This window comes from Ambystoma mexicanum, chromosome 12, assembly GCF_040938575.1.
Source record: "Ambystoma mexicanum isolate Mex_15411 chromosome 12, UKY_AmexF1_1, whole genome shotgun sequence".
Lineage (NCBI taxonomy): Eukaryota > Metazoa > Chordata > Amphibia > Caudata > Ambystomatidae > Ambystoma > Ambystoma mexicanum.
In genome coordinates this window covers 824,259,421-824,403,599 of record NC_090936.1, presented here as the reverse complement: position 1 = coordinate 824,403,599, position 144,179 = coordinate 824,259,421, and positions in this window count along the sequence as shown.

Here is a 144,179-nt window from a genome sequence, read left to right as displayed (position 1 = left end):
AACATGTCCCCCCTGTGTGATTGGCAAATGGAGTCTGTTGCCTGCTGTAGTTGCTCCATCTGCCTTTCAGGGGGGACAATGGAAGTGGCCACCCTCTCCATTGCTTGAGCCATCATCTCAACTGATGCTGCCTGTTGGGTTGCCATACCGTACATGGATTGTTCCCATGCGGTATTGCCTGGTGGCGTACGGCCACCGCGTCGGCGGACACCACACCTGTTTGGTGCAAGGCAATCTGCACCTTGCTGTGCCGGCACTGCCTGAGGCTGCAGGACTGCATTCCCCCTCTGATCTGCTGGCCCAGGAACAGGATCAGATGTTGTGGAGTGTGACCCTGCATCTGTAACCACCAAAGGCGGACTTACCAACACTGACATCCCCATAGAGGGTTCTACCCCTGGTACAGGTGGGTTGGACAGAACAGAATCCCTGCCAGAAACATTTACCTGCGACGCCACATAGGTCTCATCATCCGAATCAGCACCTGAATAGAGGTCTGGGGAGGTGCACCCAGAGGCACCCCTCGACAGAATGTTGTGCTGCAAGATTGGGTTCTCACCCACCACCAGACCACGTCCCCCACTGGTGCCCGGTCGTGCCTGAGCTTCCTCCTGGGTCTGCACCATCTCCTAAACCTCAACAGCATCAAGTGTGTCATCCCCTGCAAAAACATGAAAGATAAAAAATGGAAACAGGCATTAGCACAATAGCACACAAATAGGCATGACAAGCTACAGAACCAGTACATGATTTACACATGTCCCACATGACTATAACCCTCCCATGCATGCACTGTCACTGAGTTGGAAGGGGAGGCAAAAGGCAGACACTGATGACACCAACATGGAAGAGCAACACATTTGCTGCATGCTGGGTAGCACTGCCATTACACATTGGCCTGTGAGTGGCATGTCCAATACACATACATGACACACGCCATCACACAGATCGCATGTACCATAGCCATGGTACATTCCACAAGTACATCCATTTGTCAGTGAATGAATACTGTCAGCCATCCATGTGAGATGGACATGATGAGATCAAAAATGCTACATAGTGTGACAAATAGGCATGTGCCACACACTGCAACACATCCAGTGTACGAAAATAAAGTGATTGCAGGCCAATGTACACATCAATGGTTGGTCACTTCAACATGACAGGAAAGAACTATCATGTTCCACATTCAAATAGGCCCCCAAAATTCCTGCGATCAGGTCAATACTCAATTAGCCTGAATAGCCAAATCATTCATCTAACAAGAACACATGTGGGCCAATGTGGGGTTCATCAATGACAGAAGCATGTCACAAATGTGACAATAGGGCTGAGGAATGCGTAGCAAAAGTGGTAGAATTGAAACAATCAGCCTGAACGAACACTGAAAAATACAAACAATGTTGTTGCAAGATGCCACTTCAAGGGCAACTGCCGTAATGTTGAGCCAAATTACTAATGTGGGCAGAAGGGATACTGTCACACCCAAATCCAAGGCCCCTGAATATTTTGGATGAAGCACATGGGTGACCCATACCACTCAGGCACACACACCCTCACCTGGCACTCAATCAGAACCCGTCACCCAAACAACATACACATGAATTACAGACACATGCATGGGCACTCACCGGACAATGCATCATAATCAGGTAGTCCTCCCACACCTTGGATCTGTTCCTCTGTGACAAAGGCCCCAGCAAAAGACTCATGTTCAGTGAGTTTGTTGTCCTCTTGTGGAGACCCAACGCCAGTCACCAGAGTAGCGGCATGATTTGAGGCCAGCGTGTTCTTTGCTCTGCGTTTCAGGTCATTCCACCGCTTGTAGCAATCATCAGCTGAGCGCCTCACAAATCCAAGGGCACTTATGCGGTCGGCGATGGTCTGCCAGTGTGCCTTACGTTGACGAGGTGTGGTCTTGCACCCTGCAGTCACCAGCATTTCGTGGCTATGTACCGACACATAGCCCACAAGTGCATCAAGTTCCGGTTCATTAAAGCAAGGCTTCCTTGAGGTACCGGAGTGTGTAGCCATGTCTGGGGTCTCAGCCTGTCGAGCCAGAGCACCCTTCTTCCTCTTCTTTAAAGGTTGAGCAGAGCCAGAGTGGCTTACGCTGCTCTGGTCAATAGGGGCAGAATCACCGGTGGACTGGATAGTAGGAGTGTGGGAATGCACAATGACCATAGGTCTTGATGCAGGCATTGGTTGCAGGGTAATTTTGGCAGGGGGAACGTCAGTTTGATGGACCGGGACTGACACTGTTCTGGCTGGGAGAGTCAGAGCTGGGGCGGATGGAGCTGCAGTTGCCCCTGCAGCCTCCCCACCCTGCATACTTGGGGCAGCAGATGACATAGCTGCCCCAGTTCCATGTGGATTGGTGACAACAACTTGCACCGCCACACGTGGCCTAGACTTGCTAACCTGAAAGTCAGCCAGGGAGTCATCCTGTGCCAGGTCAGGTGCCGCAATGGGCTGGTCCAACAGGGGCTGAGCTTGGATGGTGTCAGCCATGTTTCTCTCAACCATGGGGGGGCATGGGTGTCCCTGATTGTTCCTCCACACATGGGGTTATAGGGGCACCTTGCAAATCCCGGCCCCGTCCCCTACCGCGCCCACCACGCCCACCTTTTGAGGGTCGGCCACCTTTGCCTCCCTTACTGCTTGCTCGCCTCCCAGCCATGGCACTGATGTTGTTGTGCGTATGGGAGTTGCAGTAAACTATCGTCCTGGGCAATTGGGGGTCAAAGGGGTAGGATACTAAATGGAATTCGTACCCTAGTGCTCTAACAAGGCTGTCTGTGACCCCTGGGGGAAGATGACGGGTCACGCAATGCACAGGCAGCCCAATATCAAAAATTAACGTTCACGCAACCCCTCGTAGACCACATGCGTGAAAAAATGAACCCGCACTACACGGTGGCACCCAGAAACACAAAAATAAGCGTATGCGTAATACACGCAGCCTACAATGACCTCTGAAGGGGAACGCGACACACGGGGCAAGCTCAGTTGCTAAGTACGTGCGGAACTCACCGTCTGCCTGGAAAAAGAACGTGAAAAATACGCGCATGTGCGCGTTGGCAACACCTCTGCCAAAAGAAGAATTGTACGCTGTCTGAGGAGACAGGATAAAAGGAGAAGTGAACTCTGTTAGAGGAAACAGGCCCAACAAAAATTCTGAAAAGAGCTGTCAGAGGTAACAGGGAGTACGAACTAGAAATGCTGTGAAGTAATCGCGTGTGAACCGACAAGAAGTACAGATTTCACCCACTCACTCTCCACGAAAAGCACGTACAAAGAAATGGCGTCTTGCATGTAGCTTTTAAACCGGCCCACACGTACACGTCAGATACGCGTGTACGCGGGCGCTTTCCTCCAATTACACGCAATGACACTCGGACGTGCAGTTTTTCCACGTGTGCTCTGTCATCACGTGCTATGAGGGAAACGCCTGCGCGCGTAATGTAACTTACACGCTTAAGCGCTAAGGACCTTTGGTCCAATGGAATCGCGTACGTGTGCTGATGCACTTACGCGCTAAGGCCCTTTCCTCGAATTACACGCTGACGTGCAATTTTTTCACGTGCCAAATCACTCCGTATCAGGCTGGCCACGTGAAAACACACGGAAGACCACGCTCCTGCCCAGAAGGCTGAATTACTGCCCCCCCAGAGCCCCGAGCACGCTCCCACCTGCCACCTGCTGCTGCCTGACTGCCTGCTGCCCACGTGCCCTGGCATTTGCTGCCTGCACGTCAGCCAAGGGTGTAGTTGCTGTGAACACCCCTGCTGGAACCGAACACTCCCGACTGGGATTCCATCGCTCCACAGCCCAGCCCCAGGACCCAGTTGCCCACCCACACCTGCCTCTGGGGTTGCCATGTCCTGCACAACACCGTCTGGAAGCACTGGCAGCCCCCAGCCAGAGAGGCAGAGGGCCACCAGCTTCACTGCCACCGAAGTTGGTGTCCTGGTGGAGCAAGTCCTGGGGCAGTATGATGCCCTCTTTGGAAGTTTGTGCGCCGACAATGAAGGACGGTCCAGGATCTGGATGGACATCGTGACTGCCATCAACGCAGAGGGGGTGGCAGTCCGCAACTTACATCATGTCAAGAAGCACTGGGAGGACTTCAGGTCCAGGACCGTCAACAAGGCCCGGTGCCTCGCTAAGACAGCGGATGCAAGGGGCGCCGGGGCCAGCTGTCGAAACATCAAATGAGGGTCTTGGAACGCATATGCCCAGCGCTCTACGTCCAGATCCTTGAGAGGCAGTCCCGTCTGGAGTCGAGCTGTAAATGTACATGCATGGTGATAGTACGCTGTGCGTGTCGTGGTGTGCCAGTAGTGTGCAGGTTGCACATGTGTTTATGTAGGGGCATGTAGGGATGTGTATGAACATGGGCGTGAGTCAGCCACATGTGAGTCCTCTCAGTTTTGAGACACATTGATGGTGTATGTGTTGGTATGCATGCTGGGCAAATAAATGTGTGGGAGCACAAATGTTTGAATTTCTGTGTATGTACATTGTCATGGTTGTGGCATGGATGGTGGTTCATAATGCATGTATCTGCACTGTGTACATGTGCATGTATGTGTATCTGACAAGTGTGCAAACGTGATGCAACAAGGATGCACGTGACACTGATATGTAGAAGGATGAATGGCAGATGTGACATGTATGGTGATCTCATCACTGCAACAGTTGGAGGAGATGTAGACATGCATGTAAGTGTGGTGACCTGTGTGCATGTCTAGTGCACTCCTTGTGTTTCATGTGATGTTAGGCTCACCTTTGCCTGTTCATGCTGTTGTATGTGTATGGATGGTGCTGCCTGGTGCAATGTTGCTGTTGAAATGTTCATGTGTGTGAGTTAAAATGACATGTGTGTCATGGAGTGTGATGCAGTGTCTGTAGTTAAACAATGCCAGTCATGTGCAACTGTCATGTGTGTATCAGTCCATTGTACAGTGCCCTGATGCCTGTGTTTTATCTCTCCCTGTCTGCAGCGTCAACTGAAGAAGAGGGCAGAGAGGGTGCTGTGGAGCACAGCGGCAGGGATCATCCCGCCAGCCGGAGACGCAAGTCCCGGCTCCCCTACCAGGTTGTCATCTTGTCGGGGAGTGAGGAGTCTGGTGCCGCATCCCAGGCCGCAGCTGCCGAGGGAAGGTCCAAGAGGCGGAGGTCGGAGTTGGACTCCTCGGCAGCTGAGACCCGACGGAGGAAGATGGCACGGAGTCATCCAGGTTGGTGGGGTGTTTGGTGGAGGAGGAGGCTGTGCAAGGGACAGAGACAGGGTCTGGAGGTGGGGATTCCACTGGTGCCAGTGGTGCAGTGCAGGGGCAGGGACAGGAGGCAGCACAGGCCACCGTGGAGGTGCCTGTGTGTAATCTTGTTCCCGATCCTGTGACTGCATCATCCCGCACCAGCAGGGATGCTTACGTCCAGACCCGTTTTCAGGGCGGGGATCCGCTTACAACAACTGCCCTTCCTCTCCCTGCAGACGTGGCTATCCAGGACCGGGTTGAGCCTGCCCTGGGTGGGGTGGCGTTGCATCAACGGGCCATGCGAGCTGACCTGCAGTCTTTCCATGAGCAGACTGCACGTCTTCTCGGATGGCTCGTTGACCGCGTAGACCTACTGGGACAGCTCAACAGGGCCGGATTCCTCCGTTTTCTGGACCTTGTTCCGACCCCCTCCTCAACTGAACCCCCTATGCCCCAGTCGGCCTCCTCTGACCCTGCGTCGAGGCTGGTGGAGGACACATCCCTGCCACAGGATGTGCAGGCAGCAAGAGCCAGGGCACAGGCAGAGGCACAGTAGCAGCAGCAACAAGGTGGGAGCCATCATGGCTTGGGGCCTTCGACATCGGAGGGGCAGGCATCGGCCAGAGTGCAGGAGGACCCAGGACTGGAAGTGTCTTCCGTGTGGCAGCGGTTAGGCCATGCTATAGATGCGTAGCGGAAGCAGGCACTAGAGGCACGGCTCACGATGGTCAGGGCGGAAAACTCGATGCGGAGGGCCCTGAGGCGGGCCGAGTGCCTCAAGGCAATTCGCAGGGAGTTGGAGGAGAACATGTCATCGTCCCTGCGAACCCTTGGGGCCATGGAAGAGGACCGCCTCCAGGACATTGAGCAGGAGTTCGATGATGCCCTGGCACGGGACATCTAAAAATGAGCAGTCGGACTAGCCCGCTGCCCTTGTAAATAGTTTTTAGAGTTAGGTTTCCTTTTCATTTTCCTTTTATTTGTGGTCAATGGACAATGCCACACACATTTGTATATAGTTATATTTTTAGGTAGGTAGGTAGGTAGGTTTCATTTTTTTGGTTGGGATTATGGACCCTTTACATCCTTGGACAATGGATTGTATATAGTTTCATCATGTATTCCTTTTTATTTTTTTGTTTAGCATTATGGACATGGAGCAATGGATTTTTTTTTCCGGACAATGGATTGTAAATAGTTGGACTATGGATTGATTTCTCTTATTTTCTGTATTATGAACATGAAGCAATGGATTTTTTTTTTTTAAATTTCCTTTGGATTTGCGTTGTTGGAGGGTGACTTTGGACTGTTTTTCTTTCAAATTTTTTTGGATTGGTTATCATTTTCAGTCAATCATCTTTTTCACGTGCTTTTCATTTCATGTTTCATATTTTGGTATGCTTTCATTTAATTTTTGATTCCATGTACATAATACATTTACATTTTTTACTTCCATGTGTGGGATTCGCTCATTGGGTTGATGCATGTGAAAATGTGGGTTTACACAAGCAATGCCAACCAGTGTATGTGTGTGACGGACATGTGTTGATGTACATAGTTGATTTTTGGTTTGTGTCATGAGATCAGCATTTCACTGCTGGGGGGTGGGGGTGCTGGGGGACATGAGTGGGGGCCTGCTGGCAGGTGCCCTGCACTGTTGGGGGGTGGGGGTGCAGGGGGACATGAGTGGGGGCCTGCTGGCAGGTACCTTGCACTGCTGGGGTGTGGGGGTGCAGGGGGACATGAGTGGGACATGAGTGGGGGCCTGCTGGCAGGTGCCCTGCACTGCTGTGGGGTGGGGGTGCTGGGGGACATGAGTGGGGGCCTGCTGACAGGTGCCCTGCACTTCTGGGGGGTGGGGGTGCTGGGGGACATGAGTGGGACATGAGTGGGGCCTGCTGGCAGGTGCCCTGCACTGCTGTGGGGTTCTGTGTCCTGCACGCCTTTTACCACTACACCAAGTACATCTGTACTGGGGACAAAGGTGGCAGCGACTCAGAAACGTTCCTCCCGCATTCCCTGCAACCACCCTGCCTTTGTTTTTACCTTGAGGGCGTAATGCGGGCCGTGGGTTTATGACAGTACATCCCCTCCCCGCAGAAGGGCCAGGTTTTGTGGGATGATTGTGATGAAATAAGCGCACTAACCTAGGGGCATGCACATTGGTGGCAGGTTCCCAGGACCTATCCTCAGGGCCGAACCCCACCCAATCAACCAAGTAATGCAATTTACCCCCCCTCACTCGTGAATTCAGTATGGCCTTAACTTCGTACTCTGGATACCCTTCTACGAAGACAGGTGGTGGTCTTTCCATGCACATATGGGGCTTTGCTGGTTTTAGGAGCGCTACGTGAAATACAGAGTGAACCCTCATGTGGTCTGGAAGACGAAGTCGCATTGCTACTGGGTTAACCACTTGTGTAATGCGAAATGGGCCTATGAAGCGGGGCTTCAATTTTCGGGAACCTGGGAGATGCAAATGTCGCGTTGAGAGCCAAACTTTATCACCCACTTGATATTTCGGGTTAGCACAGCGCTTTCTGTCAGCGTACTTCTTGGTTGTGTTCTTGGCTGTGATCAGGTTTTGTCGGGCCTTTTTCCAGATCTGCCTTAACTGAGCCACTTTGGTTTGTACTGATGGCAATGCATCCGGAGTTCGTTCTCCACTTGGCTGCACGAATGGGTTGTATCCGTAAGTCATGAAAAAAGGAGAATATGCTGAGAGTTGTTATAGGCTAGTTCTGCTAACCACAAGAGTTCAACCCAACCCCCTTCAGCTCCATGTATAAAACAGCAAAGGTACTGTTCTAGCGTCTGATTCAGTCGCTCAGTCTGTCCGTCGGTCTCGGGATGGTAACTACTAGACATCTGCAACTGTATTCCTATTTTCTTACAGAAATGCCTCCAAAACTTTGACGTAAACTGCGATCCTCGGTCCGAGACTATGTGTTGTGGTATTCCGTGCAGGCGAACGACATGTTGTAGAAAAAGATTTGCAAATTCCTCCGCCGTCGGCTGGCCGCAACTGGGTATGAAGTGGGCAAGTTTAGTAAACAAATCTATTACTACTAATATCGTGGTTTGACCCTGATCCGGGGGCAGTTCAACAATGAAGTCCAATGATACTGTATGCCACGGCTGTGAGGGAGTGGGTAAAGGTCTCAACAGTCCTGCTGGTTTCTTGTGATCCGTTTTATTACGAGCACATATTCTCGCACATCTTTGTGTAAGTTGGGCCACCAATAGTGCCGTTGAAGTAGTTCTTGTGTTTTGTTCACTCCCGGGTGACCAGCCAATGGGGAGTCATGGCACCATTTGAGGGCTTGAGCCTGTAGACTCTTAGTCGGTAAATATACTTCTTTGCCTTGGAACGGTATGCCTTCCTGTAAAGAACGCTTTAGCTGTGGATCTTCCCATTGAAGTAACTCTTTCGCTGTCATGGCATTCCCCACCTGTTCCAGTAAGGTATTGGGTACACTCCCTACGATCTTGGTTAAAGGCACAATGGGTTTTGCGCTTCCTCAGGTCTAGGAGAAACTGGTAATTCCGGATATCTGGAAAGTATGTCTGCCTTCTTGTTCTCCTGTCCGGGTCAGTATGTTACCACGAAATCAAAGTCTGCAAAATACATCGCCCATCGTAATTGCCGTGGAGTGAGAGCTCGTGCCGACTTTAGGAACTGCAGATTGCGGTGATCCGTCAGCACCGTTATGGTGTGCCTTGCTCCCAGCAGATAGTGCCTCCATTCTGTAAAAGCCGCCTTTATAGCTAGTAGCTCGCGGTCTGCAATAGTATAATTTTGCTCTGCAGGGTTAAGTTTTCTTGAGTAATAAGCGACTGGGTGTAAATGCCCTGATTGGTCTCGTTGTGATAATATCACTCCCAGCGCATAACTAGAAGCGTCCGTTTCCACCAGAAATGGTAACGTTGGGTCCGGGTGTAACAGAACGGGGGCTGTAGTGAACGCCTCCTTTAATAGCTTGAAACTGTGTTCTGCCTCGGAATCCCACACAAACTTTTTACGTTTCTTGAGCAGGCGGGTAATGGCTAAGCTTTTCTCTACAAACCCCTGGATGAACCTTCAGTAGAAGTTTGCAAATCCTAGTACTGACTGTAGTTCTTTGACATTCTGCGGGGCTGGCCAATCCAGAATTGCTTGTACCTTATGCGTATCCATTTTTACGCCTTCGGGAGAGAGTATAAAGCCCAGGAATTCCACTGTGGTACAATGAAATGTACATTTTTCCAATTTAGCGAACAGATGGTGCTCTCGCAAACGTTGTAGAACGGATCTGACATGTTGCACATGTTCGTCCTTATTCCGGGAGTAGATCAGTATGTCGTCGATATAAACAACGACAAAAATGTCTAGGAAAGCACGTAGAACTTCGTCCAAGAAGTTTTGAAAGGCGGCGGGTGCATTACAGAGACCGAATGGCATGACCTGGTACTCATACAGTCCAAATTTCGTTCTGAAGGCGGTCTTCCATTCGTCCCCTTCACGCACCCGCACCAGGTGGTAAGCACCTCGTAAGTCCAACTTGGTGTAAATTGTGGCTCCTCGTACTTGATCCAGCAGGACCGGTATCAACGGTAGGGGGTACCGATTTTTGATTGTAATGGGGTTTATTGCACGATAGTCGATACACGTCCTGAGATCTCCAGTTTTCTTCGGGACAAAGAATAACGGTGAAGAAACGGGAGAAGTGGAATGACGAATAAACCCATTCTGGAGGTTGGTGTCTATATATTCTTTGAGATGTTGGTTCTCAGATTCCGTCAAGGCGTAAATCCGGCTGCACGGCAGGGCGGCTCCTGGTTCCAGATCTATCCTATAGTCAAACGACCTGTGCGGTGGTAATGTTTCTGCCGCCTTTTTGCTAAAAACATCCTGAAACTCTTGGTATTCTTGCGGTAATCCCACTAGCGGCTCTCCTTTGCTTTCTTGTGTGGCCCCTAGAACCTGCACCATATGTCCCAATTCTTTAGTGCACTGAGTCCAGCATAGACTAGAAGAGAAACACACTGTTCCACGTGCCCAGTCAATTGCCGGGTTATATAGCGCCAGCCAAGGCAGCCCCAGGATGAAGCCAAACTGGGGGGCGGCGATGACATTGAATTGAATGCGCTCTTTATGCCCTTGGATGTTCAAAATCATCTCCCCCGTTTGCTGTGTCACTGGTCCGGATGTCAACAGAGATCCATCGACTGATCGAACCTCCTCATGTATGTTCTTAGTGGCAACTGGTAAACCCAATTTAACAGCATAATCAGAATCCACAAAGTTACCCGTTGCTCCTGAATCCACCATTAACGTGATGGCTTGATCCCTTTGGCGTGTCTGAAGAATTCCAGTAACGGTAACATGGGCTTTGTGTACCTGTGTCACATTACCCAATAAATGCTTGGGGGCGCTGTGATGATTTTGGCTCAGCAGATCCCCCCTCCTTACTGGCGAGCGTTGGCGTTTCCCGACGAGGTGGTGTTCTTTGGCTTAGCCCCACATTCTTTCACAAAGTGTCCTGACTTGCCACAGTACATACACAGCTTTTCTCTTCTGCGTTTCTCTCTTTCTTCTTTGGTGATCGGTCCTCGAATTGTTCTGATTTGCATTGGTTCAATTTCCGAAGTCTTCTCTGTTGCTTTGCCCGAACCAGGTGCAGCTCTTGGGTAATCCAATCTTGTCGAATACTGTTTGGCCTCCCATTTACGTCTGTCTTGCCTCCTTTATCCTTGCCTGTGATCTAAACATAGGGCTAACTCTATCATTCCCGTGCAGGTGGTTGGTTGCGGGTCCACTTGCACTATAAGGTCTTTCAACTCCTCCCTAAGGCCTTGATAAAATAGGGCTGGTCTTTTTTCATGGGGCCACTCTGCTTCAACCACTAATCTATTGAACGTTGTCACATACCAAATGAGTTCTCTACTTCCCTGCCGCAAGGTAAGTAACTCCCGATCCCGGATCAAGGAGGCCGCCTTCCTATCAAACATTTTACCGAACTCCTCCTGAAATTCACCCCAATCATACAGTAAAGCATCGTCCTTCTGTACTAGGGGGGTAGCCCATGCCGCAGCATCCCCCGTGAGATAGGAAATCACGAAGGCTGTGCGGGACTGGGCCGAACGAAAGATTGATGATTTGGTCAAGAAATGCAACTGGCATTGGGTCATAAATATGGAGAACTTTTGTGGGTCCCCCCGTACCTTTCTAGGGTGGCTAAGGGCATGGGCGGCTCTGTAGTCACTTGAACCTGCACTGGGGTAGGGGGAGACCCATCTGGCAGGGGTCTACCTTGTGCTGTGAGTTCCTGCACACGGTGAGCTAGTGTCGCATAATCCTGCCTTGTTGCCTCTAAAGCATCTTTTAGTTCATGTAGGACGCGAGCTATGTCTTCCATGGTTCCGGAGTTCGTGCTACTTGGGCGTGTAAAAATACGTGGGTCCGTGCTTCTGTCAAGGCGAAGTCCGTCCCAACGCGGAAGTAGCAAGAACTCCTACCTCCCCTTGACGGTCTTGGCGCCTGGATTAGCTGAAACGCAGGTCACCGCGACCCCCACGGGGAAAGAGGGTTAGGGTCCACGGATTGGATGGGTTTCGGGATGGTAGGGTAACCGGATTGAGGGTTAGGGAGAGGTTATGGATAGGGAGAGGGTTTTGGGGATGAGTTGTTCCCAGACTCTGACCTTCTGAGTCTGGACTACCTTCACCTTGGTAGTTGCCTTTTTAACTCCTTGGGAATTCATTCAGTCATGCATTCTAACCACATGCATGCATTCCCCTCAGACTGGAACCCAGCACTTTGTTCACCTCATTCACAAGTTTGCTCCAGTCTTGGATTTCTATAAACACAATATTCTATCTGGCTTCAATATGCAGATAATGTTTCCCCCTTTTACATATCACCACAAGGTAAAACATAAATTCAAATACAATGGTTTGGTCACATAATGCACTTAGCTCTAGTATTCCAAGTGTTCCAGTGCGCTTCTTCCGCCCGCCGGCTCCGCAGACTGTGCGTTGCGAAACAATCAGGTCGTTGTAGGTAGCGATTCACTCCTGACAAAAAGGGAGAGAATTAGCTTTGCCCTTTCACGCCTTTTCGCTTTTCACAAGTGCTCGCAACTGCGAATACGGCATAGAATGGCCCGCAACAGGCGAGCATACTGTTACGTTTGCACCCGCAACTGGCGAATGCATGTCACATGCAAGTTTAGTGGGTTAATAGTTAGTTCGCGAACTTTCGCGTATCTCCCCCGAAGTGTATTAAGGTTTCTCAAATGTCACTGGTAAGCTGTGTCTCTTTCCAGTGTTAAACTTCCCTTTGGTTAACTTTTAAAAGGAAGGCAGGGTACTTATCTTTGACATCGCGGGGCCTGAAGGTGTGTCCAGTGGCGAGGGCGGCCCCGCGAGAAGCTTTGCTGGAGCTCCGTCTGATGCGTCCTCTCGGCAGCAGAGTGGAGCACGGACAAGCTTTCCGGATCGCGCATGCGCGGTAGTTTCTTTGCGCATGTGCGTTGCGTCGGGCGTTGTCCAGGGCGTTTCCTGGGCTGCTGGAGCTGTAGCTTCAGGCTCGGGGCTGCTGGGAAGCGTAGTCTTCCTTGGGTTCAGTGTCCTGCACACCTTTTACCACTACACCAAGTACATCTGCACTGGGGACAAAGGTGGCAGTGACTCAGAAACGTTCCTCCCGCAATCCCTGCAACCACCCTGCCTTTGTTTTTACCTTGAGGGCGTAATGCGGGCCGTGGGTTTATGACAGATGGTGCCTGCACATCCTCCATCAGCTGGTCTCCAGTTGTGGTGTCCACCCCTGCTGGGCCGCCGACTCCCGACCGTGGCAGGGATGTGAGCTCCACCAAGCTGGCTGTGTTGGTCGGGCCAGGTCCACAGGGGGCCCTGGTGGAATCTGGGCCGGAAGACAGGGTGGAGAATGACTGGTGCATAGTCTCCACAGAGGAGGAGAGGTCCGCCACAGTGCGCGACACATGTAGGGACCCTCCAACCAGAACAGAGCCCATACGTTCGTGGGACCCCTCGTCCGCAGGTAGTGGAGAGGCAGATGACATGGCACTCTCCCCTAGCTGCGGACGGGCCTGGGAGGGGGCCTCCATGCTGGTGCATGTGGTGCAGTCACAGGGTCAGGGACAGCAACATGCACAGGCCCCTCCGCGGTGACCTCTGCTGCCTCCTGCCCCTGGCCCTAGACTGCACCACTTGCACCAGTGGTACTACCCCCACCAGGCCCCATGTAGCGGGCTCCTCCTCCTCTGTGGAGACCACCAACAGGAAGCAATAACACGAGTGGCACTGTCAAATGTCACTTCCATCCTGTCATTCCACAACACATGGATGGGTGAAACAGTCCTGGCACCTGCAATCAACATCAACATCCATGTAGAAAGGACCCTGTAAACCAAGATGTTGCCTTCAAAGTCAGATGCAGCCATGGCGTTTCAAAGTCACACACACACTTCTCTGGCACACACACACACATGTGCACCATACATGTACATGACATCAGCACCCATTCCTCACCCCCTTCATGTCCAGGAACAGAGACAGCCATGCTTTCATGTGTGCATTCCGCATAGAGCTCCCCATGTTGCATTAAAACACGTGCACCAACCATGTGGTTCACACATAACTGGTCTCACATGCATGACCATGATATCACTGCACACACACATCCATACATGGCCTATGTCATACATACAGGCAAGCATCAGACTAACAGCACACTGCAACATGCCCTGTCTCACACAGCAAAGCTTGGCCACTTACCGCTCAACTCTGGACGTGTCTGCCTCCGAAGGATCTGGGGTGGAGCGCTGGGCCTACGGGTTCCAGGACCCTCATCTGGATGTTACTCATGCGTGCCCGGCCCCACTCCGCGAGGCGCCGGGACTTGTGGAGGGTCCTGGCCCTGAAGACCTCCCAGCGCTTCTTGACGTGCTTGATGTCACGGGTTGCCACCTCCTCAGTGTTGATGGCAACCACTATGTCGTCCCAGATCCTCTCCCGTCCTTCCTTGTTGGAGCGTGATGTTCCGCAGAGGGCATCATAATGCCCCAGGACATGCTCCACCAGGACACCAACTTCGGTGGCAGTGAAGCTGGTGGCCCTCTGCCTCTCTGCCTGGGGGTTGCCAGTGGTGCCAGAAGGAGATGTGCCCGACATGGCAACCCCAGAGGCAGGAGTGGGTGGGCAACTGGGTCCTGGGGCTGGGCTGTGGAGCGATGGTATCCCAGTCGGGAGGCTTCTGTTCCAGCAGGGGTGGACACAGAAACTGGATCCCTGTAGATGGCTGATGTGCAGGCACCAAATAGCAGGGCACGTGGGCAGCAGACAGTCAGGCAGCAGCAGATGGCAGGTGGGAGTGTGCTCGGGGCTCTGGGGTGAAGGAAAATGGCCTTCAGGGCAGGAGCGTGGTCCTCCGTGTGTGTATGCGTGGCCAGCTTGATACGGAGTGATTTGGCACATGAAAAAATTGCACGTCAGCGTGTAATTCGAGGAAAGACCCTTAGCGCGTAAGCGCGTCTGTGACGTACCGCGCATGGGCGTTGCCCTTTCATGTGTCAAACTTCACGCGAACCCCAGGAATCCACGTACACCACTCGCACAGGCCCTTTCGCGTGTGAAACTTCCCATGCACCCCAGTAATACACGTACCGCGCTCGCACAGGGCCCTTTCACATGTGAAACTTCCCTTGAACCCTGTAATACACGTACCCTGCTGTAATCACGTGTGAGACTTCCCGCGAACCCCAGTTATACACGTACCCCGCTCGCACAGGGCCCTTTCGCGTGTGAAACTTCCCTTGAACCCCGTAATACACGTACCCTGCTGTAATCGCGTGTGAGACTTCCCGCGAACCCCAGTTATACATGTACCCTGCTTGCACAGGGCCCTTTCGCCTGTGAAACTTCCCGCGAACCCCGTAACACACGTACCCTGCTGTAATCGCGTGTAAGACTTCCCACGAAGCCCAGTTATACCCTATACCCCGCTCGCACAGGGCCCTTTCACGTGTGAAACTTCCCGCGAACCCCGTAATACACATACCCTGCTGTAATCACGTGTGAGACTTCCCACAAACCCCAGTTATACACGTACCACGCTCGCACAGGGCCCTTTCGCGTGTGAAACATCCCTTGAACCCCGTAATACATGTACCCTGCTGTAATCACGTGTGAGACTTCCCGCGAGTCCCAGTTATATACGTACCCCACTTGCACAGGGCCCTTTCACGTGTGAATCTTCCCTTGAACCCCGTAATACACGTACCCTGCTGTAATCGCGTGTGAGACTTCCCGCGAACCCCAGTTATACACGTACGCCGCTCACACAGGGCCCTTTCGCATGTGAAACTTCCCGCGAACCCCGTAATACACGTACTCTGCTCCAATCGCATGTGAAACTTCCCGCGAACCCCAGTTATACATGTACCCCACTCGCACAGGCCCTTTCGCGTGTGAACTTTACGCAAACCCCAGTTATACACGTTCCACGCTTGCCATTTGCTGTTTGGCAGCCCTGTAAACTGGTCCAGGGTTAGCGCAGCCATTTGCGCTGGATTGTGGATTTTGACGGCTTTTCCTTGCGCTAGTTTTGTGCAAGCCGAGTGCGCCAGTTTTGTGCAAAATTCTATGAATTACCCTGACAATTGTGCAAACATAGTAAAAAAATATGCCAAATGTTCATATGACTTTCATTAAAGAACCCCCACAGATATGCTAAAGATACCCAAGTCATCCTGCCTAAAACAAGAGAAAACAAGTACAGAACAGACTATTAAAGACAGGCAAGTAACACACATATCCTGTTCACACAATGAAGATCAAGGTTACTGTATAATGTAGACCTAGATACTCATGATTTTGTTGTGTGTCTTCCCTAACTACAGAGAATGGGATTCATGGCAAGTCTCCTTTATTTTTGCACTGGTTTTTACTGTTGCTTGCCTTATTGTTGTTTGCAAACTTAAGTTTCAGATTTGATGGCCTAATGATTCTTTGGCCCAGCGTTCTTCAGGGCATGTGAGTTTTGGTGAGGGGAGCTTGCTGTGTATTTGTAAGATAATTAAAATATGTTCTTAATATTGAATGATTAACCTCATATGTGTGTTATGAACATTTACAAACTATACCAAAAACTATTGCGAAAAAGTCATTCATAAAAATAAAGCCATACACCTTAGTGAATTAACTTGTTTGGTTTTTCATGTCAATAAAGTGTTTTTTAAAATTGATGACGCCGCGCACTAAGCCAAGTACATGCAAAGTACTGTTGGCTGTGGTTTGGAATGACCTGTCTTTTGGATCACTCCCGCGCTACAGCTGACTTTCTGCCTTTGAGAGCCTCGCTCTTCTATGAACGCTTCGTGCAGACTTGAGGAGGAAGTCTTTATGTGAGGCACTTGGACTGCCTGGCCTACGCATTTGCTGCCGGAGGTTTCCTCCCCATCGGTGGCTCCGCCCCCCTGTGCTGTGTGATGCCCAGGAAGTTCGGATAAAGTCTCATCTCCCGGCGCACCCGCGCCGCGCACTAAGCCAAGTACATGCAAAGTACTGTTGGCTGTTCGCGGTTTGCGGGGAGCGCGGTGGGGGAGACTAGTTCCTAGCTTTCCATTTTTGAGCTTTCTTAGCTCCTACGCTGCTGTCACAAAAGGTTGGCCGCAGCTATCCTTGGTGCTAGGGTGTATCACTGATAGCATTCCTTAATGCTGAAGGGGCCGTAGCCTTGGTTGTCCCATTGTACGGTGAGATCAACGCGCTCTCCTTTGGCTTTTAAAAGTGATCCTATCCAAAGGAGAGTTGGCTTAGCATTTGGTCTCTTGGTGGGAATAATTGTGGGAAATGGGTCCCATCCTAAGAAGTGGGAAATCCGGCTCCGCCTCTAAGGAAACTGGTTCGCAGTCTTCCATTATCATAGATAATGCTCTGCTCCCCCTGTCGTCCTCTTTCAACAATTCGCCATTGCTTACTATTGGCTTGCAGGAGGAAAAGGTGGAGGGGGCATTTTGCAAGGGCAAACTGGAATATGAAAATGAGGCTGCGCTTAATTCTCCCAAGCCTTCAACTCCGGCTGGAAAGGTCTCGGCCACATTGAGGTCTTCCTTTTCTTTACAGGAGGCGAATGACAATGTAGGGGAGGGGGGGCTTGGGGTCTGCCATGGTCAGTTTGTAAATTGTTTACATTCCCAAGTTCAGCAGGGTCTTCCTTGTAGCTCTGATACTTCGATTCTGGCCCCCACGATTGTCAACGAATTAGGCCGAAGAATGCGGCTCTCGTTGGGCCCTTCTTCTCCAGCTGCATCTTCTTTTCCATTTCGCGAACAAGTGCACCTACATCAGCCTCCACTGTATAGCTGTGCAAAAGCTGGAGGCAGTATGAGTAATTTGGTGCTGATGCCATGTAGAGATGCCGACGGGGGGGCTGCCCGCTTTTATGAGGACTTCCAGGCTGTGGTAGCTTCGCCTGCAGGATTTCCTCAGACAGCTGGTGCTAGTCCTTTTGATTCGGGATCAGAGGGTTTTGATCCTGCTGCCCCAAAGGGGGAGGGAGGTTCGGCTTCAACCCCGGAGGAGTTACGGCCTCCAGCTCAAACCGCTGATCCATTTAATTTTCCTGTAATCTCGAGTTTACTTAACCTATTAGATAGAGGTCACGAGCTCACACACTACTCTATTAGGGAGATGCAGGGTTCGCTTTCTCTTATGAAAGACAGAATGGCAAAAGTGGAAGGCTTTATTATGGCGGAGGAACGATCTAGATCGTCCTATCTGGCCCAAGTTGAAACACTTTTGGAGAGGATAGCAGCTACCCATATCCAGCCCCCATTTGGGGTTACGACCGCTTCTCAAAGCTCTCAAACGGATAGTGTTGCCTTTGCTATAGATGCACCACAGAGATCTTACTCTCAGGTGGTGCGTGGAGAAAAGGGTGATAGAGTGGAGCAAGTGTGTGCAGAGGACATCAATTTGGTACAGGCTTTGAAACTGCAACATGTGCGTCTCTTGCAGATGGAGCAGCTAGTATACAAGCTTGCTGTCGTCCAGCGTCCGCCAGATCTCCAAGGTGGCGCAGGAGAGGCTATTCAGGCTGGTGATGGGCAAGTCTCCCCGCCTGATAGCCCCTCTCCTTTGTTAGATTTTGTTAATGCTCAGTCTAGGCCTCCCGACATGGTCCCTACACCGCCCTCAGATCTTGAGGACGACCCGGTTGAACATGAAGGAAGGCACTTCGTTTCGCGGAAAGCCAGGAAATCTTTCCTAAGAGCCCAGAAACGATTGAAACAGACTAAAGCGAGACAAAAGAAAGTTGACATATCCACCTCCGTCCCTGAAAATGCATTAGTGTCGGAGGTGAGGCCACATCCCAATAATGGTACCTGCCACGATGATTTGGGAATGGCTCTGTATGATTTGGACGATGAAAGTAGGCGGCACTTGCAGATCGCTGCCCTGAAGAACGGAAACATTCAGATTGTCCCCCGTCCGCCGGTAAGGGCAGGTACTGACAAGCTGCAACCTAAGATGCACTGCTTCTTCCCTAACACTGCCTCTAAAAAAGTGGCCACAGGGTCGACAGAAGGCAAGCTAGATGCAGCGATGGCGATTCCACAAAGCCCCATTAAAACCCAGGACATATCTATTGCGGTAAAGCGGGATCTCAAGGTGGACCTGGGCCCCTCTGCTTTACCGGTGGGAATCCCTGAAGAGCTGAGCAGTTCTGCTGGTCCAACACTTACCACATCAGTTTTGGGGTCTCAGGCGCGTTTTCTCTGTGTTGAAGTTGAGCCCCCACCCATAGTAGCTCTGGGAGGGCCTGATCTGGAGGCGCTATCCTTTGTGCAAACGCCAAAGGACATGAAACTAATAATAGGTTGGACTAGCAACCCAGAGATAAACGGTCCCGCTCGTATAAACAGATCCTTTCTAATGAATTCATTCTTTCAAATTCCAGCATTAAGAAATCTCTCATCCAAAGACCTGGACTGGGTCAAATTAGCGGCCCACAATAATAACAGAGTACTCTGCAGAGTTCAATTGCAAATCATTACTAAAATGTTATTGGAATTTGCTGAAGACTTTCAATCCATTGGTCTTATTCCTAGATTGTTTTCTGATATGGAAACCGCATGGGCATTCCTTGAATGGGTCCCGTCCCCCCCCCCCCAGTATGTTCAAATGCTTTGGTCGGTGACCTGCCTGACTCACAAGTTAACAAATTATCTATCCAATTGGCCTCACTTACGCAAGTCTTAAGTGGTCTAGCCTGGTTGGAACCTTTGATAAAAGTGGCAGTCGCCAATACAGGGCCCACTTCAGGCTCATAACTTCCATATTTGAATGTGGCCTCTTGGAATTGTTGTGGGCTAGGCAATCTCACAGCATGGCACAAGCAAATTGAGCCAGACAAGAGGCCCGATATTTTGTTTCTTCAAGAAACTATGTCACTAAATGCCTTTAGCCTAGACGGTTATTCTTGTTTCTCCATCGTGGCTGAGAGGAATAGTACAGGTCGTCCTTCGGGAGGTATTGCTGTTCTCATAAATAACGGCTTGAAAGCAATAGCATCTGTGTTGGTCTAATCGGCCTCTTGTGTGTTGGTGAAATTGTCGCTTAAAGGCTTCATGATCGGAGGCGATCTGAATTGCTATCTATATTTAAAGAGCGTAATACGCTCATCCGCTTGCTGCTCAGCCTATACCCAACAGGCTAAGGATAGAGGGCAGAAATTATTATTTTTCTTCCAATCATGGGGGCTATATCTAATACAATTGGCTCCGCAATCTATTCCGTTCTCTTGGCATCGAGGTTCAGCCTCCTCTGTTATTGATTATTTATTCGCTTCTAAAGCGAGTTCTAGCCTGCTTGAGCCTATACTAATATTAGACTTGGGCCTGAGCGATCATCATATGCTGTTTTCACGCCTGCATATGGGGTGTGAACGTTATGCAGCCTCTGCCCCTGCATCCCTGATGGAGTGTGACAGAAACATTATATCTGTAAACTGGCACCCCGCCGTGTGTAGGAAATTGGCATTTCTGGTAAACAGGGACCTCCTAGTGAGCTGGGACGCCAAGATTTCAACAGAGAATGGGATCAAAATTAACGAAATTAATGCTAAAATGATCCATATGCATCTGGTAGGTGTTGCGAAAGATCCTTTGTTGAAGGCTAAAATCGGGGATGCCCAGGTTAATGCTTCCCAGGTCGCGAGCTTAAAAAAGCAAAGAAGTTGCGACCTTCGGCTCTTAAGGAAGCGCGTCATATGCCCGCTTGGATACAATCGTCAAAAAAATCTGATTGAGGCGCGTTATAAGAAGCAGATAAAATTGTTGCGCCGGGCTGCCCACATTTTAGCCAACCAACATATGATTGGCCTGTTGTGCAAAAAAAATGCGTGACCTATGGGCCATTTTAAGAAATCCATCTGGAAAGGTCGATCTTCGCATGGTGGCTGTCATTTTAGGTCTGGAATGGGAGAGGTTCTTTAGTTTGAAATTCACCCTACCTGCTAGGTACATCAAATCAGAAAGCATTCCCATGCACTTGACCCTTCCTGTGGTCTGTCCATGCGAAGTAAACGATATTATATGGGCGATTGAGCAACTGAAACCATCCAAAGCAGCCGGCCCTGATGGGTTGCCCCCATGTGTGTTTAAGTTCGATCCCCATTTTTGGGCTAGATATTTGCTTCCACGATACCAGTTGATTTATCATACTGGGAGAATTCCGGAATCATGGCTAACAGCCATCATTATTCCCATTCACAAAAAGGGTGTGCTAAGTAATCCTGCAAACTTTAGACCCATTGCCCTGATTGACACAGCTGCTGACATTTTTACACGACTTATTCTGGTTGATTTAGAATCTCATATAAGGGCCCTCAATATTCTGTCCAAAGTTCAGGTAGGATTTCGAAGGGCAATGGGAACTCAACTAAATGCCTCAATTCTAGCGCATTTTAGGAGATCTGTACATGTAGAGTCAAAGGGTACCATTTATATGGCAGCCTTGGATTTCTCGTCTGCCTTCGATAATGTCCTTCGAGCTCGCCTTTGGCAGAAGATGCTGGCATATGGCATTCCTGCCACCTTGGTGGCTCTAATTGCTGCATTACATACGAATACCTCATGTCAGATTCGGATAAATGCCCAAGGGCTTCTCTCTGCCAATATTCCTACGCGGATAGGGGTCAAACAGGGCTGCAATCTCGCCGCGGTTTTATTCAATCTTTACCTCGCAGATATTGAGAATCTCTGGAAAGATATCAACGCATTTCCGGTAATATTGGGCTCTATGCGACTGCACTGGTTGGCATTCGCTGCCGACATTATCTTATTCGACAGAGTGCCATTCGGTCTTCAGAACAAACTAAACATATTCCATGAATATTGCACGCAGAACAACATGACCGTTAATCCAGTGAAATCATATATTATGATTTTCACGGCAAAAAAAAAATTGCCTAGATTTACCTTTACTATCAATCAGCAGCCTATTTATAGGAAGGACGCGATTATTTACCTGGGTTATCACCTGTCGAATAGGACCTCAATTGGTGGATGGCAGACAGTGTTGTACGCGAAGCTTAATCCACTTATGGGCCAAATGCGAATAATTTCCGCTAAATACTGCAGATTTTCTCTTTTGCCCCTTATCCAATTCTACACTATGAAAATAGAGCCTATTCTGCTTCATACGCTCGATATATGTCTGTTGAAGCTGGGGCCTTTGTTGAATCGGATCCAAGGACAAATTTGGAAGAAAATCTTAGGGCTACCAGGCTATGTACCAAATTCCATCATTTTACATGAGTTGGGGCTGTATTCTCTAGCTGATAAACATCTTTGGAGGAAGGTAAATGCCTTTTCTAAAATCCTTTTGCCTCCCCCAAATTCACTTTATGAGGATTTTCAGTTAATGTTGGTTGAAAATTGTCCGTCTTCGGTTTTAGAAGCGAAAGAGGTCATAATGGATACATTAACATCACTTAACATGACTCTGATGGATTTGACTAATACTCCAACTAAAGTTAAAACTCGCTTCTTTCGAAACTCTTGGGCACAAAATTCTGATAAGATCGGAGGTTATTCCTCCTTTTCGACCTATGCCACGTTTAGGCATGCAATTACTCCAAGGTTGCCATATATCTTATGTTTTCCTGATAAAGTGGCTAGACTGATTTACATGCATTTCCGTTTGGATCTTATCCACACTGGAGCACGTATCCGGTTTTGGGCTGAGTATAGGGATCTGGTGAGGTGGGATGGATGTCGATTTTGCCTGAATAAGCTTGAAAACGAAACTCTTGAACATCTCTTTATGCACTGTGAATTTTTTGCTAAGCAAAGGCAATGTTGTTTGGATTCTGTGCTTTTCTCCTACTCTAGTTTTGAAGCCAATTTAGTATGGTCAAGATGCATGCAGGGCTCCACGAATGCCATTATTCTAGCAACTGTTAGACTTGTTTCAATGATCGAAGATCAGTTGTTACCAATGAATAGTGCAATCTTTAATAGGACAGGTTTGGCCTATCCGCATGTGTAACAAGGGGTTAGGGTGCAATAATTAGTTTTGTACCTCTTTTCTTTTTTGTTTTCTCCTCTGTCTTTGTTTCTATTTCTGCTCTCTTTTTTTTTTTTTTTTTGCGCTATGATGCGTATGGTATTTCTTAGGTGGTTGGTATTTGTTATGATGTATTTTAGGTGGTTGGTTGGTGTGAGTACAGTGTTATTTGCATATCTGAATGGTTCGGCCTCAAGGTTCTCTCTAGAGGAAGTGAATTTAGGTGGTGGTGATTTAAAACTATTGTATTATTCTTATGTACTTAACATGTTTTTAAATTTATTTTTATGATGAACAAATTTTGTAAAGGTGTAAATTAAATTTGCTACCAAAACAAATAAAAAAAAAAAAAATAAAAAAAAAATTGATGATGATAGGTAGACGGCCGCTTTAAGGGGACCTCCAGATCAAGCTCCATGCTGAAATGAGAAAATAGGTAATGGTCTTTTTTTATTGCATTGCACATCACCTGCAAAGAGTAGTAAATCATTCAAATGAATCAGTCTACCTTAATAGGTTTCTAATCCAATTAATGTGTAACAACTTCCAAACGTCCACCTAAGGAATGAAACAATTTAGTTTCAAACCAGCTGCTCGTGTGTATAAAGCCCACATGCTTCCCAACATTGCTATCATTGTCAGCAAATATTAAACAACATCAACAGTTCTATCCAGTGTTGCTAAAGTAATTGTCAAACCGTGTTCAACGCTTGTTGCATGATTTCAGCAATTATTGCAAGTGCTATTGAAGTAATTACCAAGTTCAAATTGTGTAATCGTAGCCTACCTTCACCTGACAGCACTGTCTATCATGTAGAAATGTTCTACCAAGAATATAGAAAAGATATATATATATGTATAAATATATATATATTTTGATATGGCAGAAACCAGAAACATTCAACCTTTCAACATATATTTACAAATCTTCATCAATCAACAAGAAAAAAGAAAAAGAAAATTCATCGTTCCTTACATTTCCATAACCATAAGTTTAGAACAAAAAAAAAAAAGTTTACGTTAAGTAGAATATTCAGTGAGGTATAAAAACAAAAAAATGGTTAGGACTAAGAGGATTTTTTTTTTTTTATCCTGTTCAACATATAAAATTGTATTCAATCAGCTTTCCAACCCTCGATTATCTCATCACTGCTTTCGAGTTTTAGCACTTCCAAAAATGTCACAATTGCATAACCAATAGTTCTTGATTGGATATGAAAAAGATGATACCACAAGATGTGTTCGTCTACAACATTATAAGCTTCATAATGCTTTCTAAAATGTTTGATTCTGAGTGATAACAAATTCGAACATTGAACTATCAAATGTTGTAACGTTTCAGCTTTTTTTTGACAATACCGACATGATGTAGAGGTTTGGTTAGGTGGGTACCCTCATGTCAGATTTCCTTTGGCCGCCATAGGTTCAGCCTAAAGCCTAGGAGCCCTGCACGTAAATGACGATCAGGAGATTCTTCCAAATAAGGGGCCATGGTACCATATCGTTTTAAAAGAAATTGATTTTTCATGAACTCATGATAAGTTAAACATTGAGTCCGAGTGCTGATCCAATCAAATTCCCACATTTTGATTTTTGCCCTGGTTGGATTAGTGAGAAGTAAATCAATTGAAATGTCAGATTCGTGCAGTTACTCCTCCGCCCTGGCTTTACATGAGCGAATGAATGTGTTTGACAAATTCTTAACATAATCTGCCAGCATTGTTAGCAGGCCACTATGTTGAAAAAATATGTATTTGTGTCAAATCTAGCATCACTTTGCTAGAGTGTATCCTGACTTGGTTCTTAACACAGACTCCTCCAATGACTCGCAGTGTAAAGCTCTGCCGTCGCATCTGACCTGTCAGAGAAAATCTGTAAGTTACCATTTTAAAGCCATCGTGCAGGCTCAGAATGGCTATAGGGCAATGGGTCCATGGGCGAAATAAAAATGGAAAATGGTAGTGTGGGCCATTTTTTTTTTTTTTTACCAAAGTGGGCCACATTTTTCGCCAATGTGGTCCAGTTTGCTGAGTTACTTCACTACATGGCTAGTCATTTTGGCCATTGTTGTTGAATAAATATTCCTTAAATTGCATAATTGGCAACATATTTGATTAAAAATCCTCCACATTGGGTAGTATTCAAATAGTCTATGGGCCTCATTACGACCCTGGCGTTAAGGGTTTAACGCCGCCGTAAAAGGTGTCGGCGCCGTTAAACCCTTAACGCCTGATTGCGAGTTCCCTTTGTGGGACCCGACCTTAACGCCTGCTTTAGCAGGCGTTAAAGTAGGGTGCCGCAAAGGGACCTTGGTGCTAAGTACGGTGCTGCAATTTGCGGCACCGTACTTAGCGCCTTCCCCATTCCCATTGAGCCCTATGGGGCAAAAATGAGAATGGAGAAGGGCCCATGGTGATTGGGGAATTACCGCCCCACCAACCTTGGAATGGGGCGGTAATTCCGCCATTCATCATGGCGGACGCCGTCATGGACCATGGTGCTAATAGCACAATGGTTTAGCGCCGGGGTCGTAATGAGGCCCTATATAAGGAATTGATTGCCATTTGCAAATGTGGGCCATTTTTCATTGGTGCCCGAGATAATTGTATGCCCCAGTCTGACCCTGTCGTCGAGTCTGCACAGTCGGAGAAAGCCAGTAACGGTTAGCAGTTTGAAGTCGTGATGCTAAGGTGTAGACTGCAACTGGCATGCTCGTGTTGCAAATTCATGGGCATGCCTGGCAGCCTTCTTGGTTGTATATGTTTTCTTTCTAATGTATCATGTTGTTTCTCATAAAGTTACTGGAAAGCTGCCGGGTCAAAAACAATCCATTAACTGCATTGTTCCTCACTACCAGAAGTATTGACCATCACACAATCCATTATGGTGATATTAATGGACTAATTGAAACACTGCCATGCCAATATATTCCACGTGAAAACCACGTTGTTCATCATTACCAGAGGTATTTGAAGTTCACACAATCTGTATAGACTTGATATAAACTCAGAATCTATGTGCTTATGTCCAGTGTACAATGATACTGACATTTACCTGGTTTAGTCAGGATATCTGATTGTAGTATTAAGGGTTCCATCTGTGGCCTATTGAGGGGTGTGTGAGAGACTAGGTTATGTTGAACAGTGTCCATGATACTAGTGTATTTATTTTCAGTACAAACTGCACCAGGGATGTCATTTCACCAAAATGCCAGGGGTAGCAGAAGTGACACCACAATGCCACGCCCCCACGAGTGACATCACAGGAAGAGATTTCATTTGAACGCTCCCTGTGTGACATCAAAGGAACTGATATCATTTGTCCCCACCCGCACACGTGTCATCATAGGGAGTGGCATCATGAAGCATTATCCCTGAGTACACTAAGAAAAATATGGTTACGATATCACTGTATTGTGAAATTTCATACAAGAATGGATCATCATATGTAGCAGTGTGTCAAGGCCCATGTTGGCATGGAAAGTGTATAAACCTAAATCCCCTCTTTATGTGGATGCACCCTGTTATTTCAACAGGACTACAGAGCAGGACAGAGGCTATAGAATGATAGCTCTCCAACAGAGAGAGAGGCATACATATTAATACTAAAAAGGAGGGAGGGTAACTCATTTCGTAACCTGCCTGGGAGCCAGTTTGTCTTGGCACAGCACTGCACAAGTTCTCTTACACTGTGGTTCTGGCTCTGAGCATCGCAGTGGGGTCCGTACTGTACACCTTCTGCTGCATGTGTACAAGTAGGTCAGTTACTGAGGGAAATGCAGCATGACTGTCATCAAATGGGTATATATGTGTCGTAATGTACAGGCCTGTTAGAGTGAGCAGATTGACAAATGAAAAGAACTCAGTGCTCATTACTTTAATGCCCATCACAGTGAGTCTGGTTTTAAAGGAGAAAATAAACTTTCTGTTAATTCAGCAACAACACGAGGAACGGCGTTACCAACATCGAAGCGAAGTGTTGTACACATACGGAAATAAACACTATTGCACTCCAGGGGTTGAAAGGAATATGGATCAAAATGCTTGACATTTAAACAAAAATTCCTCTTCGTAAATGTAGCCAGTGTCTCAGACCTACGTGTGTTGTTTTCTTCGGTCAATCAGATTTGCATAACTAAACTGTTGGCAAGCCCGCTCAGCTGCCCAGGTGCAGGGACATTTGCATTTAGAACAGTGAGGAGGTCCCAGAAGTCACTTCAGACTCCACTGACTGATTAGCCCCACAGTCCACATAGCACTGCAAATGAAAATGGAATGACAAAAATGGTAGTGGGAGTCTGGAAGGATGAAATATGCACTTGTGATCTGAAGGTTATACACGGGGTGTGCACGTAGGGGAGGGCGAGCAAGCCAAGACAGCCTAACCTCCTAGACAGGGCGAGCACGGGAACCCCACTGAAAAGCAAAACACTGGTTTGGACTAATTGTTTCTGCCCACCTGACACACTGTGTTTACATGCAGAGCTGTTTATCATCAAATGCTATCGATCCCGCCATTACACGATGCCACAGCCTGCCGAAAGTACGCAGAGATCCCAACATGTATTTTTCAATTGCAGGGTATTGTATCGACAGATAAATCTTTCCTTTGATCTGTGCTTCGGTCTACTTTCCCATAAAGCCCCGGCCCTGCACATGTTGGTACTTACGGTTACGGAGGATATTCTGGGCCAGTCCGCTCTTCCTTGCTTCGGACACGGTGCCTGCCACCTCTCCAAACTCGCTAGTAAACACTTCCACAAACAGCAGCTGTGTCGCATTGCCCGCACTGTGGCCTGTTGTACAAAACCCGCCCATACCGGTTGCTGTCGTTGGTCAGCAAACGGAAGAGCTTCTTCCAGCTCTCCCATTGGGTACAACTTTAATCTCTCATCTCTTTTGCCAATAGGAGGAGTTAAACACACACACTGGATTGGGCAGGAGCAGGATTAGTTGCTTTTCAGAAAAATAATTGCTAGAGGAGTAGCATCATTGCATGGCACTGCGCTTGGTTGATGTAGACACACCCTCCAGCCACGCCCCCTCAGAGGTCGCAAGAGATTGGCAGAGGTCGCAAGTCAATCAACAGAGGTTGCTGCTGCGACCTCTGGTGACCCCCGAATCACGTCCCTGAAATCACCACACTGTAATTATTGCTTAAGACCTGTTATTTGAATACTCAATTAGTGCAATCTTTTTGTTCCACTTTAGGAAGACTAGTTCCCATGGGAAAATGTTGTTCATCTGGCTTCAGCATTTTCAATGACCATTCATCTTAAGTCACCGTCATTGTGGTCACTTTCTATGAAATGTGGTACCAGAGGTATTGGGTATTCACGACCTGCGTTCGCCTATCCTGATAGATATTTTTTAGTAGTATGTTAATGTTTATTTTTATAGCGCCCATACACAGCGCAAGTGCTCGAGGAGTGAGGGAACAAGGGGAAAAACAACAGTCATTCAGAGCGCTTGAATTTCTGAATGATACAAGTCTGCACAGGCAGAGTAAGTGCATGTAGTACAATTAACAGTGTAGTTTGAAGTTTGAAGTTTGTTTATTTATAAAGCGCGTCCGAACCCTCAGGTAGCTGGGCGCATAATCATGTGCACAGCAGTTACATATCGTTACAGGAGCATCTTAATACAACAGTCAGAGCAGACATAAGTCCGAGCTCTGTGAATTTACATACAAGAGTAGAATATACAGAGAACAAGGTACAAGATAGTTACAGTGGAGAGTAAGGACCGGGGTACAGTGTGGTCCTGAGTAGGTTATAGACAGAGTAAACATTACTACATGGTGGAGATTGGTGGCTGGCTGAGCGTATCAGTGAGAGACTAGATTTTCAGGCTAGGAGCCATGATTTCACCATGGCTCTGGAGGGCCAGAACGCGGTTTCCGATCTGATTGTAAGAGGGAGGGTGTTCCAGCATTGTGCTGCGAGCACTGGGAAGCTGGAACCTCCTGCTGATTTTAGGTCATAGTTAGGGATCTTTAGTTGGTGCAGGTAAGGGGTTCTGGTGGGTCTAATGGAACAGTGTCTAGAGAATGTGTCTGAGAGGTAGCATGGGGCAGTGCGTGACAGGCATTTGTGGGTGATGACCAGGGTTCTTAGCTTAATTGTATCATGGATCTGGAGCCAGTGGACTTCTTTGCTAACCGTGGATATGTGAGCCTTGCACGGGAGGTTAAGGGAACATCTTAGTGCATTATTTTGCAGGATCTGGAGCCGGTTCAAGTTTTTTGTGGTAGTGCCTAAGTAGAGTGTGTTACAGTAGTCTAATTTAGACAATATCAACACTCTAGATAAGGTGAGGCAACTAAAGGTGGAAAGAAACAGCCTACAGGCTTTGATCAATTTATTGGTGTAGGTGGTGGCTGAGATGGTGGAGTTTATTTGTTTTTTTAGTGCAAGGTGGAGTCGAGGTACACACGTAGTGTTTTGACCTCTTTGGACACTTTTATGATGTTGCCGTCAATGGTAAAGTATTGGTACCTATGGTCCAGTTTGTTGAGGCGAGCCTGGGAGCCTACGATAAGCAGTTCTGTCTCATCGTCGTTAAGGCAAAGACTGTGTGTAGCCATCCAGGCTTGGATTTCTAAGTAGATATCATTGAGCTTTGCAGCATCTTCTTCATAGCTGCCAGTGAGGGTGATGAGGACACGTGTGTCGTCTGCATAATTAGTGTAGCTGACACCCAGATCATCAAGACGGTCAAAGAGGAGCTTCGTGAAGATGTTGTAAAGTGTGGGGGAAATGCAGGAGCCTTGGGGCACTCCACATGTGATTGTGATAGGATCCGCAGCCGTGGTGGGGGCGAAGACCCTAGTCGACCTGTCAGAATGACTGGATCCACTTAGTGGCATTCTGAGAGAATGCAGAAGCTGAGGAGAGGTGTTGAGTGAGGATCTGGTGGTCAACCAGATCGAAGGCAGCAGATAGATCCAACAAGAGTAAGATAGCCAGTTTGCCCTTGTCTTTGGCATCATCCATTTGGATTTTTAGATCCAAGAGGGCAGTTTCAGTCCCGTGCCTTGGTCTAAAGCCGGATTGTCGAAGGCCTAGAAGGTTGTTGTCTTCCAAATGTTGTTGTATTTGGAGGTAGGCTACCTTGTCCAAAATTTTAAGGAGGAATGGGACTGTGGTGATGGGCCTGTAGTTTGTGGGGATGTTAGGGTCTAGGTTGGGTTTTTTGAGCAGGGGTAGGACCCACGCTTCTTTAAGGTTGTTGGGGACCACTGAGTTTTTGAAAGAGGAATTGATCAAAGAGGTGATGAGAGGGGCTAACTCATTAGCCCCGTCTTTGATGACGGAGGCGGGACAAATGTCACCTTTGCAGTTGGATGGTTTGAGACTGGCGATTATCTTGATTACTTCCTCTTCTGTGACTGGAGAGAAGTGGAAGGCGGGGCAATTAGGGGTGGTGTAGTTTATTTTGCTGTTGGGGTTCTGTTTGGAGGCAAGGTTGGCTTTTTTTGCTTCTATCTTAGTTTGTAGGAGGGTAATTTTGTTAGCGAGGGCAAGCTGGATATTGTTACACCAGGCCTTGTCTTTAATGCAGTCCTCTGTCGGAGGCAGTGGTGATTCGAGTTCCCTTAGTATACAGAAGAGTTCTTTGGTGCCAGATTTGGCATTTTGTATTTTCTTGTTATAGATTTCTTTTTTAGCATTTAGGATGGTGGATTTGTAGGTGGAGGCTGCTGAGGCAAACTTATCTTTAGTGGAAAGGGAAGGGGCTTTTCTCCAGCTAGTTTCTGCAGTTCTTTTGATATTGCGGAGATCCTTTAATTCTGCTGAGAACCATTTGTTGGAGTGGGCAATGGGTTTGGCTTTTCGTTGTTTGAGAGGAGCTATCTGGTTGAGAGCTAGTTCTAGGGTATTGTTGTAACGGTCTACAATGGCTGATGGGTTGTTGTTTTGTGTGGGTAGATTGGCTTTACTGATAGGCACGAGAAGAGGTTTAAGGTTCTCTATAGTGATGTTGCAGTTATTTCTGGAGATTATTTGAGGTAACCTAGTGGGTAGTGTGGTAGATGGTAGGGATCTGGTTAAAGAGAAGGTAATAAGGTGATGGTCAGTCCAAGCACAAGGAGTGATGTCAGTGAGAGGTTGCAGTTGGCATCTGCAATCCAGTCCAAGGATCTTCCTTTTGTATGTGTGGGTTTATTAATGTGTTGGGTGAGGCCTAGATGAGTAATCGTGTCATTAAGGGAGGTGGCCTGATTGTCATTGGGGTCATTCAGTCCCAAGTTGAAATTACCCAGAATGATGATTTGTGATTTAGGTTTCAAGTTGGTAGTGAGTAAGAGAGAGATATCATCTTCAAAGGTAGAAGGAGGTCCTGGGGGTCTGTATATAATGTGGAGCAGGATAGTTTGGGTGTCGGATAATGGGAGTTTGACGGATAGTAGTTCGGCTGAAGGTAGGGTTGTACTAGTTGCTTCTCTGATATTTAGGGTGGATTTCACAATAATTGCTATTCCTCATCCTATTCCATTTTTTCTGTCAGCTCGGATGATATTGTAGTTATCTGGGGTGGCTAGAGCTATTGTGGGACCGGCTGCTGGGTGGAACCATGTCTCCGTGATAGCGATAAAGTCTAGGTAGTTGGTGGAGATAATGTCGGCGACATCAGTAGCGTGGGCTACCAATAAGCGTGCGTTGATGAGAGCTCCCTTGATGGAGGTCGGTGGAGGGTTGACTTTCGTGTGTGGTGGCTCGTGAGGTGCTGCAGGGTTGTGAGTCAGTGGAATGTCAGTAGGTGAGGTGGGCTGCGTGAGGTTCCTGGTCTAGTTGGTGAGCATTCTGGTGCGTTTTACATCAAAATTAGTGCGATGGCTGAGTCTATCGTTTCTAATCTTGGTTGGTGGGGCTGCGTTCAAGAAGGAGGTAGAGGGTACAACAAGTCAAGAACCTAGTCTTGTATTTCTAAGAGATGTGGGACAGGGTATGCAGGGTGTGGGTAGGCAGGCAAATCTGTTAATCCAGTCCGCTGGAGATAGTAAGTCTGGGTAAAGTGGAGTGGTTGTGTAGGCGCGGTTCTGTGGTGAGATATTCTGGAGCAGCGGGAGGAGAGTAGCCATAGTTAGAGTGGCGCCTCTAAGTGTGGCCATCATGGGTGACTTGGCTCTGGTGATAGGGGGAGTGAGGTTCATAAATAGTTAGCAAAAATAGTATGTACACACAATTAACGTATGTATGGACTCTAGATAGTCAATTCATAAACAATAAGCATGGGCATCAACTCAAATTGCAGTATGCAGAGGGCAATGTGGGCATAAATTGCAATGTGCAGAGGGCAATGTGGGCACTAGGTAGGCAATTTAAAAACAATAAGCATATGCATCGACTCAAATTGCAGTGTGCAGAGGGCAATGTGGGCATAAATTGCAATGTGCAGAGAGCGATGTGGACACTAGGTAGGCAATTCAAAAACAATAAGCATCTACAAGGCAGCTACAAGGGCAGTCCTTACTCCACAGTGAGGGAGTGTCGAGCATGCCTGGGTATGTGCAGTAAGCGGGCGGCCACACCCGCTTACTGCATGACGCGAGCGAAGTACTGGGTTTACAAAATGCAGCAGGTTAGTAGGACATGTAGTACATAATGACTAAATATGCAAGTGTTGACCGTCCGTTCTACCAGCAGTCCAGTACATAGAAATAACTTGAACAGTTTTATATACGGTGCAATCGGTGTATAGAGGAAGAACAAGGGAACAAAGTGAATTAGATGTAAGGAGCAGCAGTACGCAGTGTGACACAGTTGTGTTTAGGGTCGTAGGCACAGCGGCGCAGGTCAAATGTCATGGCGGATACTTAAAAGGGTCAGCGGGTAACGCTCGAGTCTCAAGGTGGGTTGAAGGAGTCTGCTGGGCATAGTGCAGGTAGTTACCCAGATGTAACTGTGGGAGACATTACAGCACAGAGGGCGGTGTAGTAATGCTGACATATAATTTAGCACATGGGCAGCAAATGATGGATATTATGTTGTTGGTGTTGGTGTTACAATTCGTAAAGTTCAACAATATCCAATGGAAATTAATTCCATGTTTTATATGGTGAACTCACATGCACTGCAATTAGCACAAGGGAAGTGGCCTGTGGTGGGGGATCTTTGTAAGTTCCAAAAGTCTAGCATAGGGCTCTGTGCAAGATTGTGTTGCTCTTTAAATCTAGAAAAGACTAGTCTGTCTTTAATATTAGAGAGCATACACGGAGGGTGGTGGACTAAATAATCACCTGCACTGGACTTGCATTGACAGGATAGAAATTGAGTGGAACAGCTCCACTCTGAAAGGCATGCTGCATACCAGCCTGACAGGACAACACTCTGAACTTTTGAAATTCTAAATTGCTGAGCCTCCGAAAGAACCATTGTGCTGCATTGGCATTCACACCAGTAAACACATCACCTTAGTGAAATTGCAGTAAACTGCTATTAAAAATGCACATGCCACCTATATATATATGCATCCACATGAACTGCTCCCCCCGGAAGGACCTAGTTTCCTGGGGGACCCAACAGGCCACCACAGTCACCTTGACAAGACCCTTCCTTTGGTTGAAACACGTGTTGGCTGTTTCTCCAAAATGCTGTAATTTCTCGATAGTTGCAAATTGTAACATTTCATACGTGCAGGCTTCTTTAGCCTCTTTGTAGAACAACATTGTAAATTTGGAACACACCAGCATTAACTGGTCACTACATCACAGTTACTATCTATCAAGTCTGCGGGCCTCATTCCGAGTTGTGTGGTAAGGGTTAACGGTCACCGGTAAGGAACCCGGTGCCGGAAAACCCTTACCGCCCAATTCTGAGTTCCCTTAGCGGGACCCACAAAGGACGTGTGGTCTGACCACACATCCTTTGTGGGTCTCGCTAAGGGACCAGGGCACTAATAACGGGCCCGCTATTTGAGGGCCCGTAATTAGCACCTTCCCCATTCCCATTCAGCCCTATGGGGGCTCAAATGGGAATGGGGAATGGTTGGTTGAATGGGGACATACCGGGTCTGCACAGGTCGGAATGTCCCAGTAAGTCCCCATTCAACCAAACCGGACAGAGACCCTGGTTTGGAGGCAGCCATGGCGCTAATAGCACCATGGCTACCTCCAAACTCGGAATGAGGCCCTGCCACATGTGCATAGCTGCCTCTGTATTTTTCTTTATGCTGTCTCTAATATTAGTCCCATGCTTCAAAGTGAATAGGGGATATTTTATCAGATAACCTGCACATTTAACTAAGTTCCAATGCATCTTGACTATTTTTTAATTTTTGTCATATGTTTCGAAAAGGTGGTCATGGAGACTATCTTATTGTGTATACTTGTTTAGACTTTGGATTGAAGAAAGGCATCTCTATTGGTAAATGATGCTCTTTTTGTGGAGTATTTTGAAATTCAACGTGCGTTACTACTATCACTGAGTCTATCGATAATGGCATCCGCATGTAGGAGCGTAGGAGACCCATAAAATCTGACGTGGACAGGGGACACCTTGGGGATTTTGCTTTTTTATTTATTTATTGTGTTTTAGTCAAAGAACTCGACTTTTCAAAAAATTAAAATAGCAGTACGTATTAAATTACATATATCATCATTGTATAAAACAAGAGAAAATAAGAAAAGAAAACAGAAGAAATTTAAGAAAAAGAAAAGCAGTTCAGAGTATAAAATCCTCCCAGCGATGGACATTTAGAGACGTCGTTCATAATACTCTCACCTGCTCTTTAAGTGCAGATCCTTTATGGAATTTTTGCCAACCCATCCTATCCTATTTCACTTGAACCCTCAATGATGGAACATGAGTGTGCCGCTTATCAGCAGTGTATGGCCTGCAATCATACCTCGGCACCAGGGTATTCACTGGATTTACATGGATAGCCAACAATTGCTGTTGTGAATCTTGAGGTTCTGCTTTATTTTTTCTGGGTCACCAGATGGCTTATGGTGGCCTCTATTAAAACTTGTCTACAACTCATTATTCAGCTGGTGGTGGGTACCAAAAATACAATTGCATCTCTATTTTAAAACAAGTGTTGGAAGAGCCAACTGTTTGGGCTTTAATGTAGGCATGGAAAAGACACTTGCCAAGCACCGCCATAATGGTATCCGATACCCACTGATGCTCCTGCAATGTGTGCAGGGGCTATGACAATGACACATTGATGGTATTTTGGGCCGGGCAGAAATTCCATGTTTCTGGCAAAATGTTTTGAAAACCGAAACACAATGGTGGCTTTGATTTTCAATTCCACCTCCCCGCCCCCTCAATTGTCGTAGTCAACTATTTTTGGTTTCAGTGTGTGGGGGTGTTTGACATATATTTTAATGGGCATTTCTGTAAGTCCAATTTGAGTGGGAGCTCTCACCCTGTACCCAGCTATTTCCCATGGCACCCCCAATGCGGATCTACCTCCCGAAAACTGCCCATTTCACTTTTTACATTCCTTCTCTGGCCTGCACCGACTGGCCCTTTTCCACTCATCTGCGTGCATAAACTTAGCCATTGTATGCTACTTCTCCAGCTCGTAACCCCACCAAAAGGAGTGGGGACACCGTATGTACCACACGCCTACTCTACTCTTCCTCCTACCTTTTCCTTTTTCATCATCCAGGCACATACTGGCCCATTCGAATCTGTATGTGCTTATGCAGACCTGGTTATTTTCTCTGCATTATGGCACTTGTAGTTCCAATCTTCCCATTATAAAACTCGGTCTACAAGTCCCAGAATGCAAAGAAAAAAACAGGACTGGATAAGCATCTTCAGATTGGATTGGGTCATGTTGGCTTCTATGCAGCTGCATTCCGATGATGCAAAATCTGAGCAATGAAAATAGCAAACAGATTTGTTTGAACTCTGTTTGAAGAGACCATATTTTGTGGGCCCATTATATGACATTTCTGCCTTAAATTTCTTAAATGTGGCTCCTTTTCTAATCCCACTTTTCAGACCCTCTGCCTTTTCCTGTTGGCCTTTGCCACACAGACCACGGTCTGGTTTGCTCTGGGTGGAGGCACCATATACCACTATTCAGAAAAGGTTCTGCACCATGTGTGCACTACAGTGGTGAAGTGTGCAATACAAATTCATATTAACATAACATAACATAGAGGCATCACGCGACAATACATGCAAGATGCTTCATCTCCAGCAAGGATAATGGAACTGACTGCAGGGTCCCCTATACTTTTTTAACCCCACCCTGCAGTTTTCTAATGCCTTACTATCAGAACTCTCCCATAATAAGGAAAAATGCCAGCTTGCATTTTTCAGCCAGGCCCAGGGCATTTGTAATCAGTTAATGTACCGAGGTCTGTTAGTGACGTATGTGTGCGGCAAGTGGCACTTGCCTGCTCACTCCTTGCGCAAGCTCAGTGCAGGAGAAGGCAGCTTCATCAGACATGGAGGATTCCGGCACTATCAATAAAACGGAAGTGGGGGGGGCACATATAATATGGAGGAGCCTAAAAGAAGGCAGAATTGCTGACCCCAGACAAATCCCCAAGTGAAATACTTGCAACACGACACACACACATGGCATTGAGGTGAAGGCGCTAGAGACACACATTCTGGGAGGGATAAAAGCTATTATATCCCTCCACTTACAATTGTGGGGAGATTTGTCCCCCTTACCCCCCTCATGTCCTGCGCCCATGTTCACATGGATTTCAAAATGTTCCACTAAGGTACAATTGTGTCTGATACATAGTATCTGGCAATAGGGCAATTTTTTGTGCAATGCTTTAGGGTTTTGGCACGAATATTCCGACATCAAGTTGAGATCTGTCTCTTTCCGGTACAAAGTAATGTATGGACACCTGTTTTTATGTCCAATCACGATATCCAGGAAAGGCAATGTATCTCTATTGGATTGATGCATGAACCATCATTTAAGATTACACAAATTAAGACAGTATAAGAAGGTTTAAAGAAATGTAACCTCATCTGTCTAGATTTTTTTTTTAAATATATCTATACAGCATTTCCAGGATATTCTCAGCAGAAGGAATATTTGCAAAATTGTGCCATGTACATATTGGCCAGACTCGGTGCAAAGGCTGCACCCATTTATGTACCTTTCCTTTGTAAGAACATCTTGTCACCAAAAATAAAGTAGTTATTACATAGAACCACTTGTGGGAGTTCTACTATGAATTCCGTAGGTACCATTGTGGACTTGGCCAGTCATGCAAGTCTTCTTGTGATGATCTCAAGCACTTCCAGTTGAGGAATATTTGTATAAAGAGGCGCAATGTCACAGGTAACCAATGTTTCATTGCAGGGTTGGATTTGAACCTTTCCAGGAGATTAATCATTGACATTGTGGGCCTTATTACGATGTAGGAGGTAAGGGATTCCCGGCACCGGTAAGGGCACTGGTGCCAGTAATCCCTTACCGCCCTACTATGAGTTCCCTTTGTGGGTCCTTCCATAACGCCTGGCTTTACCAGGCGTTAAGGACGGGACCCGCAAAGGGATACCAGGGTCAATAACGGTACCGCAATTTGTGGTACCGTTATTGCCGCCTTCCCCCTTCCCATTGAGCCCTATGGGGGCTCAAAAGGGAATGGGGAATGGTTCTGGTTAATGGGGAATTACCGGTCCTGCCGACCTCGGAATAGACCGGTAATTGCTCCATCCACCAGACCGGAGTCGGAACGATTTTGGAGGCAGCCATGGCGCTGCGCTAATAGCGCCATGGCTACCTCCAACCTTGTAATGAGGCCCTGTGTCTTTCAAGACCAAACCATTGTCTACGGCAGAAGTTGGAGAAATTAGTCAATATATTTACTTCTGGGCTCTAGCAGAGACTCACACAGGTAGATAATGGTACTCCAATCATGAATGTTGGGTAAAGCATACACAACTGGATAAAGCGTCTCCCTGTCGAGAGAAACAAAGCCTCTTTTTGTAAAAAAAATTCTGAATCTACTCCCATCATACATAAACATGTACATGACATCATGTACCGGAAGACATCAGTGGCATTGACTTCACATGACCATTGACCGTAAAACTATTACACAAACTGCCTCATTACACGGTAGGCGGTAGGGATTTAACATTACTGGTATTGTAATACCGGTAACGTTAAATCCCCATGCCAATCACGACCTGGCTCACCGCTATTAGCGGCACCGCTAAGTACGGTGCCACTAATAGCGAGCAGGTCGCGTGCGCGCGACCCTCCATCCCGTAAATAACGCCATGCCGCTAATAGCACACCATCACAAGGTGAGCGGACATGGTAATAGCGGCACGGTAAAGGCCCCCAAACCCCTTACCGCCATGATGCTAATACCGGCATCGTGAACCACCCGTTAATAGAACTGAGCATTGTTCCAACCTGCCACAGGTGGACACAATCAGCACAGGTGGAGGCAATGGACACTGTGGCAGCTCAAAAGGAGCACACCACACCCCTTCCCACACCACTTCCCACACCAAGATGGTTCCAATACTGGCAGCATTACATGGCCTAGAGGACATCATTGCAGTGCTGCTGCTACAACAACAGGCTGCACAAAGGAGACGCAGGAGAAAGGAGGAGGGCCAGACAGGCACAGCAAGCACCACCACGCCACCTATTCATACCACAGAGGCATCCACCAATTCCCAGGATCAGAGCCAGTCCATTCAACCTAACACCTGAGCAGATACACACCCTGTACCGTCTGGACCGGGACACCATCACCAGCATCGTGGACATCATACACAACGACATTGTGAGCCTCATAGACATCAGAACTGCCATCCCCTCTCTACTGAAGGTGGTGTCAGTGCTCCACTTCCTGGCCACAGGAACCTACCAGCATACAGTGGGGCAGATGCATGGCATCTCCCAACCAGTATTCTCACACACACTGAACCAGGTACTCGATGCCCTCCTGAAGCATGCACCCAAACACATATCCATGCCACGGACTGCCCAGGAGATTGCAAACACCAAAGTTGGCTTCTATACACTGGCAGGCATTCCAAGTTGCATTGGGGCCATCGACTGTACACATGTGGAATTGGTTGTACCACATAACAATGAATTAGCGTACCGAAACAGGAAGCAATTCCACTCAATCAATGTCCAAATGGTATGTGACGCAAACAATATAATCACACATTGCTGTGCCAGATTTCCCGGATCTACCCATGATTCCATGGTCCTGCGGAACTCAACTATCCCCCGCTACATGGAGCGACAAACGGCACAGCGTTCGTGGCTACTTGGTGAGTAGCAGGGCAAGCACATGGCAGTGTGATTGGGGGAGCAGAGGGATCCTCCAACTGGGTGTTGCATGGGGGGTAGAGAGATCCTCCAACTGGGTGTGCATGGGGGTAGAGAGATCCTCCAACTGGGTATGCATGGGGGGGGTAGAGAGATCTTCCAACTGGGTGTGGCCTGTAGTCCGTTGCACAAATGCACATACAGATGTACGCTAATGGCATCTGTGAGGGCAGCAACGTACTTGGGATGAACGGACATGCAAGTATATGGCACACGACACAGCTGCCAATCCAAACCCATTGACATCAAAGATCAATCCTCATCCACATTGCACGACACTCCACGCCATGGAATGCACATATGACATCCATGACATCAACATAGTCATGCAGCATTCCTACAGCACAACATCAACAATGCATTGTGCCCTTGGATGCATGCATTGGGACCCCCCTAGCCATGGCAATGCACCACGAACACATGGCACCACTGAGGCATTGCCTCTCAGCATGGCAAGATCAATGTGGGAAGCACTGTACACCACCACTGTGGTACCAAATCTGCCTGGCCACAGGGACACCAATTACCTGGCCTCACCCAGGACATGGGAATTACTGTAGGAGGCATCAATGGGGCATGTCTACTTGCATGCTTGTGCTCACCTTTGCACAAAACAGTCACACAGACCATATTCATTGATGCAGTTGAATGTGCACATGATTCTCAATGATAGGTCAAAGTATGTGACATGAACAGGCCACACATGTGCCGAAAAGTAACAGGAACCCATTCCTCCCCCCATATAGGTGATGCCGGCTTTCCCCTGAAGAGGTGGCTCCTCACATCTGTACAGAACCCACAGAACAGGCATGTGTCATGCTGCACAATATGTGTATGAGACGAATGTGCCACTGCCCCCTGAGGTTGAAATGGAGGCACCTGATGAGGATGATGATGGGGATGAGGATGGAGGTGAAGGGGATGCAGGTCATGCAAGAGGGGATGGCCAGGAGGGACGCGCTATGAGACAGCATTTGATCAACCAATTGTTCTAAGTTACATTTAGTCATACTGTCACCTGTGTATGGCTGGTGGGGCACTGGTGTCGGTTTGTTAGCTCACAATGGACCTTAGCGTCAATAAATTGATCATACACAATGAAGGAGTCCAGGCCTGTGTTTTGCTCAAACAACTGTGTATTAATGAACAGAAACAGAAAAATGTGCAACTCCCCATCCATCCCGCCACCCTTACAACTGTCCCATCACACCCTTCCCCCAACCCCCACAACTGTCCCATCACACCCTTCCCCCCACCCCCCACAACTGTCCCATCACACCCTTCCCCCCACCCCCCACAACTGTCCCATCACACCGTTCCCCCCACCCCCCACAACTGTCCCTCATAAGTCTTCAACAATGCATGTGTTCTGGCATGCACCGAGGTCAATGGACGTTCACGCCCTATTGTTCATTACCAGGGCCAGCATTTGGGGGCTGGCTGGAGGTGTGCCTGGTGGTGCGTGAAGACCGTCTCAGTGGACTTGTCTGCCGCGAACTGCAGGCTGAAGAGGTGGCAGACTGTCCTTGTGTAAATTGGCGCTCCATTGCATCTGCGATGCGGGTCAGCACCTCCCGGACGCGTGTTAGCTCGCCACACAGCCTGTCCGTGCAGGACTCCATCCCCTCCCTGGAGTGCCTGATGTCTCGGCGAGGTCAGCCCTGAGATGGGCAGCCTCCTCCACATGTTGACCGACAAGCACTGTTAGAGCCTGCTGGCGCTGGTTGACGGTGGCCAGGTCAAGGGCAGTGGCGGCCTGTGGTGGTGTGTCTGCTGCGCATCCGGATGCCTGCCGGTATGCAGATGCCGCCTCTGGGGGGCTACTGAAGGCCTCTAATGACTCGTCAGCAGTGACGTGTGAGCCAGGTGTGGGGGCGGGGGATTGCTCTGGGGTTACAGCAGGGCTTGGGGTGTGCATGGGCAGATCTAGATACGTGGGCTCATCCACGTCGGACAATGGGCCAATTGCTGCAGCCTCCCCTGCCGAACTGGCTGCAGCTGAGGGTGGACTTGGGATTTGGGGGGGAGTGGACCTCTGGAGCCGGGGCAGTAGGGTGTTGCTTGGCACTGGCAGGTCTTGTTGTGGAGGCTGCAATCGGGGCCTTGGCCCTTTTCCCCTGGATGTCATTGGGGCATCCTCACTGGGCTGTGGCCTTCGCTTCTTTTGCACAGGGGGTGCCTGGGTAGCTCCCTCGCTGTCTGAATGCGACCCTGTCAGGGACAAGAAGGGGGATGTCATTGGTTATGGTCGCATTTAGTCAATGCAGGCTACATCATGATTACATTTGGGCCCATTTCAAAATCATTGTGGAGGATGCAGGCGAGGTGTCATTTCAGTGCCTCATCCATGCAGTGATGTGTGTGGCACTTGGCTCTGTTGATGTATACATGTGTGGGTGCAGGGCCAAACATGCAGTGATCCTGGGCTGACATGTGTGGGTACCTGTACATTCACATTGCATGCTTGCATCAGTGCACTTACCTCCATCAGATGTGTCTTGCACGCCGTGCTCCATCCTTCCTACACCCTCAATGCATTCTACCCCGATGAGGTTTGCACAAGTCTCTTCCCACTCCTTCAACTTGATGGGAGACCCTGATCCTCCAGCAGTGGCAGTTTTGTGATTCTCAGACAGGATCATCCTGACCCGGAGTCTCAGGTCACCCCATCTTTTTCGGCAGTCGTGTACGGTGCGCATGCTGCTGCCAACGGCACTCACTCTGGTTGACACTTCCTCCCAGATGGCCTTCTTCTTTAAGAGGGTCTCCCTCTGCATGTCATTAGCAAAGACCACTCCTGCATTGTCTGCTAATGTCTGAGTTAGCATGACTAACTCCTCAGTGGAGAACTTCTCCTTTTGCTGCCTGTCTGTGGATTTCTTTAGTGCCTTGGGCATGGTAAGGGTGTGACGATAGTTTCCAGGCAGCAGGGTAACACGTACACGTCCAGGGGGGCAGAGGATGGCAATGGATTGTGTTTTTAAAGTTGGCCACCGCGCTCTTTCCCGTTCCTGTGCGATGACGCTATTTCCGGTTCCGCTTTTTAGCGGTCACCGCTAATAGCGGACACCGATATTTGCATGCTGCGCGAGGGCGGAGGTGCTATCTGCACCTTCGGGGAGGCCGGTAAGGGACTTTTTGGTCACTTTAGCGGCATAGCAGTAGGGTCATTAACGGCATGGCGCAATGCTTGTGTCCGCGTACTCGTAATGTTACACCATTAGCGCCCTCTTGCGAGGGCGGACACGTTAAATGCGCCATGCCGCTAATTTACGATTTTTAGCATACGTCCTGTAATGAGGCCCAAAGTGTTGCTATATGACCGGTCAGATAGTGACATTACACATATTTTCTTTTAATAAAACTACACTAGTCTTAAAATATATATTAACTCATCTCGCTCTTTTAACTTCACTACATTTCCACAAACCGTATTTTTTACTTGCAACACCCTGGCAGATGTGGCACAAAAGCACAGTCATGGAGGAGTGTTGCTTGTGCCACTTCCTGGCACTTCTGTCCTTCTATGCTAATGTAAACTGCACACCGTTTTCTCCGTTTAACAGTAACTTGATAGACAGTTTTAGCAATGTATTCATTGTGCAGTAATTCATGCAATCTATGCGAATGAATGTTTAGCATTCTAAATTATGCTACATATGTATGAGGCACCATGGTACGGCATCATTTTCCTTGAGGATTTAAGCAAATGTCAATTATTGGGTTTTGTTGCTCATTTTCTTAGAGAATACATTTTATATCACATAGTATACATAACCAACTGAATGTTCATGGATCTTCATCCATTGAGTTTGAATCCTGCTTCCTTGTCCAATGGTGTCATTTTCGTTCTCTGCCCTCAATTATTCCCTGTATTAGCAGGTGTAATGGTGCTAAATAAGTAATCAAGAGCATCATGTAATGTCAGGCCTTGAGACCAGCTCTCTAATTGTTCTAAGTGTGAGGCTAGGAAGCAATTGTTGGAAGATGAAATTAGGAAATTCGCTTTACTTAAAATAGCAGCAGCTTCAAAAATGAAAAAAACATGTTTACTTGCAATATATGGAAATGCATGTAAAACGTATGTTTACTACATTGCAAATATTTTTGTTCTCACTTTACAGTAGCATCTACTAAACTGCAACTTACAGATATGATTTATTTGCAACGTTGTCCCACATTTATTAGCAAACAAACTTAAAACAAGAAAAAATGCAGATGTATTTCTGTGTCAACACTACGGGCCTCAAGGTAGGAAAAAAGTGTCACATGCACAGAGATAGCAGATTGTATTGCACTTTCCTGCAATGGGGACACTTCAGGCAATTGTTTTCATGTATTACAAAATGTTTAAAAGAAAAAAGCAAAACATGCGAAATTGCAGAGCATTTTTTTGTCCTTTAAAATGAAAAGTGTAAACGAATCCCACAATTAATGATTGCAGAAGACACTTCAAATTGATTTCTATACAATATACCTGCCATGAGCAGACTCTGAAAGATGCTGGGCTCAATATGCATCCACATCCAATTTTAGAAGCATACAAATGTATTTGGATTTTGAATTTGGAGTGCAGAGTGGAAACCTGGGAGAAACCTCAAAATAAGCCCCTGCGCAAATATAAGTCATTTCTTAAAGATTGGCAAACATTTTTGTTGTTGTTGAGAATTGTTGTAACTTTGTTTTATTAATTCAAACATTACTGGGACAATTGTAAATTGTTCTGCCTCAACCTATGATGAAAATAATTAAAATTATATTTGGAGGATTTAAACAATCATCGAGACATAGATCATCATTCTGAAAATAAAATGTTCAGTGCATGAGGGTGACAAGCAATATTTGCAAGTGCATGCATTCAGATTCCTCTTGCCAATTTGCATCATTTCCAACATGCACTGATAACAAAAGTGTTACAGGCAGTGAAATGACCTGAACACGTTAATTTCCCTATACGTTTTAGAAAAAGTGTAAATTCCTCCCTGTTTGGGAAATGTACAATTCATTGCAAGATGTATTTACAATCAATTTATATGGAGTCCGCCTGCTTTAAGAAGGTGCCAAAAAAGGCAGATTCCATTTGAATCCATTGGTTTTACACCAACATGAAAATGGAATTCTGGTGTAAAATCAAACGTTTTTGTTGGAAGAGCAGGAATGCAAAGCAGGCATGTTAACTCTATTACATATATCATCAACGCTAAAAGAAACAATGAAAATCCCCTGGAGCATTAAGAAATGCATTCAGAGAGACATGTAGAACTCTCTTTACCATCATTGATGATGATTCATGGGATGCGGAAATGAGTGCCATGAAAGTGGACTGTTGAACTTATTATTGCAATTATATGAGGTAATTATAGTGGTATACCATATTGTAATATAACTGTTTGATACCATACTTTAGTCCTCTAAAGCAGAGCTCAAAAATCTGCAGCTCAAATATTAGAATTGTAGTGCAGCTCGCTCAGATAATGCAATTAGCAATGCAGGGTTGCTAGCAATTCCATTCAGTTATTTAGTTATATTACCTTTATGTATTATGTAGAATATTTCATGGGACAATGAAATAGAGGCTTATTTCTGGAGACTACCTTTTTCTCTTTCTCTTTCTGTCTCTTATAGATACATGTATACATGCATCTGGGGGGGGCTGTATCGAGTCAAGCTAGCTACCTATTTGGTCTGTTGAAAGTAACACACGTCAATTTATATATTCGACTGCTTGGAGGGTACATGTATGGTAGCTTGCTAAAGGGCTAAACCAAAGGCCACATTTCACAAAATTAAATTAATTAGCGGTGATCCATGTGCATCCTAACTCTCATTAACACAGTGTTGTCAAAGTCACAAACACAATTCAGTGTTTCAATTCTTAATTCTGAGTCTTTTAAGTACACATTTTGCAAAAAGTCATATATATACATATATATTTTATGTATGTTTTCAGTACACATGGTACAATTACACAACTTAACACAACACAACACACAAAATACAAAGTACAAAAAGAATGATTCAAAATGAAAGAGAAAAGTATACGTTGTGTTCCAATTAAAACATTAAAACAACAGTCAATTGTATATCAATTTTAAAAATAAATTCATTTAAAGAGAAAGGAGTAACTAATAGTTATATAGCACATATTTGTCTTAAATCATATTCTCCTCGATCTCTAACCTTATTCAATTCTAAAAATGTTTCCATCAAAAATGTAACCAAAGCTAGAATGAGAGAAAGTTGAGAACTTATCATTAGTATACTCCATAGACTTTCAGTCTATGGATGTAGAATGGATGACTGGTCCTAAGCTTGGGCTTCCTAAGAAAACAGGAAGCAACATCCAACTTTCAAAAGGGAAAAAACCTTTGAGAATAAAAAGTTGCAAAATGCAAAACAGCGGAAAAAAAAGAAAAACCTAAAGACAGTGCATAAACAACACTCAAACGAATCACTTCAATTTGTGAGAAATGTAACACTCCCTGACAATTCTATGGTGGCAGAATCTTGCAAAGTTTCAAAAGTTAAAGCGGTTCCAAAAAAAAAAAAAAAACAATGGGAAAGCTATTTCTTTTGTTGTTGAAATGGTAAAACCCCCACTGAATGTTTTTGAGGAACTGGTGAATCTTTCAACATACTCAATTTCCAACCCCGACTTCGCCGAGGAGACCAATGAGGTTTACAACTTGGTATGCAGAAGACAGTGGTGCCGGGAGCATATGCTCTTTGCAAACCAGTGAGAGCAGACCTAGATGCAACAAAGTGTAGGAGTCAAACAGGAAAACAAATGACAAGATACAGGAGAGAGGCTATGACCTTTCACACCCCCCCCACAAGTCCACTCAGACAGACCATCCTGTGTTTGAGAAATTAGGAGTTGTCCAAGATCCACTAATAGTAAACTCCTTGACAACGATCCACTATCAGAACATTAGTGGTGGTGGGAAAATCAACAAGAGAGTACAGTTTGTCCTCATAGTTCCCCAGAAGGACCAGTTGGTCTGTTTGAACCTGGGCTAGCCAATACTTCCATTGTGTAGCACTCTCGAAGATAAATGGGACCTTTTGAGGCCAAGACATGGGAGGATGTTTCCGGCAAGAAATAATGAGCGGCTCCGTCAGATGTTCACTTTCAGACAAGGGATTGAGGAGGAAAACTCAAAGAGTGGCCGACTCTCTGCCTAGGAAAAAAAAAACAGATGGCTATCAGAGCATTTGTCTGACTGGAGCTGGTCCTCAGAGGGGAAAACCATCTAATGCTTCTGAAATGTTACTTCATAAATCAGAAATTAGATACATTGACTCGCCATCTCCTCCTTTCATGACTATGGAGGAAAGGCAAAGGGGCATGAAGACATGCTCCATTTAAAGAAGGGGCCCTAGAAACGGGAATGACACTGTAAACAACAAGGGTGTCCCCCAATTGCAATCTAGGCCCCCTCAATGTGCCCCAATTAAACTACTGTTGGAAAGAACCTGGCAATCCCAATATTCAGTATAATATCAACAAAGGAAATACAAATTATTGAATTTTTCGATGAACAACGGCTGGAACCTTGTGGAACAGACTTTATTGGACAAGGTGCTCTGCAGGGGTGGACTGGTAACCAAAAGAGGCCCTAGAAATAATTTTCAAAGTGGCCCATATTACACATTTGAAAATAAAATAGGTTACCACACAAAAGAGACAGAGCGGGCAGAGGCCTACTGTGAAATCTCTAGAGTTTCCTATAAACCAGTCCAACCCTGGAGGCCTGTCTATTACAATTGTGCTTTGATTTGACAGAGTTACCAGAGCTGCAGAACTATACAGATTCAGAGCATCAGCAGAGGGAGAGTAAGCCACTAAGAGGCTCTGAAGTTACAGTAACCAACAACGCTACTCCTTTCTGCGTTCTGTAACAGCAGACTGCACTGTTGCACCTACTAGAAGAGTTGTAACCAAATAAGGACCCTATCAGTTGCAGGCCCATCAAAGCTGGGGTTGGTTTATATTGAGTTTGATATTGATATTGATATTCTATGTCTATTGCGCTGATACACAAGTGTTTCAGAGCGTGACAAGGCAAGGGAAGGGGAACAGGGAGAACAAAAAATAGTCACATTGAGAATGTGCAAGTGCATGGGAGAGGGTGAGGGGGAAAAGTGCATGGAAGGGGGAGCAAAGGAGAGTGCGGAACGAGAAGAAAAAAACATAAATAACTAATAAATTAATAAATAAAAAGGCAACAAACAATGGTAGTTTATCCAGAAAGTGGCAAGTGCTGGGTTTAAGAAGCTCTGATGGAAACTCTGAACTTTGTTGGAAGCACTGAACTATGGCAATCAAAGAGCATAACTACCACAACCTGGCAAGCGAAAACCTCTCACTTTGGGATCCCAGAACTCTAGAGGGTATATCCTCCTGTTTGGAAGTGGGGATTTCGAATTTAACTTATACAATGTGCTCTGTCTACAAGAGACTTGGTTAAGTAATCCACCTATTGTGGTTGGGTTTACAATTTATCTGAATCATGCTTTAAAGGGGCCGAATGGGAGGCCAATGTTGGATTTGAGGATAGAAGTCAAACACGGTAGTGGATTAACTGTTTTGGAAATGTTCGCTCCTACACCTTACATACAATTGTTGGTATTTGAAGTGGAAAGGGGGCGATTGGGTGGTTATAAGTGGCTGCTGTTGTTCAACTTATACTGGAACATAAATGCTGTGGGCTTTAAATCCTTTTAACTGTTAATAATAGGGCTGTTGGATAGAGCTTTTGATATGTGGGCAGACCCAGCCGTGATTTGTTGTGGTGATCTGAACATACACTGTTTTGAGGGTTCAAAAGCTTTGTTCACTGACATCAAGGTGGCCTCTATACCCTCAGAAAAGTGAGGTCTCACCTGGTGTATGGTATTTACCAGCAGGAATATGCACATGTTGAATGGGCATTTACAGGGAGACATTCCAGCTCAGGCGACTTGGAAAAGGGGTAACAAAATGAGTAAACTAGATTATATTTTTGTTTCAACTAAGATGCTCCCTAGATGCTTGAACCTAGAGACAATTCATACAACCCAGAGTGATCATAACATTGTGAAACTTACATGCAAAGACTGGGAGTGTAAAGATACAGAGGTTTATCACACGCAGCTCAATGTAGCAAGCAGAAGGAATAGACTGTTTATGAATCAACATAGCGAAGACGATTTGACAGAGAGATTCATACATTGAGTGGCTAGGTATCCCCTGGACCAAGTTGGCTTGACCTTGGATTACACTAGACATCTGATAAACTAAGTGGTAACAACTAAATCAGGCTCTAGACCAAACATTGCTCATTTGCATGGTAATGACCTGGAGGTGAACAGGGTAAAAACAAATGTAAAAGCTGACGAAAACTCAAAAACAACGCATTGAAATTGGCTCAAATCGAGAAACTACCTAATGCTATGGCACAACGCTGAATCAATGTTTACCAAAGTAGAACATAAAAAGATGGATGAAATGTGGGAGCTCATAACCTCTATACACGTACCTAGGACAGCATTGACCATTAATGTAGTTTTTGAAAAATTGTTGGTTGACAATTTCTCTTGTCTTTTTTCTGTCTGCAAGGCGAGTGGCATATTGGCAAGATCATTCTCTCAGGGTAAATGGTCATTTCAATTGAGTTTGAAGACATCGTAGAGTTAATCAAAAAGGCCAATAACTCTTGTGCACCTGGCCCGATTGCATACAAATGTGATGCTTAAGGAACATCCGGTTGAATGGGCACATTTCTTATGCGAGTTGTTTAAGCATATACGAAAGACAAGAATGATTCCACAGTCTTGGAGAACCTCGGTTGTGGTCCTGATTTATAAGAAGGGGGATAGGTCTGATCTGTGAAACTATAGGCCCATCACCCTCCCAGACACCATAGGAAAGATCTATGCAGCTATGGTGCTGAGAGCACTAACGGAGCAGGTTGACCACTCTGGTAATTGGTATCCTCTGCAGTCAGGTTTCATAAAGGGGGAGGGCACCTCACTAAACATGTTCTTAATTAACATTCTGAAAACATGTGTAATTAGAGCAACAAGCAAATTATATTTAGCATCTGTAGATTTGGCTCAAGTCTTCGATACAGTTGATAGGCAGAAGCTGTGGGTAAAGCTTGAAGCCTGGAGGTGCCCGACCGACATACTAGAGGGTATAAAATGCTTATAAACTGACACATCTTTCAGGGTGAGATTAGATCTGGTGGATCACTCTCAGACACCATTGTAACTGACAAGGGCCTTAAACAAGGGTGCCCTCTCGCCCCAGCACTTTTTAACCTGTTCATTTCAGACCTGAGTAAGACACTATAAACAGTCCGTAGCTTTCTGCCAAAGGTGGATGGTAACTCTCTAGATAGGCTGTTATACACAGAAGATTTGGTCCTAATAGACCAAATTCCAGTGGGCTTGCAAAGGCAGTTAAATGCATTGCAGACGTATGTTACAGAAAATGGTCTAACAATAAACACTGCTAAAACCAGAGTGCTTAACTTACAGCAACCACGTGGAAAGTCATATTGTAAACAGCAATGGCTCTTAGGCAAGGATACTTTGCTTAAAACAAACTCCTTTGCATACCTGGGGATGCACCTGGGAAAGGCATCAGGAACACCTCTAGAGAAAAGGTTTTGCATTCTAAGGCAAGAAATTTAGCGGCCCAAGGTAGGATCATCTTGAAAAGATATTTGCCACGGTTTTATTACACGGCACACTTCAGCTATGGACTCCTTCCCCAACAATGAATGTGGCGTACAATAAAGCGCTTTTATTTTTAATATTATTTTTAATATACTATGGATTCTATTTGAGTAGGCCTCCAACCCATCTCACACCCAACCTCCACAAACACCCGTGTCACAATGGACCAGGAATCAGGCCGGTGTGTATCTATAAGATATTTATTAATTTATTATTTACTGAAAAAGGAAAATCAAAAAATTTCACAGCCACCAATGTTGTGGCAACACAAAATGCACTAATCTCTACAAAACAATTAGGTTAAGATATCCTATTACAATTCACACGGAATTTATTGGCAATACAGAAAAAGTACACATTCATAAAGAGATAACACCAACAGATTAGCACTCCCACCTGAAACACTCACCCCAAACATCAGCTAACTCGATTCCTTTGAATGGAAGGAAGTGGTAAGGAGTAGGAATATAGAGAGAAAATCGGATTTGGGGTAAAGCCCACCAGCCCAAGATGGGAAGCCAGCAAAAAGAGTGAAAACCCGTTTTTGTAGCAAAATGGCAGAATTGGATTTTGATGATTACTCACAACTGCTAGTGGACAGAATGACAGAAAATGTGCTTTGCTCACACTTGAGGAGATAGAGAAAGTTCAAATAACACTAATTAGCACACTAGGGCAAACAGAAATGTGGGAAAATCAGTTTGGGAGAAAGCAAATGCAAAAGGGAATAATACAGTGGCAAATCAAATTCATTTTACACTGGGGTTTACAATGACAGGCAGTTCAGGGAAGGAGTTTTGCTCAGATTAAGACCATCGGTTTTCAATGACAAGGACAGAGGCACACAACAGATAGACTTGTGGGCAAACAGGATTGCTCGTAATGGGACTACGGCTTGGGGTTTTGATAGGACCAATGCAAATAGGAATTTGTGGGCTAATGCACATAATACACAGGCAAATTCGGTTTTCAATGACATGGTGACTAATTCTTTTGATGCAACACTTTAATGACTAAAAGAAAGCAAGACACCAGGGAGAAGAGGGTTAATTCGAATTTCACTACTCTTGAACCGTGAATTTCAAAATAGGGGAATTCAATGATTTACTTGAGAAAAAATACTAAGGATGTATACATACAACTGAAAGGGTTACCAAAGGGAATATGCTAAAATGCACAGGCTAAACACAGATTATTCTATTGGAAGGGGTTTTCAATGGGACTTTCAATGGGGGTTTCAATGGGGTTTTCAATAGGAGGACATTTGGTGCAATGCTACAAAAAGGAAGGGCCTATGCAATGTAGGGCTGGGGTTATTTGCTACTTACAAAGTAAGCCTTGGTTTGGGATTCTGGAAAGCCAGCTGGATCTCAGGACACTCAGGACAGCTAGGCAAGGGGTCTGGTCACTGCACTCGCAAAGATGGTAAGGTTCAGCTGCCTTCTCTCTGTACTCCTTCTCCTGTCTCCCTGGATTTCTTTGTGTGTCCTCTGACCTAGTGCAGTCCCCTTTATATAGCAAAAATTACATAAGCAGCTTTAAAATCTAGGGGAGTACACTGCAATTATCTCTACCGCTCAGATAGGGAAGTTTACCATTCCTCTCTCCACCCCCTGGCATGATTGGTTCAAGGGCAGAGAGCACCATCTATCGATTTGCATTTATTACTATTCTTTGTTCTCCTGGCCACTCTTCGACAAAAACATTTATGTCTCATAACTTCATAATTCTACTAGCCCCTGCCATATGAACTAGATAGGTGGTTTTAGTTGGTCATAGGGAGTTAGGTAAGCCAATCGTCAACTCTGTACAATGTAGCATGTCCTGGTGGCAAAATGTTGTCCTTTTCGTAAAATGTATAACAGGTATAAATCTGCAATTGAGCAAGCATTTTCCATCTTTCCATCAATTGTCATATTTGTCCCATTTTTAGATCAGCCAGAAAACTGTTCTAACTGGCCATTTCAGTCCCCAAAACCCCAGGGAAATTCACTGTATCTCTTTAAAACCACCTGGAAATAAGATGCCACTGCCCTACATGGAAAAATAGCAGAACATGAAATAATTTCTCATTCTAATTGCTGCAAAAAATGCCTAAAACGAAATCAGTCTATTAATGTTAATTGGGAGGATCTGTCCCTGTCTGTGGGAGGGGCGCTTCATCCCCCACAGCCATCTGTCTGCCCAGGTTCAGCCTGTAACCATAATATTACAAGCCTTCTTTGAAGTGGTGTGGGTTCGTTTGAAGGGGTACAACAAGGAGCTCATACCTCCTGGTCAAGCTTTGAAATCCCTGAGCCCCTGCCTTCAACCCTGGCAGAGCAGGGCATTTTTTACGCCCTCAGTAGCTTCACATTATATTACACAGGGGTTCACTAGTAGGTGCAACTTCCAGTGGGAAGCGGGGCTTTCAATTGTGAAGTTTCCTGCCTTTGCACAAACTGGTTTCTCCTGTATTTGTGCCTTTTCCAAGGTGACTGAAGTCTTGTGGGTGGAAATATAATGTACATTGCTTTAATCAATCCTCCACAGCATATGTCCCTGACATTTGTTGTGCGATCAGTGCTATCTTTTTACTGTGGCTTTTTAAAGTCATGTGTCTTTTCCACATCTCTGCAAGTTGTTTTTGAGTCTTATGTTTGAAATCCTGTCTTGTAGGTCACAAGATTCTTCGATTTTTCCTTTTTGAGTGAGTTTGCCTTTGCTGTTGGTCCATTGACAATGAGGGGTAGGCCCCCTTTTTTTATTTTGTTTTTCGTTTGCAATGTTTTAAAGGGCTGCTGTTCAAGTGAGATGGAAATCAAAAGTTGTTTCTGGTTGTAGTGCTGACATTCTTGTCCCTCATGTGAATTACAAGCAAACCAAGGCCGTTTTTGGATGCAGTACATAACTTCATGTCATTCAGTTGAAATAAAGCAACCCAGGGCCGTTTTTGGATGCTGTGCATAACTTCATGTAATTTAGGTGAAATAAAAGCAATGCAGGGCCGTTTTTGGGTTGCAGTGTTCAAATGCTTGCCACACATGTGACAGGGAAAGCAAAGCACAGCCATTTTTGGTGGCAGTGTTCCAATTCTGCTTTTCAGGTGAGCAGGATTTCTTTTTAGGTCCTTTAAATGCACCCGACAGATGGAAGATTCTCTCTAATTCCTGTGACATCTTTCTACCGATTGAAGGGGATTCCAATCCTTACTTATGATGTGGAGGCTTCTTTGCACTCCCGGCTGGAGTGTGAGCAATTCTAGAGGATCTACTTTGGAAGAGAGTGCTGTTTTTTCTGAATTGTGTACTGATTCTGGTCATAAGAGCAGAGTTGGGTCTTATTTCCATGTACCCCATGGTGGTATGGAAAAGCCTAATGATGTACAGGCAATGTATGCCATCTAGACCAGTGAGAGAGTTCACTAATATAGAGGGGGCTTTACTGAGTGGGGCTGATCAAATGCTAAAAGAATAGAGGTTCATCGGCAGTGAAATACTGAGTGCCCTGATTGTTTCAGATGAAATACGTCTTGCAACCCCGTAATCTCTAAAGGATAAATTATGGTCAAAGGATTGGATGGAGACACAGGACCAAACACAGTCCTTCAAACTGTACAGACAATCGAATCATAAAAACCAAAGATATAACAGTCTGCCCCAATACCTAATGATATTCCCAGGCAGCAAATACTGCACACAGTACATGAGATTTAGATGAAATCTTTACCGTACTAAAGAGATTTTGAATGTACATAGTAGGCACACAAATTCAGACTTTTCTTGTAGTTTGTCTAAAATGACTAACGAAAAAGAGACCTTGAAACATCTTGTTTAATTTTGGACATCATTGACTGAGCTGAGAATGAAGTTTTTGGCTAAATGTATCATCAGCTGGAGGGTGAGACGCCTGAGCAATGGTGGCTAGCATTTATGCATAGAGAAAGACTAACCCAATATTAGCTCTTGTTGCTTTATTAAATAAGATATTTTTAATCCTGGAGGTGTGAATCAAAAGTCTTAATTATGGGAGGTTCGTTGGGCACCTAGGAAATTAATTGTTCTTATAATGGTCTTATTGTTGACATGGAAATAAAAGAATTGATGCAGAATGGGGCTGTCTTCAATGCAATAGTTTTAAGGAAATGTATGTGTTTTTATCGTGTTTTTCTTTTTTCTCTCTATTTTCCTTTTTTCTATTTATTTCTCTTGCTTAGTATTGCTTTTATGTTTGTGAAGATTGGTAAACGGTTTCATTTGTTAACCAAATGCCAAATAAATAAATAATAACTAATGTACTAAAAAAACTAAGAATAACCTTGTACAGGGAGGGACAGATAATAAAGGCTCAGTTACGGGTCCTGAATATTCAAGGATGGGAGATGTATCAAATGCAATAAAAGAGAATAAAGAGAATTAACATATGAGAACATTTTGCTTGTGTCTACCAAAGGGGCAGGGGTGTCTGTTAAAGGCAACAGTATTTTATGACCCTTAATTCTGCTCAAATTGTTTCTCTCTGCTATTCTGCTGCCCTAGCCTCATGCTCTGCCTCCCTGCTTACCAATTCACCCCCTCTACTTTTTTCACAAGCCTTCTATCTGCCTTCTTTTCTGTTTACCTCCCTGCAATTCCATTACACCTACCATTCTCTCTCTGCTCTATCTTTGCTCCTGTGTATCCTTCTAATATCCTGCCGTCTTCTCCATCCTTGTCTCAATTTATTCATTCTGTTCGTCATCCCCCAGAGCTTCCACTCATATTCACACTTTTACATTAATAACCTCAGAACACTGTAATGCCCTTCCTCTTTCGCTCCATTGATGTTTCTCTCTTCCTCTCTTTAAATCCCACCATCATAATAACTGTCTCTCACGCTGATTGATTTGCCATTGAATTTCTTAGACTACCTTTGTACAGTTTTTCTGTTTATGATGCGCTTTGGCATAAGGTGTTATAAAAATACAATGAAATACAAATGTTCTCTTATGTGCATGGCCGTCAAGCTGTGCAGATCAGAATAGCACCACAGCACTGCCTGGCAAGATGATCTGGCAGAACTGGAAGCAGAAACAATTTGTTGTCAGACACGGCAAAACAACAGAAGACTGTGAGGCTGTGACGTTAATCTCTGCTCAGGATTTATGCACACCCAGTGAAATATAATACAAAACACATCACCCATGAGGGTGAAGCATTCTTATGTATGAAGTGGAATAAAAGTCAATTGGGTGCCAATTATGTGTGATGGAATGATCCACAGCAGGTAAATATTGTATTAAATGTGTAAGCAGGGTGAACTTGTACAGGCATAATGTGGCATGGTTAAGCCATACCACAAAAGGTCAAAGAATGTTCATTTAGAAGGTTACATTTAAATGACCATTAAAAGGATTTAAAAAAGACAGTTCCTAATCATTCATTCATTCATTCATTACTGAAGAGATACTATGTATAAATATACGATCATTGTCCATTATTACAATATAAAACAGAATTCCAACATAAATCAAACAAATTTGTTTTCCATTACACCGATCATTCTCAGGTACATATATTCTTTAGAAATTAATTTACTCATATTTTTATAACAACAGAGTTCCCATGAAGCATTTCATGTCAGAACTTTTCTCTATTCACATAAGAAGTATTGGTAACAAATAACAAGAAATGTTCAATTCTTTGAAGCATCAAACTTGGACATATCAGTAAAAGATGCATTAACGTCTCATTCACACCAGTTTTTTGACAGAACCTACAGTATTTTGCTTCCTCCTCATTTTTTGCTCGAATGTTCATAATCTCCTGTGTATATATTACATTCACAGGCTGATTCATGGAATTAATGTGCGCTGAAATTTCCAGCGCAAGCGTGCGAAAGCGTGCGAATCGCAGTGCGTAAATCACAGCGAAACCTGCGCACAGCGATTTATGGAAGTCCGTGCGTGTGTAAATCCCAGGATGTGCACCAAAATTCTGCATGGCTCACGCTGGCACAGACGTCTTCAAATAGCGTGCGCTACCCGCACAGCGAAATCGCACATAGCGCGGCGCACACAAGAAAAGTAGGAGGAACAGAGGGCGTGACACGCAGAATGGGGAACAACGTGTGAAAATGTGGGCGTCACGGGGGAAGTACAGGAGCCAAATGCGCGGAACACCCACACGCACGTTCCAAACACGTATTCATGGATTCGAACGGGGCTAACGCATGCGCTAAAAAGATGCGCTAATCCGGAAACACTTACGCCAGCAGGAAGCAGGCATATGTGGACCCGCGCAGCATAAAAGTGCGCGCAAACAACAAACAAGCTCAGACGCCAGGATGAATATACTGTTCCTAGAAGCAGTGGTCGTGGGATACCGCAGGAGGAGGAGGAGGATAGTCAGCCCCAGAATTTTCACACCCAGAACCAGCCTTTTTGGGATGTCTGATGACCAGGTGTTTGGGAGGTACAGGTTTCCACTTCACATAATACTCGACCTGGTGAGTGAGTGGGAGGATAACCTCACATCACCCACCCTGTGCTCCCAAGCAGTCAGCCCCCTGGAGAAGGTCCTCAATAACTGCACTTCTTGGCCACTGGATCATTTCAGCGGACAAGTGCTATAGTGGGGGGGTGTCACATGCCACGCAGTCACGCTGCCTACACCAGGTCTTGGCCATCATGACTGCACACCCATCAGTCCGCAGGCACATATACCTGCCCAGATCACCTGCAGAAAGGCAGGCTGCCATCCAGGATTTCTACGGGGTGGCACAATTCCCAAAAGTCCTAGGTGCCATTGATTGCACCCATGTGGCTCTATGTCCCCCAGGGCATCAGAGCACATCTATAGACACTGCAAGCACTGGCATTCCATCAACATCCAGGTAGTATGTGATGCCAAGGGAATCACCACCTCAGTATATGCCAACTATCCAGGGTCCACCCACGACAGTTTTATTTACAGAATGTCAACCCTAAACCGGGACCTAGAAGCTGGGCGCCATGGCGATACATGGCTGCTTGGTGAGTATAAATGCCACAGCCACAGTCAGATACTGAGTAATGTCACAACCCCACTAATGATACCCATCACCACCTCCCTAGGGGACAGTGACTACACTCTGAGCACCCACATGATGATGCCAATTCGGAACCCCACCACGCCACCCAAGGTAAGATACAACACAGCCCACATTGCAACCCGGGGAATAGTGGAGCGCACATTCGGAGTGCTCAAGTCACACTTTTGATCCCTTGACTGTTCTGGCGGCATGTGTCCTGCACAACGTTGCAACATGCCGGGGCCTGCCCGTGGACATGGTGGTGCCCCCACATCCCCAACCACATGCACGCCCGCTGTGAATGGGAGGGGAAAGGGCACGGGGTGACGCAGCCCGTATGCAGCTGGTGGCTTATTGCTTCACCTAAAATCACACCCCTGTGGAGTGCACACAGCCCTGGCACATACCATCTGACAATCAATGATGATGACATAAGGGACAGTCAACTGTCATAACCATACCAGCCTGAGATTGGTCACCTGGAAGTGTTACATTATGTGCATCCCTACCTACACAAACACCACCAATGCTGTGTCATCAAAAGACACACTTCTATGCTGCTAAATCCATTACCCCCTTGCAAAATACAACATGACAACAGTGCCATGTCACCCAAACCCTCCCCAGCACCGCCACCCAACACACCATGACATGTCATGCTATGTGAGAGCAAACAAAGCAATCCCCAAAACCTGACACAAGTGTCACAAAGTACAGAGTCCCTAATGGAAACTGGCCATACACAATATGCTCAGAGTAATGTAGAACTAACAACACACGACCAAATACTTACCAAAAATACAATGCAGCTACACAACCTCAAACATATCAAAAACATAACAGTACTAAGTTAAAGTAGTGGTAGTCTTACAACCTGATTATGCCAGCACATTGACCCCTTCCAACTGTACAGTGATGCTGCCACACAAATGTGTAGGTGCACTGCTTACAGCATGAACTCCATCTTCAAAGTAGACGGCCTTGTGAAGACATAAGGAATGAACCTGCAAATTAGGAGGAAGACATGGATGCACAAGCACATATCAATACACCATGCAGTGTACAATACAACGACAATATCCACTAGGAATGTATACACAGTATTGACTACAGACTGCCCACACAGCTCATGGCAGACAAACGTCACTGTGTAAGTCACTGTCACTTGGGCACACCCTTTGCAAGCCCATGGAAACAGGAAGCAGGAGGGGTGTGTGTCTCACAAACCCAAGCATCTACCCTAAACTCAGGACAAGCCTGCATATGCCCAGCCGGAATGCAGTGGATGCCCACGAGCCACACAAGGCAATACACAGTTAAAAATCAAAAATCAAAAAACAAAAATAAAAAATGGCCATGTGGGGGCCGGGGAGGTGGGGAGGCCCCCCAGGAGGTCCGAGGACAGGGTGCACACCAACAGCCACCTGTGTGGATGTTGGGAGAAAAAAGAAAAACACCTCCATGGGCTCATGGCCTGCAGGGCTATGCCAATGTGGGAGAACTGCTGCTGTCACCCTCATCACCCTCTGCTGCTGCATCAGGAGGTGGTGGTGCTATGGGAGGCAGCCCACACAAATCCCTGGTATGGTTCTCCATGGCAGCAAGCATGCGGGTGTGGAAGATCTCGTTCTGGAGGATTATAGTGCAGAGATCCCCATGCAGCACCTGACGTGATGCCCGGATCTCCTCCCGAGTTGCCTGCATCTCAGCTGAGAGCGAACGTGTGAGCCGCTCCAGCTGTTGTTCTGTCCTCAAGTTAGTGGAAGTCTCAAGGTCAACAAGAGTCTCCCTGAGGTGATGGAGTTCTACCCTCAGGGCTTCCCTGTGGCCCTGGGACTCTATTGATATCGATTGGCGTAGAGTCTCCAGTGCCGCCCATCTGTCCCTGTTGGAGTGTGACCCTGCATCCGTAATCGCCAAAGGCGGACTTACCAACACTGACATCCCTATAGAGGGTTCTACCCCTGGTGCAGGTGGGTTGGACCCTAAGGAAAATAGTGTGAGTACAACATCTAAAAATATGAGCATATACAGGGAAAGTACAGTAATAAAAAAACATCAAAACTATCAGAAAGTGCTGATAACTCTACTGATAATTTTAATGCACAAAAAGGATTGCTGTCTTTCAAGGTTGTGTCTTCCCCTATGTATATGTTTCATATGATATGACTGGACCATAAGGGAATTATTATAAGAACATACTTGAAGGATACGTCTACAAATATAGTATATTTACAATGTTTAGTTCCTGACTGTTACTGAAGAAAATCATGTGGCCTAGATATGTCAGGAATGGAAAAAAGGGGGCGTCAGACATGTGATGTCATCAGTGATGTCATCAATGACATTTGTGATGTCATCTTTGATTGTCCTGGGTGTTAGGCTTAGCAGTGCACGGTGGTGGCGCGAGTTATGGTTGCTTAGCTTACCATAACTGGCGAATTTCAAGGGTTTTTCGGATTTACTTGGAACCATAACGTCCCTTTAACAACGTTTTTTTTACTGCATATTATAGGTTTTTAGCAGCGCAACTTAACCATAACGTCCCTTTAACAAAGTTTTTTCACTGAATTTCATAGGTTTTTAGTAGCAGAACTTAACAATAATAACTTTGACTTTATGTACATGTAATGTGGAACATACTGAACCCCTTCTACTGAATTTGATGTCCGCAAACTTTTTTGATGTCCGCAGACACGTTCGGACAACAGTACCACTACCTAAAAACTCTGGGAGGGTATGTTTAATTGTTATATCATAACATAGTAACATTTGAAAAATTCATAAAGCAGCACACATACATATTATATGTAGTAATACATAAGAAATGTTACCCATATATGTAACACACTAACCATTCATTTAAATACAATATGTTCTAAAATGGAATATACCATAGATAGATAAATTGGCTTCCAACAAAATTACCTCACAGACACTCCACAACTAAGAGCAAGACCAGACCTACAGAGTACTCAGAACATATCTTACCTGAAATAGTAAGTGTACTTCATTTTACTCATATATTTATACACTTTCTGTATTAGATAAAAAAAAAATATATTATCTTTTTTTTTCTCACAGAAATGTCTAGTACTCTGGAATGGCTAGAGCAGCATTTCCCACATGAAGAAATGTCAGAAGATAGTGAAACTAATGGTACACTCTTTACAATATAAACCATTTAATTATTATTATTTTATATATATTTAACATATATATTTTATGTTGTACAGAGCATACCAAAATAGAAAATACCTCTGAAGAAACTGTTACGGATAACACACTTGACAGCATAAAAGAAAAAATTGATATATTGTTGACCAATTTTAATAATTTGAAAACTTTTGTTGCGGAGGATTTTAAAACATAATCCTCATACCATTGTCCCACATGTACTTGTCCCCCCTCACCATATCCCAGTCAATTATCCACAAACCCTCTCCATAACCCAAAATGTTTTGATGAGACTTCCATCCCTTCTTCACCTGATACCAATTATGTTGAAACCCCTAATTCTCCTGTTTTTGTTTCCGTTTCTGCCTCACCTTCTCTGTCATGAATTGTTAATATATGTTAAATAAAGTTACATTTTTATATTGTGTTGTAATTAGTTTCAGTTTAAAAAAAACAATTTAGGTGTCCACAGACAGCGCAGTTGTTCTGAAATGTTCGTAAATAAACGAAAATTGAGGTGTCCTGGAGAACACTATACCGTCCATACTGTTCGCTAGCAAGTTGAAATTGTTCTAGAACGCACGCTGTGTCCTGAAATGTTCGTAAAGTAACGAAAATGGAAGTGTCCTGAAGAACACTATACCTGTCCGTAGTGTTCGCTAGCAAGTTGAAACTGTTCTAAGAACACACGCGTTGTCCTGAAATGTTCATAAATAAACGAAAATGTAGGTGTCCTGAAGAACAGTATACCTGTCCGTACTGTTCGCTAGCAAGTTGACACTGTTCTAAGAACATACGCGGTGTTCTGAAATGTTCGTAAATAAACGAAAATGGAGGTGTCCTGAGGATGCTATGTCTGTCTGTATTGTTCGCAAGGAAGTTAAACTGATCTAAGAACAAACAGTTGTCCGTAACTGTTTGTTTGACGTGTGACGCACTTTTAATTACTTCAGGACCCGAACAGTGTCCGTAGAACATCAACGCGCATGCGCAAACCAATGTCCGTGCATTTGGTGTCCTGTGGACAGCCGCTTCCTTCACGAACATGTTCGCAAAGCGATCATGTGACCGCACCCATGCTGATCGCGTGTTCTGAATGCGGACACAATTTAAAAGTAAATTTTCAAGTAATCCATAATATTTCCCAATAAAAACTCACCATACATACTTTTTGAAAGATTTTGAACCTTTTTTTGTGTTCGATCTGTCCACGGACAGCACGCATGTCCGCAAACCGCGTACAAGCACCCCTATAAAAGACCACGCCCTAGACCTTATTCTCATTGTGTTTCTGGCTATTCTTCAGAGCACAGCTATTTTTCCGCACTCGGCGTGAGTCTTGGGTGTGGCGGTTATTTACCATTCATGGGGATGGTCCTAAGGCTTGTGTGAACCGAGTCACCTGCAATGAGTGCAAAATGGTACTCAGTCGCCGGAGGCATGGTTCGTACAGCTTTGGGACCACTACCATGAAGCGACACCTAATGTCATTTCACTCTGGAGCCATTTGCAAGTTTGTACCTTGTGAGGAGCATAGTAGGTTGATTTCCTCTACTTTATCCTCCGTTCTTGATCCTGTCACCACAAGGAACACCTCTGTGGGACAGCGTCTTTCTCAAGCTGCCTCACAGGCCGTACATAATGCTGATGCCCCTTACCTTTCGAGGGCCACAGTTGTGTGTATGTTCTGCGACACAGTACTCTGCGGGGGGGAGCAACTTCGTAGTGCTTTTGAGACTATCATTTCAGAGCACGAGAAGACCTGCTCACTACCCAAATAAAACCCACTCTACATCTTCCTCTCTCAGCTCGCCCTTTCTTATCCCTGTGTTTGGTGTCCCCCCCTCCTTTCCCCTCCTCTCCTAGTGTGTCATGTATAAAAAAACAAAAAAAATATAAAATAACAAAAATCAAAAAATATAAGGCTCTTTTCAGAGCCGCCTTTCACCTTTAACAAATAGAAGTGAAAATAAATGAAGCAGGGCCCTTTGTATTTTTTAGAAGTCTGCGGACAGTCCACGGACGTCTACAATTTTGGGGTGCTACCCTATCAAAACCATTGCAATTTTCTCTGGGAGGAAGTGGTGGCCCTGAAAAGAGCCTTTGGGAGGTGTTTGTGTTTGAAAAATTATAAATACTTAACACCTACTTCAAAATGGATGCTGTCATTCTAAAAAAGGTCGCAATGCATTTTGTATGTTTCTTAGAAAAATCTGATTGCCAGCATAAGTTAGATGTACTCCAGCTCTGCGAAAAATGTATGTACTACGAAACATAATATTTTCATTGTGAAAAAAGGACATGTAAAATCTCTTAGAAAGGCACAAACAGCCTTATTGACATTGCGCCTTGCTTTCTCCATTTGTGGACCAAATGAAGAAGAACGAAGCCACATTTGTCTCTGCTTAATCCGTTAAAAAATTACTTGAGAATTTGGAAACATGTCCATGACCTTCCCAAGTCCTTCTTTCATTGCAAATTGCAAAGAAATTCCAGACACATGTCCTAAACTGTTCCCTCCACAATGAATTATAATTATATCTGGATGTTGCTCTCTCCAAAGTAGCACAGAAAGGAAACAAGTCCAACCACTTCATTCCACGTACTACATGCCAGTGTACTTCCACATGTAGAAGCTACTCCACAGGTTTCTGCATGCACCTTCAAACTATGTATCCACAATTCTCCCAATATCCAAACAATCTGTTTTCTGAAGATACAGCCATAGCTATCTGTTCTTCTCTCAGACAAAAGAGTATCTGAGAAACTCTCTCCTGGCACAACACACCCACTAAACTTTCCTGACCAATCCCTTTCAGCGCTCATTCTCATTTGCATGACTTCTGAACCCAAAAATCCCCGGATGTAACACCCGATGTCCGCGAACTACCGCCATGTCCGCGGACATATATCGTAACATGAACAGCCCTTCTACCATTTCCAGTTCACTCTCTGTGCCATTCCTTCATTGGATGTAGCTAGGAAGTCACGTGACTATCCACAAATCACATTCAAGACCTCTACATCTAACTGCATCATCATAGATCAGCACTGCAAATGTTCTGTGAATCTCTCCGAGTACAAGTGTCATATCATTGGCAAGCACCATCTACAAGAAATACTGTACAAGTCTCCAAGATTTCTACTTGCAGGTCCATGCATATCCATATGCATGAACACAAACTACAGGTATGCATATTTTCTGTACAGTACATGAACACATTTTCTAACTGACTTTTAGCTTGTATAATCTGTAAAATGAATCAACTGTCACTTACAAATCTTTACACTATTTAATTTCTTTATACACACACACACTCAAATCATCTAAAACTAACATTTTTGAAATTAAATATATAGACTACATATAGTCAAACAAAATTGCATGCACACTCTATGTTCAAATCTCAAACAATAATAATTGTATAATTACATATTTTGTTTTATTTCTTTCTTTATGAAATTACTTACATTTATATAGGACACGCAGCCCATGACATTGAGGCACTATTACTTGGAAGAGCTTAGTTACAGAAATAATGGTATTCAGTGGTACATTATGAATTTCACAAGACATAGTAAAGATATTTTGTTTGCTACAGTTAGTCATTGCAATACAATTTATTCATTAAGAACATATCATATGTATTCAACTGGTGCGACATATCTTATGTAAATAAGATAGTTTTAATGGTTTTTAATGGTTTTGAGGAAGGCGCGGAGGATTTCAATTGAAAAAATCAATGTCTAAATTAAAAACAATGCTATATACAAACAAAATTACTAATTTATTTCTTTTACAATTGCAGTGAAGACCATTCTCCTGAAAAGAAGCAACTGAATTTGAATTACAAAGAACAACTAAGAAGTAACCTGTTCATTTTTAAAAAAAAGTAAGTAGAAAATCACCATAATATTTGTATTATTACTCAAACACACTGTAAGGTTAATTCATGCTATTTCTTTGCCTAAAAATAAAGATTCTGCACCATTCTGCCCAAAAATCCCCATGTCTTAAACAGCAACTTACAGCCAGAATGGCCCACAAATTCCCATTTTTCGACACACAAATTACCCAACTCAACCGCTAGATATTAGATGTTATAGAACAAACAACTGTTTTAATTGTATAGCATTAGATATACTATTTATACTCCACACCACTAGCTTACTTTTTTCTGTCACCTGAACCCCAGTTTAGTAACACATTAATTCAAGAATACCCATCCCGACTAGTTGTAGTTCCCAATGCACAATCACACACCATTACATACATCTTTATCATCTTACTCAAACACTCATGCACACAGCACACATACATTGCAGAACACCACAACCCATACCTTCTTTATTTTTTCAACAGACCCTAAAGAATGCCTACCAATAATCAAGTCTGTAGAAAGCAACGCAGAAGTAGAGCAAATGAAAATAAAAGTGTCCAACATAAGCATCCATCTCTAGCACAATTTGTAAAAAAGATGAAACAAAACAGCTAATACAGTCATTTAGTGAAACAAAAGAAGTTTCAAGTACAAAAACTTTGCCTCTTCTATCAAAATGTAAACCAAAAAACAATTAGTAGAAAATCAGCTATCACTACAGATAAAACTGCTTCTTTAAATCTTGATATAGTTCAAAGTAAGCATACCAAGAAAAGTATTTTAGCCAAAATGTTCCGTCACAAAGTCCTTCAAAATCTTATAAAAACAGGAGAGAAACCATGTTCAACGCTTAAAACCTATCGTAGGAAATTAATCTTAGAAGCGTTGATAGACAGGGCAATTCTTCTCAAAGGAAAGTTATTTATTTTAGTGTTAAACAAAATGAAACCACTATCAAAACTAATAACTAAATTACAAAAAAGACTTCTAAATAAACGAAATATCAACAGAAAGAACTTCTTAAGTATCTGTGGAGGTGAATGGAGTAACACTACGAGCACAGAACCATACTTTAATGAAGAAGCGTACAACCAAAAGCAAACAAATACAATTGCCATAGATAGCAGTGGTCGAGGTTATGAAAAGTTAATAATACCACAATGGAACAAGAAGTACTCCCTACACAAACATGTCCTGAAAACTTAGAATTACCCCTCCATTCAACTGAATAGGAACGTCTAGTGTACAAATGGCCATGCACATCAATGTGTAACATTCCCAAACAATTTTTCAAGTCTTTACGCCAATTCCTCAATCAATATGTGAATAGCAAAGACAAAATCAAAATAAAACTAATGCAAAATATGGATACCTGTCCAGTACGCAAGTACACAGGACTACAAGGACATTCATTAGCCTGCATTACAGGACCTACTTCTAAAACCACCTTCCACATCAAAAGGATATCAACACATCATTCAACTATAAGAAATCTAGTTTATAAACTGTACTATGCTAAAAGGCCTGCTTTAGCACTAGCAAATTTAAATAACATTCTTCTACATGGTACAGCAAAAGACCTACTAGAAGAACGTGACTATATGCAGAAAAAATATTTTAGAAGTGAAACCCACTTACAGAATGAAATAGCTGTAAACCAAATTAGTAACAGTTCTACACATCGCAACCTTTTACTGCACACATACAAAAAAGAAATACTAACATTTAAAAGTACATTAGCTGAAGTACCAAACCAGGTGTGTGTATGTTGCCGCAGAACATTTTATAAAAGTAACACAAAAACTGTAGACCTCTTATACAAAATAGAAGAAAATGAAGATTCCTTCCTTCACGTGCTATCACAAATAATTTGGAATTATATCTACTACCAAAACCCCTTCAACAACTTAATTCATATGAGAGCATCATAATTCAAACGGTGCACCCATTTCAAGCAATAATACTCCTTCAACCAAAAACCGCAAAATTACCTCCCTCTGAATTAATGAAAGGTATTTGTGGAAAAGTAGTGTATTTACCATTAGATCTAAAAGAAAATGTGCACACTCTAGGAGTGCAACGTCCAATGCAACAATCTTGAATTATCTTGATAAATGGAGTACCTACAAAAGACAACATTTGGCAACAGCTGGTAGATTTACATAAAGTTAGAAAAGCCTTGTAATATCTTAAAGAGAATAATGAATATTACAAGGAAATTAATATTGAAGAAAACTTGAAGGATACAACTGAAATAATTCAAGAGACACAAGAAGCTGGTCAATTTGAGCTCCTAGATCCTGCTACAATATCAAACACTTTAGACCATTATGCAATTCATCCATTGCACTCTAATGACACCATAGAAGATGCACTGGAAACGTACCAAATGCGTCAAACGAAAGGGTCACCAATCAGCATATGGGAAAAAAGTATAAAGGCACATGCTTTTCCTCTACTCTTTCCTACTGGCAAAGGAGGAAGGTACGATGATAGACCTATTCGAAGATCCCAGATTTAGACAAAATGTGGAATACATATTCCACCAACTCTTTGAAAGTGAACTAGCAACTTTATGTTAAGGAGTTGCACACATATTAAAATCAGGATCACACTTTCAAAATATGACAGCTACACAATTATTACAAAAAGTGCAACAAAAAGATGAGGTTTTACAATCAAATATTACAAATCTATTAGCAAATATGCGTGGTACTAAAGAGTACTCGTTTTTAACGTCACAGAGATGTACTTTGTATGATCACAACCTTTGCCCACCCACTTGGTTTGTTACATTAAGTTGTGCAGAATATGCATTGGAAGATTTACATGATTTCCTACACATATCAAACAAAAACAAAACAAACATAGATATACTAACATCTGGAGAATGTTGTTCTGGAGGATCCTGTTAATGTTTCAAGATATTTTCACCATCGCTTCATTGCTATGCTACATTTTATTTGTAATAAAACTGTTCCTCCACTTGGAGAAGTGCAACACTTCTTTTGGAGAAAAGAATACCAAGCCAGAGGAGCACCACATATCCACATGCTTTTATGGATTAAAGATGCTCCTAAATTTGGTCAAGACAGTGATGACACTGTTTTACAGTTTATTGAAAAATATGTCACTTGTGAAATTCCATCGGAATCCAAAAATAGTGATCTTCATGCACGAATTTTACAATTTCAAAGACACAAATGTGGCTAATATTGTCGTTGCAAATACAAAAACAAAGGGAAATACTACACCAAATGCCGATTTGGTTTCCCTAAACCAGTTACAAATACAGGTCAAGTGAACAACCTCATGTCTTCAGTTAGACATAGTGTTAAATGTAAGTCACCTAAAACTACATATTACATACAAAAAAAGAAGAAGAAAAATATATCAATGATTACAATGCAATCATTGCCCACTTAAGGAATGCAAACATAGATGTGCAGTACTTTGCAGACAATTGTACTGTAGTTGCACGATATGTCACAGCATACTTAACCAAAGCAGAAAAGACAGAGCTGCAAGACCTCTGGAATGACCTGTCATCAGATAAAACAGTGTCTCAAAAATTATACAGCTTGGGCATAAACAGGCTGTCCCTTAGAGAATGTGGATCCTATGAAGCAGCTGATCTTTTAACTGGTACTGCACTGTATGGTAAATCTGAAAATATAGTATGGCTAAGTCTTGGTCCAGCTAAATCTAGAAAAAGAGTTCTAAAATCATACAAAGATATAGAAACAATAGCCAAACTCTATCCCAACAGCCAAGACATTTTAAAAAAACAATTTATTGGACACATACTACCCAAACAGGAGTACCACTTTGGAAACCATGTGTCTATACCACATAGCTCAAAACTTCACATACAAACATAATATAAAACCTGATGAATAAAACGGTAAATTCAGAGTGACAAACTGTGAAGGCAGCTAAGTAAAACCCACCAAACCAAATTTAATTAATCATATCAAATTGTCATTAAAGACTCCTCAACATAAAGAAGTATATTACATGTCCCTGCTACAACTCTGTAAACCATGGAGAAAAGAAGAAGAAATACTAGATAACTATGACTCATATGAAAACGCTTTCAAAGCAAATTAAAGCACCATAACTGATGTAAACTTTATACAGTACAAAACAATATTGCACAATGAACAGCAACACAAAGAAGAACTCCCGGCCCAACTAGATAAGGACACTCCTGACAGTAGTCAACCTTCTGTAACAGGAAGCCAAGAACCACTGGGAGAGCCACTAATTACAAATGAGGCAGAATTAGCTATGATAGAAGTAGAAAACACCATGTGTCAGTATGAAGATAAAGAAGACTTAACTATACTACAATCAAAACTAAACAATGAGCAATGTAGCATTTTTCAAGAAGTAACAAAAGAAATTGCACATGGTGTACAACATGAAAACAAAGAATGCACCTGCCAAAATTACAAACCGATACTATTGTACGTCAGTGGTGAAGCTGGTTCTGGCAAAACATTCCTAATCAAAATCATCAGTAAAATCCTACAACACTTGACAAACAACAAACTGTGAGCTGTTGTCACTGCCCCACAGGATTAGCTGCCTACAACATAGGTGGTGTCACTTTACACCGATTACTACTCCTGCCAGTAGAACACCAAAACAAATTAGACTATTACAAACTTTTTACAAAAGCTGCAATGGAACTAATGAAAATGTTTCTAATAGATGAAGTGAGCATGGTGTCCAACCTAATGTTGGCTTTGATTCACCTCAGATTACAAGAAGAACTCAAACCAAACTATGAAGAGCTCTTTGCAGGAAAACACATTATTGTTTTCAGAGATCTTCTTCAATTGACACCAGTAAAAGGTGAGCCTATTTTTAAAACATTAGGACACAAACTATGCCGTAAAACTGTTGACCAATAATGGAAATTAATGCCACAGACAAACTAGATGTACATGGTATGACACTACCCATGTGTGAACAAGCCACAACAAGACTAAATATTTTAGAAAAATCAATCTCAAACACAGCAGGATTGGAAAAGATATTAAAATTATCCTTAAATTGCAGAGTAATGCTTAAACGTAACCTTGATGTGGACCAAGGACTAGTTAATGGAGCACTGGGTACAGTTGTTGGCTTCCGAACATACCCACGTGACAACAAAATTCAGTTTGTCAATATTCTCTTTGACAAACTTTCAGAAGTAAAAAGGATAGGACGCTCAACAGCTCAATTCCTTCTCTTCAAAGACATGTATGTACGCAGAGAACAATTTTCTCTACCTCTTGCATACGCAGTCACCATTCATAAATCAGAAGGTCTTACCCTAGACAAAGCAATGATAGACATTGGTAACACAGTCTTTAAAGAAGGCATGAGCTACGTAGCACTATCACGCTTACGTACACTTGACGGTCTATTTCTTTGATGCAAGTAAATTAAACGCTGATATTCCTTGCATTTTAGAATACAATAGGCTCACTATACACTCCCCATCTAAACACATATTCTGTACCACAAAAAGTAAAACGTTGTAAAAGAAAACTAAATCAAACAGAAATGCAACAGGATGTCACTGCAAATCCTCCAAAGAGAGTAAAAGAAACAGGGTAATTCATAGAATTTCGCAGAAAAGTGTCGCAAGCGGCTGGCGCAGAGTGTCCGCGTGCGATTGTGTGCGCCAGGCACGTGCGCTAAAACCGATTTCCGCGCACAGCGTATTCATGGATTCGATGCTCCCAAACCAGCCGTGGCGCAGAGAATCGCAGCGACCCTGCAGCAGCGCCAGTACCGCCCCCAAGAACGCCCTCGCGCAAGGAAAAGCCATCAACATCGCTAAATCATCGCAAAGGGCTGCGCTAACCCTGGACCAGTTTACAGGGCTGCCAAACAAGGAACGCAAAGCGGGCAACCTTCATATCAGGAGTACGCGGGAAGTTTTACACGCGATTAGCCAGGGTACGTGTATTACAGGGGTACGCGGGAAGTTCAACACGCGATAGTCCAGGGAACGTGTATTACAGGGGTACGCGGAAAGTCTTACATGCGATTAGCCAGGGCACGTGTAATACAGGGGTACGCGGGAATTATCACACGCGATTTGGCAGGGTACGTGAATTACAGGGGTGCGTGGGAATTATCACACGCCATTTTGCTGGGTACGTGTATTACAGGGGTGCGTGGGAATTATCACACGCGATTAGGCTGGGTGGGTCCTCACAGGTGTTCCCTGTACACCCTCCACGGCCCCTGCAGGCAGCCCACAAAACAGGGGACTACCCTGCACACCTGCTCATGTCCCCCTGCACCCCCACCCCTGAGCAGTGCAGGGGCATCCTCCACCAGGCCCCCACCCATGTCTCCCACCACCCCCACACCCCAGCAGTGCAGGGGCACCCACCACCAGGTCCCCACCCATGTTTCCTACCACCCCCACCCCCCAGCAGTGCAGGGGCAGCCTCCACCAGGCCCCCACCCATGTCACCCACCCCCCCCACCCCCCAGCAGTGCAGGGGCATCCTCCGCCAGGCCCACACTCATGTCCCCTATCACCCCCCCGCCACCAGGGGCACACTCCACCAGGCCCCCACTCATGTCTCCCAGCGTGCTACGTGTATTTCAGGGGTGCGCGGGAAGTTCCACTCGCGAATAGCCTGGGCGCGTGTATTTCAGGGGTGCACGGGAAGTTCCACACGCGAATAGCCTGGGCGCATGCATTTCAGGGGTGCGCTGGAAGTTTTACACGCGATTTCAGCAGGGTACATGTATTTCAGGGGTGCGCGGGAATTCTCACACGCGATTTGGCTTGGTACGTGTATTACAGGGGTGCGTGGGAATTATCACACGCGATTAGGCTGGATGGGTCCTCACAGGTGTTCCCCGTACACCCTCCACGGCCCCTGCAGGCAGCCCACAAAGCAGGGGACTACCCTGCACACCTGCTCATGTCCCCCTGCACCCCCACCCCCCAGCAGTGCAGGGGCAGCCTCCACCAGGCCCCCACCCATGTCTAACACCACCCCCACCCCCCAGCAGTGCAGGGGCAGCCTCCACCAGGCCCCCACCCATGTCTCCCACCACCCCCACCCCCCAGCAGTGCAGGGGCATCCTCCACCAGGCCCCCACCCATGTCTCCCACCACCCCCACCCCCCAGCAGTGCAGGGGCAGCCTCCACCAGGCCCCCACTCATGTCTCCCACCACCCCCACCCCCCAGCCACCAGGGGCAGCCTCCACCAGGCCCCCACCCATGTCTCCCACCACCCCCACCCCCAAGCACTGTGGGGCACCTGCTAGCAGGCCCCCACCCATGTCACCCACCACCCCCACCCCCCAGCAGTGGAGGGGCAGCCTCCACCAGGCCCCCACTCATGTCTCCCACCACCCCCACCCCCCAGCCACCAGGGGCACCCTCCACCAGGCCCCCACTCATGCCCGACTCATGTCTCCCACCACCCCCACCCCCCAGCAGTGCAGGGGCATCCTCCACCAGGCCCCCACCCATGTCTCCCACCACCCCCACCCCCCAGCAGTGCAGGGGCAGCCTCCACCAGGCCCCCACCCATGTCTCCCACCACCCCCACGCACTGTGGGGCACCTGCCAGCAGGCCCCAACCCATGTCACCCACCACCCCCACCCGCCAGCAGTGCAGGGGCATCCTCCACCAGGCCCCCACCCATGTCTCCCACCACCCCACCCCCCAGCAGTGCAGGGGCATCCTCCACCAGGCCCACACTCATGTCCCCTATCACCCCCACCCCCCCGCCACCAGGGGCTCCCTCCACCAGGCCCCCACTCATGTCTCCCAGTGTGCTACGTGTATTTCAGGGTTGCGCGGGAAGTTCCACTCGCGAATAGCCTGGGCGCGTGTATTTCAGGGGTGCGCGGGAAGTTCCACACGCGAATAGCCTGAGCGCATGCATTTCAGGGGTGCGCGGTAAGTTTTACACGCGATTTCAGCAGGGTACGTGTATTTCAGGGGTGCGCGGGAATTCTCACACGCGATTTGGCTTGGTACGTGTATTACAGGGGTGCGTGGGAATTATCACACGCAATTAGGCTGGGTGGGTCCTCACAGGTGTTCCCTGTACATCCTCCACGGCCCCTGCAGGCAGCCCACAAAACAGGGGACTACCCTGCACACCTGCTCATGTCCCCCTGCACCCCCACCCCCCAGCAGTGCAGGGGCAGCCTCCACCAGGCCCCCACCCATGTCTCCCACCACCCCCACCCCCCAGCAGTGCAGGGGCAGCCTCCACCAGGCCCCCACCCATGTCTCCCACCACCCCCACCCCCCAGCAGTGCAGGGGCATCCTCCACCAGGCCCCCACCCATGTCTCCCACCACCCCCACCCCCCAGCAGTGCAGGGGCAGCCTCCACCAGGCCCCCACTCGTGTCTCCCACCACCCCCACCCCCCAGCCACCAGGGGCAGCCTCCACCAGGCCCCCACCCATGTCTCCCACCACCCCCACCCCCAAGCACTGTGGGGCACCTGCCAGCAGGCCCCCACCCATGTCACCCACCACCCCCACCCCCCAGCAGTGCAGGGGCAGCCTCCACCAGGCCCCCACTCATGTCTCCCACCACCCCCACCCCCCAGCCACCAGGGGCACCCTCCACCAGGCCCCCACTCATGCACGACTCATGTCTCCCACCACCCCCACCCCCCAGCAGTGCAGGGGCATCCTCCACCAGGCCCCCACCCTTGTCTCCCACCACCCCCACCCCCCAGCAGTGCAGGGGCATCCTCCACCAGGCCCCCACCCATGTCTCCCACCACCCCCACCCCCCAGCAGTGCAGGGGCAGCCTCTACCAGGCCCCCACCCATGTCACCCACCACCCCCACCCCCCAGCAGTGATGGGGCAGCAGGCAGTCAGGCAGCAGCAGGTGGGAGCGTGCTCGGGGCTCTGGGGGGCAGTAGTTCGGCCTTCCGGGCAGGAGCGTGGTATTCCGTGTGCGTACGCGTGGCCAGCTTGGTACGGAGTGATTTGGCACGTAGTGACACTAGTGTCATGTTGTGGGGAATACTTTGTTTACCTGCAAATAGCATGACATGGCACGGTGTGTCGTGTGGCGGTGCTGGGGTTGGGTTGGCTGACATGGCACTGTCCTCTTGTAGCATTTTGCAAGTGGGTATTCTTTTTAGCTGCTTGAATGTGTAACTCCACAAAACTGCATTGATGGTGGCTGTGTGGGTAGGGATGCACACATTGTGACACTTCCAGGTGAACAATCTCAGGCTGATATGGTATTCACGGTTCATTCTCCAGACATTCAGGATCAGTGTCAGGTTGAGTCATCATTGATTGTCAGATGGAATGTGCCAGGGCAGTGTGCACTCCACAGGGGTGTGATTTCTATGTGAAGTAATTAGCCACTAGCTGTGTACGGGCTGCCTCCCCACGTGCCCTGCTTTCTTGTGGCGGTCGTGTTTGTGCCTGTGCGCTGGTTTGAGCGTGCGCTTTTTTGCCCTATTCTATTCCATGAATACGTGTTGCAGGCGAGCGTGTGGGCGTTCCGCGCACTTGTGCCCTGTACTTCCCCCGTGACGCCCACGTTTTTGCAAGTTGTTCCCCATTCCGAGTGTTACGCCCGTGTTCGGCCTACTTTTGTTGCGTGCGACGCGCTATGTGCGAATTTCGCTGTGGCTTGTGCGATTTTCGCTGTGACCTGGCGCACGCTGTTAGATGGCCTGTGCGCCAAAGTGCGCGGCGCACTTTTTATCGCACATCCGCTGGTTTTCACGCGCACGGACTTCCATGAATCGACGTGCGCTGTTTTTCGTGCGATTTTCGCACTTGCACTGCGATTTTCGATATTCCACTGCGATTCGCACGTTTTTGCCCACTTGCGCCGCGCTAATTATTCCATGAATCGGCCTGTAAAACTTCCTCAAGTACCACAAACATAAAAGAACCCATTAGGGAAAGTAAACCTTCATCTAAAATAAAAAAATCAATCCGATACAGAACTACCTGGTCCATTTAACCTCTCAAATATAGTTGGAGTAAGTTGCTACGCAAACGTAGCAATAAATATTCTATTTCAATTGTCACCAATTGTTGACAACATTTACTTACACAGTACAGACCAATTGTGTTTGCAAATGTTAGTACTTCACAGAAATGCAACAAACAATCCTAATAACACGTATAGTGTTTATGGAATAAGACAACAATTGGACTACTATGCTGGAATGGTTAAATTCACTATAAACTCACAGGAAGATCCACAAGAAGAATGTACTTACTACGAGTACTGGAAAATAAAAACATACCTATAAATGAAATCTTCCAGATTTCATACATGTGGAAACATACATGCACTCTCTGCAACAATGTGACACAAGAAGAAATCCCCAATGAACGCTTCACATATATATGTCAATACCTAATTGTGAATCCATTCCATTTCAGCAACTTGTACAAAATGCAAACCATGGTAGATTATGTATTACCTGCAATTCGGACAATCGCTCCACGTTAGTAATACAAACACATAGTAAATACGTAATACTAATGCTTCTACGTTACAATGCAGATGGTACCAAAAACAACTGCAAGCTGACTGGATTCACACATGGTCAAATATCACTTGGTAAGAAAACCTTCAAAACAATAGGTATAGTCTACGACCCAGGAGCCACAACCAATACAGGGCACTACACTGCATATATAAAAAAGAAATGTGGATGGTTAATATGTACATTCAAATTGCCAGAGAACAATACGGACAGCGTCCTCAGGACACCCACATTTTGTTTATTTGCGAACATTTCAGGACACCGCAAGTGTTCTTAGAACACATTCAACTTGCCATCGAACAATACGGACAGCGTCCTCAGGACTCTCCCATTTTGTTTATTTATGAACATTTCAGGACACCACGAGTGTTCTTAGAACACATTCAACTTGCCAGAGAACAATACGGACAGCGTCCTCAGGACACCCCCATTTTGTTTATTTACAAACATTTCAGAACACCGCGAGTGTTCTTAGAACACATTCAACCTCCTATCGAACAATATGGACAGTGTCCTCAGTACACCCCCATTTTGTTTATTTATGAACATTTTAGAACACCGCGAGTGTTCTTAGAACACATTCAACTTCCCATCGACCAATACGGACAGCGTCCTCAGGACACCCCCTACGAACATTTCAGGGCACCGCGTGTGTTCTTAGAACACTTTAAACTTCACAACGAACAATACGGTCAGCGTCCAGAGAACACCCCCATTTTGTTTTTTTTATGAACATTTCAGGACACCACAAGTGTTCTTAGAACACATTCAACTTACCAGAGAACAATACCGACAGCATGCTCAGGACACCCCCCATTTTGTTTATTTACGAACATTTCAGGACACCGTGAGTGTTCTTAGAACAGTTTCAGCTTGCTTGCGAACAAAACGGACACATATTGCGTCCTCAGATCACCCCCCCATTTAGTTTATTTAGAACATTTCAGAACAGCCGTGTTGTCCGCAGACAAATCGCACACAACATGAGCGTTCACCACATAAAAAAACACAACATTTAACCTATCTCATACTCTCCCACCCTCCCCAAACACTCTTACACACCAACACACTCTACTAAATACCAATTTTAAGCCAAGTTTCACTGTGTGTCCGCGGACGTCCGCAAATCCAAGATGGCGGGCGCTGCCAAAAATCTGACGCGCTTCATGCTCCACCCCGTCCAATCAGCAAACATGTTGCATGTCCGCGGACATCACGCAAGCGATTGGCCAATCAGGTCACTGTCCGCGGAGCAAACAGAGAAGTGTGTCCGCGGACCGAACACAGATATCACTAATTTTTTATGACCTACTTTTTGGTTATTTTTAAAAAAACTACTGGATGGATTTTCACCAAATCTGCAAAAGCACGCTTTCGGGACCAAGCCGCTACTCCTGGTCCAAATTTGATGAAAATCCGTCCAGCGGTTTGGGCTGTAGGCGCGAGCAAAGTTTTTTCCCCATTCAGTCTATGGTGAAAAAAAAGTTTTGGGGGCCCCCCCTATAACTTTGCCCCCCTCTAGACGAATCCTCACCAAACTTTGCAACTTTGGGACATATACTTTGGCAGTGGATGGTAAACATATGTAGGAGGACAAGGTGAAAGTTCACATATGTAAGGGATTATATTGTGTTAAGAATAAGAGTCTGTGTTGTGTTTAGGCTAATAAATATAAGATGATAGTAAACTATTAAATCTAAAGCGCTTCTATAGTTAGAAATTCCTAATGACGTCAATCCAGGGGTAAAATAAAAAAATAAATACATGAATGGACTTTAAACAATGCATATTAAAGCCACAATATAATACAAGTTGATAGGAGGTATACATGAAGGAACAACAATAACATTATGACATAAGGTTGATGGAGAAAGGTGTGGGTGAAATATTCTGTTTTTTAAATAATGAGTAGCAATGGATAGTTCCTGTTCAAATTGATCAGTGTAATATTTTTGATAAAATAAAGAAATTAATGAAAGTTCAGGAATGTATGGACAACCAAGATTGACCTGTCAGTATGAGAAAACGTTTGTAAAAATGCACAAAAGAACATATGAGAGTAAGTAACAAGAACATGACTTATATGCTTATGTAAAAATGTTGATTTATGTATTACAGATGGAAAATTGTCATTTTTGGAGCACAGGTTGAATGTCTATATGGCCTTAGCAGAGTATAGGGATAGAATGGGAAGAAACATTATGAAAAAGTTAAGTACTAGTGGACAAATAGAGAGAGAAAAGGTAAGTACCAATTGGACACAGCAAGTGTGTGAATCACCTCATTGGTCATTATTAGGAGAAAGAGGCCCCAGGTGAGAGCAGAAATAGGTAGAAAGGGATAGAGTATTTTTAAACAGATAGCATTTTTTCCCAAAAAATGTGTAAAAAGATGTTGTCACAGAATAGTACAAATATGCACGTATGGCTATATCCAGTGAAGAGAATGAAGAAGAATTTCGGTTGGAAGGTGGAGTAACCTTTTTATGATTATGGTGATGAAGAGTATTGAATATTTATACCTGGTAAATGCATGAAACTGCAGAGATAGGCAAACATTGTATGTTTATGTGCCACACTTGCATGCACATGATAAGAGCAATGCTTCTTTCCAATATCTTGGGTAGGTAGATTAGTGTAGGTAGGGTGACAAAAGTGTTAATTATGTATCAACATAATAAATACAGCAAAGAAAGAAGAGACCGCAGTCCCACACCATCAGGAGGAGGACTACAACATAGTAGAGAAGATTTAAACAAAACAAACTTGCATTCTATTTGGCCAAAGATATGACCTCAGCAGGATTGTGTTAAAGGAAAATATGAGTGAAAAAGGCCTATTTTAGGAAAATACGATTTGCTTTGCTAGCTTAGCCTCTAGTTTGGTTTCTGCAAGGAGCAAACAACAAATGTTAGTCATGGATGTTCCAAGAAGAAAGAAGCTGAGTGGCTAAAGAAGATGACATCTTTTTTTTTTTAAAGAGAAAATAAATGCATTTGTATTTGATATGTTGTCTGTTTTGTCTTTCATTATCTTTATTATAAAGAGAGAGACAATCTAACCCCACTGGTGTGAAGAATGTCACAACCAGAGAGAAAAGCTTGATCAAAAACAGAAGAGAACATTTTTCCCTTTTCACTTACAAAAGAAACAGTTGGGTGATGATGGCTGGGTTTTTAACACAACATTAAGAAAGATAAAATGGAGTATCAGCCCATAACATGGAAATTGAAAGTAAAGCAATGTATGTGTGTATGTGCTTTTAGGTCTCATATCATAGACACAGCCAGGTATAATCAGATCTGAGCTTAGGTGACACTAAGGTATGCAAGAAAGGGAGAAAGGTGCAGCCATTCTATTACATTAGAAAAAGAGGACATTCAGTAACAATTATTTTAGGAAGAAGTACTTATTTTTCAAGAAACTCACTCAGTTTTTATATTACAGATGGACGAGCAGTACCTGCACTCCAGGTGATTGAAGGCAACTGTTCCTGCTAGCAGGGAGAAAATCCCTCGTTGTCATGAAAAAGGGTTTTGAGGGACTCAGCCAGATGCCCAGTTGTGACTAAAATTAAAATTAAAAGCAATGACTCTCTTTATGAAACTCTCCCATCCTTGTGTCTCACAGAACATTTAATATCCCCTTGACTGACTATCTTGTTTAAATCTGAAAACCAACCTTAAGGGGCCCTTGAACTAGCTGAACGGCTGCCAACAAGACCTATACATGGACTAAATTAAAAATTCCTTGGATTTGGAATAATGAAAACAAAGAATTGGGTGGAAGATGCGTGGCTGGAAGACAAATTAGATGACAGTCAGAAGATGAACTCAAAGTGAATGGGGAATAAGGCAGGGACCAAGGAAGCATTGTGGGGGGTGAGGAAAGAGAAAATATGAATGAAAAAAAGTATCTTAAATGGAAGTAACATTAAGACATTGGCTGGTGGGTTCCCTCAAGGCATAGCACATGTTCTAATGATATCTCCTGATTCTCGTGGTGGCCAAAAACACTTGCTGTGCATGTTATTTAACATTTAATTGGGTAACAGGGGGGCAAGATGGGAGAAAACAAAGTACTGTTTGGGGATACGCACATACAAGGATTAAAATAGTGCACATATATGCCACAGCCTTTGACAAAAAGTGTAAACATATGTATATATTTCTTAGATTAGGAGAATACAATGTGGTTAGAGACACTATTGGCTCATTAGAAGTGTCTTTTATGATACTTGAGATAGGGATGTATAGGTACACTGCACATGGGGGAGGGTGTACACTGGGTTCAAGTTTGTGTAGCGGTTGAATAATCTTAGTGGTCGAATATTGAATGCTCATTGAATATTGACCAGAGGGGGGTAATGTACAGGGGTGCCAACCCGTTCCACCTCAACTGAATAAAGATCAAATTATAGGTAGGTCAAATAGTTCACTCTCCTGTCCATCTTTGTAGAATTCAGGATTAGATTGCCTTTATTAAAAGTAAAAAGTAAATTAGACACTGCAAACACTTGTTTTGAGGTGGCATGGGAAATGAAGGGTGCATTTATATTACACACACTTCATACTTGCTATAGGGATATATTATGAATAATGTGTCTACAAAATGAATATGCTTAAATACATGGAGAATATAGCTCCCTGATTTGAAGAAAAGCACAGTATCAGATGAATGAATTTTACAATGGATATTCAAGTGCAAATGGGTTCCAGAATTATAAACCATGGCAAGGGTTTTCAGGTAAGCAAGAGGGACTGAAACACTTGGAAACTGTTTTTGGCAGCATCTCGTAGTGAGATAAGGAGGTTTGTTTGGTTAAAATGTTATTGGCATAGAAATCAGACACAGTTTTGCAATTAATAGAAGCTTAGATACATGTATCTACTTTTGGCGAAGGGTACAAAGTGGATCATACAAACTAATTTGAAAACCCATCTGTATTTCTTTTGGCACCTTAAGATAAGTGGATATATATTCTCCAACGGTGTTGAGCACCAGGAAACATGGCATAACTCAGGAAATAGATAAGGTGCAGACATTGACTTATGAAGAATGTCCTTGGCAGGAGTTGAGCACTTTCATAGTTGTGTCCATCTGTGTCTAAAATAGGCATATTCATTTCATGCATTAGAGAAATGCTGTGGATGCCAGTTATAGTAATGTAGAATTAGTGTGTTGTGTGATAAATTATTCAATGATAATGAAGGGATGACAAAGGTGCTAATTTGCATACAAGTGTTGCGTAATCTTGGAACATCTATAAAGATAGTTTGGATGCAGACATGCATTTGAGTGTGTTCTATTCCCTGATGAATATAGACACATTTTTGGCTCCCATGCAACTGTTTTTCCTGTCTCTGCCTAGTGGATGAGAGCATGAGAACCCTTGGATTTCCGATGGAGGCGTGGGGTGTGTGGGGAGGAAGGACCGCTATACACTGTGGAGGCAACAGTTTTGGCTATGTGACTAGACTATTGTTACAGTGTGCCATGAAGAACTCATTTACAAAGTTAATGTAGCAGTATGTGCTATTTTACATGATGTTGGAATGACTACTTTCCACAATGAAAATATAAAGCTGAATTGAGTGAACATTTTTCAAAGAGATGGAGTTTATTTGACAGATGTTGGAAATTTGATTTTTCTTTCCAATGTTCAGTATGCATAAAAACAGTTCATGTGAACATGTAAAACATGTAGGGGCTGATTCATGGAATTTGGGGGCGAAAAAATTTGATTTTTGCGCCATTCTGCCCGCAAATCCCTGTTTAACAAATGGGGATTTGCGGGCAGAATCGCGCACAAATCCCTGTTTTTTGGTGCACAAATTCCATGAATCAGCCCCGTAGTGAAGTATTTGTTAGTAGCTGTAGTAGATAGAAAGCAAGAACAGACATAAAATGGAAGCAGTTTTTATAACATTTATAAAAATAGTTATGTACAGTAGAACTTTTGTATAGTATGTAAAACCCCAAAAAATTTAAAAAACAAAACAAAAATCTTTTAAGAGCCACCAAAAAAAGGTAAATTGACTTTAAACCCCACCCCTTGTAATTTCTGAGGGGTCTGTGGACTATTATACTGTCTGTGGACTATATAAGCTACAAAAGGTGCTTAGGTAGGTTATAATACTTAGGTATACTAGAGAAAACTATTTGAGACAGAAAATTGTTTCTGACCTTTTTTAACTCTAGTATACAATGCTCCATTATTTACATTAGCATAGAACAAAATGTCAGTTAGATGGAGTCTATAAGATTATTTCCTTAAATTCTATTTTTAACTGTGAAAGGCGGCTCCCAATGGAACCTTTTTTTGTATTTTTTGATTTAGTATTTTTGTTTCATTTTGTTCTGTTTTTCCAGGAAGGAGAGGCAAGGTGGTAAGGAGGGGAAAGGAAGGGGCACCAAACACTGATATGGAGGGACAGGTGGTCAGGGGAAGATGTTGGGCCTCCCTTAAATCTTGGTAGGGGTCAGTGTTTCTCATGTCCTTGACTGCAGCCTCGAAGGCACTTCGAAACGGCTCCCACTGCAGAGGTGTGTGTCACACTACGTACTGTTGTTCGAGAATGCAGGGGAACAACAGCCTCTTATATGTCCTGCGAGGCAGCCGCTGGAATCCCCTGTTCAACAGGAGTAGACTGTGTGATGGCAGGAGCAGTTGAGGAAGATTGGGTAGAGAAGGACATCCTATTTCCTGAGAAAGGAACAGCCTTTCTCAAAGCACCCAGGTGATTTGAGCAGGTGTGGTGGTGCATAGAGGTGGTACCGAAGAGTACTGCCATGTTGTTCTCAACTGAGTGTGCCTCCACACTCAATGCATTGAACACAGGCAGCCCAAGCCTCTGGCACCCCTCCTACAGTCTTATAAAATGGCCACACCCATGATTCTTTTTGGGTGCTGGAGATAAGTACTTTCTCTACTTCATCTTAGTCTTCCTCTTGTTACTCCTCTACATCAGTGTGCCTGTTTCCTTGTCCAGGCCCTCTAGGTCCTGGTGGTGGCCCCTGGGGAGGATGGATGGGTATGACTGATGCCATTTCCAGCCAAATTGCAGGTGTTGCTAATAGGTCTGCAAAGCAGGTGTTCTCTCCTGAACTGCCAGATTGAGAATGACTAAAAGTAATTGGTGGGTCCCTTCAGAGGAACTGTCTGCTTATTTCTCTACTGTCTGCGGACTTGTGAGTTAAAAATAGGCCTTGTGAAAAGTTAAGAGATCAACTCAGAATGGCAGTAGAAGTTCTTCAAGGGTAAACTTCCAACTTCAAACTTCCTAACTCAGCTGAAAAAGCAGGTTCAAAATGTCCCCAAAGCACTAACAACACTCATGGACACATCATCACGCTGCACAGGCACAGTCATATAATGATATACGGGGTCATCTGCGGTTATCCGCGATGCCGTAGTGAAAATTTGCAGACCACAGCGGTGAAAGCCTCCGGACGCATGCACAGTGACAGCCGCGATTGGGTGAGCAGGTTCGCCGACTAATTAAAAGTGCATCATACGAGAACGGACATGTCTGGACTAGGCACAATGCCCACAAACGTCATCCGTTGCATAAGTGGACCTGAACATCCATATCATCTGCAGACTATCAATTGAAGTTTAAAAAAAAAACATAACACAGTATTCATTCATAAGATATTCATATATTCATAGTTTAAAAGATACATTTATTTACTAAAGAGTTGGAATAACATTATGGGAAACATAAATGGGAGTATTTGGAGTTTGTATAAAGTCATCATCAGAGGATGGAGGGAGAGAAGCTTCATCAAATTATCTGTCATTTATGTTGTCTGGATTTAATTGGGGTGATTACTGGGGGCAAGGGGTTATGGTAGAAGTAAGGCAGTGATAATCAAGATTTTTAATGTCTTGATTTTTAACATAAATAGTTCTTTACAGTCATTGCTAAGTTCATCCAATTTTTAAGACAAGTTCATGATTTGATTCTGTACAATATGGTATTGCGATTTTTTTATTGATTGTTGGGATAATTTATGGCGTGGTTTCTTCATGTAAGGTATTTACTATAAGAAAATCATATCTAAAGCAATTGGTGAGGGGAATCCGGACAGAGCCATATACATTGAAAAAAGACCATCTACTCTAGTCAGTTTTATCAAAAAAAGATTGCTGTGTATTTTTCACAAACAGATATACGTAACATGAAATAAAAATAACCATGATATACCATCAGGATGCAGTGAGCCTAACACATTCCCCCCTAAACTAAATGTTTCAACATTTAGTACATTTTTTAAACATATGGTGACTTATAACATATAGAAACAACATTAAGTATTTTTTTCCACTTTGGCATGCTAAAATAGAAAAGGAATTCGACACGAGTGTTTTGGTGTGTTGTATTTGATCAGCTTTGAGTGTAATGGCCTTCATCAGGACAGGAACCGTGCAATCGATTCCTCACTGACTGTGGTACATATCTACAAAAATTGAAAATGGTTGAAATCAGTGTTCTGTGTCTGGAGCACTTCTTCCAATGAGCTTAATAATTAGCTAGAAAACTAGACCTCCTGGTGACAGACAATGACTTATCTTGCCACCAGGACATTTGCTGTACGGGCGTGTTGCTGAGGCAGTCAAACGGGGAGTGTTCACCTCTGAAAGACATTTCCACAAGGTGATCTCTCCCGGAGTTTTATGTCTCATATTTCATACAGACATAAATTCTAAACATACATGGCCCATTGACTCCAGTGCCAGTGCTTGCTCAGGATGATTTAGTAATGAACATGAAGAACAATTGAACAGGTAGGCCGGGTGTTACAAGGTACTGGTAGTCGGTCCTCTTAGTGTGAATTAAAGAGATTTAATACATCTTTCAGAGGGAAGTATTCAGCTGTCCTATCTGCCGGAAAAACAAGGAGAATTAAATCAATATGCTGCTTTAGCATGTTTACAATTGAAAGTGTTGTGCTCTAAGAGGTGCCTTACTGCTAGAATACTGTGATAGGCTATTGGTGAGATGCGGGTCTGCAGAGTGTAAACTATTCCAAGGACAGCTGTAGCGCTGGAAGATTACTTGTCCTTCCCGCCCCTTCTACCGTTTATCGGCTAGCCTGTAAAATAAGTGTGCAATATATGTTGGTTGTGCCTGATTGTAGTTGCATTGAGCTAAAACGCCATTGCATTTCTGTTTTGAATGTATATTCTTGCCTGTTCCAGAATCATGCCCCTGTCTCACCTGAATCGTGCAGCAGTGAACTGTTGTGTTTGTCTGCCGGCACTTATTGTTTCATTTGTTGTCATGGCATTGATTGCCATGGCAACCACTCGTACAGATACGAGAACCTTACCAGAGAGCGAGACGGCCATGTTGGTCACGCTTCATTTCTCATTGAGCAAACCAATGTGTGCCCAAACATCCGCATACCCCATGATGTATATGGGTGTTTCTTACGAGAGATGATTTAAAACCATTACAACAAAGATTCTTGTACAGGTGTTGCTTCAGAGAAATAATTTAAACCATGTGCGTGTGAAGTAGATAGTGTTGTCATATCTCACAAATCGAAATGTAAATTGTATGTGTCACCTCGTGGCGTGGGGCCTGGGAGCCGCGATCTATGTGTGGGAAGTATTGTGTGGTCTGCTCTGTTGAAACATACCATCCTTATTCCCAAAACGGCGAATAAACATGGAGGTGAATATCCACTTTCAATGCCCACAGTATAGGCATTGAGAGGACATTTTTTAGAAACATACAATGTGTGTATGCATGTTTCTCAAACCTGTCAGGAAATATACCGGCTTCTCCTAATGTATGCAGTCTGGACACTTTTAACCATACAGTCTTTGTGTTCATGTGGCCCACAAAAAGCATAGTGGCACCTCCAATACATTTCAATTTTGCATCACGTGTGTATATGGCTGTACATTTGGCATTGATCCAAGCAATTATGCCCACAGTATTGACATTGAGTGAGCATTTTTAAGAATATACAGTGTCTATGTACCTGTTTCTCACACGTGTTTTGAATGATGCCTTCTTTGCTAAAAGAACAGTGGTGAATGTCTGCTCCTAGTGCATAAAGTCTGGACTTATAATGTAAATTTTTTCACATAAAATCTGTGTATTCCTGTTTCCCACACAAGCATAGTGACACCTACAAATAAATTAAACAACTGAGCATAAAGTGTGTATGTACTCGTGCATTTGTGCAAATATCTAACCATCTATAACTGTACCTCTGATCAGAGAGACCTATTACATCTATTCAGCAGACCATTCCACTCGATGGCTATATTTAGACCCCGGTAGACACTATCTAGTCTGTAGATCATCTCTGTTTCAGGCCACTCAAGCATCTTTCTGGATCACTGCAACTTTGGTTAGGGCTGATGACTTGTAGCACAAACCAAAATATGTCTTTGTCTGTGTGTTTCATGCATTTGCAGTGGTCTACCAGTGGCTTGTCTGCAATCAGGTTTTAGATGTAGGACTGATGTTCTGAAATCCTCTGCTTCACCGGTCTTATGGTTTTACCCACATAGATGAGATTGCCTGGACATTGGATGCTATATACCACCATTTTACTCTTGTGATGTACCTTTACTGGTGGTAGGTTCCAGGTTCTTTCCAAAGTGGGTTGTGGTCTGGTTTAAAGGCAAACACTGGTTTCCTTTCTAGCGTCCCTTTGTTTATTATCCGGTACCAGTGTTTGTTAATGGTCTTTTTTAAGATATTGCTTATAGGGCTATAAGTTGTAACACATACAAGTCGCTTCAGAGCTTCCTTTAGTTTGGAGGTTAAGCACACTTCTCTATGTGTCTTTTCTGCTATTTTGTATGACTGTTCTACTGTTTTTTTAGGGTATCCCCTTTGCAAAAGCCTTTGTTGAAGGTCTTTAGCATGTTTGGAGAAAGTTTCTCACTCTGTACAATTCCTGCGGATACAGGTAAATTGTCCATTCAGCAAATTATGCTTAAGTCCAATGGGATGGTAACTCTCAAAATGAAGTAAGCTATACCGGTCCGTAGTTTTACAAAAAAGTTACGTTTTTAGAGTGTCTCCTGCTCTATAGATGCATAAATCCAAGAAATCTATTGAATGGTTGTCCAAGTCAAATCTGAATCTGATGTTATTGTCACATTGCTTCAACCACATTAAGAAATCTTGTAATTGGTCTTCTGTGCCTGTCCAGACATGAGGGTGTCATCTACGTAACGTTTCCAGATTTGGATCTGTGGTCTTTATGGATCATAAACATCTGGTGCAAAGGTGGCCCCATACTAACACCCTTGGTTTGTTTGAATGACTTGTTTTTACACAGGAAGAGGTTCTCCATCATGGCTAAGCAACTGCATTCAAGGATAAATGTTGTGGGTTTGGTGTCAATGCCAGGTCTTCTGTTCAATAACTTTTATAGTACTGCTAAATATTCCATCTGTGGAATAGAGGTGTAAATAGCCTCAACATCCATAGTCACCAGTATAGAAGACTGTCCAATCCTTAATTCTTCCAAAATGTTAAGAGCCTGTGTTGTTTCTTTGATGAATGAAGTCATCTGGGTAACAAACGGTTTCAGGAAGAAGTCTGTAATAATGAGAGTCACATGCTGATACTATTGGTCATCCTGGTTGTTTTTGCGAGTGCTTTTGTATTTTTGGGAGTATGTGAAAGGCAGGCATTGTTGGATTTTCTTTATTGAGAAAGATCCTTTGTTCTGAGCTAATCCATTCTTGTGCTGCTGCATGGCTGCTCAGGTTTCTTATTTCCTCCTTCAACCTGTTTGTGGGATTGATTTCCAATTCCCGGTAGGCTTGAATGTCCGCCAGGAGGCATATGCATTCAGCTTCATAGTCTGTAGTATTCATAATGTCGGCAGGTTTGATAGTTATGTTTTTGTATGTGCTGAGTGTTTTCAAAGCAGTCCTTTCTTCTCTCGTGATGCTGTACCGAAAGTAGTTGTTTCTTGGTGATAGATGCAAGCACTTCTTTGGTAACTAGATTTTCAAAGGTGGTGAACTCTGATGGTATGGCATGTGCCAGAGCTTTGAAATTGGACTTGGTCTTGAGCCCAGTGTGGTTTTCTTCTCTGTTTGATGTTTCTGTAGTCCCTCTTTTACTTTGATGTTCTGGGATGTATACCTCAAAAAAATATTTCAATCTCATATTTCTGAAGAACCATTTCAACTCAACTTCGGTTTCAAAAGATTTTGCTTTGGTTGCTGAACAAATGATAGCGCTTTGGCAGTAGTTTGGTCTCTGTATCCGTGAGGACGTGTAATGACAAGTTGAAGATAGTAATGTTCTCTTGGTTCATTGATTCGAAAACCATTGACGAATTCACATCCTCTCCCCTTGCAGTTGCATCTGTCCTTTGATCCGCCCTCTTTGTCCTCCCCTTTAAAAAAAACTTTGTTGTGTAGGTGGTCCCATTAGTAATCCTCTGCCAGGCTGTATTCCTTGGTTGCTGTCACTCGATGATCCTGAGAAAGTGACACATCTATTGCATCTGTTGTAACTGCCTTGTTGCTGTTGTACTTTGCAGAAGTCTTCTCTTAAATAAGGATAGGTTATTTCCTCTTTATAATTTTGCAGAACTTTTTTCAGCTTAGAATTTTTTTATCTATCGTGAGTTGTTTAAATGTGGCTACCTCTTCTTCTAGCTGTTCCATCTTTTTTTTTTTGCATCTTTGATTGTGAGATTTTTTAGAAATAGTTTTTCTAGGTCCGCTAATTGTTGTCCCTGTATCTTGCACTCCTGTTCCGCCATATCAATTACAAGAATCAGCCAATCCCTACTGCATTTATTGCTGAACCTACTGAAATTTTATTAAAATGTGGGATTGTTAAAGAACACTCTGGGGATATGGAAAAGTAGAAATTATTATTTCAATAACTCTGTATAAATTACATTATGTGTTTTCATTGAACGAGGTATTGTTTACCATTAGAGATTTTGTCATCACTCAATGGTGATATTTGATTATGAGAAATCTGTATATAATGCATGGTAATAATAGAGAAATGAATAGATAGTACTTACTATTTGGTAACAGATTATGTTCTAATGTGCTGTTGCTATATCTCAGTGTGTATGAAGAGTTGTAATAAACTAATAAAATGTGATGTCCAGTTATGCTTTGTGCTTGGTACATTCTATAATATTGTGTGCTAAAGGAAAAATACATTCTAACATTTGGAAATGTTGAATTGTACTAAAATGTATATTTGAGTGTAATAAATATTATTGGATTTATGGATTTATTTATTTATTTATTTATATTTATATAGCGCGCAAACAGCCCAGGGGCATTGAGGCGCTGTTACTTGTAAGAGCTTAGTTACAGAGGTACAGGAATGGTAGCAGTCGTTGATACATCATAAATACTACAATTCTATACTTACAGTTTATGCAATTGGTCATTACATTACAGCTTATGCAGTGGGTCATATGTATAGTATTCATGCTGATACGAGGGACCGTATGTAATGTTGGTTTATGTGTATGTGTTTGTTGATAGAATGGTACAAAATGTCCTGTTGTTCCCTGTTGCTACTGGGTTTTGTTGATGCTACCTGTTGTCTGCAGACTTTCATACTGTTCACTGACTGTAGAGCTGCTGCATAGGGGGTGAGCATGATATAAGGAACTTGGGAGCAAATTAGTGTGCTCTCCTTCAAACCTATGAAATTCAGTGAAAAATCTTTGTTAAACGGACGTTATGGTTAGAAATAAAATTTTTAAAAAAACGAAATTCACAGTTATGGTAAGTTAAGCAACTATAACTTACGCCACCACTGTGCACTGCTAAGACTAAAACCCACGACATCAAAGATTACTTCACAAATGTCATTGAAGACATCATTGATGACATCACATATAAAATTAATTCTGATTAAAAGTCCCTACAAGGGGTTGTGTCCGCAGCAACATATCAGGGTTTTTCAGAGAAACTGACCATGAACTACTAATGTGTTAAAACATGTACTCATTTGAACCAAATGGTATATCAGTGTGTTTTTGTTAATACAGCAACCTAATAATATACACACCAAGGCAAGAGGTGCAGCATGCAACATTGACGTACAGCATGTTTAATCTGATAATATTGGCCAGTAAAATAATAAATGGAAGACTATTAGAAACTTATTAATGTTAATGGCGATAACATTAGAGTTCATCATCATGTATATGGATAATTCAAATGAGTTCCTCATATGGAATACTCCATAGGAGATTTTTTGGATGGATGTGCACTCTTGGTGGGTAGGGGGATATTAGCCCTTGTTACTTTTCTGTGTAATTCACACCCTATTTTATGTGCAATGATTTTGACATCTACGTCCAGGAACACAATGGAATGCCGGCTATGATGTTCTGTGAACTTGAGATTGTAGTTATTGATGTTTAATAACTTCACAAATTCACATTATGATTTTATAGTGCCATTCCAAATGACAAACAAATCATCTATGTAGCGTAGCCACAATACAATGTTGTTGGTATGTGCCTAATTTTCTTCTGACCATACAGTGAACTTCTCCCAATGGCATATCATCAAGTTGGCGTATGATGGCACACACCTAGTACTCATGGCGGTACCCTTGGTTTGACGGGAGACTTCATTGTTGAAAAGAAAAATGTTGTTTTGCAAACAAAGATTTTTCATTTCGAGAATCATTTTCGAATGCTGTAAATGGTTCAGAGAACCAGTGTTGAGAAAGAATTTGCATGCCTGTATACCGTCAGTGTGTTGAATAGACATATAAAGGGATACTACATCAATAGTTGCCAGTATATATGTAATTTCCCATGGGGGATTGTCTATTTTGGATAGAAAGTCAGTGGTATCCCTTACATATGACGCTAATCTGGACACAAAAGTACAAAGTACTTCGTCCACACATTTTGACATATTTTCGAGGAGGGAACCACTGAGGGTCACAATGGGTCTCTCTGGTGGTTTGGTGGGGTTCCTGTGGACCTTTGAGAGGAAGTAGATAGTTGGAGTAGTGGAATGTTTCGTGAATAGAAATTTGATCATCTTTTCTTCTAAGATGCCTGCATTCTGCCATCTCATCAGGAAGACCCACAACTTTCTTTCCACTTTCTTAATTGGGTTGGTAGTTAATCTTTCATAACAATTGACGTCATTGAGTTGTTTCTATGGATCTTTAATGTAGTCACTTTTGTTCATTATGATGATATTGCAGCCTTCATCAGCTGGTTTCATGATATATTTATGCAATTTGCCCAGATCCACCAAGACTTTTTTTTCGGTTGATTGGACAAATAGCTTTTAGGTTGTAACTTCATCTTTCTTCTTACATTTTTCAAATTGTCGTTGACTATTTTGGAGAAGGCCTCTATGTGGTAATTCTGGGCACTTTGAGGATTGAATTATTCCTAACTGATCAAGGTATGCAGAGTCTTTACAAGCTTCCATATGACTTTCCTTTTCTACACTGGCAAGTGTTATCAAGGTGTCCATTTCTGCAATTGTGATTTCCGTGCGACACTCCAATGTCGATTTAGGTTTTTTCTTGTAGGAGTGTGCTCTCCTAGGAGTTTGTGGCAAAGAATGTTTTGAGATGTAATTTCCGCACAAAGCTCGCAAAGTCTATCCTAGTCTGAATATAATCAAAGCTTGCCAAAGGGCAAACATTAAGACCCAATTTTAGTATTTTAGTTTCTTCACTTCTTAATACATGGTCAGATAGGTTGATCATTTGTTGTTTATTCATAGCTTGCATTATGTTGTTATTCATTCCATATATTCAAGGAAAAAACGTGAGTTGCATGGATGTTAATGGAGAACTTAATGCAACAAAACCCCTGAAATTCAGATAAAGCAACCTTAAATTCGCATCCCCTGTTGCACAGCATATGACCACAATGATGACATCAATAATAACATATTGTAGGAGAACACTGATAACAACACACTTTGCATCACTGATGACATCACTGGTGATAACACTAATTACATTGCATATAACAGATTACATCAATAATTACATTAGACATCGCACACAATTAATATATTAGCTCATGCAAATTTTGATTTTCTTAATTACAATTTAGGCCATGAACTTTGCAATGACAAAGGTTGTGGTCACTGGCCATCACCAAACACCATAGCTAGTGGTCAGTTAGTGTTGCAAAATACTAATATGTATGGTTAAAAGCGATTCCTAGCGCCTGCCACTGTTTTAAAATATACAGTGGGCAACAATGAAATCTGTAGTCAGTGGCTATAGCTAAAGGCCATAGCTAGTGCCCATTGATATGTTAGAATATACAGACGGCATGGCCAAAGGGCGTGGCCACTGGCTAGTATTGTGTTGAAGACTATGGCTAGTGGCTGGTTAGTGTATATACTATACAGTGGGCACAGCCGAAGAGGTAGGGGCTGATTGGTGTTGTATTATACAAAGTGGGAACATCCAAAGTCCATAACTTATGGCATGTTAACATTTTAAAATATACAGTGGATATTGCCAAATATGTACAAACTGCTCATGGTCAAAGGTCATAGCTAGTGAGGATCATTTATATATCAGAATATACAGTGGGCACAACCATAAATAGTGGCAACTGGCCAGTATTGTGCTAAAGTACATGGCTAGTGGCTGATTAGTGTATATAATGTACAGTGGACACAACTGAAAGCTACAGCCAATTTTGAAGGACAAGGTCTATGGCTTGTGGCTTGATAGTGTTTTAAAACATAGCGTGCAAATGGGTGATGACTGTGGCCAGTGTCCATGACTGAGGGCCATGATGAATTTCCATTAATGTTTTAACATATATTTGGTCATGCACACTGATCATAACATTCTTAATGGTGGTTACTGTTGTAATGTATGTACTTAGTAATGTCATCAGTGATGTGATCTGTGATGTCATCATTGTGGTCATAGGCTGCGCAACAAGGCGTGCAAATTTAAGGTGGCTTTACCTAAATTTCAGGGGTTTTGTTGCGTTAAGTTGCACTAACCTAAACCTATGAAATTCAGTGAACAAACTTTGTTAAAAGGACATTATGGTTACAAGTAAAACCGAAAAAACATTGACAATCACCAGTTATGGTACGATAAGCAACCATGGGCCGCATTAGGACCCTGGCTGTGTTACAGGCATGGCTGCTGCTGGAGTGTTTTTTTTCCGGCTCCCTGGAATGGGCAATTGCTGGGGTATTACAACCCTGGCGGATCCGGTAATAGGCCATTCCAGCACGCCGCAAAAAATGCTTACCCATTCGAGCCCCATAGGGCTCAATGGGAATGGGGAAGCCAGTTGCACCGGCAACATCTGTGAATGGTGCCGGTGCTTCCGAGGTGTTGGGCACCCGTGAGCACGATTCGTAGTCTGCCGGTCTGGGAACCATGGTACCGGCAAGCTTACCGGTACCGTAGTTCCCGGACCGGCAGACTTGTAATGAGGCCCCATTTCTCATGCAAAATCTGTGAACTGGTAAGACTAACAACCAGGACATCAAAGATGACTTCACAAATGTCATTGATGACATCACCAATGGCATGACATATCTAGGCTACATGGTTTTGTTCACAGATAGAGACAATCTTAAAAATCAAAAGGTGTTACATATGTAGACATTAACCTTGGTGTATGTTGTTAAGGCACTTTCCTTAGGATCTGTCCTCAGTTCATGGTACACATACATGGGGAAATAGCCAATCCTCAAACACACAAATCATTAATGTACTTGATGATGAAGTGTAATGTAACTGTCATTGTCTGGTGGTGTTGTTTCTTTCCTCCTTACTGAAGTTTCTGTGTATGTGCCTTGGATTTGAATGCATTGTAGGTCTTCAAATGTATTGTTTGTACTAACACAAGTATGTAGGAAGTCTTCAATTATTATATATTTGCTATTAGCTATTTATTCCATGTTTATCATAATTGAAAATGCTGATTGGGTAACATTCATTATTTTATCATCCAAAATTAACAGATTAAAAATAATGTACTTCTATGGTGCTTGCTGCAGCCATTGCCTATGTGTATGTTTGATTAGGTTCCTGTATTAACAACAACACTCCAAATATGTTTTGTTCAGATGAGTACATTCTTAAATACATTAAGAAGTTCATGATAGGTCTCCCGATCACCCCCTGACATCTTGTTAATAACATTATAAACACAACCTCTTTTTGAGACTTTTAATCAAAATTAATTTTGTATGTGATGTCACCAATGACATTTGTGATGTCCTCTTTGGTATCCTGGCTGTAAGTCTCAGCAGTGCAAGAATCACAACGAGAAGTCCTATGCCCTACTGTAAATTATCAAATCATGAACTTGTCTAAACAATTGGATGAACTAAGTAAAGAACTTTTACAGTATCATTAAACCCCCTCTCACTGTCCTTCTTCCACCTGTAACTCTAGTCCCCAGCAATCATCCTCGTTAAACCTGTTCCCTCTCACTGTCCTTCTTCCACCTGTCACCCAAGTCCCCAGCAATCATTCCCATTAAATTCTGAACATTTTAATCAAACAACGCATTGATGAAACCTCACTCCCTTCCTCCTGTCATGATTATTGTACAAACTTTCCTAATTCTCCCATTTACATTTCCCATGCCTTTCTTAAATGAATATATTTTTCATACTATAAATGCTTTGTATATTGTTGTGTCATATTTCCTATTTTTATTTAAACTCCCATCATGAGTCTGTGGACACTACAACTGTCCAGGGTGTCTGCACACAAAATGGAGGTGCCCCAGAAAAGGTGTGATGTCCAGACATGTCTGGTTTCACATGACACACTTTTAATTAGTCTGTAGACACCACACCTGTTCTACGGAACGCAGCGCATGCCCCTGCGATTCCCACCCAATAGTTGTCCGTGGACAGCCATCATGTCCATGGACGGCCACCATGTCCGTGGACGGCTGGGAACATCATCATGTGACCGCACCATTGTGGCATGACGGTTGTGTCCGCAAACATGAGTTTGTGACCGTGGACAGTTTAAAACTGGATTTTCAGCCAGTCTTAGGTGTTCTGGCAAGGCCTATTTGTGGCTTGGTATGCTGCAGAAAGCACAACTGTCCACAGAAGGTTCCTCTAAAGGCACCTACCCATTACGTTTCCTCATCCTCAATCTGGTTATAAAGGAGAGAGCACCTGCTTTGGAGATCTCTTTTATTGAGCGTCTTATTTGCACTAATGGCATCTGTTGTGGCCATTCCTCCTCCTGAGCTGCCACCACCACCTGGAGGTCCTGCAGAGTGAAACAGACACAGAAATAGAGATGAGGATCAAGAGGAAGAAGAAAATGTGGTGGAGTAAGTCCCTATCTTCATTACTCAGAGTGCATCATTGGTGTGGTAATTTTTCACGACTGTTGTAAATGTCCAAAGGCTCATGCAAGCAAGTTTTCGATGCACTGAGTGCAAAGTTGTACTCAGTCACAGGAAATCTGGCTTGTATTCCTATGGGACAACTTCCATGAGGTGCCACACCAAGCGCCTCATTACGAGTACCGAGCAAGAAAAACCGGATGGTTACCGGCGGACTCGTATTACCATTCCGCCTCCATGATTCCCGGAATTACCGGGTCATTATGACCCCGTGACCCGGGAATTCCGGAGGTGGAATTCTGTAATTTCCCATAGGACTCCATGGGAGTGGGGAAGTGGAAACACCGGCACAATGTTGTAATGGTGCCGTTGTTTCCATGTCCACCTGCAGGCGGGTGGTGTTAAACCCGCCAGATCAGACCTGGCGGGAGTGACACCTCCCGCCTGCAGAACTCGAGATCAGCTGGTCCGGAAAGAACGGTGGTGGTGGATTTACCACCACCATTCTTTCCGGACCGGCTGACTCGTAATGAAGCCCCAAATATAACCACTCGACTGCTCGCTGTGGTTGGTAACCCCTCCTCCACCTTACCTTGCCTATCCAGGAACAAATTTATAAAAGCCAACAAAAATACAAAATGGAAAAAACACAGGCCCCACCTACATAGTCCACATATTTCACAAAATTCCAGGCTTGTGGTTGGACAATTGAAATCATTTAAATTGTTTTGCATACAAAATGGTGGCTCTTAAAATTTCCTTTTTTATGTTTTTGGCTTTTATGTTTTGTAAAAATGTTTGTTTTATAAACTGAACTAAGAAACATTTTACTGAATTTAATTATTTCTGTACACTTTCACAAAAACTGCTTCAAAGCATTTTGAATGTTTTTCACAAAAATCTGATTAGTTAGATGGACTTCATCTATCCAAAGAATGTTGACAATATCAAATGTAATGCTCACATTATGAAACAATATCATGCCAACATCTCTCAGAAAAGCACACACAGCTTTATGAACGTTGCTCCTTGCTTTTTCCATTTATGGACCATATAAACTCGAGTGATTCCACATCTGGCTTTGGGTAATGCGTGAACATTTTGTTTTTTAATTCAGGAACATTTCCTTCAAGTTTCCCAATGTCTCCTTCATTGTGAACTACAAGGAAATACCAGTCACGTCCCCCAAACTGTTCCATCCACACTGAAAAATAATAATGTCTGGATGTTTTAATTCAACCATATTAGCACAAAATGGGAGCAATACCATCCACTTCATATTTTGCACTCCATACCACAACACTTCCAATTCAGAGAATGCAAGATTTTCAGCCAATCCACAGTGCTCAGCCTAAACCTTCTACCAATGGAACCAAGAGTACCCCAAAATCCAAACACTCTGTCTTCTGAAAGACATTGCCATGGCCATTTTCAATCCCCTCCTACAGACAAAACTCCTGCTAGCCACTCTTCCTGTACACCACACCCAGGAAACATGATTGGCTGATCGCCTGGTGTTTGCGGACAACACAACTGTCCATGGTCTCTGCAGTCCCTTTCCAATGCAGACATCCTTAAAAGACCCAGATGTTGCACGTGCCATTCGTGGACTAAAGCCGTGTCAACAGATGTTGCATCCACTCAAATAGAGAGTCGGGGGAAATTAAACACAATTTCAGGTATTTATTTTTTAGTGGTGGCTCTGGAAAAACCTTTTTGTTTGGGGGTTTGCTAACAAACACCTTTTTTTCTATGTTTCCTTTTATGTACAGTAGTACTGTACACTCTACATCTTCCCTTACAAGTATCTTACAGGATTTTTTCAATGCATTCCTAACATTGTCAAGGTAAATTGCATTTCTTACATTTGTGAAATGAACTTTATCTTCACAAAAGAAATTCACACCATCAGGCCTTAAATTGTCAATCTAAAAAGATGACATTCAGCAGCATATACAAAATCATATACAGCTTTACTGACAAGCTGCCTTGATTCTTCCATTTGTGGGCTAAAAATGTTTGTTGACATCTCCATGTTTCTCTCTTATTTATTTCAGAAAAAATAACATTGCCAGCATGAAACAGGTCTCTTAGGGTGTTCAGGCAATCCTTCAGGGCAACCTGCAGAAACTGGAGTCTCAAACCCCAAACTTTCTCCTCCACAAAGCACAATACAATTTCTGGACATTTAAAGAGAGCCATACTCTCAGAGAATGAAAACAGGCTTGGCCAATTTAAGCCACAAACTGCATGCCACACAACCTCTACTTCTGCCAATCCAATACTCCCAAAGATACCATGTTTGTTGGCATACACCTTTAATGACTGAATTGAAGAGTCCCCCAAAATCCACTTCCCATGGGGGTCTTCCTCAAAAGACCAGGATGTGGCATGTGCCATATCCGTCCCTGGACTACCGCGGTGTCCGTGGACCTCATAACACAGGGGCAGACCTACCCTTTCCAGTTTCATGTTCTCAACACTCGCTCATTGGCTGCATTCAAAGAGTCACAAATCATCCATCCACCAATCACATCCAATATCTCTACAGCTAACCCTGTCATCTCATTTCAAAACTTCAGATGTACACTTCAACTCTGAGAGTACTTATCTTCTGTTAATCAAAGGTATCTGGTTCAAAAACGACTCTAAAACTGTCCAAGATTTCTATTTATAGATTCAACAAGACCTAGATATAACAAGACATAGTATAGGCATGCATATATGGTTTTTAGTAGCGCAACTTAACCATAATGTCCCTTTAACAAAGTTTTTTCACTGAATTTCATAGGTTTTTAGTAGCGCAACTTAACGATAACGTCCCTATAACAAGGTTTTTTCATTGAATTTCGTAGGTTTTTAGTAGTGCAAATTAACAATAATGACTTTCACTTTATATACATATCATATGGAACTGACTGAATCTCTTCTACTGTACTTGATGTCTGTAAACTCATTTAATGTTCGCGGACATTTTCGAAGAACAGTACCACTACCTAAAAAACTCTGGGGGGTATGTTTGATTGTTATATCATAACATAGGAACATTTAACGAATTAAATAAAAAGGACACCCACACATTATATGTACTAATACATAATAAATGTAACCCATATATACAACACACTAACCATTCATTTAAATGCACTATGTTCTAAAATGGAATATACCACAAGAAAATACATTGGCTTCCAACATAATTACCTCACAAACACAACAGAACTGAGAACAAGAGCAGACCCACTGAGTACATAGGACATATCTTAGCTGAAATAGTAAGTGTACTTAATTTTATTCTTATATTTATAAACTTTCTGTATTAGATAAAAAAATATATTTTTTTTCTCTCACAGAAATGTCTAGTACTCGGGAATGGCTAGAGGAACATTTCCCACATGAAGAAATGTCACAAGATAGTGAAACTAATGGTAAACACTTTATAATATAAACCATTTAAATATTATTATTTTGTATACATTTAACATATATATATTTTTTTTGTACAGAGCATAACAAAATAGAAACTACCTCTGAAGAAGCTGTAATGGAAAACACGCTTGACAACATAAAAGAAAAACTTGATTTATTGTTGACCAATTTTAACAATTTGAAAACTTTTGTTGAAGATCATTTTAAAATAAAAACGTCATACCATTGCCCCACATGTACTTGTCCCCCCTCACCATATCCCAGTCAATTATCCCCAAACCCTCTCCATAACCCAAAACGTTTTGATGAGACTTCCATCCATTCTTCACCTAATAACAATCATGATGAAACCCTTAATTCTCCTGTTTTTGTTTCTGTTTCTGCCTCACCTTCTCTGTCATAAATTATTAATATATGTTAAATAAAGTTTAATTTTTATATTGTGTTGTAAATAGTTTCATTTTTTTTTTTTTAAAAACAATGTAGGTGGACATTGCAGGTGTTCTAAAATGTTTGTAAATAAACGAAAAAGGAGGTGTCCTGAAGAACACTATACCTGTTGGTACTTTTCGCTATCAAGATGAAACTATTCTAAGAACACACACTGTGTCCTGAAATGTTCGTAATTAAATGAAAATGGAGGTGTCTTAAAGAACACTATACCTGTCCGTACTGTTCGCTTGCAACTTGAAAATGTTCTAAGAACACAATTGGTGTCCTGAAATGTTCGTACATAAACGAAATTGAACGTGTCCTGAAGAACTGTATATCTGCCCTTACTGTTCGCTAGCAAATTTAAACTGTTCTAAGAACACACGCAGTGTCCTGAAATGTTTGTTCATGTGTGACGCAATTTTAATTAGTTCAGGACCCGAACAGTGTCCGTAGAACATCAACGCGCATGTGCTAGCCAATCTCTGTGCATTTGGTGTCCTGCGGACATGCGCTTCCTTCGCGGACTTGTTCGCGAATGGATCATATGACCGCGCCCACGCTGATCACGTGTTCTGAATGCAGACACTGTTCGGGTCCCCGAACAAATTAAAAGTACATTTTCAATTAATCCATAATATTTTTCAATAAAATCTCACCATGGCACAAGTCCCACATAGTAATCCTGAGTTTCTACATACCTTTTGAAACTTTTAAAACTTTTTTTTGTGTTCGATCTGTCCGCGGACAGCGTGCATGTCTGCGGACCGCGCAAAAGCACCCCTATAAAAGACCACGCCCTAGAGCTTATTCTCATTGTGTTTCTGGCTATTCTTCGAAACACAGCGATTTTTGCTGCCAACTGCAGATTTCCATCGCATCTTTGATGGCATCCCTGGCTGCTGAACTGCCTCCTGGTGCTGCACCTGCTTCAGCACCACCCCCACCCCCTCCACCACCACCACCTCCCCAAGGGCCTGAAGAGGGGAACAGGAGTGAGGATGCAGAGGAGGAAGAAGAGGATGATGAGAATGAGGTAGAGGAAAACCCTACTACCCGCACTAAACGTCTTGGGTGTGGCGGTTATTTACCATTCATGGTAATGTTCCTAAGGCTCGTGCGAACCGTGTTACCTGCAATGAGTGCAAAATGATACTCGGTCGTGGGAAGCATGGTAAGTACAGCTTTAGGACCACCACTATGAAGCGACACCTGAGGGCATTTCACTCTGGGGCTATTCGCAGGGTTGTACCTTGCGAAGAACGTAGTAGGTTGATTTCCTCTACTTCATCCTCTGTTTCTGATCCTGTCACCACAAGGACCACCTCTGTGGGACAGCGTCTTCCTCAAGCTGCCTCACAGGCCATACAGAATGCTGATGACCCTTACCTTTCGAGGGTCACAGTTGTATGTATGTACTGTGACACAGTACTCTGCAGGGGGGAGCGACTTTGTAGTGCTTTTGAGACTATCGTCTCAGAGCACGAGATGATCTGCTCACTACCCAAACAAAACCCACTCTACATCTTCCTCTCTCAGCTCGCCCTTTCTTATCCCTGTGTTTGGTGTCCCCCCTTTACCTTCCTTTCCCCTCCTCTCCTAGTGTGTCGTGTATAAAAAACCAAAAAAAATACAAAATATCCAAAATCAAAAAAAAAATAAGGCTCTTTTCAGAGCCGGCTTTCACAGTTAAAAAATAGAAGTGAAAATAAATGAAGCAGGGCCCTTTGTGTTTTTTAGAAGTCCGCGAACAGTTCGCGAACATTTAAAAATTGGGTTGCTAACCCATCACAAACATTGCAATTTTCTCTGGGAAGAAGTGGCGGCTCTGAAAAGAGCCTTTGGGTGGTGTTTGTAAGTCAAAAATTATAAATGCTTAACACCTACTTCAAAATAGTTGTTGTAATTCCAAAAAAGGTCGCAATGAAGTACATTTCTCAGAAAAATCTGATTGCCAGCATAAGTAAGATGGACTCCATCTCTGCGAAAAATGTATGTACTACGAAACATAATATTTTCATTGTGAAAAGAGGACATGCCAAAATCTCTTAGAAAGGCACAAACAGCCTTATTAACATTGCGCCTTGCTTTTTCCATTTGTGGATCAAATGAAGAAGAACGAAGCCACATTTGTCTCTGCGCAATCCGTGAAAATATCACTTGAGAATTAGGAAACATGTCCATAACCTTCCCAAGTCCTTCTTTCATAGCAAATTGCAAAAAAATTCCAGTCACATGTCCTAAACTGTTCCCTCCACAATGAATTACAATTATGTCTGGATGTTGCTCTGTCTCCAAAGTAGCACAGAGAGGTAGCAAGTCCAACCACTTCATGCCACGTACTCCATGCCAGTGTACTTCCACATGTGGGAATCCAAGATCTACAGCTTCTCCACAGCTTTCTGCATGCACCTTCAACCAATGTATCCACGAATCTCCCAAAATCCAAACAATCTGTTTTCTGAAACGCACACCCATAGCTACCTTTTGTTCTCTCAGCAAAAAGAGTATCTGAGAAACTCTCTCCTGGCACAACACACCCACTAAACTTTCCTGACCAATCCCTTTCAGTGCTTATTCTCATTTGCATGACTTCTGAACCCAAAAATCCCCGGATGCAACTCCCGATGTCCACGAACTACCGCCATGTCCGCGGACATATCGTAACATAAACATCCCTTCTACCATTTCCACTTCATTCTCTCTGCCATTCCCTCATTGGATGTAGCTAAAAAATCACATGACCATGCACCAATCACATTCAAGACCTCTAGATCTAACTGCATTATCATAGATCAGCGCTGCAAATGTACTGTGAATCTCTCTGAGTACAAGTGCCATATCATTGGCAAGCACCATCTACCAGAAATACTGTACAAGTCTCCAAGATTTGTACTTGCAGCTCCATGCATATCCATATGCATGAACACAAACTTCAGGTATGCATATTTTCTGTACAGTAGATGAACACATTTTCAAACAGACTTTTAGCTTGTGTAATCTGTAAAATGAATTTACTGTATGTTTTTCAATATCCTAATATCAACTATCACTTATAAACCTTTATACTATTTACTTTCTTTATACACACACACTCAAATCATGTTAAACTAACATTGTTTAAATGAAATATATAGACTACATATATTCAAACAAAATTGCATGCAAGCACAATCTATGTTTAAATCTTTAAAGAAATACTCATACAATTTCATTTTTATTTTGTTTTTATTTATTTATTCACTTAATTACTTTAATTTAGACATGACATTGAGGAGCTATTACCTAGAACAGCTTACTTACAGAAATAGTAGTATTCACTGGTATATTATAAATTTCACAAGACATATTAAAGATATTTATTTTGCTACAGTTAGTCGTTCAATACAATTTGTTCATTAAGATCATATCATAAGTACTGAACTGATCCAATGTATCTTATGTAAATAAATTAGTTTAAGGGTTTTAAAGAAGACACTGAGGATTTCAATTAAAAAAATCAATATCTAAATTAAAAACAGCGCTATATACAAACAAAGTTACTAATTTGAAGCTTTTACAATTGCAGTGAAGACCAGTCTACTGAAAAGAAGAAGCCGAATTCGAAGAACAAAGAAGAACTAAGAAGTTACCTGTTAATTTAAGAAAAAAAGTAAGTAGAATATCACCATAATATTTGTATTATTAATCAAACATACTATAACATTAATACAAGCTATTTTGGTGCCTAAAAATAGAGATTGTGTACCATTTTGTCCAAAAATCTCCATGTCTTAAACAGCGATTTACAGCCAGATTGACCCACAAATTCATATTTTTGGACACACAAATTACCCAACTTAACCGCTACAATGTTGATATTATAGAACAAACAACTGTTTTAATTGTATACATTAGATTTACTATTTGTACTTTTCCACACCAGTAGCTTACTTTTTTATCGTCTGAACCCCAGTTTAGTAACACATAAATTCAAGAATACCTATCCCTACTAGTTGTAGTTCCCAATGCACAATCACACACCATTACATAAATCTTTATCATCTTACTCAAACACTCATGCACACAGCACACATACATTCCAGAACACCCCAACCCATATCTTCTTTATTTTTTTCAACAGACCCTAAAGAATGCATACCAAAAGTCAAGTCCGTAGAAAGCAACGCAAAAGTAGAACAAATGAAAATAAAAGTGTCCAACATAAGCATCCATCTCTAGCAGAATTTGTAAAAAAAAGTTGAAACAAAACAGCTGATACAGTCATTTAGTGAAACACAAGAAGTTTCAAGTACAAAAACGTTGCCTCCTCTATCAAAATGTAAAACAAACCAAAAAACAATTAACAGAAAATCAGCTATCACTACAGATAAAACTACTTCTTCAAATTTTAATATAGTGCAAAGTAAGCATACCAAGAAAAGTATTTTAGCCAAAATGTACCATCACAAAGTCCTTCAAAATCTTATAAAAACAGGAGAGAAATCAGGTTGAATGCTTAAAACCTATCGTAGGAAATTAATCTTAGAAGTGTTGATGGACAGTGCAATTCTTCTGAAAAGAAAGTTATTTTACTGTTAAACAAAATGCAACCACTAACAAAACTAATAACTAAATTACAAAAAAGACTTCTCAATAAGCGAAATGTCAACAGAAAGAACATCTTAAGTATCTGCGGAGGTGAATGGAATCACACTACGAGCACAGAACCATATTTTAATGAAGAAGCGTACAAACAAAAGCAACCAAATACAATTGCCATACATAGCAGTGGTCGAGATTATGAAAAAGTGAATAATACCATAATGGAACAAGAAGTACTCCTTACAAAAATATGCCCTGAAAACTTAGAGTTACCCCTCCATTCAACTGAATCAGAACGTCTAGTGTACAAATGGCCATGCACGTCAATGTGTAACATTCCCAAACAATGTTTCAAATCTTTACGCCGATTCGTCAATAAATATGTAAAAAGCAAAGACAAAATCAAAATTAAATTACTGCAAAATTTTGATACCTGTCCAGTGCGCAAGTACACAGGACTACAAGGACATTCATGGGCCTGCATTACAGGACCTACTTGTAAAACCACTTTCCATGATATCAAAAGGATATCAACACATCATTCAACTATAAGAAATCCAGTCTATAAACTGTACTATGCTAAAAGTCCTGCTTTAGCACTAGCAAAGTTAAATAACATCCTTCTACATGGTACAGCAAAAGACCTACTTGAAGAAATTCACTATATCCAGAAAAAATATTTTGGAAGTGAAAGCCATTTACAGAATGAAATATGTTTAAACCAATTAAGCAACAATTCTACACATGGCAACTTTTTGCTAAACACATACAAAAAAGAAATACTAAAATTTAAAAGTACATCAGCTGAAGTACCAAACCATGTATGTGTTTGTTGCCGTAGAACTTTTTATAAAAGTAACACAAAAACTGTAGACCTATATCATACAAAATAGAAGACAATGAAGATTCTAAATGGTTTGAATTAGCTCTCTACCTTGTAGCAGAAAACAAATATGAAATAACTGAGCCCTTAATACTTTGCAGACACTGCACTTCAAAACTTGACAACAACCAAACTCCTTCACGTGCTATCACAAATAATTTGGAATTATACCCAGTACCAAAACCCCTACAACAACTTAATTTATAGGAGAGCATCATAATTCAAACAGTACACCCATTTCAAGCAATAATATGCCTTCAACCAAAAACAGCAAAATTACCTCCTTCTGAATTGGTAAAAGGCATTCGGGGAAAAGTAGTTTATTTACCATTAGATCTAAAAGAAAATGTGCATACTCTAGGAGTGCAACGTCCAATGCAGCATTCGTTAATAATCTTAGTAAATGGAGTACCTACAAAAGAGAAAACAATATGGCAACAGTTGGTAGATTTATATAAAGTTAGACAAGCCTTCCAATATCTTAAAGAGAATAATTAATATTACAAAGAAATTAATATTGAAGAAAACTTGAAAGATACAACTGAAATAATTCAAGAAACACAAGAAGCTGGTCAATTTGAGCTACTAGATCCTGCTACAATATCAAATACTTTAGACCATTATACAATTTATCCTTTGCAATGTAATGACACCGTAGAAGATGCACTGGAAACTTACCAAATGCGTCAAACAAAAGGATCACCAATCAGCATATGGGAAAAAAGTATAGAAGCACGTGCTTTTCCTCTACTCTTTCCTACTGGCAAAGGAGGAAGGTATGATGATAGACCTATTCAAATATCAGCTTCAGAATACCGCTCATTACGGATGTATTCTGAAGATCCCAGATTTAGACAAAATGTGGAATACATATTCCACCTACTCTTTGAAAGTAAACTAGCAACTTTATGTTACGGAGTTGCACATATATTAAAATCAGGATCACACTTTCAAAATATGACAGCTGCACAATTATTAGAAAAAGTGCAACAAAAGAGTACTGGTTTCGACGTCATGGAGATGTACGTTGTATGATCAGAAACCTTGGCCCACCCACTTGGTTTGTTACATTAAGTTGTGCAGAATATGCATGGGAAGATTTACATAATTTCCTACGCATATCAAATAAAAACAAAACAAACATAGATATACTAACACCTGGAGAACTTTGTTCTTTGGATCCTGTTAATGTTTCAAGATATTTTCACCATCGCTTCATTGCTATGCTACATTTTATTTGTAATAAAACTGTTCCTCCCCTTGGAGAAGTGCAACACTTCTTTTGGAGAAAAGAATACCAAGCCAGAGGAGCACCACATATCCACATGCTTTTATGGATTAAAGATGCTCCTAAATTTGGTCAAGACAGTGATGCACTGTTTTACAGTTTATTGAAAAATATGTCACTTGTGAAATTCCATCAGAAGCCACAAATAGTGATCTTCATGCACAAATTTTACAATTTCAAAGACACAAATGTGGAAAATTTTGTCGTCACAAATACAAAAACAAAGGGAAATACTACACCAAATGCCGATTTGGTTTCCCTAGACCATTTACAAATGCAGGTCAAGTGAACAACCTCATGTCTTCAGTTAGACATAGTTTTAAAGGTAAGTCACATAAAAATACATATTACATAAAAAGAAAAGAAGAAGAAAAATATATCAATGATTATAATGCAATCATTGCCCACTTATGGAATGCAAACATAGATGTGCAGTACATTGCAGACATTTCTACTGCAGTTGCACGATATGTCACAGCATACTTAACTAAAGCAGAAAAGACAGAGCACCAAGACCTCTGGAATGACCTGTCATCAGATAAAACAGTATCTCAGAAATTATACAGCTTGGGCATAAAAATGCTCACCCATAGAGAATGTGGATCTTATGAAGCAGCTGATCGTTTAACTGGTACTGCATTGTATGGTAAATCTGAAAATATAGTATGGCTAAGTCTTGGTCCAGCTAAATCTAGAAAAAGAGTTCTAAAATCATATGAAGATATAGAAACACTAGCCAAACATGATCCCAACAGCCAAGACATTTTAAAAAACAATTTATTGGACACATACTACCCAAACAGAAGTAATACTTTGGAAAACATGTGTCTATACCACATAGCCCAAATCTACACATACAAAAATAATATGAAACCTGAGAAAAAAAAGGTAAATATAGAGTGACAAACTGTGAAGGCAACTTAGTTAAACTCACTAAACCAAATTTAATTAATCATATCAAATTGTCATTAAAGACTCCTCAACATAAAGAAGTATATTACATGTCCATGCTACAACTCTTCAAACCATGGAGAAAAGAAGAACAATTACTAGATATACATAGAGTCATATGAGGATGCTTTCAAAGCAAATGAAAGCACTTTAACCGATGTAAACTTTACACAGTACAAAACAATGTTGCACAATGAACAGCAACACGAAGAAGAACTCCAAGCCAAACTAGATAAGGACACTCCTGACAGTAGTCAACCTTCTGTAACAGCAAGCCAAGAACCACTGGGAGAACCACTAATAATACATGAGGCAGAATTAGCTATGCTAGAAGTAGAAAACACCATGTGTCAGTATGAAGATAAGGAAGACTTAACTATACTACAATCAAAACTAAATAATGAGCAAAGTAGCATTTTTCAAGAAGTAACAAAACAAATTGCACATGGTGTAAAACATGAAAATAAATAATGTTCCTGCCATAATTATAAACCTATACTACTGTACGTCAGTGGTGAAGCTGGTTCTGGCAAAACATTCCTAATCAACATCATTAGTAAGTTCCTTCAACAATTGACAAACAACAAACTGTCAGCTGTTGTCACTGCCCCCACAGGTTTAGCTGACTACAACATAGGTGGTGTTACACCGATTACTACTATTACCAGTAGAACACCAGAACAAATTAGACTATTGCAAACTTTCTGCAGAAGCTGCAATGGAATTACTCAGAGTATTGAAACAAATGAAAATGCTACTAATAGATGAAGTGAGCATGGTCTCCAACCTGATGTTAGCTTTGATTCACCTCAGATTACAAGAAGTACTCAAAACAGACTATGAAGAGCTCTTTGCAGGAAAACACATTATTGTTTTTGGAGATCTGCTTCAATTAACACCAGTAAAAGGTGAGCCTATTTTTAAAACATTAGGACACAAACTCTGCCGTAAAACTGTTGGCAGCATTGGAAATTTCAACCGTTGGCAACATTTCCAATATAGAGAATTAACAGAAAACATGCAGCAATCTGCAGATCTCACTTATGCCAACATTTTAAAAAGTATCAGAGTTGGTATACTTTCTAACGAAGCAGAAAGAATATTGAAAACCCGGCACATTAATGCACTTTATGGCGATAATGCATGTGCTACAGATGTTATGGAACAATTAGCCCACAAAAATGTAAATTGTATGGCCTTAATGCCAACTCTTGCAAGCTGTTTCAAATTCAATGAAATCATGCTAAGTAAAGAAATGCAACCAATCATGGAAATTAGCGCCACAGAAAAACTAGATGTACATGGTATGACACTAACCATGTGTGTTCAAGCCACAACAAGACTAAATAGTTTAGAAAAATCAATCTCAAACACAGGAGGCTTAGAAAAGATATTAAAATTATCCTTAAATTGCAGAGTAATGCTTAAACGTAACCTTGACGTGGACCAAGGACTAGTTAATGGAGCACTGGGTACAGTTGTTGGCTTTCAAACATACCCACGCAACAACAAAAATCAGATTGTCAATATACTCTTTGACAAACTTTCAGAAGTAAAAAGGATAGGACGCTCAACAGCTAGATTCCTTCTCTTCAAAGATATGTATGTACGCAGAGAATAATTTTCTCTAACTCTTGCATACGCAGTCACGATTCATAAATCACAAGGTCTTACCCTAGACAAAGCAATGATAGATATTGGCAACACAGTCTTTAAAGAAGGCATGAGCTATGTAGCACTATCACGCTTACGTACACTTGACGGTCTATTTCTAATCAACTTTGATGCAAGTAAAATAAACGCTGATATTCCTTGCCTTTTAGAATACAATAGACTTCGCTCACTATACACCCCCCACCTAAACACATATTCTGTTCCACAAAAAGTAAAACGTTATAAAAGAAAAATAAATCAAACAGAAATGCAACAAGATGTCACTGCAAATCCTCCAAAGAGAGTAAAAGAAACTAATACTTCATCAAGTACCACAAGCAAAAAAGAATCAATTAGGGAAAGTAAACCAAGTACTTCTTTAAAGAAGGAAGACAAACTCCAAAAAAAGCAGTTAGATTCAGAACTACCTGGACCATTTAAATTCTCAAATATAGTTGGTGTAAGTTACTACGCAAATGTAGCAATGAATATTCTATTTCAATTACCACCAATTGTTCACAACATTTACTTACACAGTACAGACCCATTGTGTTTGCAAATGTTAGTACTTCACAGAAATGCAGCAAACAATCCTGACAACACGTATAGTGTTTTTGGAATAAGACAACAATTGGACTACTGTGCTGGAATGGTGAAATTTACTATAAATTCACAGGAAGATCCACAAGAATTTCTAATGTACTTACTACAAGTACTGGAAAACAAAAACATACCTATAAATGAAATCTTTCAGATTTCATTCATGTGGAAAGAGCCATGCACTCTCTGCAACAATGTGACACAAGAAGAAATCCCCAATGAACGCTTCATATACCAAATTGTGATTCCATTTCAGCGACTTGTACAAAATGCAAACCGTGGTAGATTATGCTCTACCTGCAATTCAGATAATCGCTCCACGTTAGTAATACAAACACATAGTAAATACATAATACTAATGCTTCTACGTTACAATGCAGATGGTACCAAAAACAACTGCAAGCTGACTGTATTCACGCATGGTCAAATATCACTTGGTAAGAAAACCTTCACAACAATAGGTATAATCTACCACGCAGGAGCCACAACCAATTCAGGGCACTACACTGCATATATAAAAAAGAAATGTGGATGGTTTGAATGTAATGATAGTACCATTACTCTAAAGCAGAGATTACCAGGAAATCTTGCAAACGCTTATTTGATGTTCTTAAAACCAAAATTTGATAACTAGACTGTATTTAAACCCTAAGTAAACTTGTGTTAAAAACATATAAACTGTTAGAATACTCCAAAAGCTATCTAACTGCTCAAAGAGTCTACAACAACTAATCAGATAAATGAATACCACTAAATTAGACCAATTGGCGTTAGAATACGCCAATTGGTATCTAACTGTCCCAAAATTTAACAATATCCAAATAGATAAATCAATACCACTAAAATATATAAAAAAGTAGACAGTTAGAATACGCCAATTGGTATCTAACTGCTCCAAAATTTTATAATATCAAAGCAAATAAATAATATGTTACTGCTCCAAAAAAATACAACAAGCCAAAGTATTAAGCATTAGCCAGCCAGAAACAACAAGTGAACACTGAAAACAAACAAACAAATAAACTGTAGCATAACAGAAAAAGGTTTTTTTTTATCCAACATGGATTTTTTTTTCTCCCACAGACCCAATGATTTTAGCAACAAATACAGAAACTGAGATAATTGCACAGTACTCTGATTTGTAATCTACTAAATATGAGGGTCCAAAAAAAAAAGTATATTGATTATACAATGTAATAAGTCATTACAAAATACTAATACTAACATGCTATTTTCTTTTATCACAGAAATTAACAAGAAAAACATGGACTCCCATTACTAGACCAAACAGTAAGTATACAATAATAAGGAGAACCATAGCAGCATATCACATCCATAGTATCCAATACCTTTGTTCCTTATACATTTGTTTTTCACCCAAAGTTATAAGCAAATATGAATGTGATATGCTGCGGTGGTTGTTGCCAGGGCATACAGTCTTGGGTGCATGGCCAAATGGCCAAGCGCCAAATGGCCATGCACCCAAGACTCTATGCCCTGGCAACAACCATCCCAGCATAACACATCCATAGAGTCAAACATTTCAACCATGGTCTATGGAAACTTTTAATGTCTGCAGACATTATGAGTGTTCTTAGAACACTTTCAACTTGCCAGCGAACAATACGGACAGCGTTTTCAGGACACCCCCTACGAACATTTCAGAACAACGCGATAGTTCTTAGAACACTTTCCACTTGACAACGAACAATACCGACAGTGTCCTCAGGACACCCCCATTTTGTTTACTTGCGAACATTTCAGGACACTGCGAGTGTTCTTCGAACACATTTAACTTTCCAGCGAACAATACGGACTACGCCTTCAGGTCACCCCCTACGGACATTCCAGGACACCGCGAGTGTTCTTAGGAGCGTCTTCAGAACACCACCATCTTGTTTATTTGCGAAAATTTCAGGACACCGCAAGTGTTCTTAGAACACATTCAACTTGACAGAGAACAAAACAGACAGCGTCCTCAGGACACCCCCAACGGACATTCCCCGGACACCGCAAGTGTTCTTAGAAGAGTCTTCAGAACACCACCATCTTGTTTATTTGCGAACATTTCAGGACACCGCGAGTGTTCTTAGAACACATTCAACTTGACAACGAACAATACGGACAGTGTCCTCAGAACACCCCCATTTCGTTTGTTTGCAAACATTTCAGGACACCATGAGTGTTCTAAGAACACATTCAACTTGACAGAGAATAATACGGACAGCGTCCTCAGGACACCCCCATTTTGTTTATTTGCGAACATTTCAGGACACTGCGAGTGTTCTTAGAACACATTTAACTTGCCAGCGAACAATACGGACTACGCCTTCAGGACACCCCCTACGAACATTCCAGGACACTGGGAGTGTTCTTAGAAACGTCTTCAGAACACCTCCATTTTGTTTATTTGCGAACATTTCAGGACACCGCGAGTGTTCTTAGAACACATTCAAATTGACAGAGAACAATACGGGCAGCGTGCTCAGGACACCCCCTACAAACATTCCCCGGACACCGCGAGTGTTCTTAGAAGCGTCTTCAGAACACCACCATCTTGTTTATTTGCGAACATTTCAGGACACCGCGAGTGTTCTTAGAACACATTCAACTTGACAACGAACAATATGGACAGTGTCCTCAGAACACCCCCATTTCGTTTATTTGCGAACATTTCAGGACACCATGAGTGTTCTAAGAACATATTCAACTTGACAGAGAACAATATGGACAGCGTCCTCAGGACACCCCCATTTTGTTTATTTGCGAACATTTCAGGACACCGCGAGTGTTCTTAGAACACATTCGACTTGACAGAGAACAATACGGACAGCGTCCTCAGGACACCCCCATTTTGTTTATTTGCGAACATTTCAGGACACCGCGAGTGTTCTTAGAACACATTCAACTTGTCAGCCACAACCCCATTCATATTTCCGAACATTTCAGGACACAGCGAGTGTTGGACAAAGTCTTCAGAACACCCCCATTTTGTGTATTTGCAAACAATTCAGGACACCGCGAGGGTTCTTAGAACATATTCCACTTGACAACGAACAATACGGACAGCGTCCTCAGGACACCCCCATTTTGTTTATTTGCAAACATTTCAGGACACTGCGAGTGTTCTTAGAACAGTTTCAGTTTGCTTTGCGAACAAAACAGACACATATTGAGTCCTAAGAACACCCCCATTCAGTTTATTTAGAACATTTCAGAACACCCGTGAAGTCCGCAGACAAATCGAACACAAAAAGAACATCTATCACATAAAAAACACAACTTTCATCCCATCTCTCTCATACACTCCCACCCTCCCCAAACACTCCTACACACCAACACACTCTACTAAATACAAATTTTGAACAAAGTTTCACCGCGCTGTCCGCGGACGACCGCAAATCCAAGATGGCGGGCGCTACTGAAAATCTGATGCGCTTCACGCTCCACGCTGTCCAATCAGCAAACACGTTGCATGTCCGCGAACATCACGCAAGCCGATTGGCCAATCAGGACACTGTCCGCGGAGCGAACAGGGAAGTCCGCCGCGGACCGAACACAGATATCACTAATTTTTTTTTACCTACTTTTTGGTCATTGTAAATAAAAATCCTGGACGGATTTTCGCCAAATTTGCAAAAGCACGCTTTTGGGACCAAGCCGCTGCTCCTGGTACAAATTTGGTGAAAATTCGTCCAGCGGTTTGAGCTGTAGACGCGAGCAAACATTTTTTGCCATTCAGTCTATGGGAAAAAAAAAGTTTTGGGACCCCCCCTAGAACTTTGGCCCCCTGGACGAATCCTCACCAAACTTTGCAAAAAAATTCAGGGTGACCCAAATACTTTTTTTGCAAAGTTTGGTGAGGATCCGTCCAGGGAGAGCGAAGTTATAAGCCACCCAAAAAGTGCTCTTCCTATGGAAACACCAACTTAACCATAACTATATGGCCACTACCGTGGCCATGTAATATATATATATTAGACAATATACCAATGTGTTATGTAGTTTTCACTAGTCGCAATCTTGGCTAGTTTGCTAATATTATTCATGCAATTCGTGAATGAATTGCAGAAAGGCTATATGTCAATATAGCTTGTAACATATACTAGAAATTATCATACATCATGTTGTTGATAGGCTATGTGATGAAAGTGCAAGTGCCTTAGTGCATCACAAGCTGTTTTTTGCATATACCGCATATAGAGATGCATAAAGTGCAAGTGCATGTGCAAAATTGCAATGACTAACCCCAATGGGTAATGTGCAAATAGCAATATAGCAGCATAAAAATCCTATACAAAGGTATATAAAGTGCTTAGTGCATTCATAGCTTGAATGTTGGAACAACAAATGATATACACACAACCATACAAATGATAATACGATTGAAATACAAGACTGCGACAAAGGATAAAACCCTAATTAGAAAATCACACAAGAGCAATAATCGTAACTAATCTTATGTGCATTTTAGGAGGAGGGACACTTTAAAAATCACTAGAAAAGAATATAACTACCGGTTAAATTGAAGTTCCTAGATAACATAGCAATAGAATTGCTCACCCCTCATATAAAATTAAGAAAGAAAAACATTAAAATTAGATAGCTGAAAGTAAAAGGAGATCTAAAATTCATTCAATTACTGTCTTTGGAATATTGAATTGATAGACTCTAAAACCTACAAGATATTGTGAGAAATAACACTGGTGTCAGCAAACCATATAGCATAAAGACCTGTGTGCAATTGTAATAAAAAACACAAGATGATCCCATATATATCAGTCCAGCTAATGGAACTGCAAATTATGTCAGACGTGTCCCAGAGAGTTACAGAAAAATGCAGAGAGTTGACACAGAGGGGTCTCAAGTGAAAACTCAGAACAGATACAGTTCAAGATACATGAGACAAATACAGATAATAAGTTTAGGTCCCAAGAAAAGTATAAAGTTCCTCATCCAGATTGTGTCCCTTGGGTTTCTTAGTTTCTAGATCCAGTATATATTTCGTCTCAGTTTGTCTTAGGAGCAATTCACGGTTTCCTCCTCTAGGTTCCCTTGGTATAGCATGTATCCCAAAGTAGGCAAAACCTTGTAGGTTGCCTCCATTTATTTCCTGAAAATGAAGGGCCATCGGATATGTAGAATCAATATTCTTGATGGCTCTTATGTGTTGCAGTATTCTCAGTTTCAGTTTGCCAATGGTACTGCCAACGTACCACTTGTCACAAGGGCAAGTGTGTACATACACAACATACTCAGTTTCACAGGTGATATGAGATTTAATAATCATGTTTTTGTGTAATATTGGATGAAGGTAGTTTTTTGTGTTCTTGGCAAATTTACAGGCTTTACATTTTGTACATTTCTGGAAACCGTCTGGTATTGCTCCAAGCCAACTTTGGCCTATTGAGATGATTTTGGGACACATATAACTGGATACAAGGTGATCCCTAAATGAGGCAGAGCATCTAAAGGTGATATTGATGTTATTACCCAGAATGCTTCGCAAGTGTTCATCTTGTTTCAATATATGCCAATGTTTCTGCATTATATGACGTATATTGTTGGAAGCTTTACTATATGTTAGAATTAGTCTGGTATCTCCTGTTTCCAAACTGGTTACCATTGGAACTTTGGACATCAACAAAATAGAGCAATCTTTCTCTCGTGCTTTATTATATGCTCTTTCCAAAACTTTTTTGGGGTAACCTCTTTGTAAGAACTTAAGGGCCATGCTACCACATTCTTTGGCAAAAGTTTAAATTTGGGAACAATTTTGTCTTATGCGAATAAATTCGCCATAAGGTATGCTCCACTTCAGGGCTGTGGGATGGTTGCTTATAGCATGCAGTGGTACGTTTGAACTGGTAGGTTTGCGATACATTTCTGTCACTAGTTCACCTTCTGCCACAATAACAAGAATATCTAAGTAGATGATAGCAGTCTTGCTATGGGATTCGGTGAACTGTAAATCAAATACATTGATGCTAAGTAATTTGACAAACTCCAACCATTCAGTGATAGACCCATCCCAGATAATGAATAGGTCATCTATGTAACGTAACCAAAGTACAACCTTATCAGTATTTACAGCGTTAGTAGATGTCCAGACTTCAAACTTCTCCCACCAGCCCATAGTGAGATGAGCGTACAAGGGAGCAAATGTTGTTCCCATAGCTGTACCTTGCAACTGAGTATAGAAGTTCTTGTTAAACAAAAAGCTGTTATTTGTCAAACATACGTTAATCATTTCCAGGATCATCTTGCCATGTTCTAAGAAGTTAAGTGATCTGGTTTTTAGAAAGTAATCACATGATTTGAGACCATCTATATACTTGATGGATGTATATAAGGAGACCACATTGAGTGTGGCTAGTATGTATGTCTTTTCCCAAGGTATCCCATCAATTTTATTGAGGAAGTCTTTAGTATCGCGTAGGTATGACGGTAGAGTGGTAACAAATTGAATAAGTAGTGCACCACATAGCGTAACTATCGACCTCCCTGGTGGTTTAGTTTTGTTCTTGTGCATATATATATTCAGTGAAAAACATATTGGTAAAGGGATGGTTAAGTTGTGCTACTAAAAACCTATCAAATTCAGTGAAAAAACGTTGTTAAAGGAACGTTATGGTTCAGTTGCCCTAAGAAAAACCTATCAAATTCAGTGCAAAAACTTTTTTAAAGGGACATTATAGTTACTTTGCAGTAATAACAACCTATCCATAGTATGGTTACAAGTACATTCGGAAACCCCCAGTAATTTGAAAGTTATAGTAAGCTAAGCAACCATAACTCGCGGCACTACTGTGCACTGCAAGGACTAACACCCATGACATCAAAGATTACTTCACAAATGTTATTGAATACATCACTGATGAAATCACATATCAAATTAATTCTGATAAAAAGTCCCTACAAGGGGTTGTGTTCATAGTGTCCGCAGCAACATATCAGATGTGTACAGAGACATGGCCATGAACTACTAATGTGTTAAAACATGTACTCATTTAAACCAAATGTTATATGGGTGTGTTGTTGTTAATAGAGCAACCTAATAACATCACTGATGACATCACATGTGCATTTACTTTTCATCAAAATGCTATACAAGGGATTCCCTTAAATAACATTTTTTCACTGAATTTGATAGGTTTTTTGTAGTGTAACTTAATCATAAGGTCCATTTAAGAACATTTTTTCATGGAATTTCATAGGTTTTTAGTAGCGCAACTTAACCATAACATTCTTGTAACAACGTTTTTTCACTGAGGTTGCTAGGATTTTATTAGCGCAACTTAACAATAATGACCTTTAACAAAAAAATGTCGCTGAATTTCAAAGGTTTTTACCAGTATTCCCTTAGTTTATGTAGATGTACTGTACAACATACTAAATCGATAGCACCATGCCAATGGGCACAGTTGCCACGGACTGTGCATCTATTCGCGGACATCGGTTACCAACCAACCTGCTCAGAAAGTCAGTGGTTCTCTTGCATAGGGGTAAAATTCAGCAAATACACTGAACATATGCAAAGAACACCATATGTGTGAAATGCAAGGAAAAATGCAGTAGGTCTCCAAACTCTGTACTTATGAAACGAACAGAGCAAATGCATACGGTATCCTCCATAATGGAATGCACCAACCAGAGGAAGAAAATCTGATTCTAACAATATTGCTGCACAGCTGCTTTACATACACATGAAGAAGGAACTGTTAGAGTAAGGACTGCAAAGTTCTGAGAGCTGAATGTCGCTACTAAGTAGTAAGTACACTAACGTTTTTCCTATAATTGCACAGTTTGCTCAGTTTACAATAGTAGAAAAACATGATGTTTCTTTTTTTACACAGCAATGGCATTCACCCTAGGGTGGTTGTAAGAGCATTTCCCTCATGACGAAATTAGTGACAATAGTAACCCCATTGGTACAAACCACAGTCTGAAAAGTAACACAGTTAATACACATTACATCACATACAGTTAACTGTAATTTTTTTCTTTAACAGTACATAGGGCAAATGAATGCAATGCACCACAAGCGACACCTCTTCCACAACAGCATACAGGCAAATAAAATGAAGGAATGCCTGTAAATAAAAAACTAGACAGCCTGGAAGGGAAAATGGGGGCATTGCTAAACAATTTTGCCACCTTAAAAGATTATGTGCAAGGACATATCATGGAGAAAATAAAATACCACTGCCCCTCTTGCACCTGTACCCTTCCCCATTTCCCAGCCAAAATCCCCACTAATTCCCTGTGAAGAGAGACATTACAATGAGACCTCAAACCCTTCCTCCTCTCATGGCCAACTTCTACAAAACTCCAATTCCCCTGTATATGTGTCCATTTCTCCTACTCCTTCCCTTTCCTGATTGTATGTATGTGTGAAAATAAAGGTGTATATGGAAATTGTTGCTGTGTGTGTGGGTGGGTTATTTTTTTTAAACATCCCAGTACGGCTCCACAGTGCACGGTACTGTCCCGCAAGGCTGCACTTAAAGAAAATTGAGGTGCTCTATGGACACTGCACATGGCCGGCCTATCAGCAATGAAAATGGAGGTGTCCGTAGGATGCCGCTCCTGTCTGCATGTTGTTAATGACTTCAATCAAGCATTCCCACTAAGTCAGTGCCTTGTCTGGGATTGCTCAAGGGAAGCCCTTATTTATATATTTTTATGACAAGTTATAATCTGGATGATGAACCCTTGTATAACGCCCCTCTCTTAGAATCCCCCTGACGATTTCGTGAAGGTAGTTTTTCAGAAATGAAATAATTATTCAAAATGGCAAAATTACACTTTACAGGTTTAAAATCGGAGAAGGGACACACGATTCTATGATGCAGTTTTGGACAGGTTAAATGTTTTGAATAAGATTATTTTAAGCTAAGAGATTGGTTTTGCACAGTTCTAGCTGGGTATTCACACTATAAATTTGAATTTGATTGAATTTGATTTTAATTTGAAAGGAATGGTCTCGTCACGGATCTGGTCAACAAGTTTAGCTGCGGTTCTCGGCACTGCACATCGGTCTGGGTCTCTTGAATTGGATCAAATGGTTCTGGATACACAGGATTCTTAGCAAGCAGCAAACCGCGCAGCCCGGCGGTTGAATAGTTTGCAAAGGATTTTGAGGCCTACTGAAGAGAACTCAGCTCGTGGGTTAGGCCTTTGCTTTAAGTTCTGGAGTCTGAGTTCTAAGTTCTGGTCTCTGTCTGGATTTGAAGTCTAAGTGCTGGATCTGGTGTCTTCTGGCAAAGTGCTCCGCAAGAATGCAGCTTGAAGTGGGAAGTGAATGTCCCTGTCTGGCTTCCAGTGGCTCTTTTTATCTCTTTTGAAAATGGGTGTGGATGCTAACTTTCTATGCCCAACCCACTCACGATTTGATAGGTCAAGGATTTCTCTTTGACCTGATTTGAGAAGGGAGCAGTGAGTCATCATGTGTCATCTTTATGGCATACAGAAAGAACACTCCCCTTTTCTTTTACCTTAGAGAATCATTTTCATAACTAAACACATTTCCCAGATACACAAGTGGTTGACATTACATATACACATCATATATCACATAAGGTAGTCTCTGTTCCAACTCTGATGTTTGTAAGAGCTTGGATTAAGAAATGACAACAATTTTGCGCTTTTTGGTTGGTTTACCAATATTGGATTTTTATCAAAAATGACACAGATGTACACTGCCTTTCTACACATATTCCAGTAAATTTTCTTCTAGCGTGAACCCTGTGTCTGCAATCTCCATAATTCATGGGGTTTTGCCTCAGAACATGGTACAGAGTTCTAACACATCTTAGATGTTGGAATGACTACTTTCCACAATGAAAATATAAAGCTGAATTGAGTGAACATTTTTCAAAGAGATGGAGTTTATTTGACAGATGTTGGAAATTTGATTTTTCTTTCCAATGTTCAGTATGCATAAAAACAGTTCATGTGAACATGTAAAACATGTAGGGGCTGATTCATGGAATTTGGGGGCGAAAAAATTTGATTTTTGCGCCATTCTGCCCGCAAATCCCTGTTTAACAAATGGGGATTTGTGGGCAGAATCGCGCACAAATCCCTGTTTTTGGTGCACAAATTCCATGAATCAGCCCCGTAGTGAAGTATTTGTTAGTAGCTGTAGTAGATAGAAAGCAAGAACAGACATAAAATGGAAGCAGTTTTTATCACATTTATAAAAATAGTTATGTACAGTAGAACTTTTGTATAGTATGTAAAACCCCAAAAAATTTAAAAAACAAAACAAAAATCTTTTAAGAGCCACCAAAAAAAGGTAAATTGACTTTAAACCCCACCCCTTGTAATTTCTGAGGGGTCTGTGGACTATTATACTGTCTGTGGACTATATAAGCTACAAAAGGTGCTTAGGTAGGTTATAATACTTAGGTATACTAGAGAAAACTATTTGAGACAGAAAATTGTTTCTGACCTTTTTTAACTCTAGTATACAATGCTCCATTATTTACATTAGCATAGAACAAAATGTCAGTTAGATGGAGTCTATAAGATTATTTCCTTAAATTCTATTTTTAACTGTGAATGGCGGCTCCCAATGGAACCTTTTTTTGTATTTTTTGATTTAGTATTTTTGTTTCATTTTGTTCTGTTTTTCCAGGAAGGAGAGGCAAGGTGGTAAGGAGGGGAAAGGAAGGGGCACCACCCACTGATATGGAGGGACAGGTGGTCAGGGGAAGATGTTGGGCCTCCCTTAAATCTTGGTAGGGGTCAGTGTTTCTCATGTCCCTGACTGCAGCATCGAAGGCACTTCGAAACGGCTCCCACTGCAGAGGTGTGTGTCACACTACGTACTGTTGTTCGAGAATGCTAGGGAACAACAGCCTCTTATATGTCCTGCGAGGCAGCCGCTGGAATCCCCTGTTCAACAGGAGTAGACTGTGTGATGGCAGGAGCAGTTGAGGAAGATTGGGTAGAGAAGGACATCCTATTTCCTGAGAAAGGAACAGCCTTTCTCAAAGCACCCAGGTGATTTGAGCAGGTGTGGTGGGGCATAGAGGTGGTACCGAAGAGTACTGCCATGTTGTTCTCAACTGAGTGTGCCTCCACACTCAATGCATTGAACACAGGCAGCCCAAGCCTCTGGCACCCTCCTACAGTCTTATAAAATGGCCACACCCATGATTCTTTTTGGGTGCTGGAGATAAGTACTTTCTCTACTTCATCTTAGTCTTCCTCTTGTTACTCCTCTACATCAGTGTGCCTGTTTCCTTGTCCAGGCCCTCTAGGTCCTGGTGGTGGCCCCTGGGGAGGATGGATGGGTATGACTGATGCCATTTCCAGCCAAATTGCAGGTGTTGCTAATAGGTCTGCAAAGCAGGTGTTCTCTCCTGAACTGCCAGATTGAGAATGACTAAAAGTAATTGGTGGGTCCCTTCAGAGGAACTGTCTGCTTATTTCTCTACTGTCTGCTGACTTGTGAGTTAAAAATAGGCCTTGTGAAAAGTTAAGAGATCAACTCAGAATGGCAGTAGAAGTTCTTCAAGGGTAAACTTCCAACTTCAAACTTCCTAACTCAGCTGAAAAAGCAGGTTCAAAATGTCCCCAAAACACTCATGGACACATCATCATGCTGCACAGGCACAGTCATATAATGATATACGGGGTCATCTGCGGTTATCCGCGATGCCGTAGTGAAAATTTGCAGACCACAGCGGTGAAAGCCTCCGGACGCATGCACAGTGACAGCCGCGATTGGGTGAGCAGGTTCGCCGACTAATTAAAAGTGCATCATACGAGAATGGACATGTCTGGACTAGGCACAATGCCAACAAACGTCATCCGTTGCATAAGTGGACCTGAACATCCATATCATCTGCAGACTATCAATTGAAGTTTAAAAAAAAAACATAACACAATATTCATTCATAAGATATTCATATATTCATAGTTTAAAAGATACATTTATTTACTAAAGTGTTGGAATAACATTATGGGAAACATAAATGGGAGTATTTGGAGTTTGTATAAAGTCATCATCAGAGGATGGAGGGAGAGAAGCTTCATCAAATTATCTGTCATTTATGTTGTCTGGATTTAATTGGGGTGATTACTGGGGGCAAGGGGTTATGGTAGAAGTAAGGCAGTGATAATCAAGATTTTTAATGTCTTGATTTTTAACATAAATAGTTCATTACAGTCATTGCTAAGTTCATCCAATTTTTAAGACAAGTTCATGATTTGATTCTGTACAATATGGTATTGCGATTTTTTTATTGATTGTTGGGATAATTTATGGCGTGGTTTCTTCATGTAAGGTATTTACTATAAGAAAATCATATCTAAAGCAATTGGTGAGGGGAATCCGGACAGAGCCATATACATTGAAAAAAGACCATCTACTCTAGTCAGTTTTATCAAAAAAAGATTGCTGTGTATTTTTCACAAACAGATATACGTAACATGAAATAAAAATAACCATGATATACCATCAGGATGCAGTGAGCCTAACACATTCCCCCCAAAACTAAATGTTTCAACATTTAGTACATTTTTTAAACATATGGTGACTTATAACATATAGAAACAACATTAAGTATTTTTTTCCACTTTGGCATGCTAAAATAGAAAAGGAATTCGACACGAGTGTTTTGGTGTGTTGTATTTGATCAGCTTTGAGTGTAATGGCCTTCATCAGGACAGGAACCGTGCAATCGATTCCTCACTGACTGTGGTACATATCTACAAAAATTGAAAATGGTTGAAATCAGTGTTCTGTGTCTGGAGCACTTCTTCCAATGAGCTCAATAATTAGCTAGAAAACTAGACCTGCTGGTGACAGACAATGACTTATCTTGCCACCAGGACATTTGCTGTACGGGCGTGTTGCTGAGGCAGTCAAACGGGGAGTGTTCACCTCTGAAAGACATTTCCACAAGGTGATATCTCCCGGAGTTTTATGTCTCATATTTCATACAGACATAAATTCTAAACATACATGGCCCATTGACTCCAGTGCCAGTGCTTGCTCAGGATGATTTAGTAATGAACATGAAGAACAATTGAACAGGTAGGCCGGGTGTTACAAGGTACTGGTAGTCGGTCCTCTTAGTGTGAATTAAAGAGATTTAATACATCTTTCAGAGGGAAGTATTCAGCTGTCCTATGTGCCGGAAAAACAAGGAGAATTAAATCAATATGCTGCTTTAGCATGTTTACAATTGAAAGTGTTGTGCTCTAAGAGGTGCCTTACTGCTAGAATACTGTGATAGGCTATTGGTGAGATGCGGGTCTGCAGAGTGTAAACTATTCCAAGGACAGCTGCAGCGCTGGAAGATTACTTGTCCTTCCCTCCCCTTCTACCGTTTATCGGCTAGCCTGTGAAATAAGTGTGCAATATATGTTGGTTGTGCCTGATTGTAGTTGCATTGAGCTAAAACGCCATTGCATTTCTGTTTTGAATGTATATTCTTGCCTGTTCCAGAATCATGCCCCTGTCTCACCTGAATCGTGCAGCAGTGAACTGTTGTGTTTGTCTGCCGGCACTTATTGTTTCATTTGTTGTCATGGCATTGATTGCCATGGCAACCACTCGTACAGATACGAGAACCTTACCAGAGAGCGAGACGGCCATGTTGGTCACGCTTCATTTCTCATTGAGCAAACCAATGTGTGCCCAAACATCCGCATACCCCATGATGTATATGGGTGTTTCTTACGAGAGATGATTTAAAACCATTACAACAAAGATTCTTGTACAGGTGTTGCTTCAGAGAAATAATTTAAACCATGTGCGTGTGAAGTAGATAGTGTTGTCATATCTCACAAATCGAAATGTAAATTGTATGTGTCACCTCGTGGCGTGGGGCCTGGGAGCCGCGATCTATGTGTGGGAAGTATTGTGTGGTCTGCTCTGTTGAAACATACCATCCTTATTCCCAAAACGGCGAATAAACATGGAGGTGAATATCCACTTTCAATGCCCACAGTATAGGCATTGAGAGGACATTTTTTAGAAACATACAATGTGTGTATGCATGTTTCTCAAACCTGTCAGGAAATATACCGGCTTCTCCTAATGTATGCAGTCTGGACACTTTTAACCATACAGTCTTTGTGTTCATGTTGCCCACAAAAAGCATAGTGGCACCTCCAATACATTTCAATTTTGCATCACGTGTGTATATGGCTGTACATTTGGCATTGATCCAAGCATTTATGGCCACAGTATTGACATTGAGTGAGCATTTTTAAGAATATACAGTGTCTATGTACCTGTTTCTCACACGTGTCTTGAATGATACCTTCTTTGCTAAAAGAACAGTGGTGAATGTCTGCTCCTAGTGCATAAAGTCTGGACTTATAATGTAAATTTTTTCACATAAAATCTGTGTATTCCTGTTTCCCACACAAGCATAGTGACACCTACAAATAAATTAAACAACTGAGCATAAAGTGTGTATGTACTCGTGCATTTGTGCAAATATCTAACCATCTATAACTGTACCTCTGATCAGAGAGACCTATTACATCTATTCAGCAGACCATTCCACTCGATGGCTATATTTAGACCCCGGTAGACACTATCTAGTCTGTAGATCATCTCTGTTTCAGGCCACTCAAGCATCTTTCTGGATCACTGCAAATTTGGTTAGGGCTGATGAATTGTAGCACAAACCAAAATATGTCTTTGTCTGTGTGTTTCATGCATTTGCAGTGGTCTACCAGTGGCTTGTCTGCAATCAGGTTTTAGATGTAGGACTGATGTTCTGAAATCCTCTGCTTCACCGATCTTATGGTTTTACCCACATAGATGAGATTGCCTGGACATTGGATGCTATATACCACCATTTTACTCTTGTGATGTACCTTTACTGGTGGTAGGTTCCAGGTTCTTTCCAAAGTGGGTTGTGGTCTGGTTTAAAGGCAAACACTGGTTTCCTTTCTAGCGTCCCTTTGTTTATTATCCGGTACCAGTGTTTGTTAATGGTCTTTTTTAAGATATTGCTTATAGTGCTATAAGTTGTAACACATACAAGTCGCTTCAGAGCTTCCTTTAGTTTGGAGGTTAAGCACACTTCTCTATGTGTCTTTTCTGCTATTTTGTATGACTGTTCTACTGTTTTTTTAGGGTATCCCCTTTGCAAAAGCCTTTGTTGAAGGTCTTTAGCATGTTTGGAGAAAGTTTCTCACTCTGTACAATTCCTGCGGATACAGGTAAATTGTCCATTCAGCAAATTATGCTTAAGTCCAATGGGATGGTAACTCTCAAAATGAAGTAAGCTATACCGGTCCGTAGTTTTACAAAAAAGTTACGTTTTGAGAGTGTCTCCTGCTCTATAGATGCATAAATCCAAGAAATCTATTGAATGGTTGTCCAAGTCAAATCTGAATCTGATGTTATTGTCACATTGCTTCAACCACATTATGAAATCTTGTAATTGGTCTTCTGTGCCTGTCCAGACATGAGGGTGTCATCTACGTAACGTTTCCAGATTTGGATCTGTGGTCTTTATGGATCATAAACATCTGGTGCAAAGGTGGCCCCATACTAACACCCTTGGTTTGTTTGAATTACTTGTTTTTACACAGGAAGAGGTTCTCCATCATGGCTAAGCAACTGCATTCAAGGATAAATGTTGTGGGTTTGGTGTCAATGCCAGGTCTTCTGTTCAATAACTTTTATAGTACTGCTAAATATTCCATCTGTGGAATAGAGGTGTAAATAGCCTCAACATCCATAGTCACCAGTATAGAAGACTGTCCAATCCTTAATTCTTCCAAAATGTTAAGAGCCTGTGTTGTTTCTTTGATGAATGAAGTCATCTGGGTAACAAACGGTTTCAGGAAGAAGTCTGTAATAATGAGAGTCACATGCTGATACTATTGGTCATCCTGGTTGTTTTTGCGAGTGCTTTTGTATTTTTGGGAGTATGTGAAAGGCAGGCATTGTTGGATTTTCTTTATTGAGAAAGATCCTTTGTTCTGAGCTAATCCATTCTTGTGCTGCTGCATGGCTGCTCAGGTTTCTTATTTCCTCCTTCAACCTGTTTGTGGGATTGATTTCCAATTCCCGGTAGGCTTGAATGTCCGCCAGGAGGCATATGCATTCAGCTTCATAGTCTGTAGTATTCATAATGTCGGCAGGTTTGATAGTTATGTTTTTGTATGTGCTGAGTGTTTTCAAAGCAGTCCTTTCTTCTCTCGTGATGCTGTACCGAAAGTAGTTGTTTCTTGGTGATAGATGCAAGCACTTCTTTGGTAACTAGATTTTCAAAGGTGGTGAACTCTGATGGTATGGCATGTGCCAGAGCTTTGAAATTGGACTTGGTCTTGAGCCCAGTGTGGTTTTCTTCTCTGTTTGATGTTTCTGTAGTCCCTCTTTTACTTTGATGTTCTGGGATGTATACCTCAAAAAAATATTTCAATCTCATATTTCTGAAGAACCATTTCAACTCAACTTCGGTTTCAAAAGATTTTGCTTTGGTTGCTGAACAAATGATAGCGCTTTGGCAGTAGTTTGGTCTCTGTATCCGTGAGGACGTGTAATGACAAGTTGAAGATAGTAATGTTCTCTTGGTTCATTGATTCGAAAACCATTGACAAATTCACATCCTCTCCCCTTGCAGTTGCATCTGTCCTTTGATCCGCCCTCTTTGTCCTCCCCTTTGAAAAAAACTTTGTTGTGTAGGTGGTCCCATTAGTAATCCTCTGCCAGGCTGTATTCCTTGGTTGCTGTCACTCGATGATCCTGAGAAAGTGACACATCTATTGCATCTGTTGTAATTGCCTTGTTGCTGTTGTACTTTGCAGAAGTCTTCTCTTAAATAAGGATAGGTTATTTCCTCTTTATAATTTTGCAGAACTTTTTTCAGCTTAGAATTTTTTTTATCTATCGTGAGTTGTTTAAATGTGGCTACCTCTTCTTCTAGCTGTTCCATCTTTTTTTTTTGCATCTTTGATTGTGAGATTTTTTAGAAATAGTTTTTCTAGGTCCGCTAATTGTTGTCCCTGTATCTTGCACTCCTGTTCCGCCATATCAATTACAAGAATCAGCCAATACCTACTGCATTTATTGCTGAACCTACTGAAATTTTATTAAAATGTGGGATTGTTAAAGAACACTCTGGGGATATGGAAAAGTAGAAATTATTATTTCAATAACTCTGTTACATTATGTGTTTTCATTGAACGAGGTATTGTTTACCATTAGAGATTTTGTCATCACTCAATGGTGATATTTGATTATGAGAAATCTGTATATAATGCATGGTAATAATAGAGAAATGAATAGATAGTACTTACTATTTGGTAACAGATTATGTTCTAATGTGCTGTTGCTATATCTCAGTGTGTATGAAGAGTTGTAATAAACTAATAAAATGTGATGTCCAGTTATGCTTTGTGCTTGGTACATTCTATAATATTGTGTGCTAAAGGAAAAATACATTCTAACATTTGGAAATGTTGAATTGTACTAAAATGTATATTTGAGTGTAATAAATATTATTGGATTTATTTATTTATTTATATTTATATAGCGCGCAAACAGCCCAGGGGCATTGAGGCGCTGTTACTTGTAAGAGCTTAGTTACAGAGGTACAGGAATGGTAGCAGTCGTTGATACATCATAAATACTACAATTCTATACTTACAGTTTATGCAATTGGTCATTACATTACAGCTTATGCAGTGGGTCATATGTATAGTATTCATGCTGATACGAGGGACCGTATCTAATGTTGGTTTATGTGTATGTGTTTGTTGATATAATGGTACAAAATGTCCTGTTGTTCCCTGTTGCTACTGGGTTTTGTTGATGCTACCTGTTGTCTGCAGACTTTCATACTGTTCACTGACTGTAGAGCTGCTGCATAGGGGGTGAGCATGATATAAGGAACTTGGGAGCAAATTAGTGTGCTCTCCTTCAAACCTATGAAATTCAGTGAAAAATCTTTGTTAAACGGACGTTATGGTTAGAAATAAAATTTTTAAAAAAACGAAATTCACAGTTATGGTAAGTTAAGCAACTATAACTTACGCCACCACTGTGCACTGCTAAGACTAAAACCCACGACATCAAAGATTACTTCACAAATGTCATTGAAGACATCATTGATGACATCACATATAAAATTAATTCTGATTAAAAGTCCCTACAAGGGGTTGTGTCCGCAGCAACATATCAGGGTTTTTCAGAGAGACTGACCATGAACTACTAATGTGTTAAAACATGTACTCATTTGAACCAAATGGTATATCAGTGTGTTTTTGTTAATACAGCAACCTAATAATATACACACCAAGGCAAGAGGTGCAGCATGCAACATTGACGTACAGCATGTTTAATCTGATAATATTGGCCAGTAAAATAATAAATGGAAGACTATTAGAAACTTATTAATGTTAATGGCGATAACATTAGAGTTCATCATCATGTATATGGATAATTCAAATGAGTTCCTCATATGGAATACTCCATAGGAGATTTTTTGGATGGATGTGCACTCTTGGTGGGTAGGGGGATATTAGCCCTTGTTACTTTTCTGTGTAATTCACACCCTATTTTTTGTGCAATGATTTTGACATCTACGTCCAGGAACACAATGGAATGCCGGCTATGATGTTCTGTGAACTTGAGATTGTAGTTATTGATGTTTAATAACTTCACAAATTCACATTATGATTTTATAGTGCCATTCCAAATGACAAACAAATCATCTATGTAGCGTAGCCACAATACAATGTTGTTGGTATGTGCCTAATTTTCTTTTGACCATACAGTGAACTTCTCCCAATGGCATATCATCAAGTTGGCGTATGATGGCACACACCTAGTACTCATGGCGGTACCCTTGGTTTGACGGGAGACTTCATTGTTGAAAAGAAAAATGTTGTTTTGCAAACAAAGATTTTTCATTTCGAGAATCATTTTCGAATGCTGTAAATGGTTGAGAGAACCAGTGTTGAGAAAGAATTTGCATGCCTGTATACCGTCAGTGTGTTGAATAGACATATAAAGGGATACTACATCAATAGTTGCCAGTATATATGTAATTTCCCATGGGAGATTGTCTATTTTGGATAGAAAGTCAGTGGTATCCCTTACATATGACGCTAATCTGGACACAAAAGTACAAAGTACTTCGTCCACACATTTTGACATATTTTCGAGGAGGGAACCACTGAGGGTCACAATGGGTCTCTCTGGTGGTTTGGTGGGGTTCCTGTGGACCTTTGAGAGGAAGTAGATAGTTGGAGTAGTGGAATGTTTCGTGAATAGAAATTTGATCATCTTTTCTTCTAAGATGCCTGCATTCTGCCATCTCATCAGGAAGACCCACAACTTTCTTTCCACTTTCTTAATTGGGTTGGTAGTTAATCTTTCATAACAATTGACGTCATTGAGTTGTTTCTATGGATCTTTAATGTAGTCACTTTTGTTCATTATGATGATATTGCAGCCTTCATCAGCTGGTTTCATGATATATTTATGCAATTTGCCCAGATCCACCAAGACTTTTTTTTCGGTTGATTGGACAAATAGCTTTTAGGTTGTAACTTCATCTTTCTTCTTACATTTTTCAAATTGTCGTTGACTATTTTGGAGAAGGCCTCTATGTGGTAATTCTGGGCACTTTGAGGATTGAATTTTGATTTTCATTTTAATTTACTCGTGGAAGGCCAATCTGTGCTTATTCCTAACTGATCAAGGTATGCAGAGTCTTCACAAGCTTCCATATGACTTTCCTTTTCTACACTGGCAAGTGTTATCAAGGTGTCCATTTCTGCAATTGTGATTTCCGTGCGACACTCCAATGTCGATTTAGGTTTTTTCTTGTAGGAGTGTGCTCTCCTAGGAGTTTGTGGCAAAGAATGTTTTGAGATGTAATTTCCGCACAAAGCTCGCAAAGTCTATCCTAGTCTGAATATAATCAAAGCTTGCCAAAGGGCAAACATTAAGACCCAATTTTAGTATTTTAGTTTCTTCACTTCTTAATACATGGTCAGATAGGTTGATCATTTGTTGTTTATTCATAGCTTGCATTATGTTGTTATTCATTCCATATATTCAAGGAAAAATCGTGAGTTGCATGGATGTTAATGGAGAACTTAATGCAACAAAACCCCTGAAATTCAGATAAAGCAACCTTAAATTCGCACCCCCTGTTGCACAGCATATGACCACAATGATGACATCAATAATAACATATTGTAGGAGAACACTGATAACAACACACTTTGCATCACTGATGACATCACTGGTGATAACACTAATTACATTGCATATAACAGATTACATCAATAATTACATTAGACATCGCACACAATTAATATATTAGCTCATGCAAATTTTGATTTTCTTAATTACAATTTAGGCCATGAACTTTGCAATGACAAAGGTTGTGGTCACTGGCCATCACCAAACACCATAGCTAGTGGTCAGTTAGTGTTGCAAAATACTAATATGTATGGTTAAAAGCGATTCCTAGCGCCTGCCACTGTTTTAAAATATACAGTGGGCAACAATGAAATCTGTAGTCAGTGGCTATAGCTAAAGGCCATAGCTAGTGCCCATTGATATGTTAGAATATACAGACGGCATGGCCAAAGGGCGTGGCCACTGGCTAGTATTGTGTTGAAGACTATGGCTAGTGGCTGGTTAGTGTATATACTATACAGTGGGCACAGCCGAAGAGGTAGGGGCTGATTGGTGTTGTATTATACAAAGTGGGAACATCCAAAGTCCATAACTTATGGCATGTTAACATTTTAAAATATACAGTGGATATTGCCAAATATGTACAAACTGCTCATGGTCAAAGGTCATAGCTAGTGAGGATCATTTATATATCAGAATATATAGTGGGCACAACCATAAATAGTGGCAACTGGCCAGTATTGTGCTAAAGTACATGGCTAGTGGCTGATTAGTGTATATAATGTACAGTGGACACAACTGAAAGCTACAGCCAATTTTGAAGGACAAGGTCTATGGCTTGTGGCTTGATAGTGTTTTAAAACATAGCGTGCAAATGGGTGATGACTGTGGCCAGTGTCCATGACTGAGGGCCATGATGAATTTCCATTAATGTTTTAACATATATTTGGTCATGCACACTGATCATAACATTCTTAATGGTGGTTACTGTTGTAATGTATGTACTTAGTAATGTCATCAGTGATGTGATCTGTGATGTCATCATTGTGGTCATAGGCTGCGCAACAAGGCGTGCAAATTTAAGGTGGCTTTACCTAAATTTCAGGGGTTTTGTTGCGTTAAGTTGCACTAACCTAAACCTATGAAATTCAGTGAACAAACTTTGTTAAAAGGACATTATGGTTACAAGTAAAACCGAAAAAACATTGACAATCACCAGTTATGGTACGATAAGCAACCATGGGCTGCATTAGGACCCTGGCTGTGTTACAGGCATAGCTGCTGCTGGAGTGTTTTTTTTCCGGCTCCCTGGAATGGGCAATTGCTGGGGTATTACAACCCTGGCGGATCCGGTAATAGGCCATTCCAGCACGCCGCAAAAAATGCTTACCCATTCGAGACCCATAGGGCTCAATGGGAATGGGGAAGCCAGTTGCACCGGCAACATCTGTGAATGGTGCCGGTGCTTCCGAGGTGTTGGGCACCCGTGAGCAAGATTCGTAGTCTGCCGGTCTGGGAACCATGGTACCGGCAAGCTTACCGGTACCGTAGTTCCCGGACCGGCAGACTTGTAATGAGGCCCCATTTCTCATGCAAAATCTGTGAACTGGTAAGACTAACAACCAGGACATCAAAGATGACTTCACAAATGTCATTGATGACATCACCAATGGCATGACATATCTAGGCTACATGGTTTTGTTCACAGATAGAGACAATCTTAAAAATCAAAAGGTGTTACATATGTAGACATTAACCTTGGTGTATGTTGTTAAGGCACTTTCCTTAGGATCTGTCCTCAGTTCATGGTACACATACATGGGGAAATAGCCAATCCTCAAACACACAAATCATTAATGTACTTGATGATGAAGTGTAATGTAACTGTCATTGTCTGGTGGTGTTGTTTCTTTCCTCCTTACTGAAGTTTCTGTGTATGTGCCTTGGATTTGAATGCATTGTAGGTCTTCAAATGTATTGTTTGTACTAACACAAGTATGTAGGAAGTCTTCAATTATTATATATTTGCTATTAGCTATTTATTCCATGTTTATCATAATTGAAAATGCTGATTGGGTAACATTCATTATTTTATCATCCAAAATTAACAGATTAAAAATAATGTACTTCTATGGTGCTTGCTGCAGCCATTGCCTATGTGTATGTTTGATTAGGTTCCTGTATTAACAACAACACTCCAAATATGTTTTGTTCAGATGAGTACATTCTTAAATACATTAAGAAGTTCATGATAGGTCTCCCGATCACCCCCTGACATCTTGTTACTAACATTATAAACACAACCTCTTTTTGAGACTTTTAATCAAAATTAATTTTGTATGTGATGTCACCAATGACATTTGTGATGTCCTCTTTGGTATCCTGGCTGTAAGTCTCAGCAGTGCAAGAATCACAACGAGAAGTCCTATGCCCTACTGTAAATTATCAAATCATGAACTTGTCTAAACAATTGGATGAACTAAGTAAAGAACTTTTACAGTATCATTAAACCCCCACTCACTGTCCTTCTTCCACCTGTAACTCTAGTCCCCAGCAATCATCCTCGTTAAACCTGTTCCCTCTCACTGTCCTTCTTCCACCTGTCACCCAAGTCCCCAGCAATCATTCCCATTAAATTCTGAACATTTTAATCAAACAACGCATTGATGAAACCTCACTCCCTTCCTCCTGTCATGATTATTGTACAAACTTTCCTAATTCTCCCATTTATATTTCCCATGCCTTTCTTAAATGAATATATTTTTCATACTATAAATGCTTTGTATATTGTTGTGTCATATTTCCTATTTCTATTTAAACTCCCATCATGAGTCTGTGGACACTACAACTGTCCAGGGTGTCTGCACACAAAATGGAGGTGCCCCAGAAAAGGTGTGATGTCCAGACATGTCTGGTTTCACATGACACACTTTTAATTAGTCTGTAGACACCACACCTGTTCTACGGAACGCAGCGCATGCCCCTGCGATTCCCACCCAATAGTTGTCCGTGGACAGCCATCATGTCCATGGACGGCCACCATGTCCGTGGACGGCTGGGAACATCATCATGTGACCGCACCAGTGTGGCATGATGGTTGTGTCCGCAAACATGAGTTTGTGACCGTGGACAGTTTAAAACTGGATTTTCAGCCAGTCTTAGGTGTTCTGGCAAGGCCTATTTGTGGCTTGGTATGCTGCAGAAAGCACAACTGTCCACAGAAGGTTCCTCTAAAGGCACCTACCCATTACGTTTCCTCATCCTCAATCTGGTTATAAAGGAGAGAGCACCTGCTTTGGAGATCTCTTTTATTGAGCGTCTTATTTGCACTAATGGCATCTGTTGTGGCCATTCCTCCTCCTGAGCTGCCACCACCACCTGGAGGTCCTGCAGAGTGAAACAGACACAGAAATAGAGATGAGGATCAAGAGGAAGAAGAAAATGTGGTGGAGTAAGTCCCTATCTTCATTACTCAGAGTGCATCATTGGTGTGGTAATTTTTCACGACTGTTGTAAACGTCCAAAGGCTCATGCAAGCAAGTTTTCGATGCACTGAGTGCAAAGTTGTACTCAGTCACAGGAAATCTGGCTTGTATTCCTATGGGACAACTTCCATGAGGTGCCACACCAAGCGCCTCATTACGAGTACCGAGCAAGAAAAACCGGATGGTTACCGGCGGACTCGTATTACCATTCCGCCTCCATGATTCCCGGAATTACCGGGTCATTATGACCCCGTGACCCGGGAATTCCAGAGGTGGAATTCTGTTATTTCCCATAGGACTCCATGGGAGTGGGGAAGTGGAAACACAGGCACAATGTTGTAATGGTGCCGTTGTTTCCATGTCCACCTGCAGGCGGGTGGTGTTAAACCCGCCAGATCAGACCTGGCGGGAGTGACACCTCCCGCCTGCAGAACTCGAGATCAGCTGGTCCGGAAAGAACGGTGGTGGTGGATTTACCACCACCATTCTTTCCGGACCGGCTGACTCGTAATGAAGCCCCAAATATAACCACTCGACTGCTCGCTGTGGTTGGTAACCCCTCCTCCACCTTACCTTGCCTATCCAGGAACAAATTTATAAAAGCCAACAAAAATACAAAATGGAAAAAACACAGGCCCCACCTACATAGTCCACATATTTCACAAAATTCCAGGCTTGTGGTTGGACAATTGAAATCATTTAAATTGTTTTGCATACAAAATGGTGGCTCTTAAAATTTCCTATTTTATGTTTTTGGCTTTTATGTTTTGTAAAAATGTTTGTTTTGTAAACTGAACTAAGAAACATTTTACTGAATTTAATTATTTCTGTACACTTTCACAAAAACTGCTTCAAAGCATTTTGAATGTTTTTCACAAAAATCTAATTAGTTAGATGGACTCCATCTATCCAAAGAATGTTGACAATATCAAATGTAATGCTCACATTATGAAACAATATCATGCCAACATCTCTCAGAAAAGCACACACAGCTTTATGAACGTTGCTCCTTGCTTTTTCCATTTATGGACCATATAAACTCGAGTGATTCCACATCTGGCTTTGGGTAATGCGTGAACATTTTGTTTTTTAATTCAGGAACATTTCCTTCAAGTTTCCCAATGTCTCCTTCATTGTGAACTACAAGGAAATACCAGTCACGTCCCCCAAACTGTTCCATCCACACTGAAAAATAATAATGTCTGGATGTTTTAATTCAACCATATTAGCACAAAATGGGAGCAATACCATCCACTTCATATTTTGCACTCCATACCACAACACTTCCAATTCAGAGAATGCAAGATTTTCAGCCAATCCACAGTGCTCAGCCTAAACCTTCTACCAATGGAACCAAGAGTACCCCAAAATCCAAACACTCTGTCTTCTGAAAGACATTGCCATGGCCATTTTCAATCCCCTCCTACAGACAAAACTCCTGCTAGCCACTCTTCCTGTACACCACACCCAGGAAACATGATTGGCTGATCGCCTGGTGTTTGCGGACAACACAACTGTCCATGGTCTCTGCAGTCCCTTTCCAATGCAGACATCCTTAAAAGACCCAGATGTTGCACGTGCCATTCGTGGACTAAAGCCGTGTCAACAGATGTTGCATCCACTCAAATAGAGAGTCGGGGGAAATTAAACACAATTTCAGGTATTTATTTTTTAGTGGTGGCTCTGGAAAAACCTTTTTGTTTGGGGGTTTGCTAACAAACACCTTTTTTTCTATGTTTCCTTTTATGTACAGTAGTACTGTACACTCTACATCTTCCCTTACAAGTATCTTACAGGATTTTTTCAATGCATTCCTAACATTGTCAAGGTAAATTGCATTTCTTACATTTGTGAAATGAACTTTATCTTCACAAAAGAAATTCACACCATCAGGCCTTAAATTGTCAATCTAAAAAGATGACATTCAGCAGCATATACAAAATCATATACAGCTTTACTGACAAGCTGCCTTGATTCTTCCATTTGTGGGCTAAAAATGTTTGTTGGACATCTCCATGTTTCTCTCTTATTTATTTCAGAAAAAATAACATTGCCAGCATGAAACAGTTCTCTTAGGGTGTTCAGGCAATCCTTCAGGGCAACCTGCAGAAACTGGAGTCCCAAACCCCAAACTTTCTCCTCCACAAAGCACAATACAATTTCTGGACATTTAAAGAGAGCCATACTCTCAGAGAATGAAAACAGGCTTGGCCAATTTAAGCCACAAACTGCATGCCACACAACCTCTACTTCTGCCAATCCAATACTCCCAAAGATACCATGTTTGTTGGCATACACCTTTAATGACTGAATTGAAGAGTCCCCCAAAATCCACTTCCCATGGGGGTCTTCCTCAAAAGACCAGGATGTGGCATGTGCCATATCCGTCCCTGGACTACCGCGGTGTCCGTGGACCTCATAACACAGGGGCAGACCTACCCTTTCCAGTTTCATGTTCTCAACACTCGCTCATTGGCTGCATTCAAAGAGTCACAAATCATCCATCCACCAATCACATCCAATATCTCTACAGCTAACCCTGTCATCTCATTTCAAAACTTCAGATGTACACTTCAACTCTGAGAGTACTTATCTTCTGTTAATCAAAGGTATCTGGTTCAAAAACGACTCTAAAACTGTCCAAGATTTCTATTTATAGATTCAACAAGACCTAGATATAACAAGACATAGTATAGGCATGCATATATGGTTTTTAGTAGCGCAACTTAACCATAACGTCCCTTTAACAAAGTTTTTTCACTGAATTTCATAGGTTTTTAGTAGCACAACTTAACGATAACGTCCCTTTAACAAGGTTTTTTCATTGAATTTCGTAGGTTTTTAGTAGTGCAAATTAACAATAATGACTTTCACTTTATATACATATCATATGGAACTGACTGAATCTCTTCTACTGTACTTGATGTCTGCAAACTCATTTAATGTTCGCGGATATGTTCGAAGAACAGTACCACTACCTAAAAAACTCTGGGGGGTATGTTTGATTGTTATATCATAACATAGGAACATTTAACAAATTAAAAAAAAGCACACCCACACATTATATGTACTAATACATAATAATTGTAACCCATATATACAACACACTAACCATTCATTTAAATGCACTATGTTCTAAAATGGAATATACCACAAGAAAATACATTGGCTTCCAACATAATTACCTCACAAACACAACAGAACTAAGAACAAGAGCAGACCCACTGAGTACATAGGACATATCTTACCTGAAATAGTAAGTGTACTTAATTTTATTCTTATATTTATAAACTTTCTGTATTAGATAAAAAAATATATTTTTTTTCTCTCACAGAAATGTCTAGTACTCGGGAATGGCTAGAGGAACATTTCCCACATGAAGAAATGTCACAAGATAGTGAAACTAATGGTAAACACTTTATAATATAAACCATTTAAATATTATTATTTTGTATACATTTAACATATATATATTTTTTTTGTACAGAGCATAACAAAATAGAAACTACCTCTGAAGAAGCTGTAATGGAAAACACGCTTGACAACATAAAAGAAAAACTTGATTTATTGTTGACCAATTTTAACAATTTGAAAACTTTTGTTGAAGATCATTTTAAAATAAAAACGTCATACCATTGCCCCACATGTACTTGTCCCCCCTCACCATATCCCAGTCAATTATCCCCAAACCCTCTCCATAACCCAAAACGTTTTGATGAGACTTCCATCCATTCTTCACCTAATAACAATCATGATGAAACCCTTAATTCTCCTGTTTTTGTTTCTGTTTCTGCCTCACCTTCTCTGTCATAAATTATTAATAGATGTTAAATAAAGTTTAATTTTTATATTGTGTTGTAAATAGTTTCGTTTTTTTTTTTTAAAAACAATGTAGGTGGACATTGCAGGTGTTCTAAAATGTTTGTAAATAAACGAAAAAGGAGGTGTCCTGAAGAACACTATACCTGTTGGTACTTTTCGCTATCAAGATGAAACTATTCTAAGAACACACACTGTGTCCTGAAATGTTCGTAATTAAATGAAAATGGAGGTGTCTTAAAGAACACTATACCTGTCCGTACTGTTCGCTTGCAACTTGAAAATGTTCTAAGAACACAATTGGTGTCCTGAAATGTTCGTACATAAACGAAATTGAACGTGTCCTGAAGAACTGTATATCTGCCCTTACTGTTTGCTAGCAAATTTAAACTGTTCTAAGAACACACGCAGTGTCCTGAAATGTTTGTTTCATGTGTGACGCAATTTTAATTAGTTCAGGACCCGAACAGTGTCCGTAGAATATCAACGCGCATGTGCTAGCCAATCTCTGTGCATTTGGTGTCCTGCGGACATGCGCTTCCTTTGCGGACTTGTTCGCGAACGGATCATATGACTGCGCCCACGCTGATCACGTGTTCTGAATGCAGACACTGTTCGGGTCCCCGAACAAATTAAAAGTACATTTTCAATTAATCCATAATATTTTTCAATAAAATCTCACCATGGCACAAGTCCCACATAGTAATCCTGAGTTTCTACATACCTTTTGAAACTTTTAAAACTTTTTTTTGTGTTCGATCTGTCCGCGGACAGCGTGCATGTCCGCGGACCGCGCAAAAGCACCCCTATAAAAGACCACGCCCTAGAGCTTATTCTCATTGTGTTTCTGGCTATTCTTCGAAACACAGCGATTTTTGCTGCCAACTGCAGATTTCCATCGCATCTTTGATGGCATCCCTGGCTGCTGAACTGCCCCTGGTGCTGCACCTGCTTCAGCACCACCCCCACCACCTCCCCCACCACCACCTCCCCAAGGGCCTGAAGAGGGGAACAGGAGTGAGGATGCAGAGGAGGAAGAAGAGGATGATGAGAATGAGGTAGAGGAAAACCCTACTACACGCACTAGACGTCTTGGGTGTGGCGGTTATTTACCATTCATGGTAATGTTCCTAAGGCTCGTGCGAACCGTGTTACCTGCAATGAGTGCAAAATGATACTCGGTCGTGGGAAGCATGGTAAGTACAGCTTTGGGACCACCACTATGAAGCGACACCTGAGGGCATTTCACTCTGGGGCTATTCGCAGGGTTGTACCTTGCGAAGAACGTAGTAGGTTGATTTCCTCTACTTCATCCTCTGTTTCTGATCCTGTCACCACAAGGACCACCTCTGTGGGACAGCGTCTTCCTCAAGCTGCCTCACAGGCCATACAGAATGCTGATGACCCTTACCTTTCGAGGGTCACAGTTGTATGTATGTACTGTGACACAGTACTCTGCAGGGGGGAGCGACTTTGTAGTGCTTTTGAGACTATCGTCTCAGAGCACGAGATGATCTGCTCACTACCCAAACAAAACCCACTCTACATCTTCCTCTCTCAGCTCACCCTTTCTTATCCCTGTGGTTGGTGTCCCCCCCTTTACCTTCCTTTCCCCTCCTCTCCTAGTGTGTCGTGTATAAAAAACCAAAAAAAATACAAAATATCCAAAATCAAAAAAAAAATAAGGCTCTTTTCAGAGCCGGCTTTCACAGTTAAAAAATAGAAGTGAAAATAAATGAAGCAGGGCCCTTTGTGTTTTTTAGAAGTCCGCGAACAGTTCGCGAACATTTAAAAATTGGGTTGCTAACCCATCACAAACATTGCAATTTTCTCTGGGAAAAGAGCCTTTGGGTGGTGTTTGTAAGTCAAAAATTATAAATGCTTAACACCTACTTCAAAATGGTTGTTGTAATTCCAAAAAAGGTCGCAATGAAGTACATTTCTCAGAAAAATCTGATTGCCAGCATAAGTAAGATGGACTCCATCTCTGCGAAAAATGTATGTACTACGAAACATAATATTTTCATTGTGAAAAGAGGACATGCCAAAATCTCTTAGAAAGGCACAAACAGCCTTATTAACATTGCGCCTTGCTTTTTCCATTTGTGGATCAAATGAAGAAGAACGAAGCCACATTTGTCTCTGCGCAATCCGTGAAAATATCACTTGAGAATTAGGAAACATGTCCATAACCTTCCCAAGTCCTTCTTTCATAGCAAATTGCAAAAAAATTCCAGTCACATGTCCAAAACTGTTCCCTCCACAATGAATTACAATTATGTCTGGATGATGCTCTGTCTCCAAAGTAGCACAGAGAGGTAGCAAGTCCAACCACTTCATGCCACGTACTCCATGCCAGTGTACTTCCACATGTGGGAATCCAAGATCTACAGCTTCTCCACAGCTTTCTGCATGCACCTTCAACGAATGTATCCACGAATCTCCCAAAATCCAAACAATCTGTTTTCTGAAACGCACACCCATAGCTACCTTTTGTTCTCTCAGCAAAAAGAGTATCTGAGAAACTCTCTCCTGGCACAACACACCCACTAAACTTTCCTGACCAATCCCTTTCAGTGCTTATTCTCATTTGGATGACTTCTGAACCCAAAAATCCCCGGATGCAACTCCCGATGTCCACGAACTACCGCCATGTCTGCGGACATATCGTAACATAAACATCCCTTCTACCATTTCCACTTCATTCTCTCTGCCATTCCCTCATTGGATGTAGCTAAAAAATCACATGACCATGCACCAATCACATTCAAGACCTCTAGATCTAACTGCATTATCATAGATCAGCGCTGCAAATGTACTGTGAATCTCTCTGAGTACAAGTGCCATATCATTGGCAAGCACCATCTACCAGAAATACTGTACAAGTCTCCAAGATTTGTACTTGCAGCTCCATGCATATCCATATGCATGAACACAAACTTCAGGTATGCATATTTTCTGTACAGTAGATGAACACATTTTCAAACAGACTTTTAGCTTGTGTAATCTGTAAAATGAATTTACTGTATGTTTTTCAATATCCTAATATCAACTATCACTTATAAACCTTTATACTATTTACTTTCTTTATACACACACACTCAAATCATGTTAAACTAACATTGTTTAAATGAAATATATAGACTACATATATTCAAACAAAATTGCATGCAAGCACAATCTATGTTTAAATCTTTAAAGAAATACTCATACAATTTCATTTTTATTTTGTTTTTATTTATTTATTCACTTAATTACTTTAATTTAGACATGACATTGAGGAGCTATTACCTAGAACAGCTTACTTACAGAAATAGTAGTATTCACTGGTATATTATAAATTTCACAAGACATATTAAAGATATTTTTTTTGCTACAGTTAGTCGTTCAATACAATTTGTTCATTAAGATCATATCATAAGTACTGAACTGATCCAATGTATCTTATGTAAATAAATTAGTTTAAGGGTTTTAAAGAAGACACTGAGGATTTCAATTAAAAAAATCAATATCTAAATTAAAAACAGCGCTATATACAAACAAAGTTACTAATTTGAAGCTTTTACAATTGCAGTGAAGACCAGTCTACTGAAAAGAAGAAGCCGAATTCGAAGAACAAAGAAGAACTAAGAAGTTACCTGTTAATTTAAGAAAAAAAGTAAGTAGAATATCACCATAATATTTGTATTATTAATCAAACATACTATAACATTAATACAAGCTATTTTGGTGCCTAAAAATAGAGATTGTGTACCATTTTGTCCAAAAATCTCCATGTCTTAAACAGCGATTTACAGCCAGATTGACCCACAAATTCATATTTTTGGACACACAAATTACCCAACTGAACCGCTACAATTTTGATATTATAGAACAAACAACTGTTTTAATTGTATACATTAGATTTACTATTTGTACTTTTCCACACCAGTAGCTTACTTTTTTATCGTCTGAACCCCAGTTTAGTAACACATAAATTCAAGAATACCTATCCCTACTAGTTGTAGTTCCCAATGCACAATCACACACCATTACATAAATCTTTATCATCTTACTCAAACACTCATGCACACAGCACACATACATTCCAGAACACCCCAACCCATATCTTCTTTATTTTTTTCAACAGACCCTAAAGAATGCATACCAAAAGTCAAGTCCGTAGAAAGCAACGCAAAAGTAGAACAAATGAAAATAAAAGTGTCCAACATAAGCATCCATCTCTAGCAGAATTTGTAAAAAAAAGTTGAAACAAAACAGCTGATACAGTCATTTAGTGAAACACAAGAAGTTTCAAGTACAAAAACGTTGCCTCCTCTATCAAAATGTAAAACAAACCAAAAAACAATTAACAGAAAATCAGCTATCACTACAGATAAAACTACTTCTTCAAATTTTAATATAGTGCAAAGTAAGCATACCAAGAAAAGTATTTTAGCCAAAATGTACCATCACAAAGTCCTTCAAAATCTTATAAAAACAGGAGAGAAATCAGGTTGAATGCTTAAAACCTATCGTAGGAAATTAATCTTAGAAGTGTTGATGGACAGTGCAATTCTTCTGAAAAGAAAGTTATTTTACTGTTAAACAAAATGCAACCACTAACAAAACTAATAACTAAATTACAAAAAAGACTTCTCAATAAGCGAAATGTCAACAGAAAGAACATCTTAAGTATCTGCGGAGGTGAATGGAATCACACTACGAGCACAGAACCATATTTTAATGAAGAAGCGTACAAACAAAAGCAAACAAATACAATTGCCATACATAGCAGTGGTCGAGATTATGAAAAAGTGAATAATACCATAATGGAACAAGAAGTACTCCTTACAAAAATATGCCCTGAAAACTTAGAGTTACCCCTCCATTCAACTGAATCAGAACGTCTAGTGTACAAATGGCCATGCACGTCAATGTGTAACATTCCCAAACAATGTTTCAAATCTTTACGCCGATTTGTCAATAAATATGTAAAAAGCAAAGACAAAATCAAAATTAAATTACTGCAAAATTTTGATACCTGTCCAGTGCGCAAGTACACAGGACTACAAGGACATTCATGGGCCTGCATTACAGGACCTACTTGTAAAACCACTTTCCATGATATCAAAAGGATATCAACACATCATTCAACTATAAGAAATCCAGTCTATAAACTGTACTATGCTAAAAGTCCTGCTTTAGCACTAGCAAAGTTAAATAACATCCTTCTACATGGTACAGCAAAAGACCTACTTGAAGAAATTCACTATATCCAGAAAAAATATTTTGGAAGTGAAAGCCATTTACAGAATGAAATATGTTTAAACCAATTAAGCCACAATTCTACACATAGCAACTTTTTGCTAAACACAAACAAAAAAGAAATACTAAAATTTAAAAGTACATCAGCTGAAGTACCAAACCATGTATGTGTTTGTTGCCGTAGAACTTTTTATAAAAGTAACACAAAAACTGTAGACCTATATCATACAAAATAGAAGACAATGAAGATTCTAAATGGTTTGAATTAGCTCTCTACCTTGTAGCAGAAAACAAATATGAAATAACTGAGCCCTTAATACTTTGCAGACACTGCACTACAAAACTTGACAACAACCAAACTCCTTCACGTGCTATCACAAATAATTTGGAATTATACCCAGTACCAAAACCCCTACAACAACTTAATTTATAGGAGAGCATCATAATTCAAACAGTACTCCCATTTCAAGCAATAATATGCCTTCAACCAAAAACAGCAAAATTACCTCCTTCTGAATTGGTAAAAGGCATTCGTGGAAAAGTAGTTTATTTACCATTAGATCTAAAAGAAAATGTGCATACTCTAGGAGTGCAACGTCCAATGCAGCATTCGTTAATAATCTTAGTAAATGGAGTACCTACAAAAGAGAAAACAATATGGCAACAGTTGGTAGATTTATATAAAGTTAGACAAGCCTTCCAATATCTTAAAGAGAATAATTAATATTACAAAGAAATTAATATTGAAGAAAACTTGAAAGATACAACTGAAATAATTCAAGAAACACAAGAAGCTGGTCAATTTGAGCTACTAGATCCTGCTACAATATCAAATACTTTAGACCATTATACAATGTATCCTTTGCAATGTAATGACACCGTAGAAGATGCACTGGAAACTTACCAAATGCATCAAACAAAAGGATCACCAATCAGCATATGGGAAAAAAGTATAGAAGCACGTGCTTTTCCTCTACTCTTTCCTACTGGCAAAGGAGGAAGGTATGATGATAGACCTATTCAAATATCAGCTTCAGAATACCGCTCATTACGGATGTATTCTGAAGATCCCAGATTTAGACAAAATGTGGAATACATATTCCACCTACTCTTTGAAAGTAAACTAGCAACTTTATGTTACGGAGTTGCACATATATTAAAATCAGGATCACACTTTCAAAATATGACAGCTGCACAATTATTAGAAAAAGTGCAACAAAAGAGTACTGGTTTCGACGTCATGGAGATGTACGTTGTATGATCAGAAACCTTGGCCCACCCACTTGGTTTGTTACATTAAGTTGTGCAGAATATGCATGGGAAGATTTACATAATTTCCTACGCATATCAAATAAAAACAAAACAAACATAGATATACTAACACCTGGAGAACTTTGTTCTTTGGATCCTGTTAATGTTTCAAGATATTTTCACCATCGCTTCATTGCTATGCTACATTTTATTTGTAATAAAACTGTTCCTCCCCTTGGAGAAGTGCAACACTTCTTTTGGAGAAAAGAATACCAAGCCAGAGGAGCACCACATATCCACATGCTTTTATGGATTAAAGATGCTCCTAAATTTGGTCAAGACAGTGATGCACTGTTTTACAGTTTATTGAAAAATATGTCACTTGTGAAATTCCATCAGAAGCCACAAATAGTGATCTTCATGCACAAATTTTACAATTTCAAAGACACAAATGTGGAAAATTTTGTCGTCACAAATACAAAAACAAAGGGAAATACTACACCAAATGCCGATTTGGTTTCCCTAGACCATTTACAAATGCAGGTCAAGTGAACAACCTCATGTCTTCAGTTAGACATAGTTTTAAAGGTAAGTCACATAAAAATACATATTACATAAAAAGAAAAGAAGAAGAAAAATATATCAATGATTATAATGCAATCATTGCCCACTTATGGAATGCAAACATAGATGTGCAGTACATTGCAGACATTTCTACTGCAGTTGCACGATATGTCACAGCATACTTAACTAAAGCAGAAAAGACAGAGCACCAAGACCTCTGGAATGACCTGTCATCAGATAAAAAAGTATCTCAGAAATTATACAGCTTGGGCATAAAAATGCTCACCCATAGAGAATGTGGATCTTATGAAGCAGCTGATCGTTTAACTGGTACTGCATTGTATGGTAAATCTGAAAATATAGTATGGCTAAGTCTTGGTCCAGCTAAATCTAGAAAAAGAGTTCTAAAATCATATGAAGATATAGAAACACTAGCCAAACATGATCCCAACAGCCAAGACATTTTAAAAAACAATTTATTGGACACATACTACCCAAACAGAAGTAATACTTTGGAAAACATGTGTCTATACCACATAGCCCAAATCTACACATACAAAAATAATATGAAACCTGATGAAAAAAAAAGGTAAATATAGAGTGACAAACTGTGAAGGCAACTTAGTTAAACTCACTAAACCAAATTTAATTAATCATATCAAATTGTCATTAAAGACTCCTCAACATAAAGAAGTATATTACATGTCCATGCTACAACTCTTCAAACCATGGAGAAAAGAAGAACAATTACTAGATATACATAGAGTCATATGAGGATGCTTTCAAAGCAAATGAAAGCACTTTAACCGATGTAAACTTTACACAGTACAAAACAATGTTGCACAATGAACAGCAACACGAAGAAGAACTCCAAGCCAAACTAGATAAGGACACTCCTGACAGTAGTCAACCTTCTGTAACAGCAAGCCAAGAACCACTGGGAGAACCACTAATAATACATGAGGCAGAATTAGCTATGCTAGAAGTAGAAAACACCATGTGTCAGTATGAAGATAAGGAAGACTTAACTATACTACAATCAAAACTAAATAATGAGCAAAGTAGCATTTTTCAAGAAGTAACAAAACAAATTGCACATGGTGTAAAACATGAAAATAAATAATGTTCCTGCCATAATTATAAACCTATACTACTGTACGTCAGTGGTGAAGCTGGTTCTGGCAAAACATTCCTAATCAACATCATTAGTAAGTTCCTTCAACAATTGACAAACAACAAACTGTCAGCTGTTGTCACTGCCCCCACAGGTTTAGCTGACTACAACATAGGTGGTGTTACACCGATTACTACTATTACCAGTAGAACACCAGAACAAATTAGACTATTGCAAACTTTCTGCAGAAGCTGCAATGGAATTACTCAGAGTATTGAAACAAATGAAAATGCTACTAATAGATGAAGTGAGCATGGTCTCCAACCTGATGTTAGCTTTGATTCACCTCAGATTACAAGAAGTACTCAAAACAGACTATGAAGAGCTCTTTGCAGGAAAACACATTATTGTTTTTGGAGATCTGCTTCAATTAACACCAGTAAAAGGTGAGCCTATTTTTAAAACATTAGGACACAAACTCTGCCGTAAAACTGTTGGCAGCATTGGATATTTCAACCGTTGGCAACATTTCCAATATAGAGAATTAACAGAAAACATGCAGCAATCTGCAGATCTCACTTATGCCAACATTTTAAAAAGTATCAGAGTTGGTATACTTTCTAACGAAGCAGAAAGAATATTGAAAACCCGGCACATTAATGCACTTTATGGCGATAATGCATGTGCTACTGATGTTATGGAACAATTAGCCCACAAAAATGTAAATTGTATGGCCTTAATGCCAACTCTTGCAAGCTGTTTCAAATTCAATGAAATCATGCTAAGTAAAGAAATGCAACCAATCATGGAAATTAGCGCCACAGAAAAACTAGATGTACATGGTATGACACTACCCATGTGTGTTCAAGCCACAACAAGACTAAATAGTTTAGAAAAATCAATCTCAAACACAGGAGGCTTAGAAAAGATATTAAAATTATCC